Source organism: Dreissena polymorpha, chromosome 13, assembly GCF_020536995.1.
Source record: "Dreissena polymorpha isolate Duluth1 chromosome 13, UMN_Dpol_1.0, whole genome shotgun sequence".
Lineage (NCBI taxonomy): Eukaryota > Metazoa > Mollusca > Bivalvia > Myida > Dreissenidae > Dreissena > Dreissena polymorpha.
In genome coordinates this window covers 31,158,876-31,303,054 of record NC_068367.1, presented here as the reverse complement: position 1 = coordinate 31,303,054, position 144,179 = coordinate 31,158,876, and the positions used below count along the sequence as shown (strand labels likewise).

The 144,179-nt window shown below is 35.5% G+C and overlaps 3 protein-coding genes and 2 long non-coding RNA genes across 5 annotated transcripts; 1 reads left to right on the top strand and 4 right to left on the bottom strand.

Moving 5' to 3' along the window:
• Window positions 1–21,051: 21,051 nt before the first annotated feature.
• On the top strand, window positions 21,052–23,168 carry LOC127854553 (uncharacterized). The gene is made up of 2 exons (XM_052389617.1): window positions 21,052–21,247; window positions 21,910–23,168. The coding sequence occupies exons 1-2, from the start codon at window positions 21,052–21,054 to the stop codon at window positions 23,166–23,168; spliced, it is 1,455 nt and encodes a 484-aa protein (XP_052245577.1).
• A 9,485-nt stretch (window positions 23,169–32,653) lies between these two features.
• On the bottom strand, window positions 32,654–47,019 carry LOC127856364 (uncharacterized). Its single transcript, XM_052392508.1, has 9 exons — window positions 46,823–47,019; window positions 46,343–46,473; window positions 45,760–45,844; window positions 44,821–44,955; window positions 39,893–40,144; window positions 39,099–39,238; window positions 38,268–38,397; window positions 36,014–36,143; window positions 32,654–33,775 (listed from the first exon to the last, which is right to left on the bottom strand). Exons 1-9 carry the CDS (start codon window positions 47,005–47,007, stop codon window positions 33,623–33,625), a joined length of 1,341 nt encoding a protein of 446 aa, XP_052248468.1. The 5' UTR covers window positions 47,008–47,019; the 3' UTR covers window positions 32,654–33,622.
• Window positions 47,020–74,080: 27,061 nt separating this feature from the next.
• LOC127856363 (uncharacterized) lies at window positions 74,081–93,243 on the bottom strand. Its single transcript, XM_052392507.1, has 9 exons — window positions 93,043–93,243; window positions 92,329–92,459; window positions 91,518–91,602; window positions 90,304–90,438; window positions 81,510–81,761; window positions 80,607–80,746; window positions 79,656–79,785; window positions 78,853–78,982; window positions 74,081–76,206 (listed from the first exon to the last, which is right to left on the bottom strand). Exons 1-9 carry the CDS (start codon window positions 93,225–93,227, stop codon window positions 76,054–76,056), a joined length of 1,341 nt encoding a protein of 446 aa, XP_052248467.1. The 5' UTR covers window positions 93,228–93,243; the 3' UTR covers window positions 74,081–76,053.
• A 12,246-nt stretch (window positions 93,244–105,489) lies between these two features.
• On the bottom strand, window positions 105,490–112,491 carry LOC127856294 (uncharacterized). The gene is made up of 10 exons (XR_008037948.1): window positions 111,951–112,491; window positions 110,983–111,350; window positions 110,689–110,772; window positions 110,436–110,523; window positions 110,084–110,160; window positions 109,843–109,909; window positions 106,905–109,674; window positions 106,579–106,680; window positions 106,386–106,445; window positions 105,490–106,221 (listed from the first exon to the last, which is right to left on the bottom strand). It is a non-coding gene; the product is annotated as an uncharacterized LOC127856294 (long non-coding RNA).
• Window positions 112,492–126,639: 14,148 nt separating this feature from the next.
• On the bottom strand, window positions 126,640–127,643 carry LOC127854912 (uncharacterized). The gene is made up of 2 exons (XR_008037191.1): window positions 126,942–127,643; window positions 126,640–126,848 (listed from the first exon to the last, which is right to left on the bottom strand). It is a non-coding gene; the product is annotated as an uncharacterized LOC127854912 (long non-coding RNA).
• Window positions 127,644–144,179: the final 16,536 nt, after the last annotated feature.

Below are 144,179 nucleotides of genomic sequence, written 5' to 3'. Positions count from 1 at the left end.
TAGTTTCTGTGATCACAGTTTTAAAAGACATTAAAATGTTTCTTTTTATAAACGTACATGATATCGTTATTTTAAAATTTCAAATAAAAATAAAATTCTATGACATTTTGTTTTTCCTTATATTTGTTCTTGAATAGTTGGTGTACTGTGCATGCCTTATTAATATGTTTCTTTAGATACACGTCCATGCTATCGTTACTTTAAAATTTAAAAATAAAATAACATTCTATGACATAATGTTTTCCTTCTATTTGTGCCCGATTACAGTATCGGTCATAGTATTAGCCGACAGCGATACACTTATTCGATAGCAACGTTAATAAACAGCCTCGTATTCAGCAAACGGATATAACTTACAAAACAATGGAAGTTAACACAGAACAAGTTTCACTCTTTTCTGATATATTTCGTCTAAATAGGCTTTTTTAAAGTTTGTTTTTACAATTAAGCTACATTTTCTTTCTATTTCTAAACACTACAATTGTATATTCAATTTTCTGTGTCAATAAATATTTATTATCCCTACCGGATACGAAACTGAGAAATAGAAGTTAAAAAAATCCAGCCGTTTTATGCGAATATTCGAATATTCGATTGAATGGATTTGCGAATATTCGAATACCGATATAGGTTTTCGATGCCATCACTAATTTAAATGTATCATCATATAGATGTGAAGTGTATTCCGAAAGGATCCACGGTGATCTGTAATCGGAGAAAAGATCCACGGTTATCTGTTTTCAGATGTTCAAATATGATACCCTGTTGTCTCTGAGTATGAGATGTATATGTATCAATGTATAGATGTGAAGTGTATTCAGAAATGATCCACGGTGATCTGTTGTCAGAGAAAAGGATCCGAGGCGCACTGTTTTCAGAGAAAAGATCCACGGTGATCTGTATTCAGATGTTCAAGTATGATACGCTGTTGTCTCAGAGTGTGAGATTTGTGTGTATCAATGTATAGATGTAATGTGTATTCAGAAAAGATCCACGATGATCTGTATACAGATGTTCAAGAATGATACGCTGTTGTCTCAAAGTGTGAGATTTATGTTTATCAATGTATAGATGTGATGTGTATTCAGAAAAGATCCACGGCGATCTGTATTCAGATGTTTAAGTATGATACGCTGTTGTCTCAGAGTGTGAGATTTGTGTGTATCAATGTATAGATGTAAGGTGTATTCAGAAAAGATCGACGGTGCTCTGTGTCAAGATGTTCAAGTATGATACGCTGTTGTCTCAAAGTGCGAGATTTATGTGTATCAATGTATAGATGTGATGTGTATTCATAAAAGATCCACGGCGATCTGTATTCAGATGTTCAAGTATTATACGCTGTTGTCTCAGAGTGTGAGATTTGTGTGTATCAATTGTCGTAGGGTGTAAATATAATTGTATTAGATCGATAGTACAGAAGTAGTAAAAGAAATTAAGGTTATTTATTGTAGGGTATATGTGGGTTTTTTAGTTGAATCTAACATAGTTGAATGTAACCTATCTTCCCGCTTTTTTCTGCACGAGCACCGCAGAACTCACACAGCATTGAACAAGGCTGATCGTTGTTTATTGCACATTGAATACTATCCATATTTGTAGGCTTTAATTTATAACCTACAGGGTAATACATAGAGAATAATAGGTTAGTGTTGATTATAGATCAGGTTTATCATGCGAGGCTTAGAAAACAAAAAGCACGAGCCTTGGCGAGTGCTTTTTCGATTTCGTGCCGAGCATGATAAACCTGATCTATAATCAACACTGACCTATTATTCTATTTATCCCACTTTTTATTCAGTAAACTTTTTTTATTTAAACAAAAATAAGTTTTCATGAGTGTTTGTCGTACTTTGATAATGACTGTAGTGTAACCAAGGTCAGTGTATTACTCCGCGTTCCAAAAATAACCGCTGATCAAATAATCATTTTTTTATTCAGAATATCGTTCTGTAACAAAGTGTCGAGCGTTATTTATTACAAATTTAATCATATTGAATTGCAAATCTTTAAGTTTTATGATATCAATATGACATTTAGTTGTTATATACAAGGAATTACATTTGTTTACAACGTAGCCTAACATCACACACAATTCACTTTCGATATCAAACTATCGAGTCGATCACGAGGTGCACACTATTTGCTTCTTTGTTATAATATGTGGTTATTTTGTGACGAAATAACAAAGATTACTTGGATTTAAGCTAATTATATACATTAACATTTTGAATGTTGAAAGTGGCACCAAAGAATTGTGAGGCAAAGTTGTTCGAACTAGAGAAAGACATTTGCTGGTGAAGTGACTGGGTGGGGCAAACATTAAGATCAACTTGTTCGACGGTAGACAATGGTTGTCTAGGCTGCATTTCGGCCATAGTTTCGGTGCGTGAAGGCAAACAAGAGAAATCTGTTGGATTGTTACATTTACTGGACTGAGCAAGAATGAACACTTTTGCTGCTGTTCAACAGAAATGTTGGCATAATTGGTTAAGGACTGGACATTTTTGTGCCCTGTTATGGCCATGGTTTCAGTGGGTGGAATGTTTGCATTTCGAAGTTTTTGGACCAGGAATTTGCGAACTGAGTGGTTCGTTATTCTCTTGTGCTTGAGAAAGCCGGCGTCTTTTGCCATGGCCTTCAGCATCTGACCTAACTTGTTGACACCAAATTGTTGACGCAAGAATCACCGGGATGCAGTGTCATTTGTGCGTATTGCCAGGTAGAAAAGATGCTTTGAAGAAAAATCAGATGGACGCATATCCGAGTACAGCTTGTAAATTAACACAGGATTTCTTGGTCCAGACGATTGTTTTCTACGATCAAAGGGGAGCAACTCGAACTGACTTCTTCAAAGGGGAGCAACAACAACAGAACCTATTTGCATAGTGTTAAATTTACCTAATACTAGGTTTTAATGACAATAAATGACCAAAAAAACACGTTTTTTGCTACTTTCCTTTGTTTTAAGGTCATTAAGATTGACAAACATTTGAGATTGTTTTTATTATTGATGCACATGGCAAATACAGGTGACGAGGTGCGTGGGAAAAAATAGTCCAGTTCGGCAGTTGATGACGTCATTTCGTGCCATTGATTATAGCCTTGCCGTTGATTATAGATGAAATTTAATAAACGGGGCTTTAATCAACCGATTTCGCTGTAAAAGTGTGATAAAATACTAAACATATGTCATTGTTATGTTATTGTTATTATTCTAATTCTTCTTCTTATTATTATTATTATATATATTATTATTATTATTATTATTATTATTATTATTATTATTTACATATTTGTTACAGGGATTTATTCCTATCCAAATCTATCAGACAAAAGATCCTCGACTTGTTGTCTATTTATCCGAGAGCGCATAGGCGTAGCTAGGTCGGACGACAATGGCGCCAAACGTGTTCTGATGTTTGGCCAAATGGAATGCAGTGCAGATTGGTAGACCGGTTCTTCTAGACGGTACCATTGATATTCGGGAACCCGTTGGTACGAAACGTTTAAAAGGCCTCCTCCTTCTTCTTGACAGTTACATCACAAGACCAGAGAATTCTACGCTGGAGTTTTGACATTAAGTGTATTTGTGACAGTGTGTGAACATTGTGTTTCGTTGTTGACGATTCATTTCTACGGTGGTGTGGTGAGCGTTTTAATTTTCGTTGTACCATTTTTTATATTTCATTTTTTTTAACAATACATTTAGGAATCACAACACCAACATTTAAGTTGCATGCAATCTAACCTACGCCCCTGCATTTGAGCAAAACACTTCTATACATGGACAACTAATCCTTTAAACAATAGATTGCTATGTAGATTTGTCAGTTATGAAAACACATTACTGTATTTAGAGCTAGTAAAAGCCAGTTTGTATCTTTAGTCACTAGCAGTATTAGTTAACCCCCCAATCTGTCCTTATTTATTAACAGTTAGCTCGATATACCCGTGCTTTTTATGATTGCAGCGGTATATGGTGAACGTGACCGTTTTGTTGAAAGTTATTTTTCAATGAAATTAGTTTAAACCAATTTCATTGCAAAATAAAGGTGACTAAAGAAAATCCTTGCAAGGTAGCGTGATTCGAATCGTTCGCGGTCGTGCGTTAATTTAATTCGGAATTTGTAAAGGTTTACAGTATAAACCTGTACATTTTACATATATTGCGGATAGAAGAGTTTATCGAGTTTATCGATATCGGTTCGTTGCTGCTAGCGTAAAGAGCGCACGCTTAAGTTTATGATTGGATAATTATTGACTAGTACTGATAGTTATTATAAATATCGCGTCAGCGCAGCAGTTAAACTTTGAACTGGAACCGGATATCGATGTAACGGAAGTCGATTTACCGGAAATAAATTGCGCACTGTGACGTATTACAACTGATATTGTGTTAAAGTAGCTTTATCAAATTGTATTTGTGTTTTGTATTTGTTTTTATTATAGGAACACACTTTTAATTGTGTTTATTGTACAATAAGTACACTTATAATTTGAATTATTTAATTAATTATTAATTATTATTTAAAATTTAAATACCATTTATTTATTTTGTTGAAAATAAAAATAAAATAATAAATTGCTTATTCAAATTGAAATTAAGCATTCGAATGAATAAGTATTGTGGCTTTAAGCATTTAATTAAATGATGTAATACTTTTAAATAACTCGATTAATTACAACAGTTTTGCATAGTTTAATAACATCTAGTTTAATTGAAAGAATACTTACGTGAAGCGTGTTCATAAGTTAATACAATTAATGTACATTGTGATGTTGTTGTTACTGTTGTTTTTTTAAGTGAATTATGAATTTTAATGTTGTTTAGAGCGTGAACAATGAGATATTTTATATGATATAGTGATAGTTTAGTCGCTGATTATTGACAGTTGTGTGACTCTCATTTGAAGTGAAGTACCTATTTGAATATATTTGCAATCATTGTGCTGTATATTTATGAATTGTCATTCTCCAAACATGAAAGGTGATATAACAAATAGGGAAAAGAGACTTCGAAGGAGAGGAGTGGTGAGAGATGAAGCTAATAGGATTGCAAATGAAAGAGAACTTGAATGGATAAAACAGAGGGATAGAGATATTGAAATGAAACAGCTTAGTGAATTAGAGAGACAGAGAATTGAACAAATTGAAATACGAAGAAAGGCTAGACATGACAAGGATGAATTAAATAGACTTAAAGAAGAGGAAAAACTTAAGGCAGAAACAAGATGATGATCAAATAAGAGAACTTAAGGAACGAAGGAAAGCGTTAGAATTAGGAGTACATAGAATGAGAGAAACTGACATTGGTATTGAATTTGAAAATGATGATGAACAGGGAGCTTGTGGATATGAATACAGAAGTGGCAAGAGGATAACCGAATACCAGAGAGATTTTGACATATACGAGCGGAATACAGATAGAGGACACACACTTATAACAGTTGATGAATACGACAAATTAGATCAATTAAGTAACAGATTTGAAGGATTGAGTATGTGGTCAAACGCAAGCGAAGATACTGTAGACAAAGAACTTAAGTGGTTAGACGATAAGGCGTTGCAAGAAAATTGTCTGAATAAGGTTAATTCTGAGGACAGAATTAAAATGGAGAGAGAGAAAGTAAGAGAACGTGATGATTATGGTACTCGGGACAAGGATCAGTGTGATTATGAACTTGAAGATATAGCAAATTTAGAAGAGCAGATTAAAATGATGAAATATTGAGAGATGGAAATGGTCAAAACTATTCAGATGAAGACTCAATTAAAAGAAATGAAGGAAAACGAAAGATTGAGAGAAGAAAGCAAGAGAATACAAACTCTAAGGAAACAGAGATCAGAATTAGAACAAAGTTTGTTTGACAAAGAGACCATAATAAGTCAATTTGATAATGAAGAGAGATTGAGAGAAGAAAGGAAGAGAATACAGACTCTAATGAAACAGAGATCAGAATTAGAACAAAGTTTGTTTGACAAAGAGACCATCATAAGTCAATTTGATAATCAACCTACTAGAAAACAATACCATCACGTCAATAAAGAGGAAGCAAAGGATTCAGTAGACAATAATCACAAAACGTTTATGATCAAACCGAATATTCCAAAATTTTCTGACCCAAACTAATTTAACGATTGGAAAGTTGAAATTAAAAGTATCCTCGAGTCGAACATTTATCATAAGGAAATATTAAGACAAGCGATACGAAATGCCATAAGTGGAAAACCTAGGAAAGTATTGACAACACTTAGACCCACAGCAACTAGCGAAGAAATCTTACAAACCTTAGAAAGCAATTATGGAGATATTAAAAGTGGAGAAAAACTAATGGAAGAATATTACAACGCACAGCAGGAAAAAGACGAAGACATCTCGGCATGGGGCATCCGACTTTAAGAAATAATTCAGAAAGCCATAAACAGAGGGGAAATCCAGACATGCAGTAAAGAAAGAATGTTGAAAACACGATTCTGGAAACATCTCAGAAATGTTGAATTGAAAAATGCGACGCGATTGTTTTTTGAATCATCAATAACATTTGAAGAACTGAAAAGAAAAGTGAGAAGAGAAGAACTAGAGATGAAGGTGAACAAAGAACCAGAAATCAAGAAACAAATTCATGTTCAACAATTCGACCCTCATATAAAATTGTTGGATGAATTAAAAGAACGAATTAAGTCAATGGAAGAAAAACTAAACAGCTTGTCAGAAGAACGACAAAGGCCACCCATGGTAGCAGAAACCGGAAATAGATGTTACAACAGAGGTCAGTTATATAGAGGCTTTAGGAACAATTCAACATTTAGGGGCCGAGGTGGATACCGCCCACGAAACAATAGATTTTTCCGTGGGAATCAAACCTATGAACAAATGAGTAGTAACCCAGAGACAGGTTGCCAAAATAATGACAAACACAAGACACATTTAAACTAGATGAAGCTCTTATTGCAGAGTTGGATGAGAGTGGAAACGAGAAAAGAACAATAAACCCTGAAACATGGACAAATAAAGAAATATTACAACGCATGATTGGTGATGCCAACTTAGATCAAATCAAATTGAATGGAATACATACTACAGCACTGCTTGATAGCGGGTCACAAGTAAGCACCATCACTGAAGTATATTATGAAGGCATGTCACCAAAGCCAGAATTGTATAGCCAATACTATTTTGCTTATAGTTCCAGTGAAAGAATATTATGGTACTGCTCATGTTTTGCTCGGCAAAAATGTATTAAGAGAATTAAAATGTAATGCTGACAGTTCAACAATAAATGATGTATGGGCAGCTGGATTTATGTCTGTTAATGCAGATATTGGAATAGTTACCGCTACTAAGCCTATAACATTACATCCTGGTGAAAGCAGAACCGTGACCGGCTTTTACAGAAAACAAGGCATTATGAATGAAGCTGTAACCGAGCCAATAGAAGACATACAATGCCACAGCGCCATCATATGCCCAAGAGTTGTACGTATCGACACAATTAGAAAGACAGCTCGGATACCTGTACGCATATGCAACGTGACAGCTAGACCGATTAAAATAAAAGCCAAACAGACTTTATGTCAGTTGAATGAGGTAAAAGTACTGCGTGAAGCACCTATATTCCAACCGCTGAATGCCACTATAAATCATGTCAAAGCATCTGAAAGAGAAAACAAAAGAACAAATGAACATTTAGAACAGAACTATAAAGTAGACCTTGATGACTCCGAATTAACAGAAGAACAAAAGACCCACGTTTACAACTTGATTGAAAAATGGGATGCTATATTTCCGAAATCCAGTTTAGATATGGGTCACACTCAAGCCGTTAAACATAAGATACAACTTCTCAATGAAGGACCATTCAAGGAGCCGTACAGAAGAATCCCACCAGCACTCTTTAATGAAGTTAGAGAACATCTGAAAGATATGTTAGAAGCCGGTGCAATTAGTGAGTCAACATCTCCGTGGTCTTCAAACTGTGTGATAGTGAGGAAGAAAGATGGCAGCATACGATTTTGCATAGACTTTCGGCGTCTTAATCAACGAACAAAGAAAGACAGTTACGCTTTAACGAGGGTCGAAGACACATTACACCTTTTATCCGGATCGAAGTATTTCTCTAAATTAGATTTAAAATCCGGGTATTGGCAAGTAGAGTTAGAAGAGTCGGACAAAGAGAAGACAGCATTTCAGTGTGGCGGGCTAGGATTTTTTCAATGCAACAGGCTTTCTTTCGGGTTGTGTAATGCCCCTGCAACATTTCAACGCCTGATGGAGCGATGTATGGGTGATTTGAATCTTCGTGATTGCCTAATATATTTAGATGACATCATCATTTTTTCTTCCGATATCAGTTCCCATATCAATAGACTAGACCAGTGTTTTTCAAGATTAGCTTCATACAACCTTAAAATTAACCCTTCGAAGTGCCAATTCTTCCAGACTAAGATAACTTATCTTGGTCACGTGGTCTCCGCAGATGGGATTCAAGCAGACCCAAAGAAAGTCGAAGCCATCGCCAACTGGCCAGTTCTTTCTACGGTCAAAGAAGTCAGACAGTTTTTGGGCTTCGTTGGTTACTATAGACCTTTTATTAAAGGATTTGCACAATTTGCTCGACCACTGAACAATTTACTTGTTGGTCAGCCCACGAAGAATAAGAAAACTGACAAAAGTACAAAGAAACCAAAATTTAAATGGGAAGCTGCACAACAGGAAGCGTTCAACGCTTTGGTTGAGACATTGGTAAATCCACCAATATTGGCATATGCAAACTATGAATTGCCATTTATCTTACACACTGATGCATCAGGGTCAGGTTTGGGTGCTGTTCTTTACCAGCATCAAGATGGAAAGGACCGAGTCATCGCATATGCTAGTAGATCTCTTAAACCATCGGAGAAAAATTATCCAGCGCACAAACTCGAATTTCTAGCACTGAAATGGGCAGTCGTTGAGAAATTTCATGACTATTTATATGGTGCAAATTTCGAAGTAATCACGGATAATAACCCGCTTACTTACGTTACCACCTCTGCAAAACTCGATGCCACAGGTCAACGTTGGATGGCAGCTTTAGCGAATTACAACTTCACTGCTCGCTATCGTCCCGGAAAGAGCAACGCGGATGCTGATGGTTTAAGTCGCATGCAGATTGACCCACAGACCATACAAGCCTTGACGACGTCAGTCACAGCTACAGTCGAAACATTGCCATTAGTTGTCAGCACCGTTGCTCCAGACAGTATATTAGACGTGGAGGCTGAAGCGAGTACAACAGTTCCTAATGATGTTTTGTTAGCATACGCACTGAGTTCCAAGGACTGGAGACAAGCTCAGGTGAAAGATCCCGTAATATCCATACTTATTGACCACGTTCGGAAAGGCACTTGGCCGTCAGCTACGCGGGCTTCGGGCAACATATCTGAGGTAGATAAGTATCGGCGCGATTGGGATAAGCTGGAACTTAGGGATGGCGTGTTGTACCGTAACGGTGTGCTTTGTGGACAGCAATACCATCAACTTGTTTTTCCTTCTACGTTAAGAAACGAGGTATTTCAAGCTTTGCATGATGATCTTGGACACCAAGAAAGGGATCGAACCACGTCTCTATTCAAACAGAGGTTTTATTGGCCGGGAATAGACACATTTGTTCGCGATAAGGTGGCTGTTTGTCCCAGGTGTATCCGACGCAAGGCCGCACCACAGCCTGCGTCTCTTGTGAACATATCCTCGTCTGCCCCGCTAGAGTTGATTTGTATAGACTACCTTAGTCTTGAAAGGTCGAAAGGTGGTTTCGAACATATACTAGTTGTAACTGACCACTTTACAAGATATTCCCAAGCATACCCAACTACAAATCAAACTGCGAGGACAACTGCTCGAGTTTTGTTTGAAAAGTTCATTGTAAATTACGGATTTCCGGAGCGAATTCATAGCGACAAGGGAGCAAACTTTATGTCCACCTTGATAACGGAACTATGTCGTCTCGGAGGTGTCAACCAGTTCCGTACTACCCCATATCATGCTATGGGTAATGGCATGGTAGAACGGTTCAACCAAACCCTGTTGAAGATGCTAGGGACACTGGATGAAGATAAAAAGAGCAACTGGAAAGATCACGTTGGACCAATGGTTCATGCATATTATGCAACAATACATGACAGTACTGGTTATTCACCGTACTATCTAATGTTTGGTCGCCACCCTAGACTGGCAATAGATGCTCTACTTGGTTTGAACACCGACGACATCCATGCGAAGTTTACAAACGAGTATGCACGAAAACTTCGTGAACGCCTTATAGACGCCTACAAGAAAGCCAAGGAGACATCTACTAAGACAGCAGAGGTTAACAAACGTCTGTACGACCAAAAGGCACACGCAGCGAAAATTGCACCAGGTGATCTTGTACTAGTACGAAACGTCACCGTGCGCGGAAAACACAAGATCTGTGACAAATGGGAAAACGAACCGTACCTTGTTGTGGATCATCCTAAACCGGACATTCCTGTCTATGAAGTCCAGAGAGATGATCCACGAGCAAGACATGTTCGCAGGCTCCATCGCAACCTCCTGTTAACACTAGGACTGCCAAACGACAAATCAACAAAGTCGGTTGGGGAGGATATCGTACCAAAGAACAAGAAGTATGTTATTCCTCAACGACGTGGAATGGGAAGTCGAATCGACGATGTTGTTCCATCGGACATACATCCGGTACCACGAAGGTCGGCGAGAAAAAGACGTGTGCCAATGTGGCAAACAAGCGGACAATACGAAATATGAAGAGTAGTAAACATACAGTGTAAAAATGCACGAGGAAACAATATATGTGTTAAAAAAATTGGTACAGTCTATCGCTTTTGTGTATTAAGGTGCGTTTGTTTTATTTTATGTATTGTTTCTGGTTATGTGAATTTAAGTTTAGTGTAAATTTCTTACTTTATGTACTTTTGTAACTTAAATGTACTGTAGCTGGTAATGTGCATTTTTTTTTTAGTTAAAGTGTACATTATAATAGAAATATGTTTATATTTCGTTTATACGCCTATGTAATCATACATGCGTTTGCGACATGTCATTGAGTATATGACATTAACTTTGTTGCGCATGATTTATTCATTCATCGTTTTGTTCTTTTAAACGCGCGTACACATTCGCGTATGTCGCGCGTGTTCGTCTTACAATTGTTGTAAAATGTCGGGACGTCATTTTTTAAAGAGGGGGGAATATGTCGTAGGGTGTAAGTATAATTGTATTAGATCGATAGTACAGAAGTAGTAAAAGAAATTAAGGTTATTTAGTGTAGGGAATATGTGGGTTTTTAGTTGAATCTTACATAGTTGAATGTAACCTATCTTCCCGCATTTTCTGCACGAGCACCGCAGAACTCACACAGCATTGAACAAGGCTGATCGTTGTTTATTGCACATTGAATACTATCCATATTTGTAGGCTTTAATTTATAACCTACAGGTAAATACAACACTTAACATATGTCATTGTTATGTTATCTGGATTTAACGTTTTTATCGTATTTTAGATATTTGTTATTTAGTATTTGAGTATTTGTGAAATGTCGCGCTCATCATACCGCCATTTCTATTGATTGTATTTCGTGTATTATTATTGTTATTATTCTAATTATTCTTCTTATTATTATTATTATATATATATATAACACAATATATAGATGTAAGGTGTATTCAGAAAAGATCCACGATGATCTGTATACAGATGTTCAAGTATGATACGCTGTTGTCTCAAAGTGTGAGATTTATGTGTATCAATGTATAGATGTGATGTGTATTCAGAAAAGATCCACGGTGATCTGTATTCAGATATTCAAGTATGATACGCGGTTGTCTCGGAGTGTGAGATTTGTGTGTATCAATGTATAGATGTGATGTGTATTCAGAACAGATCCACGGTGATCTGTATTCAGATGTTTAAGTATGATACGTTGTTGTCTCGGAGTGTGAGATTTATGTGTATCAATGTATAGATGTAATGTGTATTCAGAACAGATCCACGGTGATCTGTATTCAGATGTTCAAGTATGATACGCTGTTGTCTCAGGGCGTGAGATTTGTGTGTATGTATGCATAGATGTGATGTGTATTTATTGAGGATTCACATTGATTTGTTTTAAGATATGCAAATATGTTTTTAATGAGCATACTTGATGTGAGCCCATTTATGCATTAACATGTATCGGAGTAAACATATGGTTATTTAAAACAAAACGAAAAACTCATAATAATAAAAAGAATTTGAGGAAATTACGATTTGTTTTGTTTGTTTAGGAAGTTAATAATATGATATGTTCTCGCTTCATATTTATGTATTATGAAACAATGATTTGATGAAAGGCGTTATATATATACATGTATATTGTTTCAGCAAAGTTGGCATAGCAGTGAATGGAACGATATTGGTGAATTTAGTGCACATCATAGCTTGGGACACGCGGCTCAGACGATATCGGACATAGCCAGAGCAGCAAAATCCAAGAAAACAAACAAAACGTATTACCTATATCTTTGACACATTTCAAAAGCGGTGCAGCGAACATGGTTTTATTTCGTTGCTGGCAAAAGAAGCATGTGTACGTGTTTTTCTAAGTGAATTAGTGGACAAACAATTTTCGAGTGCGATTGTAGATGCGTATTTTTACAGCATAAGTTGGAAGCATGAATTGTTTTTAGAGCAAAATCTTTGTAAGAACAATCCTGTGAAATTAACATTTGAAAGATGCAAGCGAAATTTGGCCAAGCCAATGAAAAAGAAAGAACTGTGGATATGTTTGATGTGTATCTTGGGTATTTGTTCTTTGCAGATTTGATGAGTTGTCGAGTTTAAAATAGAAACTTTTATCTTTTCACGATTCTCATGTTTCTATTTTTTATAAAACATAGCAAATGTGCTCAATTAAAATCTGGTAATAATGTTGCTTTGCCAAACAGATAACCGGCTATGTTCGGTATCTTGGTTAAAGAGATATATTGCCGCGGCGGGGCTCACATTATTTCAAACTAATATCTTTTTACAAAAGTTAGATATTTGAAAAAATAAAGGTAATTATGTTATGTGCGACACCGATTCTCCTTTATCATATACCAGGACAAGGGAGATATTTTTAGAAGCAATTCAGAGCATAGGGGAGCCTCCGCTGCTTCTAATAGCGGAAAAATTACAGATGATACATTGTTAGCCAATCACGGTCGTTGGAAATCTTAAGCTTCGGTTAATGGATATGTTCATTTCAGTATAGAAGATAATTCGTTTAAATGTACATGTTTCATATAGAATTTTGCTGTTGAAATGTTGTGTTAATGGCATTGTATTTTTTCTAGTCTACTAGTATGGGTTAGGCCCAACATTCGGCAACATGACATTTTGACAAACAGGCAAAGGTTTCTAGAGCCTTTTCCTTAGACCTTCGAAAAGGGTTTTTATCTCTGGGTTTTCCTGGGCGAGTCGTGTTGCATTTTATACACATTCTAGTTTAATAAATAATGTTTATTTTGGAGTTTATGTAGAGTTTATCCATTTTGTGTGAAAATAATATATTTTACTTAATTAAAAAAGATATTTTGTTCCTGGGTTTAGAAATGGCAAGAACTATGATCTGTTAATGTACTTGTCTACTTACATAAATCCTGTTCGTTAAACGGATACAATAAAAGCGGACCGCTTTCTAGATGTGGTGTTTGTTGTAATGTTTGTTGTCACTTGTTTGCTAGTAAGCAAAGAATTAATATATTTTTGGACGATCGGAGTGAGGGAGAAAATAATACATTATAACACTACATTTATTTACATATGCACTTTTAGTTTACATATTGGTTCATGTGCTATTATTACATTCATTCACCTGTACATTTTAAAAAATTTCCTATCCGTGACCATACGCATTCATAGTAATTGCTTTGAAATCTAGTGTGCAAAGTCCTCGAGTTTCTCGTGGGATATGTTATATACTGTAGATTTATCCAGTAGTGGAACTGCTCCTATGACACTTTGTGAATGTGTCCGTTTACGTCCCTATAGTGTATTATACCATTACGGGACCATGCGGATGTCGCTATGCCCGTCTGTGTTTTTCGCACGCATGCAAATGAATGAGCGTTTAATTTAGTTAGGTAGTCGTTGACGTAAATTGGGGCACTCTGTTTTCGTAGGTGCTTTGCTTGACGCATTATGTAGCTCCTTTTCATTCTGGACACCATTTAAAGAACAATGGGTCTGTCTTTATTTCTCTTAAATATGCCGACTCTATGTGAAATGTGAATGTCGTTCGTTGTAAGGTTTAGATCGGGTATGTTTTTATATGTTGTCTTTGTCTGGAATTCCTTCTAGTTTGTTATTGCTGCGCCTACTATATTGTTCCAGTTCATGTGTTATTTTTCTTTCATTGGTTTCACCTTGGCTTTGTATTTGTTTCTGAAGCCTTTCATTTTCGTGTTTTGTTTTGCTCATTAATGTTTTTCCTAACTTTTCAATTTCTTTAACTAATTTACCGTTCTCTAGCTCCTTTTCGAACAACTCCCTTTAAACCTTTTCTATTCTAGGGACGAGTGAACCTATCATTTCTTCTTTTAACTGTAGATTTTTATGTCCCCCACCACTATAGAGGGGGACATATTGTTTTTGCCCTGGCGGTTGGTTAGTTGGTTGGTTTATTTGTTTGTTTGTTTGTGCAAACTTTAACATTTGTCATAACTTTTGCAGTATTAAAGATAAAGACTTCATATTTGGTATGCATGTGTATCTCATAATGCTGCACATTTTGAGTGGTAACAGGTCAAGGTCAAGGTCATCCTTCAAGGTCAAAGGTCAAATATATGGGGACATAGTGTTTAACAAACACATCGCTTGTTTATTAATCTTTTAGATCACTGCTGTCTTTGGTTAGCCTATTGCTAAGTTTTTGGTGTATACTTTGGAGTTCGGATGCGATATTGATCTCTTTTTCATCTTGCAAATCACCTTGTGTGTCACTCTCTTTAAAAAAAAAGGCTTTTCCTTGTTACGTTTTTTTAAAGTAACAATTCAAATAACAGTTACAGATTCAAAATATTTTATCTTTGATTGTTTGCTTTTCTTTGTGCTGCAGTATAGAAGTTCAATTTTAACGAGCGCACTAGAGCCTGACGCCTTGTAATTTCATTTTAAAAACAAAATGGCGTCGCCCATTTCAAATATGAATGTTTATTTCATCTTTGTTCAAATCTTATTTCAAGTAAAAATAAGTATATCTAATGACAAAATGTTTTTTGCCATGTATTGTTATCCAATATCCCACAATGTTTTTTTCCACTTCGCTTATCTTTGTTTAATTTCAGATATTATGGCAGCACAAATACACAACTACTTCAAACCATAAAGTCAAGGTCCGTCTCCGTCATTATCATTTAGAATCACTATTTTTTAGCATGCGAACAGACTGCTTGACACAACCCATTGCTACAGTAACGTAAAACATATTTAAATGGGAATATGTTTATTCAATAAATCGATACATGATTCCGAATTGGCCCGACAATTTGTTCTAATGATAGCTCGGCTGAATTTGAAAATGGTTCCAGTCCGTTGAAAAACATGGCTGACAGGGGGCGGGGCATTTTTCCTTATATGGATATAGTTAAACCTTGTTAACGCTCTAGAAATCACATTTATAGTCCAATCTTCATGGAACTCGGTCCGAAGATTTGTTCTAATGATAGCTCAGCTAAGTTCGAAAATGGTTACAGTTTGTTGAAAAACATGACCTGGGATGTTGCAGTTTTCCTAATAGGACTATATTAAAACCATTTTAACACTCTCATTATAATGAAGATGTTGGTGCACAATAATGATGATGATGATGATGATGATGATGATGATGATGATGATGATGATGATGATGATGATGATGATGATGATGTTGATGATGATGATAATGATAATGATAATGATGATTCTGGTAATGGATTCAGACACATTAACAGAACCCAAATATTAAATTATAATTATTGCATTACTCAAATAAATTATTGCCACGACTTCAGATTGTTATCTAAATCTTTTGCAGAAATTCAAAATAGTGGTAAAACCAATAAAACAACCAGAATTGTTACATATAAATGTTATATGTCCTTCCATTCACGTATCCTCCTGTGCTTGCAGTCTTTCAGTACAATAGTGTTGATTGATTACTTTTTAAAAAGCCATTTGTGTAACAATCCTTGGAAATTGGCCCCAATTAACAGAGCACTCCTAAGACATTTGATTGATTTCAGATGGACACCATTCATAAGATTACAATTTGAAAGGTCACATTTAGGCCAGTCAGTAGTTTGTGTGTGATTATTAAAGATTTGTGATTTTAACAGATTTTATTGTTGTTTTAATTGGAAATATCATTGCACGGCGAGTCTTAATTGTTCCAGTTGTTTAAAAACACTATAATGTCACAAATGTTAACAATTTGGTAGTAAAAAACACAATATTATATTGCATCTTTTAAGAAGCACAATCAATTGTTTGGGTAAAAAGAAAAGTTGTTTTGGCAGTTGTTTTTGAAAAATAATGTATTTATGCTACAGATTTTGTGTGAATTTAAATTACAAATAGTTGTTTTGATATATGATAATTTTTGCAATGTCTTGTGTGTGTTTACTTCTGTATTTGCACACATTTGTAACTATGAGATAGGTCAGGTGATGTTTTGTACCATAAAAGAAGACCAATGATGAATTCCTAGTACATATTCTCATACTCATATACTTCTTTATAACAGACTTTGATATATGATAACAATTTAACATATTGTATTTAATAATGCAAAATCTATTTCACAAACACTAAATATATTGATAAAAAAAAGTTGTTTTCGGTATCTAAAGCTGTTGTAAAGCTGTTGTAACTAGTCATCCTCTATAACATCAAAAGATGCTGAGATTCTTATCTCATGATCTCAAAGCTGGACAACAATTTGTGAAAAAAGTACTTCCGTTTTATTTTGCTGATGCACATGATTAAATAACTGTCCTCATATTACTTTTATCCAAAACATAGCTTTGTTGCAACAGGTCTATTTTAAAAATATAAACACACAAACAAAACTACTTTTAACACATATATTTGTATATATATCTGCCGAGGCAACAAACCCTTTCTTTTCACAAAACAACGTTAACAACCCTTGCTTAACGTTAATCGTTCTCAGGTGAGCGACCCAGGGCCACCCCTCTTGTTTATTAAAGCATTTACTTGCATCTGTACAAAAATAAGAGTTCATTATTAGCATCAACGAAAAGGTGGCATGAATTCTAATCACAAGCAATTTCACAAAACATGGTTACCAACGGTCCACATAATTCCTTGAAAAGAATTTTAGTAAAATTGCAAACCAAATAAAACACCGGGATAAAAAGGCTTATAGGAGAGGGAGTCAAAATTTGTGTAAACAAGCAAATAAAACAATTACTTATATGGTGCTTTAACAGAAAATACACGCTTTTTAATGAGAATAATAAATTTACCGCTAATTCTGACCATGCCGTCTTGTGCTCGTCGTCGATTGTTCAAAAGCTCGAAAACGGATGTGACGGTTCGTTGCACTTTTAAAAATGACATAACGTTCAGCCTCGTTCTGAAATCCTGCGAGTAATGTGCCTTCATACTTTAGTAAAGTTGCTTATTGAGAAAGGTGTCCTTTATACAACTCAAATTAGTCTTCCGATTGATTTAGTTTTCGATTTAACTCTACAATTTTTCAGGAATAGGGCCAAAAGGCACTAACATTGCGAACGGTTGTCAGTACTGGTAGAGTCCCTCGGAGTTGGAAAGAAGCAATTGTGTGTGCAATTCACAAAAAGTCTGATCCTCGTGATGTTGGAAATTATAGACCGATCTCCCTTTTAAGCGTTTTAAGTAAATGTCTGGAGAGAATCCTCCACAAATACATTTTTAACCATTTAAGGGCTACCGATTTTATAACCCCATTGCAATCAGGTTTCATACCAAAAGATTCCACTCTGTCAACCAATAAGTATCGGTATATCACACCTTTATTAAAGCTGTTGACGAAGGTAAAGAGGTTAGAGCCGTATTTTGTGACATTTCTAAGACATTTGATAGAGTATGGCACGAAGGACTTATTCACAAGCTCCGACTATGTGGCATCTCTGGAAATCTTCTATCTTGGTTAAATGACTACCTACAAGAGAGGATCCAGTGTGTTGTAATCTCCGGCTGCCAATCTGACCCATTACCCATAAATGCTGGTGTTCCTCAAGGGTCTATATAAGGGCTCCTCCTCTTTTTATATACATCAACGATATTGTACGAGATATTCACTGTCACATTCGCCTATTTGCAGACGATACTGCGCTATATATAATCGTCAACAATCCGATTGATGCAGCTAACCATCTTAACTCTGATCTTGCAAAAATCCATTCTTGGGCTGAAAAGTCAACCGCCCAATCCATCCCCTCTTTTTTTCAACGACTGCCAAATCACTGAGGTTTCGTCTCATAAACATCTCGGCTTAAATTTTTCTGATTCATGTTCCTGGCACGACAACATTGAATCTTCCAAGAAGAAAGCATGGCAGATAATTAATTTAATGCGAACGTTCAAGTTTACGCTCGATAGAAAGTCCCTTCTATTGATATACACAACATTTATCAGACCAATTATCGAATATGCTGATGAAGTCTGGGACAACATTACTACACAAGATGAAATTGAACTTGAAAAGATTCAACAGGGCGCAGCAAGAATAATCAGCGGGGGAACACGTTAAGCATCTTTGCAGAATCTATATAATGAAACGGCTCTTGAACCATTAAAAAATAAGAGAACAAAACATAAACTTACCAATTTCTATAAAATGTATAATTCTATATCAGCCTCTATCTGTGTACTCTGATCCCCTCTAGCGTTGGAGAAAGTTCGGCTTATTCACTTCGCAATTCTAACAATATTCGCAGCATTCAATGTAAATCACAACTTTTTTCGCGATCTTTCCTACCATCAACTATAAACTTATGGAACAATTTACCTGATTCTGTAAGAACAGCTCCTTCTCTCTCAGCTTTCAAAGCAAATCTAAACAAAGATACAAAATAATTCCCCAGCATTACTACGATGGAGAGCGGCAGTCTTATATTCTACATGCACGTTTACGAATGCATTGTAGCAGCTTAAATGAACATTTGTACGCAAAAAATATTGTACAAAGCCCATACTGTCAATGTGGTGTGATTGAAGATACATATAATTTCTTCTTCAATTGTCCCATTTATACTGTGAAAAGAGTTCTCCTTTTTGTCCAGTTTTCAACCCATAACTTTGCAACTACTTCTTTTTGGTGTTAAAGACGGATCATACGAAGTAAATTCATTAATTTTCAAACATGTTCAGTCTTTCATTCGAGATAGTCATATATTCTAATCCTACTCCATCTCAGGAACAAACCATTTCTGCTAACAATGCCCCGTCCCGCAACTACTTCTTTTCTTATCGCAAGTTCTATTACTCGAACTCTACTCTTACACTTCCTTCCCTTTCCTTCTCAACTTATTACATTTTTGCTATCTATACTACCCTGTGATATGATTTGTATTACAACATATATATTTTCTCCCTTTCTAAACGGTATTCAAATACCAGTCACTGAACTATATGTTTCTAAATTTTGTCATTTTTATAAGATGTTGTTACACGTTTGGTCGTTTACACCATAACAGCAGCGCTTCTAACAGACAGAAGAGATACATAGCATAAGCCTCGAGTTTTTTTCTCAATTCTGTCAAATTGTATCCTACAGCCTTTATATTAAGCAATACTGAACTTTTTTCCTGCCTTGTGTATTGTTCGAAAATAATATGTATGTCTGTATTGTATTGCTTATATGTACTTTCTATTGAATTAAATAAATAGTGTTTAAACCAACAGTTGTAAATAAGTCATGCATAAATAACCACATGTCATCATCAGTCGATATTTAAGGGGTTTTGCGGCAGTTTGTTGTTAAAGGTATAACTACTACACTAATTGGTTTCTGTGGTGTACTCCTGTTGTGAATGTAACGTAACGTTATTTGCCGCGCCGCGCATTAGTGTAATACGTCCTTGACGTCACGTAATATTATTTGTTGTTGTTTATATACGTCATGTTTATATTTGAATCTGAAGTCAAAGGAGGAACCTGAACACACAACGCTTTGTACCTTTGTTATCCCACACAATCGCGATATTGGTGCCGTTACAAAAAAATGAATCTACAGAAAATATAGATACAGAGAGAGGGTCACCGCCGTTTCATTAAGAAATATTTGGAGAAAATCGACCATTCTAAGGAGAACGATTCATTGACCGATTTTCACGCTATTCTCAAAACTATCGAAGCGAAAGTCACGATTCTAGAGACACTGAATGAGAAAATACTTTCACAGACGGAGATAGATGGATTGGAGGAAGAAATTTTTCAAACAGACACGTATTCAGCGGAACTGGATATCCAGCTGTGTCGCTTACGAGCTTTCCGAGATCAACATGAAAAGAGAGCAGCCCCGCATACTACCGACCTACCACGAGATGACCAGAGAAATTCAGGTAATCAGCAGAGCAACAATGGTTTGAACCCAGACGCTTCTTCTTTCTTTCCCAACAGAACTGTAAGTTACAATTCTAATCATTCAGTCAGTAGCAATTCGACGCAATTTTACAGGCTACCTAAAATTGCATTACCAAGTTTTAGTGGAGATATATTGCGATGGCAATCCTTTTTAGATTAATGAGTCTATCATTCACATGAACGCTAATCTGACCGATGTCCGTAAATTCACGTATCTCAATTCCCAACTTGAAGGAAATGCCGCACGAGTAATTGAAGGTTTTGCCATGACTAACGCAAATTATGCACGTGCTATAGATTTACTGAAGGAAAGGTATGGCCAGCAACATAAAATCAAACACGCTTCCATGCAGGCTCTATTACAACTACCCGCCCCGTCCAGTAAAGTGTCCAGTTTGAGAACTTTTCATGATAAAATGGAGACCTACATTCGGAGTTTAGAAGCTATGGGTCAGAGTCAAGACACTTACGGCAGTTTGCTAGTCCCAGTTGTTATAGATAAGATGCAAGTTGAAATTAAGAAGCAGTTAGCTCGTGAAAAGGGAGATAACAGTTGGTTACTAGAAGATCTGCGTCGTGCAATCAATAGGGAGATTGGAATCCTAGAAACAGGTAACATCCGTAGCGAACCGGAAGTAGAGGAGTTTAGCGCAACCGCGTCATTTCATACAGGAGCAAAATATAGGAAAACCCCACGCCCACTAATCCCGCCACTCCCAATTACCCAAGACCCTCAACCGGAAGTTCATCACACAGACCCGAGATAAAGTGCGCCTTTTGTGATAGTGACCACAAATCCCATGAATGTAAAACCCACCCAGATGCAGAATCCCGTCTGAAAATAGTAAAAGAGAAACACTTGTGTTTTAACTGTTTAGGCACTCACCAAGTAGCTAAATGCGGTTCAAGGAAGCGATGCCAATTATGCCTGCGAAAACACCATACGGCAATTTGCAAATCAGGAGAAAAGGACAACCAGACGAAAAACGCCGAGACTGCATCGCCGGAAACAGCCGTACTTCATTCGTGCACGAGCCTTCTAGACAAGGATGTATTGTTAAATACTGCCATAGCAACCGTATCGTCTGTGAAAGCACAGACTGAAACAAACATCTTATTCGATGAGGGTGCCCAGAAGTCGGTAATTACGGAACAATTGGCACAGGAACTTGAACTCCCTATACATGGCACAGAAACTATATACTTATCGTCGTTCGGGAGCACTAGCAACAAAGCACAGCAAACAGATGTGGCTATAGTAAACGTTGTTACAGATAGAGACCAGAAGATCCCGATACGAGTATTAATAGTACCTACCATTTCAACGCCCCTCAACCAGAGATACCAACAATCAGTGTCCGATTTACCGTATCTAAAAGGTCTTAAACTCGCCCATCCAGTTACAGGAAACTCCATGTTTACAATTTCGATGCTGATAGGTGCAGACTTTTACTGGGATATCGTTGAAGATCACATAGTACGTGGAAATGGACCCACCGCTGTGAGATCAAAGATCGGCTACCTGTTATCGGGACCTTTCCAAGCACAAAACAACCGAGCTACAGATCACGTGTTCAATGTAATGGCGTCGCCTATGACAACGGACGTATTCGAACGTTTTTGGAATCTGGAGAGAATGGGAGTTTCTCCGAGCGACGAGAATATAGACAATACACGCTATTTCAAGGATTACCAGACTTCATCCATAGAATACGAGAACGGACGGTACACTGCCAAATTACCTTGGAAACTAGACCACTCGCCCCTCCCTAGTAACTACGACATAGTGAAAGCAAGAATCGAGAGTAATCTGAGAAGACTACGTAGAGAGTCCCATCTACTCCAGAAATATGACGAAATCATTGCTAAACAGGAACGACGTGGTTTTATTGAGAGAATTGATAACGATACCCCACTCACAGGACAACTCCACTACATTCCCCACCACCCAGTGAAAAAGGATTCAGCGACCACGCCCATTCGGATAGTATATGATTGCAGCTGCCGCACATCTACCCAGTTCCCATGCTTGCATGATTGTTTAGAGTCGACCCCACCCATGTTGAATGACCTTACCACCATACTAGTGAAATTCCGTCTCCATGGTTACGCTATCGCAACAGACATTGAGAAAGCCTTCCTTCATGTCGGAATAAATGAAGAAGACCGAGACTCTACCAGATTTCTATGGACAAGCGATACTTCTAATCCCAACAGCCCATTACAAACTATCCGTTTCAAGTCCGTGTTATTTGGTGCCACCTGCTCGCCATTCATGCTTAGTGCGACCATTTTGAAACATATTGAAATAAACAAGCACGTGTCCGCAGCCAAGGTCATCGAGAAAGATATATACGTGGACAATATACTTTCAAGCTTCGAGAAAGAGTCAGATCTACTAACCTACTTCACAGAGTCCCGACTTTTGATGTCCAGCGCATGTATGAACCTCCGTTCATGGACCTCCAACAATGAAACACTTAGATCCCGTGCACAAAAAGAGAATGTGCTAGATACGGACGAAGTTATTTAAGATACTTGGAATGAGATGGAACCCGGTCAAGGATGAAATGTCATTTGCAGAAAGAAACATCCCAATCCTAGATGTCGTTTCGAACAGAACCATTCTAAAATACTCATCCCAGATCTATGACCCCCTTGGTCTACTTAGCCCCGTGTCCGTCAGTGCAAACATCCTACTTAAAGAACTATGGAAAGCCAAATATGACTGGAATACCGCTTTACCCGATCATATATGCGAGACCTGGAACCAGCTAGCTAAATCCCTCAACAGAGCTACAGATGTGAACTTTTCCCGACAATTCTTACCCTCAGTGAAAAGTGAAACCAGTCTTCATATATTTGTAGATGCAAGCGTTAAATCCTACGGAGCAGCAGCCTACATTTGCGACCAATCACAATCTAGACTGGTAATGGCAAAGAATAGAGTAGCGCCACTAAAGACATTAACTCTATCCCAACTTGAACTGATGGCAGCATTGATTGGAGCCAGACTTTCATCCCACCTACAAAAGTCCATACCCCCACAGAAAGTGACATTTTGGTCAGACAGCCAAATTGTACTCCACTGGCTAACTACATCCAAATCATTGAAACGCTTTGTCCAAAACCGAGTAGACGAAATCCACCAGCTTACAGATCAATCACCATGGAGGTATTGCCCCACCCATGAAAGCCCAGCAGATTTACTGACACGTGGTATTTCAGCAGATACCTACCTTGACAACCAGTTATGGAACGCCGGTCCGACATGGTTACCTCACTCAGAAGAATGGCCTACTTGGATATACCACCAGTCAATTCTGCAGAAGACATCCGAAAGTAAAGACACGAGTTCTTAGCAGACGACAAATGTGGTAACGTTAAATTGCACGGAGATCACGGGCGTTCATAGAGCTATCAACATAGAAGAGTACAGTACTTACCTGAAATTACTTCGCGTCACCGCTTATGTACACAGTTTCATCCGCAACTGCAGAAGACCAAGAGATGAAAGACTAACCAACAGCTTGTCAGCAACAGAACTAAAAGAGGCAGAAGTTAAATGGCTGAGATCGTGTCAAACAATCAACTTTCAAGATGAAGTAGAAAATCTTCAATCAAACAGTACCCGTTTACCGCTTGTTAAACAACTCAGATTGTACCTGGACCAGCAAGGATTACTTCGTTGTGGTGGTAGAATTCATAACGCCTCCTTGGATTATGATGTCAAATTTCCCTACCTCTCACCAAAGAAACATGTCCTTACCAAATTGATTGTGTTCGATGTCCACAAGAACCAACTTCATTCCGGAGTTAACAGTACCATTACAAAGATCAGACAGAAGTACTGGATACCATCCATCCGCCAGTGTGTAAGATCGTTACTAAGGACATGTATACAGTGTACCAGAGTAACCGGAAGACCCTATGCAGCACCAGACCCACCTCCCCTCCCCAAAGTCAGAGTAAGCGAAGCCCCGCCCTTCAGCGTCACAGGTGTAGATTTCACTGGCGCATTATTTGTAAAGACGCTACCGGAAGTGAAACGAAATGCTACATGTGCCTTCTTACATGCGCATCAACAAGAGCCGTCCATTTGGAAGTTGTACAAGACCTATCAACCGACTCATTCCTTCAAGCGTTTTGGAGATTTGCCAGCCGGAAGTCGTTGCCCATGGTGATGATATCAGACAATGCTACGACTTATATTGCTGCTGCTAATCATCGTAAGAAGCTATTCAACTCCCAAGTCGTACAAAAGGAGCTCAGCAGAAAGGGAACAGAGTGGCGATGTATTCCCAAACGTGCACCATGGTACGGTGGTTTTTGGGAACGTCTCATTGGACTCTCTAAGACGTCTCTTAAGAAGATCCTCGGAAGACGATACGTGTCCATGGAAACGTTGCAGACGATAGTGACAAAGATTGAAGCTGTTATCAACGATAGACCGCTAACGCACGTATCATGAAGCATCGACGACTTGGAAACGTTAACGCCGTCACATCTTCTTTATGGCCGCAAGATGACGTCACTTCACATTTACCCGACGATGAACAATCTCCACGCAGAGTTGTCGTTCCTTGCTCTCATATATAACTCTGCGAAATGCTCAGCTTGCCATTTTGCCTATAAAATAGGTAAAACCGAACAAACGCATTCAATGTATATTTGATTGGATATTTAAGATCGCATGCATTTAATTAAGAAATATGACTTTTAAATGTACGATAAATCGTGCAAAAACTTGCGAGTTTTAATGCAACTCTTTTATTGCCCATTTACGCAGATGGAATCATTCCACGCACTTTACAAATGTAAACAATCGAACATAATGTTTATTGAGTGACATTAGGAATTGCTTCGACTTGTGTATGTTTGTTGGTTTCTTAACATCAAAAAAACATATCAATTTTATAATAATGAATTAAGACTGATATAAGATATCATGGTATGAGATGATTTTCTTTAATGCAGTGAATGCAATGTAACCGTCGTGCAAGAGATTGTTTAGTATACTGTAACCTCAATGATGAACGCTTGGTATGATCATGACATGAATGAGACGCTTTCACTAAACAATAGTCCGTTCTGAGCCCAACACAGAGGTGAATGTAATGTAACCGTCGTGTAAGAGATTGGACGATGAAATGACCCAAATTCAAAGTGACCAGACGACACCAACCAATCGGGCGAAGCAGCAGTCAGTCATCATCGAACAGTTCTGGAGACGTTGGAAGTCGGAGTACTTAACTGCCTTAAGAGAGTTCCACACAACAACGGGCTCTAACGAGAAACGCATTCGGGTCGGAGATGTCGTGCAGATATACGATGAGGGACCACGTTGGAAACGTACTGTAGTCCTGGAACTGATGACCGTAAATGATGGTTCAGACCGTGCCGCGAACATAAAGACGAAACGTGGAATAACAAATAGACCAATAGTGAAACTCTATCCATAAGAAACAGTCAGTTATGTTGAATAGAGAACATTTAAGTATTAAAGGTTAAACGCGCAATTGTGATTGAAATACCGAAATAGACAGTTGAGTGTACATGTAATTGAAATACGAGAGACACTTAATAAATTGTTTTTAAGAAACTGAGTGATAAACATTTGATATTCATTTCAAATTAACGTGTATACTCGTGATCAAATGAGTGTTTCTGTAATCTTAAGATTTTCACGAATGATTCAGGATTTCATGAGTAATACATATTCTCATCTGATTGTTAATAATTGTCACTTTTCGCGGCCCCTAGAATGTTGTGAATGTAACGTAACGATATTTGCCGCGCCGCGCTTTAGTGTAATACGTCCTTGACGTCACGTATTATTTATTTGTTCTTTTTTATATACGTCATGTTTATATTTGAATCTGAAGTAAAAGGAAGAACCTGAACACACAACGCTTTGTACCATTATTATCCCACACGATCGCGATAACTCCGTCGCGATAAAATCGTGGCCGTTACCTAATTAGGAGACTGAATATGGTAACCGAGTGACATACTGGGGGAAATTGTTCAGTTCCATGCGTTAAACATTGTTTGGTGATTACACAATTTGTGATATTAAACGCATATAACTTTTGCTTATTCTGACTGACAACGATGTTCAAGCCAATCAACAAAGTAACATACAGCTGTAGCTAATTGTTTGTTGATTTGTGACATTTTGATAATCAGACAAGGAACCGGAATCAATAAACTAAGAATATATATCGAGGGTTTAGTAGCAAAATAGCACATGTCTATAAGATGTATGCAAGTTTTACTAGGAAAATACTCATTTAAGTGTGTTGGTATTATCTTTCATTTTACACATTAATATGTTTATGAAAATATTTCAAAGATAAATAACTACATTAACGTAAATTTTGAAAATGCTTATTGAGGCGATATTTCGGGAGACGGTGAAACGTGTTCTTCTGCAGTATTGTAACAAAATATGTATTATATATCTTTAAAAAAAAGAAACACATTCATTCTGCATTAAATACATAAACTTCTGGCTTAATAATGCAAACAATTAATCATATAAATTATTAAATCCCGGGACCAAAGATAAATTATGCATGAAAACCAGATCACAGAGTTGTTCGAACATGAAAACAACTATATGCACCGTGCCAAGTCTCTTGCGTAAGTGTGATTTATGAACAACAAAGCATGCACCGTTTATATATGTGCAAAGCTCTTGTTAGATACACTTTGAGTGTATTGCGTTTTACTGTTATTTTTAACTGCAGTTTTTAGTATTATCCAAAATTAAATGCATTCCGTTTTTGCAAAGATACTAAAATGCAGTAAAAAAAACGTAATCCGATTGAGTTCTTATCGGATTATATACAAATAATAATTAAATATTGAATAATATTGATTATTATTGCAACAATAAGAATGAGCATAAAACAAAGATACACCACAAATATGCGCGGGTATATTCTTTAAATCATATCGTATGGAATTGAATTCATCAATATCATGTATTCCCTTTGAACACATATACCCCATTACGCTTAACAATATATTACAAAAAATATACATTTTCAACAATTGAACAATCCAATTAATAAATATTACCACGTGTTTTTAAAATAAAAAACTAATCAACGTAGAAAACTCGATGCATCATTTTAGATAAATCAAATAATATTTAATGGTGTTAATGAGTTATAACGATAATCATGTGTTACTCCTTTTGTCACACACTATGGAACTTCATGAGTATATACGTTTCATATCATTAAAAATTAATTATTTAAAACTTACATCTACGTTCTCTCAAATTATAACAAATTACATGTACCTGTGATTTGTATTATTGCACCGTAATTAAATACAATTCAAAGAGTAGAACCATCATCATGCTCAAAACACCCAAAAACTCGATTAAAATCAATATTACATCATCCGATGTTTTTGAAACAAAATATGAACATCGGCATACCTATTACTTGTTATATAATATGTATTGATTCAGGCAAACAAACATGTTTCCACGAACATGGCTAAAGAAGTAGGGTAAGTAGGTCGGCTTTAACTTCTTTTGAAGTTAACTTTTTTAACTATTCGCAATTTAATAGGAATATGTAATGACATGCGCAAATTGTCCGAATCTTAAAGACAAGTTTATCTGAACGTTTCACTTAAGAAAATCTTAAAGTAACATAAATACTTAAAATCAACAAATATTTCGCAAAATATTTTGTAAAACAAAATTAACCCATAAAAATCAGCAATAGCCAAAAATTAAACGCTAGATGTGGTATGGTGACATAGATTTAATGAGATACGCAATGCTCGTTTTAATTTTCCGCAACGATATCTATTTATACGACACACGAACACTAACATGGTACATGACCATGTGTTGAATATATTGTCCCGAAAAATCGAGCATTTTGTTTCTTGTTAAATCTATGTCACCAGACACATTTAGCGTTGAAAGTGTGGCTATTGCTATATGGAACATTGATTTTTTTATGTGTTAACTTTATTTTTCGAAATATTGTACGCAATATGCGTTGATATTGTAGTGTACCGCTTCCATTTTGTTTTACCCAGCCTATAGGTTAGCCGCTCTTGTCATGATGGCTTCAAAACAACTGCGGTTCATGTTTTCAAAGTCTTTTTTTGCATATACTAAGAATTACGAATAATGTAATATAAAGTCGACATGTTTCTAAGAGCACTTCAATGTAGACGTCAAACACAGATCTTATGACAAGTATTTTCTATAAAGCACAGATACATTCTTGAGCTCTCTGGAGTTCATTAGATGGATCATTTCTGCTGTAATAAATACTGTAAAATACCAAAGATTTAAAGTTAAGTTGAACTTGTAAAATAGCTTACCATTTTCAGAAGCGAGAATGTCTGACAGTAAGATCTAACTAATTAATTAAGATCTGATTTGTATGCCGTAAAGAACGGAAATTTTGTGATTTTGAAAGATACCAATTGTTGTTTATCCGCGCTATTTAAACATGTCGCTCAGCAACTTAGGATTTGGATTCTGAGCACTAACCAATCAAAATTCCTTAGGAATTTCCTCAGCCAATCAAAATGACTTCGGATTACAACAACCAATCAAATGCATTTAGGAATCCTAAATGTAGTTCTGCCGCGGCAAATATTCAACAATAAAGTTACTTTTTCTTACTAACGATACCAATTTGTAATCAAATATAGTGTAACTATAAAACTTTACATACAACAATAGACAAATAAAGTACTGTCTGACCTAAATGAATTTGCCATTTTAGCAGAGAGGAAATAGTTCGACACAAAACATCCGAAACATGCAACTGTCAAAAGGATGCTTAATAATGGCAAGTTTAACAAATATATCAATAATAACTAACAGTTCACAACAATGGATAATGACTTATGTTGAAAATAAGCATTTTACTATAAATATGCAATGTAAAATTACTCCTATGATAATATAAAGGATAAAATAACTTCCGAGATGACGCCGGACTTTGTTGCAGACGGACATTGGCATTACGTTTTAGCAAATAATTTTGGTTAATGATCTTTTGTATACACATGCCGAATCATCATCTCAACTTATATGTGCTATCCTTAAACTATATACTTCATGAAGGCGTGATAAATGAGTGATTAATAATAAACAAATGACAATTATATATTTTTGAACTACACAACAATAAACATGGTAGGAGATACTACAAGGCATTACAATATTGAGGGTTTATGGACTTTTAAGAAATTGTTCCCTGCAAGAGCTTTGTGGACACTGGTCCAAGTGAGCAGCAACTTTAAATTTGGCACCGGGTCTCTCCATGCTTGCATACTTATATTATAGTGATCTAAAGTCCTTAATTATACATATGTATTAAATGTTTTCGCATGGTTATACAGTGCATGTTAACAATTAGTTATGACGTATTTTTCTTAAATTATATTATATATAATTTCTAATAGTATTTGTATTCTGTGATAGCTTTTTGTTCTTTAAGAATTAATGTAAAACATTTTTGTTTGTATGTGCATCAATATGAATTATAAACTTGAATATGTTAGCTACGGGTAGAGCCTTTTGTTTTGTTATGAAATCTGTTTGCTACATATATGTACGGTATTTCAAAGATTTGTCATGAGGAATTGTGCGACTGATGCATTTTGTTATTTGATATAAAAAATAGTTTTGCTTACAAACAATGTGGGGACAATGTACAACACCGGTTCTGGTAGTTTGCACTGCTATATTATTATGAGAATATAATTGAAAATATATTTGAATGTGAAACTATTATTAAAGTGTATTGTATTATGTTTTATAATCGTGTAATTTCAACTCTTTAAATTGAGATTTCATTTTTTAAATGTCATCAATAATTAATGTACATGATTTTTGTATATAGGTCAAACGATTAACTAACAAACATTTTTTAATTTTACTTTTACCATGTTGATATGACATATGACAACTTGGTCAATCAATGGAATACATATCATTTCCTCCAGCCAGGAGAGCTGTTGTATTTTGAGATTTAAACTTTACCTTAATGTCGCATATTTGGCTCCATATTGTCTTGTAATTGTGTGGGTTGTTATATATATTTTAAGGACAACAATAAAATATTTTAGTTAAGGGAAACATGTGTTGCTGTGTTTAGCTCAGCTGAACACGAAGTGCTAATGGTGAGATATTGTGGTCCGTGGCTTCAGTGCTCTGTAGTTTTGTGTCGTTGGTTGTCATCAGTAAATTGCAATCGACATATATTTCTGAACCCCCAGGCAGATTTTACAAATTTCTCAAAATAATAATTGGGCGAACCTAGTATAAACTATTAAAACTCTTCTTAACAGCTTCTTATATAGGCCACCAGAACTAAAATTTAAATAAAAAGTAGATAAAATGTCATGTGACTTTACAATGTCTAAAGGACTTATAGTTGGTAGATAATATTGTATTAATGTTCCCCTGCAAAGGGTACGTTGTTTTGTTGTAGAATTCATTTTGGTAAATTAATTCATGTAGTGTTACTTATGATCAAGCCGGGTCTTTCAGACATTGGTCTGATGCCGCATGCGGCCAGCGTAACTCCAGACCAGCATGCAAGGTCGTGCAGTCTGGCCTGGAGCTACTCTGTCAGCTGTAATGTCACGCAAGGTTTTATGGTCTCATGAGTGGACAGTTCAGCTACTGATTAGACTGCGCGATTACGCAGGCTGATCTTGACTTAAGCAGGCCGAATGTGACATAAGACCCGTTTTTTCATGACGGGCGTTAAACCAGCTAATCTGAATGAAAACATATGTATTAATCAACAATTACATGACAAGATAAATAAATGTACATAAGATTTTATTTGATTTTTTTTTAAGTTAATACATAGGCAGCAAAAGAAGTTCGAGTATATATTAACAATTTAAACACGAAACATATTTCTGTAAAAACATGTGTAGCAAACTGTATGTATATGTAGTTCGATCGATTTAGAATGTTTAAGATAATTTCCTTCACAAGCGAGTATTTGTACTTCCAAACCGATGAAGTAATTAGAAAAACATTCGACCATAGATATCAAGAAAGTTTGCAGGGGAATATTTTTGTAAATAACTATAATAATTCTAATACTAAAGTAGCTAATTTAGACAACACATTTTTATTAAAGTATTACTTACATTTAAACAATGGCAATCTTATGTTCAATTAATTGTTGTTAAACAACACCATAACATAAAACTGCCCACATATAATATAAACAGTAAATGAATTCAACATTAAAAAATTGACAGATTGTAACAATATATATCTTATATATTTACTTCTGTTCAGTGCTATTATTTTTTTATAAAAATTTAGGCAAATGTATGTATATATTTTAATCTATTTATAAAAAAAAATTCTGAACATAATCTTCAACTTATTAATTTGGTTGATAATTATAACAAAAAGAAAAGATAAGAAAATGTAATACAATAATAAGGTAACTTCAGATGTGAGAACTTATCAGACGATTAAAGGGATCTTTTCACGCTTTGGTAAATTGACAAAATTGAAAAAAGTTGTTTCAGATTCGCAAATTTTCGTTTTAGTTATGATATTTGTGAGGAAACAGTAATACTGAACATTTACCATGGTCTAATATAGCCATTATATGCATCTTTTGACGATTTTAAAACCTAAAAATTATAAAGCGTTGCAACGCGAAACGATTGAATAATTTGGAGAGTTCTGTTTTTGTCGTTAAATTTTGTGAAACTACGAAGATTGCTTATATAAGGTATAAAATACTTCAAGTATATGTACTCGGCGGAATAGCTCAGTAGGCTAAAGCGTTTTTACTTCAGGACTCTGGCAGGACTCCAGGGGTCACTGGTTCGAAACCTTGTCCGGGCAATGTTCTTTTCCTTTTTTTAATTTTATTCTTGATTTTTTACTGGAGCTTTTACGATCCAATGTTTACATTTATCGATATAAAGCATTTAATGAATAAGTTAAAAAATGCCAAAATCTGTGAAAAGGCCCCTTTAAAGAAAACGATAATAGGCCAACAGTAAACAATACAATACAATGTATTTATGCTAAAAATGCAGATGCGTTTACAATCTTCAAGCAGAGTTGTCGTTCCATGCTCTTACGTACAATCTCTTCCATCACAAGAAAATCCTACCAGATTTGGTAGGATTTTATTGGTGTGTGTAAGTATTATATTATGAAAAGTAGTATCATTTGTTATATATTTTGAAAAAAAATGTATACGTTCAGATTAATAATAAAAAGTTTTGTGCAATGATTTTTTTAATGGATTTAATATTTTCTATTAAATAAGACATTTCTTTTAAAAAGATGACATACAAAAATATATATACACATATAAATACTTGTTTGCATGAATATTTTGTCAGATCAAGAGAAAAGAGGTTAGTTATGTGATAATAAACGAAATAATATTTACATCAATAAAGAACAACAGTGTACACAATTTATTAAATTGACAGTCAGATAAAGAACGTGTTTATCATCAAAAGACTCATCATTAATATAAAATAATTATAAAATGTATATAGCTACAACTTGAACATTCATTCTAAGATGGTAACTTTAAGATACATACCAAGACTTTTAGAGAGGTATTATGGAATAACGTACATCTTAAACAATATTGGTGCTATGTATTGAACATTCCAATGAAAGTAAAACATCCAAACAATCTTTTTTATGTATTAGATGTGTAAATCTTAGTCTAGTTGCAAATTGTCGAATACACATCTGACTTGTATTCCATATCTCTATAACAGATGATTTAAAATTATTGTCAGCAAATTTAACTAAGGTGTACGCTTAAGTTATACTTCGTTACTCTTGGGCACTGCATTCCATCTATCATCAATATATCAATCTATGCAGTTTGGAGTAAATACCTAAAAGGATTTGAAAGTTTTGTTTCGGGAAAACAATTGGATAGTCCATCTACAAAAATTACGTATAAAGAACGCACACTTTCACTTTCTCATCACGGCAACGAAGCCCACAGCAAGCAGCACTAAGGTCATGGTCAGACTACGTGCGACCTTGTTAGAGCCAGCGTTATTCCTGCTTCCTTGACCCGACGGTTTCGAGGTCGAGTCGCCTCTGCCTCCATTGTCGACGCTTTCCTGACATTGAAACAGACACATTTTACTAGAAACGGTATCCATTATATCCAATTAAAATAATGGCTGTTATAATAAGCATAAATGAACGAATGCAAAGTAACGGGAGGCATTTCTGTACAGTTGTGACAGTATCATTAAGATGTTAGAAAGCAACTCAGATGTGAGCCGTGTCATGCTAAAGTGGGTCTTATGCTATATGCGGCCATTCAAGCTCCAGACCAGCCTGCGCATCCACGCAGTCTGGTCAGGAGCTCCCATGCCCGCTATTAAGGTACGTAAAGTATCATTAGTGGACGTGGAAGCTACTGACCAGACTGCGCTACTGCACAGAATGGTATGGAGTAGTGCTGGCTGTATATGGCATAAGACCCATTTTTGCATGACGAAACTTATTTATGTTGGAATGGATTTCTATCAAAGAAACAACAGCGCCATAGTACTCAACCGTCACATGTAATCCAAAATAGGTTCATAATATGTGTTTCAGAAAAAAGATAAATAAAAGCAAGTCCGTTTAATAGCAGTGTAGATGTTCTAAATTTATGGGAATCATAATCCAGATCTGTCTGTTCCATCCACATGTTTTCACAGCTTTGTTTTTGCGTGAATGCTGATGGAAAAGCAAAGAAACCCGGAACCTAAAGTATAACCTCAAACATAGGCTTGTCGTCGAATGCTGGCACTTTTTAATGCCGAACTATATTTTGTATTGGACATAAATAAGTTTGTTATGCAAATAATACCTTATCTATATATTAGCCTCGTTCTGGTAAATCAGGACATAATGCATATGCGTTCAGTGTCGGCCCAGATAAGCCTCTCCAGTCCGCTTTTATGGATTTGCCTTTTAAAGGAAATTCGTTTTAAACGAGAATCCAGTTTAGGCGTAGAGTGTCGTCCTTGATTAGCCTATGCAGACTGGGACGACACTTAACGGACATGCATTAAGCCTATTTTTATCGGAAAGAGACTCTTATTACATGCACATATAACTTTGCCTTGTGAAGCATAGGACCGTCAGTCCATGGTACTTAAGTCCAAATCCTAGCACTGTCGAATAATTTGTGGTTGGTGGTTAATTACTTTTTACGGCCATACTTTCTTGACTGTACTGTTTTAGTTTAATAGTTATCAGTAACTGGCATAAAAACGAGCACTAAATATACACTAAGAATCAGTTTTGAAAGGCATCCCGTGAGAAAAAAATGCGAGTAGTTTAACCTACCTCATTGATTCGACTGTATTTTACATGTTATTCCTATAAATAGTAACAAAACAACGACGCGAGCGGGTCGTTATTCTTATTATTATATCGACCCGCCAAGCCGAGGCGATTTTTCGTCTCAAAAGAATCGGATTACGCAGCTTCAACTAAACAAAAAGACGTCCACATCTAGTCTTAGCAAACGGTGACCAATAGAATAAAGCCACAATTCAACGAAAGATTGAACATTATGATAATCAAACGCGTTGCAAAATTGCCAAAATAAAAATATCGATTGAAACTGAAACTGTTATGTTCATAAGATTAATTACGCTATTTAAGTTTTAACAGGACTCATTAAAGAACACAAATTGGTAAGACACACCTGGATTACAAATGTAATCCAGTGCTGATAATAATGAAATTACAAAGATAAGCTATTCCATTTTATCTTCGTTCATCTCTTAATCTGATTTATTTTAAATCACACTATTTTTTGGAAACGGTTGTATCGAATACTGACCATTCTGACCAAAGAACAATTTACAAAATCGAATGACTTGTCGGAGCTTTTTTTTATCTAAAATAGAAGCTTCCAATGATGCGCGACAAACACACAATCCGAAATACGTTTTGGATTAGCTCGGTGCTTAAAATATGTGTCACGTCCGAATTGATATCCCTAAAATCCAGATAGTCTAGCTTCAACTGGTGTATTTCTTCACAGAAATTAGGTCTCATGACATACGTCATAAATTGCTTAATCAATTGAATGAAACCTAGTGTTTGGGAAGCTGATTCTGTAATAAATTCATGCGAAGGAACAAAATAGGAGGATATGTTTTAGACACGACAGAGCTGGGCCGGACAACTATAATCGACTCTAGCCGCATTATGGCCATTGGGCCGTTATGTCGGTAGCGGGCCGATTATATACGTCAAACCCAGCTTTGCGGTGTGTTATTGTCTAAGTTGAAAGTGTTAGAAACGACGAAAATGAGATCGCGCAAACGAAAGTAGAAAACGTTGCTAACTGTAAAGTTGGCCCCCGCTTTGCAGTCATCTTTTAGCAGACCATTCAGAAACAAGTCCATGGTTGATCCATACTCCATGTTACACCCGGATAGCTCGGTCACACTGCACTTTATCCTTCGTCGCAACTCTCTGAAATTTAAACATTACCTTTACGCAATCTTTTGTTCGAGAGACCATATCTGTAGCAATATAGGGCGTGGTAAATTCACGGGTTGTGCAGAATTTCTGATGAGGGCGGCGAGTACGTGTGCCGAACGTGATAGGGAGGGTGATGTGCATCGACAATTAACGACGAAAGGGCGAATTAATATGTGTTAACGTTTTGACTCATGGCACGGCTGGATCTCAATGGACTAAGTGATGCAATACACTAGGCAACAGCTTTTAAGCACCCCAGATTGATAGAGGATACTAGGTTAGCGTTGAATAGAGAGAAGTTTATGCTGCGAGGCTTAGAACACCGGGAGCGCGAGCGCTTTCGGTGTTTTAGCCGAGCAACATAAATTCTCTCTATTCAACGCTAATCCTAGTTTATCCCATTTATTTTTTTAACGTAACATTTAACATAAATAGATCTAATAACTTTAATAATAATTTTAATTCATTCTTAAAAGCGCTTATAATCTAACGAATGTAACCATGCGTAGTGATATAGAATGTATTTGTTCTGGTACGCAAAATAGTCTTAAAAAAATTCGCACAAAAATTGTAAAACGAGAAAAAGACATCACCATATGCCTCGATTCAATTTTACGCAGCATGCAAATTGTAACAAATAACGACAGCGAAAAAAAGATTTTACTTTTATACAATTCATTTTATTTTCGAAAGAAAATGATCAAAATCCAATATGGCGGCGATTGCTCCTGACAAATTGATGTCGATGTCAACAAACATGTACAGATATAGATTAACACACAGAGTCGTGCTTAACATAAATTATCAAAAAGACTATACTCGCCTAATTTTTTCATGGATGCTGCAGATTTTGATGGCGTCTAGATCTAGCCTTCACATCCTGTAGTTTGTGACCCAAACACAAGATAATCCGTAATAATTCTATTAAGCTTTGAAACACTTGTTGCAAACGGTTATTCTTACTGAATAGACTTTTTTTGATAAAATAACAAAGAAAAAGTTTATTCATCAAAGAAAATACCCTTACGTTTACTGACATCAAAAGCAAAACAATTCGAATAGACTTCTGAACCAAAATACACACCTATCAGTATGTTCTACACACACAATTTCACATCCAAATAGGCGCGCATATTCTGAAAATCAATAGCACGAATAAGCTAGATCTACGCGTAGATCGAAATCCTTCGTTTCACCGGTTCCATCCGAGGTAAGTAGTCCATGGAATATGCACTTTTTCATATTTACATCCAGGATAAATTAACACGAAAAAAATGCGCGAATTCAAAGTTCTATTCCCATACTAGTTTCGTGTACACCAAAAGATTACATCAAATATTTTTGGAAAATGACCAATTAAGTATGTCATTTATGACGCCATCAATCAGCCGATTCAACATTATACGGATGGCGAAAAATTATGTCTCTTGACTAGATCTAAAGGTTGAAGTTCGAATAAATTTAAAGCTTAAGTTTTCTCGACTCTAGAGATTTCTTATACAAAATCATTCAGTGGTAGAATAAAAAGTAGTCCGTGCACGCGACAAGTATATTCAACAAGGTGGGATACAGGCTAGTTTATTCCATGGGGTGTTATACCGTCAATGTCGGTATTAACATGGGATAAAACAGTTTAACTGCTGATTTATGCTTTGATCACGTTTCTCAGCTATGGGATAGACCCATATATTCCTTTTATTTTTGGCTTGTTTTATTATTTTGTAGGAATCCATACATGTATTACTCATGTAGTAATAGCCGGCATTCATTTTAAGCTTATATTCTGATTAATACAAAATACAGAAAGGTCCATAAAGCCTATTGTTAAGTTTGTTCTAGGGATTTGGACCTTCTCATGTTTGTATTAAAGGTATTTTAGAGTTCACAGTGGCGTAGTGGATAAGGTGTCCGCCTAGCAAACGGCATGTAACGGGTTCGACCTGACTGTTGGAGCGCTCTTTAGATCTCTCCAAAAGACTACAAGTACTGGCTCTACCCAGAAAAAGGACTCGAGAGCGCTTCAAAACCCCTCAGGCTGTCGATGTAATCGAGCTTAAATAAATAGGTTTAACCTGTACAATTTAAGGTTTATAAACTACATGTACACGTTCTTACCCACACTTATCACCGTACTGGTTCGGGTCGAAAGGTTTCGTGCTGATTTCGTCGAGCACATCAATGATACCTCCATTGCACGTGCTGCTCTTTGTCTTGGCCAGCGTGCAGACGTACATCGATGTAATCTCTAAAAACATGACGCAGCTAGAAATCGCATAAATAAAATTATGACACGCATTAATGCCGTGTGTGTCATTTAAACGAACGCAGAGTTGTGGATTTCTGAGAACGCACGAAATGTCAGAACAAACGTGGAACAATATCAATCAAAACGCGAATAGAATAGAAAGTAGGTTTAAGAGCGGATATTCGAATATATGAAAACGAGACAAATAGTCTTATACTCAATTCCGATTTGAATATTCGATTTCATAGAAAACAGAAAATCACATTAACAATTTTGTCCAGAGGACTCTCGTGTATTATATTAGTAATGATTGTTATCCGTCTACTTGGTATTGTCGACGGTGTAAGGCTTTAATTAATTTATCCTCATAGAAATAAAAAATATACATAAAATTAATGTTGTTTTTTTAAATAAAAATATATTACCACCAAACCTTTACGAAAATAGCAGCTATTAAAATGTTAAATATTGTTTACCTTTTGTAGCGTAATGCAATGGAACAAATACTCATACAACTCTGCGAAATTTTAATTTATCTTCATTTTTGCTGTTTTAACGTGCAATTACTAACTAATTAAATACAAAAAATGACTACTCGTTTTCATACCGGAATGTGTGATCGTCGAAAAATACACGAAATGTTAAAAAAATTAACCATAGATACTCCAGTTTAATAAATCTTGAATACGTTTGCAACTCACGATGACTTTTGTCACAGTAGGTTTTCATCTGTATCCCGAGACCATCTATGTTGACGAACGCACTTAGCAATTTGTTGATCTGATTTCCGGTGTCCGTCCGCAGACGATTTTGAACACATGACGTCCAATCCGCTACTTTGCTACAAAATGAGCAGCATTCTGTAAAAACTGGGCGTAATCCATTTGCGTAGAGTTTCGCCCCAGACTAGCCTGTGCAGAACATGCAGTCTTATCAGGGAAAACACATTCTCCTAAATTGGATTTTTCGTTAGAATAGACTCCCTTGAAAGAAAAATTTCATACGTTTGAAAGTACCGTCTCTGATTAGCCTGTGCGATCTGGGACGACACTTTACGTACCTGCATTACACCCAGTCCGCCACTTTGCCATAATATATTTTTAAGAAACATTGTTTGCTATGAATTGTTTGGCAAAATGTCTTAAGTTGTTGCAACTTTACACTTTCTTGCAATAATTAATTGATGTGTACTTGTTTCGATTGTTAATCGAAAACTGCTGGAGCTATGCCATGTCACAGATATTTATCGGTATGTATGCAGCATTCAAAAGCAAGTGAACAGGCAATTAAGGTATGTGTTTTTGTCAAGTTTTACAAACAGCGAAGTTTTCGCTAAGCAAAAAAATGTTAACTGCGTGACGCGTTTATAATTATAGTACACCACCTAGAGCTCTGAAATGTTAATATACTACGGTCACCGGAAGCATCAAGCAACAATGTGCGCCTAGGTTTTTCGAAGTAGTTTTTCGACAAACGTAATAAAACAAATAAACACCTGCAGAATATTCCCTTGATTCGCTCGTGTCTGGCCGTGACATTGACACCAGTATCTGCCTCAAACAAGATGTCGTCCAGCGTCTGCTGTGAAGGTGGGAAAAGAAAGTGAAGACTCATAAACTCTGAGGCGAACATTTGCACAGAACACTTGATAAAACCGGACTCAAAAATCAGTGCAATGTCCGGAAGAGGTGAGGTAGTTGGTAGATGATCCATGGTAAGAACCGTCGTCTTGGTGATTGATGTGCTCCTGTGGAGTGTAGAAAACAAAAGAATGTGTGTCATTGAATGTTGTGTGTTTGTCATTGTATGGTGTGTGTTTGATGAACTATATTTCGCGTTTATCTAACATGATGTTCTTTTCATTTGCTATGATATAAGTTGGCGTTATTTTTATTCGGAACACTCGGTTCTTTACAAAGATCTTATGTTTACGTCATACAAAGAACGCACCTTCACGTCATCTTTGACACAAACCGAGTGTCCCAAATGAAAATAATCCACAGGATAGTAAAACTTAAACACAGCATACCATGACAAACAAACAACATACCATGACAAACACACAGCAGACTATGGCAAACCAAAGATCTATAAATAAACAATCATCCGTATTTAGCAGTGGTTTATTTTCCAACTTTTCCCTTTATTATGATTATAGACACTGGACAACACGCATCATATCATTACACGCACAGAGCATATTATTACACGCACATAGCATATGATCACAAACACACAGCATATAATCACAAACACACATCATACGAAAACAAACACAGTGAATACTATGGCCATAACACAGCATACTATTATAAGCACATATCATATGGTCTAAACCCACATCGGTTCAATTGAACAACCGGTATATCTATAGTTAACAGAAGACAGACGAAGCATTCGATACCTGGAAACGGACTCGATAATGTCTTTATAAGCGAAAGACGTAGATTGGTTTAAATAAATGTTTACGTCGAAATTTATGGGATTTGGGAAATGCTCCGCTAGAATTATTTTTTTCCTTACTAGAGTGTCAGAGGTGCGTTGTTTGCGTATATTTAGTACAAAAAATCGCAGGCAAAAAAGAGCAAAATTATTGTGGATAAACGTTTTTTAAATTGTATCATTAATATAAATGTATTTGATAAAAATAATGGTATTGGTTAGTATGTTGAATTTTATATTTAAAGCAAGGCAAAATGCATTATTATTCTTTGTTTTCATATGTGTATATTATTCAAAGTTAAAGTCTGGCAATCGTTATAAAATGTTATCATTCAGTTTTTATTGTGTTAACGTTATTTTATAAGCATGTTAAAATTATGACTTGTTTTCATAAATAAAGAATTAAACATAATGTAACATACCAGCGACATAAAACACCCTACATCTAATTGCCTTTAGTTTTAATTAATGTGGCTCGCAAGAACAATCATGGACTAAGAACAACACAAAGACCCTTTTATATGGGTTATTTCAGTCCCGATATACTTGGTTGTTTGCATACTTTTATGGTATGTTATTGATTTATCACTGTTACCCACCTATTCCCTTCTGAATGTATCGTATTTTTGCTATGCTTTTTGTCTGGAAAATTGTAGACAGCTGCCTACACGACCTATAGGAAACCAAGCCCTCCAGAAAAGCAGTTTTTCCGATGCGATCGTAGTCGAATAAAATGGTTTACATTTTAAATATGTTTATCTCATTTCCCAAATTTATTTTGTCAACCTTTTTGTTACGTTCTTTATATCTTTGGACTGTTAAGATTCGTAGGGAAGGGGACGTCTTAGTCTATTTCTTGCCAAGGTCTCCCCCAAAAGTCGTTATTTCCGATAGTATTGGCACTATAATCAAACTATTTAACAACGTTTAATTTACAACAGACTTGATTAACACTAACAATTTTGACGGTTGAAGTAAGTTTGTTGGCCTCGTAAATAATCGTCTAACCATTAGTCCAGTCAATTTGCATTTCAACCTCAAACTTATTAAAACATTTTGTGTTCAACATCAAATATTAGTTTAATAAGTAATATTGATACAGTTAAACGTTAAGAAGCAAATCGTTGAAAAGCCAAATATTAACACACGTTTGCAATGTCATCAACGTTTTATGCCCAGGATGTGTACTATAGAAGTATCCGCACGCAAAATGTTTTTGTTGATGTTAACATCATTTTGTTGACACTTCAGGCAAAAAATATGAGGCACATTTGAAGAAATTTTGTCAAGAAAAATATGCCTTAAAGGAAGCAAATTTAGTTTGTATGTATTCACATCAAGTATATTTTCGCGACCTTAACAAACATATATTTGAACAAAATCCATGACATAAAAAATAAAAATTTCAATTGTATTTTAATTGAAGCTAGTGTTCAATATGAGACCCTAGACCATCGTAAATAAACCTTTACCTTTTGGGCCACAATTTAAGAGTATTTGCAATAATATGTTTGTACAATTTTCGACACTCGTCCTTGAGAGATCTGTTTAGACCTATAAGAAAGTCAATAAAGATCATTTTCCCTTTTTAAGGAATTGGGGCTCCGAGTGTGGCTTGAGGCATTGTCCTGATGGAACACTATTGACGTAGGATCTTTTGGAAACAGTTTCGGAACGCCATTCCAAAGAAATGTATTTAATACCTTATTGATATAAAACATGCTATTAACATAAGCTTTTTTGTTGATATACCGAATCTCTGTATTTTCCTATTTTCCTCTATAAGAGACATCAGCCCATGCAATGAGGCCTTTGGCAAAATAGTCCCGCTGAACGAACTCAAGTTTGTTGCTAACTCTTTCGCCTTTACTAATGTATTCAACTTTGCGTCACCTTAACGATCCACCTAAATCAAACATTTCCTCGCCAAAGGTAACGAAGTATTTCTATTTTCCACCGTTTAACTTAATGCATAAAAGCTATGATCTAGCCCTCATTTTCCTAATGTGCCTGAGGTTAAGCTGATGAACTTGGGAACATTTGCTTCCAATATGTTGGTGATAATGTTCCTAAAATACTCCTTACATAGACGACTTCTCAAGCTTGGTCAGTGGATTAACTTTTGCGATCACACGATTGATTTTTCTCATGACGTCCGGTATGGCAACATTTCGACATTATCTAAATATTGGCATAGGAAACCTACACTGTTATTTTGGCGTTGATATCCAATATTATAACGAATGTTCATGTTGGAGCCCAAGGAGTTAAAATATCTCATTGGTTTCAACTCATTTTGAATACTCCTAGACGTGTTCTTAGTCTTCATAAAAATGTTCAAATATATTATGTGGGCCTCTCGCACAAACACTTGTCACAAATTTAGCAGAGGTAATGAGCTTTAATTACATTGTTAATTAATTAAATTATCATTTTTGGAATTTTAAATGACCTCTATCCATATAGAGCTGAGCTGAGCTTGTGCTCACATAAAAGTGATAGAATGCAAATTCATATAGTAGATATAGTTTCTATACTTGTAAATTAAGGACCATAACTTATCCCGGAGACCTTAATAGAGGTTTTATAACAGTTAAATAATGGTACAGTTTGGATCAATTCAACTTCGCACAACATTTGACCGTTAAGTACGACCATGACCTTTCTAGTAAGTATACGTGTTTTTTTCGGATTAAACACAAGCTGATATAGATTAACATGTTTTGCAAATTATTTGTAAATCAATAACTGTATTAAAGTTAGAGTTGTGATATGCTCTATAGTGCTCTTGGTTATCTTCTGATCTCTGTAATTTTGCCTTGTCTATAAAATAACCAACCGTTTTGTTGTCCCGCAAAAGAAAGCTTAGTTCTGATACTTTCATGAAAACACATCTAGAAAATTCTCCCTGGTAAAGGGGCATGGTCATTTGGCTTATCAAAATTTACTATAAAATTACAATTATCAGTTTATCCCACGCACGTTTGTTTCTATTATATAAGTCACAAACGGTCGTTAACATATCAATATACGTTATTTGTTGTATGTAAATGCATATATTTAGGATGATATATATAAACGTATCTGTTTTGAAAATAATTCAGTGATATCACTGGAAGACCGTCATATCGTGCGTTCTTGTATAGCATAATACTATATGTATTATAATATTAAAGTTATAATTAGTCTTAGGACTTATCAGTTTGTGTTATTTTTCGGTTGTTTCCTCCAGGTATATGTTTCTAGACTTTCGATACGTTGTTTTACGTAATTGGAAGATTTCACAACATAAGCTAGCAAACAATGAAACTTCAGAAACTGTTTAAGGAGAGTAATTATTGCTTTGATCTGCTTCTTCTGCATCAGAATACCCAACTCTAAAAAAACTATAAAGCTGGGATCATCACATTGAAACGATCAATAAAAAGCATTCAATAACACTGATTTGACGGTCACACGTTCGGATGCTGTGGGGTCGGGTAACTTTGAATAAGGGTTTTACGTGATGGTTTATAATGCCCCATCGTAAAGAATGTCAGCATATCTCTCAGGTCCAAAATCATTTCTTCATGAAATAAGCGCAACAACGGGTATAAACAATATTCAGCGTTTTTTAGGCGATTTGTTCACCGATTTTCTTCTTTTTTATTACTGTTTTTACATCCATTTAATATTTTTACTAAACAAATGTACTTGAAATGATTGCAATTTGATTCCAAAACGACCAAATATTTTAACCTTTTTAAGTATTATGTCGCTTGTATGTGTACAATGTCACTTTTCCAAACTGTGCATTCAGCAACAAGTCTCTTAAAAACGCTAGCGACTCTACTTCCGTTGCGGAAGAAGTCGTCAGATTAATTACTTAGTGTTGTTTTAGATGAAAGGAAATTGATTGTTGTAATGACCGAAGAAAATGAAGTCGAAATTTGAACAACATAATCCAAACACTCAAGAATCGTGAGCGGTTGGATCACTTACATGTCACTAGTATCGAAGAGGCATTTCCCGAACATCATCATGACGACGTTCTGTATAATGACGTTCACGGCGCCCGTGCAGTTCCACGTGGACATCAACTGACTGCACGTGGCGTTGGCCGTTTGAAGATGCTCCCTGGCGTTGCAAATTTTACATTGAATATAAAAGCCTAGTTTTGGGAAATAGAGGCTTAAGCGACACTCTCCGTTGTTATGGTATTTTTTTTATTGTAAATTTCTGTTTAGCGAAAATCAATATAAGGCGGAAAGGGTCGTCCCTGATAAGCATGTGCGGACTACACAGGCTAATCTGGGACGACACTTTGCATATGCATAAAGCCTCATTTTCACAGAGCGAGGCTCGTATGTAGAATACACAATGTGTTTTTGTCGATGAGAAAGCAAATGAAAGCAACATAGCAAATAGATGTATAGAATGTTTACTGAACGTTTTTCCAACCCAGCATTGTAACAAGACGTCTTGATTTTGACGTCACGAGTCCCATGGGATTTTTTTTAAATAATATGTAGGTAGATTATATGTAAATATACAGTGGATATATTAGTTTTTTTGAAAACAAAAGCTACGGACATGTTGGAAATATGTTACATATGTAAATGTTTCAAACATGAAAAGAGCAATTATAAGAAAACCGTCAAAGCATTTAACGCATAGATCTTAATAGCTCTAATAATGGCAATATAGACGTATCGCATCTCTTGAACCATGTTCTCAATGGGCGCTATAGCGGTCTAGATTTTTATAGTTATCAAATAATCAAACCTTTTCTTTTTATTCGATCACAATTAAACAAGATAACATTCTTTTGTAACGAATTAAATGTTTCGATCAAAGCGTACGAATTTCAAAAATATTTCATTATTTCCTTGCATGTATTGTTATATTAAAAATATAAACTAGGATTATTAAGGAACCTACCTGCAGCTTGTCCCTAACGTTGTCATATCAACGCACTGTGACGTCAAAAGGCTCCCCTGGAGACAATTCCAGTCATCCAAAGGTGCTGAAGAAAATTAAGTAATATATTTTATTTTTGGCTTTGTTAGAAATAATAATGCTTATGAAGATTATAATTATGCTAGTGTTGCTGCTGCTTAGGATGATGATGATGATGAGAATGATGAGTATGATGATGATAATGATGATGATGATGATGATAATGATGATGATGATGATGATGATAATGATGATGATGATGATGATCATGATCATGATCATAATTATGATGATCATGATGATGATGATCAGCCCAATAGACCTCAAATCCTAGATATTAAGTTCACTAGACTAATGAAAGATTATCAACTCCATCAACACAGTTATTCAGTTACATATACCACGGAACCCCGATAAATCAGATCCCCAGACAAAACATCTCAAATTATAATCTCACTACATGCGATATTTGTGAGTTAAAGTTTCACAGACGACACCGCTGTACCGTAATGTCCATAAGCCCCAGATCCCGGATTATCCGTCTCAAATCTTAGTACACACTTACTGCTGTTATACATGTTGCTCACGATGGCTGAGGTGACGTCGATATCAAACAAATGCATGGTGCTGTGCAACGTGTGCTTCGGATCTAACTTCACCCGTAACGCTGCGCATTTCATCACGTTTCGAAATGCCCTGAAAAGTAAAAAAGTTTAATAAAATATTATACACTCTCATGTAAACTTAAAAGCGTAACATAACATTAAAGCTCATATCATATTTAAAAGACAAGTTAAATGACAACGACCCGGTAAAACAAGATTTTAAAAGAAAGCCCACAATTCAGCGAGTCAATAGCGGTCGGTCTTACATGGTTGATTTCAAACAATAAAAAAATATGATCAATTTAAACTTGGCTCCCGAACCGTTACTATGTTTAACATGCATAAGGTTGTAATTTGTTTCGACACTTATTATAAATACATGGTTGAATACATTATCATATCAAGGACATGGACGAGTACTGCGTGTCATGAATACTTACTCAGCATTCTGAACCGTGGCGAGGATAAGTCTCACAAATGCGTCTTTATGAAAGACTGGCCGTATTCCATTCTCGGTGATACAGTCCTTTATCTCCGTTTGAAACAGATTCACCAGCACGTTGCTTCCTGAACCCGACACACACAAAACACAACCGAGTACGGTCAGTGCCCTGATTAACTTCATGATGTTGTCGCGGCAATCGCCAAGACTACAGTGTCCGGGGCATTCGAGTGATTTGCTGATCAATGAACAATCGGTCAATTGTTGATCTGTTTGCGCACGTGCTTCAGAAGTGATTCAAAACATGAAGATATTGTCACACATTTATACACTACTGTTTGTTAGTCATAGTGTAACCACATGCGATTTAAGATCAAGTTTAACTTCTAAGACACATCTACTTGTGGAAGTTATTCATGACCTCCATTCAGTCTTAAAGGCTGAATGCTTGTCAAAAGTGCCTTTGGGTTACTCGAAAATGGGTCTTAGGACATATTGGCAAGGTGTGGCTCCACACATGCCTCTGCATCCGTATAGTCTGATGAGAAGTCATTATATCCGCCATTTTGGACCAAGAAATCGTTCCTGACTTTATAGCGGACACGGTAGCTCCAGGCCAGACTGCGCGAATACGAATGCTGAGTTGGCAATGCGCTAATCGCATATGGCATATGACCATCTTTGTACGACATGGCCCTTAAAGATCAATGCAGCACAACATGGAAGTTACTGAACGAAACTGTTATTCGATCATGAGTAATCCAATGAAGTTAGCTTTCCATTTTCTTTGCATAGCATGTCTTTATAAGGATATGTAATACCGTTTAGCAATATAATCATAACTTTGCAAACATCGAATTATTTAAGGGACATATAGTACGGATTTATGGGCTTATTCACGTTCTAAAAGTGTTGTCCGAGATAAGCCTGTGCAACCTGCACAGTTTAATCAGAGACGACACTTTCCGCTTGTATGGAGTATTTCGTTTGAAGGAAGTCTATTCTAAACAAAAACCCTGTTTCGGCGGACAGTGATTTGTCTAAGCGGACTGCACAGGCTTATCTATATCAACACTAAACGCGCATACATTAAGCCCAGTTTAACCAGAACGAGACTACTTAAAAGCTCTTTGGAGGACCAAGTATCACATACAATAGTTTTCACTTACAACAAGTGGGAAAAAAGGCTTTCAATTTTCGCGTGTGTAAAATTTGTGACCCTCTTCTTTACCCAAAAAGCATGTATTTCTTCATATCTTCATTATTTTTTTAAAGAATAAGAACGTACTTATCTTTTAATAATCGATGAAATCAGATTGTTCAGTGATTATGAACGGAATGCAAACTATTAGATTCGTCACATTCGGCACTCTAACATATGCTCAATTTGCGATCCCACTCTTCGTCATGTGTGAACATTTTTGAGAAAATGGGCCTTATGCCGTGTGCGGCGAGCGTACCTCTAGACCAGTCAGGAGCTACAATCACGCAATGTTTCGTAATGTCATAGCGGACAGGGTAGATGCGCTACTTCGCTGCGAAGACTTTTATAAAGCACGCTGGTCGCATGTGGCATAACACCCATGTTCGCATGACGGCTAATACTGTCTTTCCGCACCAGGTCTAGCATTATGGTTTGACGTAAACAGGACATCATACTTACAGCGAAAAAGCCCTTCACGAGATAAAATTTGAGTGACTACCGCTCCCGGTCAGGTTTTCTGAACTTAAACATCCGTTTCGACTTCAACCATAATCAGCCAATTGTTTCCTTTGCTTCAATGACTCTTACTTAACATATTTTTCGCGAGCGTTATTGCAATTTTGTTACTTAAAGGACAGTTGTTACACAAAACAAAAAATCCCCGCGAAAGTTTTAAATTTGCGTTCGCAAATGATTTTTTAAAATATTTTTTCTTAAAGAGCGCTTTTTACTTCTCATTGTTCTTAATGATCTTACAACTGGAATAATGATTTTTTTTTTCTAGTCTTGCTAATAACATGTATACCCTTTTGGTGCTGTAAAATAGGCATGCATGTCGTTCAGTTTTGAATTTTATTTTTTAAGAGTTTTGAGATAGATTCTTATTTCTGACTTCTGGTATTGGTTCTTTTTTCTTCGATGTGATACTTTTTCGTATTTTTTTAGTAAAGATTGCTTCTTTATTCTTAGTAATGGGAATGGTTTTTAATTTTTAGTTGTGATATTGATTCTTATTTCTTTTTATATATGATATTGGTAAGTGTTGGTTAGTTTAGAAGTGATTCTTTTTTTCTTGATTGTGAGAATGGTTCTTATTTCTTAGTTGTAATATTGGGTCTTATTTATCAGTTGTGATATGTGATCTTATTTCTAAGTTTTTGGATTGGTTCTTATTTCTCAGTTGTGATACCGGTATGTTTTATTAAATCTTAATTGTTTTTCGTGAGATTGGTTCTTATTTCTAAATTGTGAGTTTAGTTCTTATTTCATAGTTGTGATATTGGTTGTTATTTCTAAGTTGTGATGTACGTTCTTATTTCTTAGTTTTTTAGATTGTATCTTATTTCTTTGTTGTCAGGTTTGTGAAATTTTCTAAGCTTTGCTATTTTGTTTTTATTGCTAAGTTGTGGTATTGGTTCGTTTTACTAATTCGTATAATTGATTTTTATATCTAAGTTTGGATATTTTTTATATAAAATGTAAGATTAGTTCTTATTCTTAGTTTTGAGATTAATTCCCATTTCTAGTTTGTGAGATAACTTTGTATTTCTTAGTTGTAATATTGGTTCTGAGTGCTTAGTTGTGAGATTGGTTCTTTCACGTAGTTTTGGTATCGAATCTTATTTCTTATATGCAAAATTGGTTCTTATGTCTTAGTTTTGGTTTCGAATCGTATTTCTTAGTTGTTAAATTGGTTACTATTTCTACGGTTTGGTACTGAAACGTATTTCTTGTTCTTGTGAATTGTTTGTATTTCTTAGTTGTTGAGATTCTTTCTTATTTCTTAGTTGTGATATCGGTTCTAACTCCTTAGTTGTGAGATATTTTTTTCTTTTTTTAGAAGTGAGATCGGTTCTTATTTCTTAGTTTGGAGATTTGTTCTTATTTCTCAGTTGGGAGATTGGTTCTTATTTCTGATTTGGGAGAATGGTTCTTACTTTTGAGTCGGGAGATTGGTTCTTATTTCTGAGTTGGGAGATTGGTTGTTATTTTTAAGTTGGGAGATTGATTCTTATTTCTTAGATGGGAGATTGGTTCTTATTTCTGAGTTGGGAGATTGGTTCTTATTGCTCACTTGGGAGATCGGTTCTTATTTCTGAATTGGGAGATTGGTTCTTATTTCTTCTTATTTTCTAATTAACTGTCTGTTATATTGTGTTCTGAAATAATTATTTACAAAGTGTGAGGCTAAATTCCCAATGCCTTGAACTAACAGTTCCAATGCTGTGATTCCATTTGTGGTCGCTTACTTTTATATTGTTTTCGTATCATGCATACTACATTTATTTTGATTCGTTGTTTGGAAATGTGTCCCGTGCCATAAATGAAGGGCCGAATTGTATAATAAGGTTGCTCTCCTTCTGGGGCAGCTGAAGGTTCACTTTGTGTATGTTAGATACTGGTTGAACATAGAATTGTGAAAATCGTTTTTAGTTCTTAGAGATGTGAGATTGATGTTTAGGCTGTTAGCTTAAGCCAACACGTATCCAGAGAAGAACATCAGGAACACATGTATGTGAAAATAACTTATTCCATGTCTCAAGTCCAAACATTGCGGGTTTTATGTTAACGAGATATCAAGTTTATTTCCGATATGAATACTAGTTTGTTTTCACCATATGTCGACGAGCAACATCTGCAGCTCAAGGAAAATGAACCTAAAAACGGGTTACAAACAATTCCTTGAATTGATTTCACAGTCTGTCATTGTTTAAAAGTTATTGTAAAGTAGTTTTGATGTTTAAAATCGAAACTGCTGCAACAGGTTTTACGCTTTACATTCATAAGCTTTTATGTAAAAGCAAATAACGTTTATCAGCAAATCGATTGATGCATCTTTAGATGATAAACGCAGGATTATTTTCCACCAGGCCATATTGAAAATACACATTTGAAAAGCAGGACTTATTGTGTGTAGTGTTTATTTGCGTTGACTATTGGAGACAACCCAGCTGAACACACGTATTGCATTTGCTTACAAAAACACTAAATGATCAATAGAGTAAGATGAAAATTATTCAAGTTTCAAGTTTATATATTTTAATCTCAGTTCATGCATAACATGACAATATGAGCAACAATAACACAAAATACATTGATTTATACATAATTGAAGGATATTATAGTTTTTTTACATCAAACATTATATATGTTTTTACTTTAAAGGGAGAGAATACTTACAAGTTATACAACACATACGAACAATATTAAACAGTTAAGCATAAGGAGAGTGTAAAGACGACAGTGTTATACAAATGTTTCATGACGAGGGGCAAATGTAAGAAGAGAATCCACAGTTTTACAAAATGGCTCACTTCCACCACCAACACTGTAAGTAGAGATTTGTCATAATTAATCAAGTTGCTACTTCAAAGTTTCATATCGACGGCTAATATATTTTTAAAGCTAACCTTTTATACCATATTTTTAAACGTTGATTTACAAAAAGATATCATGTTTATACATCTTTTTAGTCGATGTTTTGTATTCCCCGTACAATGAACAGCGAAATAATAAGTTAACACCAAACACTTAAACTGGCATCGAAATTGAGCAGCTAATAACATCACAAGAGGTTAATGGGAAAATTTCGCCCGGCAAACGTTCGGACCGTATGATTTAGGTGTATTTATGTTGCTTGTTATTTATGTACGATATATGTCCCAAAGCACATATGAATCAAAGGGTTATAGATTCATATTGAATAAGTGTATTAACATTCTTAAAATTGCCATTTGGTAGCAACATCCCTGCAAAACTTATTTTGAATGACATTTAAACAACACTTACCTTATTTTACAGATTCGTTGGCGATCCAGCAAGGAAATCCGATTGAGAAGGCTATTGTGTCAATAGGAAATTTTGTGAAAGATGCCATCAAATCAATTATAACATGTGTTTTGTTACTTGTGCTTGCCTGGCTAATTTTACGACGTTACATTGGCCAATTAATTTATTATCTGTTTATATTGATGTGTGTTACTATAATTCTTCACGAAGCGTGGTTCATATTCTTTTGATTGTCAAATGACTTGAATAGCAGTTAAATTTTAAACGTGCTGGACTTTGGACTCAAACTTATTCAACACATATCTAATACTTCATGTAAATTTAATTTAAATTGATCAACATTAAAATAACAAAAACAACAAATTGAAAAAATCTTTGAAAAAGTAAAATTCTCAAAATCGTACATCGTAAAAGAATAATGTGAAAAGTAAAACGCATTAACTTACACGTCTTAATGACCGACCGGCTTGCAACATTACGCTCATTAATATACATACGAGCCATATTGTTTTTCTAATTAATGTTATGTTTTCCTGGTGTAACAACCCACCGAGATTAATGCAATTGAAATTAAATTGGAATTATATAGCGTTATGTACTACACTTGTTGACTTTTCGAACGCAGCATTTTTCAAACTCTCAGCTATGAGTAAATATTTTGATTTACAATTGTACATGCGATCATTTGAATACAGTATGTGCAAGCAAACGATACAATTATTCATCCGTGACGATCGGATGCTTAAACAAGTGGGGATGGTAGCCTGCAACATGCCGATTGCGCTGTTGCGCTCCTGACATTTTATGCGAGACATATGAATAGTTTTTATAAATTTCATGTTTTCTTGGTGTATCAACCCACCTAAAATGAAGAAATTTAAATACAATTAGAATAATATTACCATTTTCACGTGCAAAAGATGAAACCACACCTACCTCACGTGCAAAAGCGCCCGATTGTCACGGATGAATGATTTTATCTTTATCTTGCACAGAATATTGTCACATAATAACATGTGCATTTTCAAATGAAAATCTTAACTAATTCTTGAGATATTCAAGTTTGAAAAGACTTTCGTTAGAAAAGTCTCCAAGTGCACTCTGATGAGAAATCATTATATCCGCCAATGGGACCAAGAAATCTTCCGTGACTTTGTAGCGGACACCGGTAGCTCCAGGCCAGACTGCGCGAATGCTGGGTTGGCAATGCGCTGATTGCATATGGCATATGACCATCTTTGTACGACACGGCCATAACAAGTTAATGCAGCAAAAAACATGCAAGTTACTTCAAGTTACTGAACGAAACTGTAATTCGATCATGAGTTATCCAATGAAGTTAGCTTTCCATTTTCTTTTCATTACATGTCCTTATAAGATTATGTAATACCGTTATAGCAATATAATCATAACTTTGCAAGCATCGCATCATTTAAGGGACATTTAGTGCCGCGTTATGGGCTTAATACACGTACGTAAAGTGATGTCCGAGATAAGCCTGTGCAGTCTTCTCAGTTTAATCAGAGACCACACTTTCCGCTTTGATGCAGAATTTCGTTTGAAGGAAGTCTCTTCTAAACAAAAATACAGTTTCGGCGGACAGTGTCATCCCTGATTTACGAACTGCACAGGCTTATCTAGAACAAAACTTAACGCACATGCAATAAGCCCAGTTTAACCAGACCGAGACTACTTAAAAGCTATTTGGAGGACCAAGTATCATATACATTAGTTGTCACTTACAAGTGTGAAAAACAGGCTTTTAATCTTCACGTGTGTAATATTGTTGACCCTATTCTTCATCTAAAAAGCATTTATTTATTCATATTCCATTATTTTTCTGAAGTATAAGAACGTAATTATCTTTTAATAATCGATTGTGCCGTGATTTAGCACATAATCCAAACTAATAGATCTGCTACATTCTGCACTCTAACACATGCTCAATTTGAGATTCCACTCTTCGTGATGTGTGAAAAATATTGATAAAATGGGTCTAATGCCGTATGCAGCCAGCGTACCTCCAGACTATTAAGGAGCTACAATCACGCAATGTTTCGTTAGGTCAATGGCGGACATGGTAGCTGCGCTACTTCGCTGTGACAGCTTTTCTAAAGCACGCTGGTCTCATGTTGCATAACACTCGTTTTCGCATGAAGCGGCAACTACAGTCTTTCCGCACTAGGTTCAACATGATGCTTTAATGTTAACAGGACATCATGCTTACAGCAAAAAAACACTTCACAAGATAGCATTTGAGTGACTGCCGCATTTGGTCAGATTTTCTGAACTTATACGTCCGTTCCGACTTCAACATTAGTCATTTTTTCTTTTGCTTTAATAACTCTGACTTAAGATATTCCTCGCGAGAGATTGTGCAGTTTTGTTACTTAAATGACAAGTATTACACAAAACGAAAAAAATACAATGAGCAAGCTTTAAATTTGCGTTACGGAAATGATTTTTTTTTTAATATTTTTTCTTAAAGACTGCTTTTTGCTTCTAATTGTTCTTAATGATCTTACTCCTGGAATAATGATTATTTTTTGTTCTGTAAAATTGACATGTACTTCTAAGCGTCGTTCAGTTTTGAGATTTTATTTCTTAAGAAATGTGAGATTGATTCTTATTTCTGACTAATGGTATTGGTTCTTATTTCTTTGATGTGATACTGTTTCTTATTTCTTATTTAAGAATTGGTTTTTATTCTTAGTTGTGAGAATGGTTCTTATTTTTTAGTTGTAATATTGGTTCATATTGTCTATATATATCATATTTCTAAGTATATATGATATTGGTCATTTTTGCTTAGTTTAGAGTTTAGAAGTGGTTCTTATTTCTTAGTTGTGATAGTGGGTCTTATTTATCAGTTGTGATATGTGATCTTATTACTAAGTTGGTTGATTGGTTCTTATTTCTAGTTGTGATACTGGTATGTATCCTTAATTCTTAATTATTTTTCGTGAGATTTGTTCTTATTTCTAATTTGCGCTATTAGTCATTATTTTATAGTTGTGATATTGGTTGTTATTTCTAAGTTGTGATGTACGTTCTTATTTCTTAGCTATTATACTGTTTCTCATTTCTTTGTTGTCAGGTTTGGTATTTTTTCTAAGCTTTGCTTTTTTGTGTTTATTGCGAAGTTGTGATATTTGTTCGTTTTGCTAATTCGCATCATTGATTTTTATATCTTAGTTTTGATATCATTGTTTTATATATTAAATGTGAGATTATTTCTTATTACATGATTGCGAGATTAGTTCATGTTTGTTATTTGTGAGATAACTTCGTATTTCTTAGTTGTTAGATTGGTTCTTAGTGCTTAGTTGTGAGATTGGTTCTTATGTCGTAGTATTGTTAAGGAATGGTATTTCTTAGATTTGAGATTGGTTATTATTTCTTAGTTTTGGTATTGAATCTAATTTCTAAGTTGTTAAATTGGTTCTTATTTCTACGTTTTGGTACTGAATCGTATTTTTTAATCTTGGGATTCGTTCGTATTTCATAGTTGTTGAGATTGCTTTTTATTTCTTAGTTGTGATATCGGTTCTTACTTCTGATTTGTTGATCATGCTTCGTTTTTCTTAGTTGTTGAGATTGCTTTGAATTTCTTGGTTGTTTAGATTGCTTCTTATTTCTTAGTTGTGATATCGGTTCTTACTCCTTAATTGTGAGATTGCTTAGTATTTCTTAGTTGTTAAGATTGCATCTAATTTTTTAGTTGTGGTATCGGTTCTTATTCCTTAGTTGTGAGATTTGTTCGTATTTCATAGTTGTTAAGATTGCTTCTTATTTCTTAGTTGTGGTATCTGTTCTCACGTCTTAGTTGTTGAGATTGCTTCTTATTGTTTAGTTGTTAAGACTGTTTATTATTTCTTGATTGTGGTATCGGTTCTTACTCCTTAGTTGTGAGATTGCTTCGTATTTCGTAGTTGTTAACATTGCTTCTTATTTCTAGTTGTGGTATTGGTTCTTACTCCTAAGTTGAGAGATTGCTTCGTATTTCATAGTTGTTAAGATTGCTTCTTATTTCTTAGTTGTGGTATCGGTTCTCACGTCTTAGTTGTTGAGATTGCTTTTTATTTCTAAGTTGTGAAGATTGCTTCTTATTTCTTAGTTTTGGTATCGGTTCTTACTTCTTAGTTGTTGAGATTGCTTCTTATTTCTTAGTTGTTAAGATTGATTCTTATTTCTTAGTTGTGGTATCGGTTCTTTCTTCTTAGTTGTTGAGATTGCTTTGTATTTCTTAGTTGTTGAGATTGCTTTGTATTTCTTAGTTGTTTAGATTGCTTTTTATTTCTTAGTTGTGGTATATGTTCTTACTTCTTAAATGTCTAGATTGCTTCGTATTTCTTAGCTGTTAAGATTGCTACGTATTTCTTAGTTGTGATATCGGTTTACTCCTTAGTTTTTTCTTTGTTGTGAGATTACTTTGTAGTGAGAGTGGTTCACATTTCTTAGAAGTGAGATTGGTTCTTATTTCTTAGATTTAAAAATTTCTTATTTATTAGTTGGGAGATTGGTTCTTATTTCTGAGCTGGGAGATTGGTTCTTATTTCTTAGTTGGGAGATCGGTTCTTATTTCTGAGTTGGGCGATTGGTTTTTATTACTCAGTTGGGAGATTGGTTCTTATTTCTCAGTTGTGATATAGGTTACTATTTCATAGTTTGGAGATTGGTTCTTATTTCATAGTTGGGATATTGGTTCTTTTCTCGCAGTTGGGAGATTGGTTCTTATTTCTCAGTAAGGAAATTGGTTCTTATTTATTAGTTTGAAGATTGGCTCTTATTTTTAGTTGGGAGATTAGTTCGTATTGCGTCGTTGTGACATTGGTTCGTATCTCTTAAATTGTAAAAGCGTTTTTATACGATTTTCTTTATAAAACAGATAACACGTTGATCAATGAAAATTTTAAAATATAAAATAGCAGTTCAGAAGCAGTTAAACCAGAAATTCAATGAAATAAGAATTAATTCATGATTGCAATATAGTTTTGACATACAAATCGTTTATTCTTGCCTAAAGAGGATCGTATCACGTCACCATTGAATAAATGGTGCCATTACTGATGCACGTAGTTCATTTGTTTTAAATGCGGTTCAACTTATGAATCTCGTATATATTTAGTTTAGTTTAAACCTATTTATTTCAGCTCGATTGCATCGAAAGCCTCAGGCTTATTGAAACGCTCTCGAGTCCGTTTCCTGGGCCAAGAACCAGTACTTGGTGTCTCTGGAGGAGATCTAAAGAACGCTCCCATAGTGGGGATCGAACCCATGACCTCCCGGTCGCTAGGCGGACACCATATCCATTACAGCATGCCGACCTCTCGTATATATTTGCTTCATAATTATATTTTTAATTGTAGCTGCCTGTGAGAATTTGATTTATTCGAAACAATTCAACTCGCACTCATGTTTTTGGCTAAATATAGACATACACACCGAAGCTTTTTCTGAATGAGAACATTACACTTTTCAAAAAAGTTGTGGTGCTTGGAATGTATATAGCAGTTGAACAGGTAACTGATAGCGCACATAACATGTGTTCTCTTTTATTGCCATTTATCAGTATTTGATGAATCGGTAATCAACATTCGAAACCTTTTGATGAAATTTTCGAAATTACGTTTATTTCAATTTAAAATGTATTAACGTTAACATGCATTTACCGTTAATATAATCAAGGGATTTTGTCGTTCAATCAGTACAATAGAGATCAATTACTGCATTGTGCAGGTGTGGATAGAAAACTGATAAAACCGGACAATGAAACTATTTCATTATTGAAATCATACAGTATCTTGAAATACAGAGGCGCCCGGGGCGGTAAACATAAGCTGAAACGAAATCATGACATAAACCAGGGTGTTCACATGGAGAATATTAAATTACTACCAAGAGAAATTCCCACAATTACCAGTAATTTGTCAAATACAGCAAAACCTCTGCAAACCGCCCAAAAGACGACCATTCATGATAACCTTATAAAAGTCAAAACTGAAGCTAAAATCACCATCAGCGGGCAGAAAAACATCAAAATATGCAGCATTAATCATAGATCTGTAAAAAAACAAGACCCTGTCTCTCGACGATTTTATATCAACTAATGAGTTTGATCTTTTAGCTATAACAGAATCCTGGCTTGGCACATCGACATATAAAACCTGCTTTACCGAGCTCTTATCTGAAGGCTACCAAATAAAACATGTACCACGTCCCGGTAGTCGCCGTGGGGGCGGAGTCGCTCTTATACATAAGACAAGCATTGAAATAAAAGTCTTGACTTCAACTAAAGACAAACAATTCACTACCTTTTAACACATGGACTGTACTGTACAGATTAAAGACTACTCTCTACGATTTGCTGTGATCTACAGACCACCTCCATCAAACAACAATGGCTTAAAATTAAGTACTTTCTTAGAGGGAGAATGGCCACAGTTTTTATCAAAATATGCAACAACAGATTAAAACATCATTTTGACCGGCGATTTGAATTTCCGCATCGACGATCCGTCTGATAAGGATACTTTAAAATTCAATAACATACTCCATTCTTTTGGTATGATGCAGCATGTAAAAGAGCCAACATACGTACGAGGACACACTCTGGATGTTGTGATCACCAGGGACACTGTGGATACGGTATCCAACGTAGTTGTTACCGATCCTGGACTGTCAGTCAGCTCAGGAAACATTTCTAAAGACCATTTTGCCGTCATCTTCAATGCAAGAGCATCAAAACAAGCTCCGGTATGAAAAACTGTAACCTTTAGGAAACTATAAGATATCAATATTGAAACATTTAAACACGATATCACAGAGTCAGAAATACAATTTCAAAATATACATGACCCTGAAAACCTTGTCCAAACTTATGATACTAAATTTTCAGCTTTGGTAGACAAACATGCTCCACTAAGAACAACATCTAAACCCTCCGGCCGACTTGCCCGTGGTACACAGATGAGAATCATGACGCTAAACATATCAAACAAAATTTGGAAAGAAAATTGCTCAAATCGAGACTCACTATTGATCATGAAATTTATAGAAACCACTGCGCCAAAATTAACAAAATGTTGAAAAAAGCACGTGTACATTTTTATTCCAACATCCTGTGGCGGTGATCAAAAAGCATGTACAAAATCACAAAACACTTACTAGATGGTCCATCTGAAATAGCTCTCCCGTCTGGCAAAATATCCGATGAGTGATCACAAATTGTCAATAATGTTTTCATAGATAAAGTTGAAGGTATCAGAAAAGATATTTATAAACACACCCTTTCTCATTCAAATTCAAAACAGAGTAATGATAATAACCCAACAGCAGAAACATGCAGTTTGACACATTTCCGCCCGACAACTGAGGAAGAAGTTGAAAAAATCATTAATAGATTGACCCTATTCCAACTTGGCTACTGAAAGAATGCAAAACTGAACTGCTACCAATACTGACAAAAATCATCAATCTTTCGATGGAAACTGCAAGTGTGCCAAGATCCTTTAAAACATCACGTATAAGACCTTTATTGAAAAAGCCAACCTAAGATAAAGTAACACTACAAAACTATCGCCCGGTTTCGAATCTGCCATATGTTTCAAAATTATTGGAGAAAGTTGTCAGCAAAAGAATAGATGAACATTTGACAGAAAACAATTTAAATGAAGAAAACCAGTCTGCATACAGGAAGTTTCACTCAACAGAAACAGCTTTATTAAAGGTTCAAAACGATGTCCTACAATCATTAAATAAGAAAAATGTCACTGTCTTTGTTATGCTGGATCTCTCGGCTGCTTTCGACACCATCGACCACAAAACCCTTTTAATCCGCCTCGAACAACAGTTTGGCTTTGCTGAAAAACCACTACAGTTGGTAGCTTCCTACCTATCTGACCGCTTTCAAACGGTGAGCATTGACGGCAAGGTATCAGAACCAGTGCTGCTGACCTTCAGCGTACCCCAGGGATCTGTGTTAGGCCCAAAATTTTATACCATGTATACTAAACCTGTTGGGGAAATTTGCAAAAAACATGGACTCGGGCATCACTTCTACGCCGATGACTCGCAGCTTTACCTTTCCTTCGAACCCACCGTTGGAGCAGCCCAAAACGAAACACTAAATCGAGTTGAAAAGTGCCTCCAAGACATTATCTCATGGATGAATACAAATATGCTCAAACTTAACACCGACAAAACCGAGGTCATAGTATTTTGAAGTCAAAACAACGCCAAGTAAGTAAATGGGTTAACTGTTAAAGTAGGGGACTCGACAATATAAACAATCGCAATACGTTCGAAATCTCGGTGCTTGGTTTGATTAAAAAATTAACATGGAACACCATATTAATGCTATAAGTAGATCATGTTTCGGTGAGATTAGGCAAATAGGTCACATCAGGCAATATCTTACACCAAATGCCACAATATCCTTGGTCAATGCACTTGTCACATCTCGGCTAGACTATTGCAATGCATGGCTGTATGGAACACAAACATCAGCTATCAAGAAACTACAAAATGTTCAAAACACTGCGGCGCGTGTTATCACAAGAACATCCCGCTATAGTCATATAACACCGGTCCTAAAAGAATTACACTGGTTCCCAGTAGAAAAAAGAATCCACTTCAAAATACTTACCAATGCGTTCAAAACCTTAAATGGACAATCGCCTGTATATCTGAAAAACCTACTTGAAGTCTACGAACCAAGGCGAAACTTAATATCAAAGAACGAAGCGACTTCATTAGTGATTCCAACGAAGATTAAATCAGTATCATATGGGGAGCGAAGTTTCATGTACGCTGCTCCCAAACTCTGGAACTCACTTCCATCAAACATTCGAGGTTCTTCAACAATGAATTCGTTCAAAAGGGCACTGAAAACTCACCTCTTCCTCCAATCTTATGCAATATAAGCAGTGGTTTATTCAATTCATTATATAAAATCTCAATCAGCATGAACTGGAAATAACCCTTTTAAAGGAAGCATAATTATTCCTTTGGGGGGGGGGGAACTTGAAATAACCATTTTAAAGGAAGCATAATTATTTCTTTGGGGGGAACTGGAAATAACCCTTTTAAAGGAAGCATAATTATTCCTTTGGGGGTTTGTGGACTCGTGGTAATGGTATCCTGACGTAACCCGTGTCTCTGTTTTATCTTTTTGTCTGTTTTCTATCTTTCTTATCTATGGTTACTGTGCATATTGTTTGTTTTGTGTTACGTAGCACTTATAGTTTACGTTTTAGATTTTATTGTTTTATTAATTGTCTTTCAATCTTTGGTTACTGTGCATGTTTTTACGTAGTACTTATATTATAGGTATAATAGAGCACAGGTGGTTAGCGTGTGGCTATGATATTAATTAGTGAAAACATAATTTTGAATGATAAATGATCATATTATAACGAAAAATCTACTTTTCTGGAAAATAAAATTCACTATCAAATATATATATAACAAGGTATCCAACTCGAAATCATCTGAAAACGGGGTGCATCGTTTTGAACAGCCATTACTTCATCAATGTTTCAGCGATTATCATGAACCCGGTTTTATTCAACGCAGAAATGAATTTTCTTTCTGGAAATGTATATATCTTGTAATATTTCTACACATGCTGGGTCAAATTTTAAGAAATAACGCGATACACAATTCGCTTGACCCAGATAACATCGATTAGACCGTATTTATGAATGAAAACTCCAGTTGTAAAGACACACCTTCGCATTGGACCAATCAAATCACTCGTGTGTTTAAAATGTCAGTTAGTTGAAATTTATGTAAACACAGGTTTCAAAATGCGCTGGACAGTTAGTTTTGATGCATAATGCAACGGCAAGCACGGTAAGAATGTTTGTTCATACGTTTTAGTGAATTATGGTATCGAGGTCCGTGAACTTTGCAGGGAAAATGCCCTTTACTCAGTGAAGATTTCAGTCATAAATACGGTCTGATCGATGTTAACTAGGTCACGCGAGTTGTGTATCGTTTTATTTCTCAAAAGTTGACCCAGTATTTGTAAAAACATTGCAAGACATATACATTTCCAGAAAGGAACTTCATTTCTAAGTTGAATAAGACCAAGATATTGAAAATCGCTGCAAAATTGGTGAAGTAATGGCTGTTCAAAACGATGCACCCCGTTTTCGGGTGATTTCGAGTTGGATATATTGTTATATATATATTTGATAGTGAAATGTGTTTTTCAGAAAAGTAGATTTTTCGTTATAATATGATAATTTATCATTCAAAATTATGTTTTCACTAATTAATATCATAGCCACACGCTAACCACCTGTGTAATAGAGTAGTGTTATAGTATAATTGAGTAGTTTTGATCGATTTCTTTTGAAACAGTGTTGCAAAATGTATTCGTATCTGCGATACGTCATATGTTCTTATGAAAAGCGCCTTTGAACGTGCACTCTTGCATGAAAAGTGCGCTATATAAATCCGGTATAATAATAATTATAATAATAATAATAATAATAATATACCATCGATCGTTTATTATCTTTGTCAATACAAACTAAAGATTGTGCTGACAATGCAAACAACAACTCATACTTAAACTGAAAAATGTAAAGAAACAAAGCACAAAAAGACAAATAACATCAGAACAACAGTATTGTAGCAAGATATTTATATTGTTTACAGAGTCTTGCCATTTATTATACACCTGCTTTATCAAAGTGATGGTATAAATGTTTTCTTAAAGTAACTGAAATATTGCCTCATTTAGTTCCTTATCATTTCTAAGTACAAACACAGAAAATCAGCTTGATTCTTAAAATAAAAATTCACAACAAATGAATGTAAATAAAAATAAGTGAAACATAAAAACTTTCGCACTTAAACAATTATCATTACAATATATTTTAAACACCTACTTCAGTGTTTGACGACTATATACTTGAGGCACGCTCGCGAAAAAGGGGGCTTAATGAATTTTCGTAGTGTCGTCTTTGATTAGTCGGTGCAGTCTGCAAAGGCTAACCATGGCAGATAATATACGCTTTTATGGAATTTGTTGTTTGAATGACGTCTTTTCTTAACGAAAATCCAGTACAGGTGAAGAGTGTTGTTAATGAAAAGCGTGCACAGACTCAAAAAAGGCTAATCTGGTACAAAACTTTACGCACAAGCATTGGACACTGTTTTCTTAGAGCAAGGCACAATTTTATTCGAATATTTAAGGTGCATAGTTACGGTAAATACTAATACCAGATCGTATCCCATAGGCACTGTAATAAAATATCATTTAAAAAGGAGAAAAACCCTCACTGTGCAAAAAAACGCTTGCGAAAACCAATAGCTCAATTATTTATGACAATGTAAAGCTAAAGAAAACTGCTGCGCAGTTCAGAAGAAACAATGAAGTAGAAGAATAAGCATTAACAAAAACTGTTGCTATTATACAGACATTCTTGAGAATGAACTGAAAGTTTCATTAAATCAGAATATAAAGTCAAGGTAAGCTTAGCAAGGAAAGTAACGCTTATTGATTGGCACATAAAAACAGGTCAGTGGTCTCCATAGTGAAACTAAGAGGAAAGTACCTGGAAAGGGGAATAAATGTTGAAAGCAGTTTGGAATCATTGTTAATACTGAATGATCCTCCTTTATTCATATCTTGATTAATGAAACCATATTTGAGATTAACATGATTAAACATGGTTGAACGATGTATATTATGCCATGCTGCGTAAAATCAAACAAATATTTCTATGTAGTAAGATGTATGCACATGGAGAATAAATTCAAAACATTATATTGCTAAACAGCTGAAGAGTAAAAATAAATAACGTCAATTCAACATAATTGCGTCAAACATTGCGTATATACAGCATAGAAAGTAACGTCTATAGTAGGGCTCCCACGGGGCAAAAACATTCTTCGGGTCTTGTCGGCGGGTCAAAATTTCAAAGTACGGGTAATTTGGGGTCGGGTCGGGTATTAAAAAGGTTAATAAAAAAAATATTGAAACTACAGTAAAACATTTATTTTCTTTAAAACTGAACATGTCACATACATTTACAAAAATAACCGTTGTGAAATAATTAATATTAATTATTATTACACCCGCTACAACAATAGTGTTAACAGCGTCCTGTGACTTAGTGGTGGAGAATCAGGGTATCGTTTTGACGGTGAAGTGGGTAGAATTGAAGTGAACAAAAAATATAAGCATTATAAAAATGATAAAGCGGAATGACGAACAAAAGTGTGTACAGTTGTGCATCTCCATGCCTAAAGACGCTGAAAATTGGTAGTTGAACTTATCCGAGGAGACCAAAAATTAATATGAACAAATTAAACAGGTTTTTTTAACAAGATTTGAACAAGTGCCAACAGGACGAAAACCTTCTTATAACCCTCACTGATTGTCATATCCATCCCTAACTCCCTTCTCACAGCATTCTGACACACCCCTAGTTCCTTTCTTCCAATCAAATCTTATTATCTTAATAAGCATCTTTTAATCATTGGCCATATTCATATCTTCTACATATCCAACTGTCACGTATTTTACAAAACCTTTATCCCCAACTATTTCACACATGTTGTTACCGTCTACCTCTTAACCTGGTGGAACTATTTTTCTATAGGTGTCCCTGAATCCTCTTGATTTCATTATCTATGGGTCTCTGGTATTGGCACATCAATATTATTAAAGACAACTTACATATTTACCTACATACATGAGAGATAAACTAATTTGCATAATAAAACATATTAAAATATAATTTCAGAACTTGACCCTGGTTACACATGTGTATGTTATAATACAATGTATTCAATAAAGAACTAATAAAATGAAGTTGGTCTTTTACTTTTAGGAGAAGCTTAATATGCTTTACTATCGACTCACAGACTATCAATTAGCGATATGTGCCTGTAAGTAATTAGCAAACAATTAATGATCGACATGGGCCTTTAATGTACCGACACGGGCCTTTAATGCCCTTGTTGTATTTGCCGTGTGAGCACATCGATACCACCTTCGAACAGCTGAAGCTCCATGCTAAATAGGTATGAATATTGTTGTTTATAAATGTATTTATTATACATAAATATCGTTTAATTTATTTCGATTAACATTAACAAATGATTACCTAATGCTGTTACAAAATAACACTAAATTAGCATTTAGGTCGGAGGTCCTAAACTGAATGTGGTTCTGTACATGGAGCGGACGTGGATCCGAGGGTCGATGTGGACACCAGACAATTGGAGCGTATTTCGCCAGACAGTAAGAACGAACAACGACGTTGAAGGTACTTTTTACATATTTAGAATAACATAGCAATTTATTATTTTCAATGATAGTTATAATTTAAATATAATTATTTAAAAACTAATATTTATCATAGTTAACAACATATTTCTCTTTTCACGGGTGGCATCGCAGAATCAACACTCGAGCAGGGCGTCCCGACCTAGGTTTTTCATGCTCGTCCCCCTGTTTCGCCGTGAGGCAGATACAGTGGACCTGACCATCCGCCTAGTGTTGGAGCACGCCCTGACTCGAGTGCACCGAAAACAATGTAAAGAAATGCACGGGCTACTCTTCGATATCTGAGAGAAATATGAAGATGATGAAATGACGACGACTCAAGAGCATGCAGTCATATCACCGGACTCGGACCGGACACAACCCAGGACAACATCCACGACGAAGAATTCTGAAATATAATGTATCTGATTTGTGTATGTACACTGGTGTCTAGAAAACTGGGGAAAGTAAATACTTTCTTAAACAATTATAACAAAACTTCAGCGTAAATAATTATACAAGTCAAATTACTAAGTTAAAAAACAGCAACATATCAACATTTTTACTTTTCAAGCAGGATCTTTGCCCGCACACAATGTCACCAGCTGTGGAGAACATGCGCTCACTGTCAACCGAAGTTGCTTAAGTAACTAAATACTTCTTGGCGATGTGTGCTAATTGTGGGTATTTCTCTTTGTTGGAATTCCACCATTGAAATGGATTTTCGTCCAATTTGATATTTGGTTCAGCACGGTAACCATTCAGTTCAGTTGATACTTTATCAAAATCAGAAACACTCGCACACGTAGAATTAGTTTTGTACACAAGTTCAGTTTACACATTTTACAGTCATGCCTTTGTGGGTAATGCCCTTTCCATTTTCGGATTGAAACCCGAAATACGCCCATACTGGCGAATCTTATTCATTAGGCACGTCTATAGTTTTCATTCCTCTTTATTCAGTTGGTAATCAATACATACAGATTGACAAAATACTTGAAACTACACAGAAACATGAGCTCGGAAACACGACATTTGCAACCACGCAATTATATTATTTAATAAGGAAGCAAGATGGAAGGTCAGAACGACACATTTCAAAACGGCAGAGTTGATTTAACGCCGTTTTTTTGAAAAATATTGACCCGACCCGGTACCGTTTACGAAAACAATGACCCACAATCGCGGGTATTTTTTACCCGCGGTTTCGTTTTTTTTCGAGTACCCGTTTGAGCACTAGTATATAGGCCACAACAGCTGCGATAAAAAACGTTCAGTTCCCTGCGTAAAACATTGGTTCTTGAGTACATGATTGGTGATATTAAACGCATATGACATTTGCTAATTCTGACTGACAACGTAGTTCACGCAAATCAACACAGCAACATATAAGCTGTAGCTAAATTTATGTTCATTTATGACACTTTGATAATCCTACAAGAAAATAAGAATATATATATATATCGATTGGTTTGTAAGATTTATTAAGAAAGTACTTATTTTGTTTGTTTTTTTGCATGATTTATTATTTTATACTTTTAGTATGTTAATGAAAATATTATAAAAATAAATAACTATATGTAACGTAACGAATATTTAAGGGGCATCATTATTTATATAAAAAATTGAATTTTAGAACCTTATTAATAATTTTGTATCACAACAGCCATAATAATATAAATAGAATTCTTGAATATTGAAACTTAGTGATATATGTTTATTTATTACGAGCAATATTTTAAATAAAATTAAAGAATTTTGATAAACATATTTCGCAAAACATTAAAAGAAAACGCAAACATTCATACCTACATCGGTGAATGCGTTCCTTAAGGCTGTTTACATAACAGATGCCAAGACATATAAAATATGTAGTATATGTCAAAATGATTGCTCATCAAGAACAGCTTCATTGCCTCGAGAATTTTAATCTGATCAACCATCAACAATCTCAGTCAAACCGGTCAAAGGTAAAAATTTTGTCCGGTACTTTTCCTAACACGTCATTAGATCGGTACATTAACGAATCGGCTTATCAACAATTAGCAAGTACGAAGGCGGAGTTTTATTGACCAATCAAAAGTTTATACGGCCATGTTTATTAGCTCTGAATATTCACTTCAGTAGGAAGTCAGTCCACGATAGACAACCGAACAGATCGGTCACACTTACTTGTTGTTGTGAGCAAGGTCGTCAGGCCTTGCTTTGATGTTGTTAAGATCTTGTGCATTACGAACAATGGAAAGCATTTGTATTAAAGATTAATCAACACAAATAAATAGCAATCAAAACTGAAATGGACTTGTGTACTTTATTGTGTTTCACTGACTATGTAACATGTATGAACGTGATAAAATAAACAAAGACACAAAACAACAACAACTTTGACGTCACCACGTTATTTCTTGTTTATTTGTTTATTGACGTCAATATAAAATTGTTTTGTTGAGAACATAAAGAAAATATAGTCAATTTTTATAACAAACTTTGAAAATTCCTATTAAGGCTAAATATTCCAGGAAAGAGTGAAAAGTGTTCTTTTGCAAAATTATAACAAAAATATATATATTATATATCTTAAAAAAGAAAAAAATATATAATTCGTTCTTCATAAAATACAGTTAGCTTAAAATGCAAGTAATTAATCATATAAATTATTGGTTTCCAGGACCGTAGATCAATTCTACATGGAACCAAGATCAAAAAAATATTCGAACATACAATAAAACAACTATACACGACCTGCCAAGTTTTCGGTTGATAACCGCTTTACGATAGACTTGTGCGAACAGGCATTGTTGCGTTGTTAGATACCAAGGTTTTGCAAATCGCTTATACATTGATGGAGCAGTGGACCTAGGTAATTTGCTGGTTTACCGAATTCAGCATTTCAAATTTCTAAGTCACATGCTTTGTTGCATATATATGTACACAAACATAATTTCGACTAAAAAATGTTTTTGTTATTGTGTATAACAAATGGACAATTATTAGGATTTTATGAGGGGGTAGAAGCTTGTGGGAGGGGGAAGCAGCTCGGGTAAAGGGGTAGCAGTGTATGGAGGGGAGGTAGCGACTTATGCCGAGTGCCTGTGCTGATAACAAATTCGTTGTACCTGTGATTTCTATTATTGTACCTTGATTAAATACCATTTAAAGAGTAGACATCAAATATTATGTCATGTGATGTTTTTTAAAACAAAATATGCACACCGGCATTGCTATTACTTATTATATAATATATTTCGATTCAGGCAAACGCAAATTGTTTCCACGAAAATGGCTAAAGAAGTAGGGTAGATAGGTCGGCTTAAATTTCTTTTGAAGTTAACTTTTTTAACTATTCGCAATTTAATAGGAATATGTAATTACATGCGCTAATTGTCCAAATCTCAAAGACAATTTGACCTGAAAGTTGCACTAAAGAAGATCTTAAAGTAACATAAATACTCAAACTCAACGAATATTTCACAAAATATTTCGTAAAACAAAAAAGTTTACCCATAAAAATTCGGTGATCCTAATAGCACTAGCCAAAATTTAAACGCTAGATGTGGTATGGTAACATAGATTTAATGAGATACGCAATGCTCGTTTTATTTTTTGTGTGGCACAATATATCCCATTTTAATTTCCCGCAACGATATCTATCCATACGACACACGAACACTGACTTGGTACATGAACATTGAATGTTGAATATGTTGTCCCGCAAAAAAGAGCATTTTGTATTTTGTTAAATCTATGTTACAAGACACGTTTAGCGTTGACAGTTTGGTTATTGCTATATGGAACATGGATGTTTTATGTGTAAACTTTATTTTTCGAAATATTGTACGAAATATTCGTTGATAGTGAGGGTTTAAAGGCTTTTAAGAAATTGTTCCCTGCAAGAGCTTTGTTGACCCTGATCCAAGTGAAAAGCAACTTTATATTTGGCACCGGGTCTTTCCATGCTTGCATTGTATTATATTGATATAAAGTCCTTAATTCTACATATTTATTAAATGTGTTTGCATGGTTATACAGTGCATGTTAACAATTTGTTATGATGTATTTCAACAACGAAGATATTTCTTAAATTATATTTATATATAATTTTTAATTCTATTTTTTCTGTGATAGCTTCTCCTTTTCTTAAAGAATGAATGTAAAACATTTTGTTTGTATTTGCATCAATATGCATTATAAACTTGTATATGTTAGCTACTAGTAAAGCCTTTTGTTTTGTTACGAAATCCGTCTGCTACATATATGTACGGATTTTCAAAGATTGGTCATCAAGAAATGTGCGACTGATGCATTTTGTTATTTGATATAAAAACTAGTTTTGCTTACGAACAATATGGAGACAATTTACAACACCGGTTCTGGTAGCTTGCATTGTTATTTTATTATCAGAATATAATTGAAAATATATTTGATTGTGAAACTATTATTAAAGTTAATTGCAGTATGTTTTATACTCGTGTAATTACAACTCTTTCAATTGAGATTTCATTTTTTTAAATGTCAACAATAATTAATGCACATGATTTTGGTATCTAGGTCAAACGATCAACTAACAAACATTTTACCTTGTTTATATGACATATGACAACTAGGTCAATCAATGGAATACATATCATTTCCACCAGCCAGGAGAAATGTTTTACTTTGAGGTTTAAACTTTGCCTTAATGTCGCATATTTGGCTCCATATTGTCTTGTAATTGTGTGGGTTGTTAGATATATTTGAAGGACCAGATCCACCATAAGCATACCAGCGAGGGCCCGTACATAATAGCTGCCGTTCAACACTGCCTCTACCACACCTGGTCCAAACGACCCACATTCGATTAACGCGTCATCTAGGCCAGAGCCTCGCAGAAGTTTGCCCTGACATCGAAGCAGAACACGGGTCCAATTTAAAGGGCCATACAAAGAAAGAGGTCGCTGAACTTGTTCGTCTCGTGTAGGTAAATGTCTACTGCAAGAGCAAAAACACCCTCATCACACCATATTGCCAGCGATTCCTGATTTAACACTCTTCGCAAACTCTGAACATTAGTGAGGCAATGTCTGACTGTAGCACGCTCGGTGATGGGTCTTTGTATAACAGGTAGGAAGCCAACACGCATCATCGGCACAACAGCAGAAGAAACAATCATATGAACGGCGGCCCAGATTATGATGATTTTCTATTTCTGAACCATTGCGCAGAACACTTATAGTGAATTCACGCTTTGTGGCTTTTTTCCGGGCAGTTTGTGTATCGAGCAACGTAGCCTGCTTAGTTTCAGGATGCAGCCACATATCTTGTGATAAGGCTGGTCTAACTATTGGCTTGATATGGGGAGATACCTCTTGACATGGTAGCTTTGTCCTCAGAATAGGATATGCACGGCTGATTCCTGTATTGGACACTGGGGTATGGAAAGAGGCCTATTCACTGTTGCATCTTGAAATACCACTAGGGCAGCATAGTGTGAACCTTCGGTACCAGATATTGATGATTTGTCAGGATAGTCCGAGTTGTCCATTCCAGCCATAATGTAGTCCTCTTTGGTGAAAGGACTGGGTATCAGGGTTTCTGAATCTTCTGAGCATTTCACGACATAGCTAGCAAGAAGACTGTGGGCAGATCTGATGGTTTGATAACTTGAACATGCAACAATTCTGTTGAAAGCAGTGAGAAGGCTCCTGCTGCAATCTTTTTAATAAATTGCGTGGCCAAGTATCATATGCAACGGTGTTCGCGTCAATCCACTATGACTGATGTACACAAGCATCTGGAATAGGCAGTGTATCTGTGTACTCTTATGGTCTCTCAACCAGGTTTCTGTTTGTTCTTGTGGAGGATGATCTGCCTGTGTTGGTAACGACCGTGTAATAACTGTTCCTTTGCCTCCTCATGTACCTCTTCTTCAAAAGGCTGTAGAAACTCCTCAATGTCATGCGCACTGCTTTGACAAAGCTTGAACTTAGGGACCTTAAGAAGAGCTGACAAAAACGTGCGAAGCGGTTCTGGCATTCTAGTTCGTTCCCATGAAGACTTGATGTCAGTACTGTCGCAAAATCTTGTATTCCAAAATCAACGTCCTTTAGAACTTTTCTTAACTGGGCACCAGCTTCCTGCATAATGTCCTGATTCTTCAGTTTGATCACTATTTCAGCAGCGCTTATATCAGATGAAAAACTGATGTCAGATTCGTTGACCCTACTATTGGGCAATAGTTTGACCGAATGTTCATAATGGCTGATAATGAGCTGCTTCATATCACGGTTAATGAATGAACTTGTAAGCACTTCACCTTCTTCTTACAAACTTAATGCAAACTCTACAATATCACTCATAGTGCAACATTCACCTTTTGCCAGACGATTATCAATATAAGGAAGGGTGCGATGGAACAGTACACTCTTGATGTTGTTAATATCCGGTTTGACATGGTCAGTAGATTTAAAGGTACGGTCAAATTTTCGTAGGTAGCTCTGACGACATGTGTTGTGGCAGTATAGGTCTGCAGAGATGACTGACTTAATATTTTCCTCTTGGTTGTTGCTCAGACGATCAGCCACTCTTGTAAAACTTCATCCTGGAAGTGTATTGCAGCGTTGACAAATTTTTCAGCACTACCATACTCGCATATTCTGTATTTGCCCCGGTTCCTCTTGTATTCTACATTACCACACATTACACAAATCAAAGTTCTGGGATATTTCGGACAGCTAGGGGTGGACATGGTAAAATGCTACGGCGAAGGGATTTTCTGAAACCAACAATTGTAGTCGCCACATTGGTTTTTCCGATATTGTTTCCTCTTTAGCCTTCAGCTTGTCGGAATGTGTGTACGATTTATAACACTTATTGGTATTGTGGTTAGAAAACATACCATTGTGATCATCCGTCTTGTCATCCAAACCTTTGATGCGCTTTGTAACAATATCATTACTTAGTGCAGCAGCTCTCTTTACCCTCGCACGCCCCGTTTCTTCACTGGTAAGAGGTGATTTGTTATCTTCCTGTCAGATGATACATAAACTGGGATGCAGCCCGTTGTCCCCTGCCACCAAGAGAACCAAACTTGTGCTTTTTGGAGAAGATATTTTAGATTCCAAAGTAACCAACTGCTGGGTTATTCAATAGTTTCCAAAAATACACTAGCTCTTATAACCTTGAATAGACTGATTTGACTCTACCAAATGTTCTCGTTCGTTATCTTTCCTTTTTTTATAATATAATTTTATTTGTTTTTATTTCACACGTGATAACAATATAATCGTAATAAAACTGTTATTACTATAACATATAATTCTAAGTTCTTTCTGTATTCATGGTCTAAAATCAACTGTTCCTAAATACTGAAAATTGCTAGAAAATCTGATGTCTGTATTGTCTGTATTATTTCAAAAAAGATAGTGCATTGACATGTTCTCTGATAATCAGAGATCGTAGAAATGTAAACATTTAACACTAGAATCAAACCAACAAAGTAAATTAATCAAACACAAGAACAAACTAAATAAACCAAAGTTTATCAAAATAGCAGCCAGCAAGCTGTGGTAAACAAACTCGCATTTTGCAATACCGTGACTTTCCCTCTTTTGTAAATAAAATGATCGGAACAATGTTTGCAGTCATAATGCACTAATAATAATAAAATTAAATGATTATCTATAAAGAAGAATGGTTCTATTGCATATTTTTATAGATTTAATTGCAAATTCCATATGCAAATAAACATTTGACAATTTAAAACTGCATAAATAGGCGTTACTTTTTATTAAAATTGAAGCTGTCAATTCAGCAAATCAACGAATTAGAGAATCAACGGACTGAGCGGTATTTATGACAAAATGACCTTGTACATGCCGTTTCAAGGTCATTCTGACTTTGAAAAGATACGTTGATAACAACAATTTATCCTACACAATATATTTAGTCAGAATATCTATTTATTATAAATGTATATTGTTGTTCCGGTAAATAAAAGTAAAAATTGTATTATGTCAATGGCGACCATTTTAAATCGATAATTATAGCAAAAAACGTGGAATGATGCCAGACAAGCACCTCGGTTTTTTGCATGCCTACAAACCCATAAACTCAATTCCACTGAGTAAAAAACCCCAAACTACATTTTGCAAACGGGTCCACATACCAGGTACAGGACTTAATATTTTACAGGGAAACATGTGTTGCTGTGGTTACCTCACCTGAACACGAAGTGCTAATGGTGAGATATTGTGGTCCGTGTCTTCAGTGCTCTGTAGTTTTGTGTCATTGGCTGTCGTCAGTTAACTGCAATCGACATATTCTTCTGAACCCCTAGTCAAATTATACAAATTTCTCAAAATGATAATTGGGCGAACCTCGTATAAGCTATTAAAATTCGTCTTAACTGCTTCTTATATAGGCCACCAGAACTACAATTTCATTAAAAAAAGTAGATTAAATTTCATGTGAATTAACAATGTCTAAAGGACTAATAGTTGGTATGTAATATTGTTTTAATGTTCCCCTGCAAGGGGTACGTTAAATATAAACTCTCGTAGCAAAATTACTTCAAAAGTTTACTTCTCTAAATCAACATTCAAAACATTTCTCTGGTGAGCAATAATGAGCATCTTTGTCCCTTTGTTCTTGGTTGTTTTGTTGTAGAATTCATTTTGGTAAATTAATAGTGTTAATAATGAGCAAGCCGTGTCATGCCAAAGTTGGTCTTATGCCACATGCGGCCAGCGTAGCTCCAGACCAACCTGCGAAGTCGTGCGGTCTGGCCAGGAGCTACTCTGTCAGCTATAAATGCACGCAAGGTTTTATGGTCTCATTAGCGGACAGTCCAGCTCCTGCACAGACTGCGCGATTACGCAGGCTATCTTGACTTAAGCAGGCCGAATGTGACATTAGACCCGTTTTTTCATGACGGGCGTTAAACAACCTAATCTGAATGAAAACGTGTTGAGAAATCAACAACAACATGACAAGATAAATAAATGTACATACGATTTTATTTACAGTTATTTTTTTCATAAGTTGATCAATAGGCAGCAAAACTATTTCAAGTAGATATGAACAATTTAAACATGAAAAATATTTCTTTAAAAGCGTGTGTAGCAAACTTTATGTATATTTAGTTCGATCCATTTATGATGTTTAAGATCATTTCCTACACGGAGGAGTATTTTGTACTTCAAAACGGTAAGATCTAAAGGTGCAGTTATTAGAAAAACATTCGACCATAGATATCAAGAATGTTTACAGGTGAATATGTCTGTAAATAACTATAATAATTCTAATACTAAGGTAGCTACTTTAGACAACAAATTTATATTTAAGTATTATTTACATTTAAACTATGGCAATCTTATTTTAAATTAGGTTTTTAAACCAGAACAATGAAATAAAAAATGTCCACATATAATATATAACAGTAAATTAATTCAACATTAGAAAATTGACAGATTATCTGATCATAATCTTCAACTTATAATTTGGTTTATAATTATAACCAACAAACTCTGATAAGAAACTGTATTACAATAATAATGTAACTTCAGATGTAAGTTCTTATCAGACGATAACAGAAAACGATAGTACGCCAACAGAAAACAATTCAATACAATGTATTTATGTGACAATGCAGATGCGTTTACGATCTCCAAGCAGAGTTGTCGTTCCATGCTTTCACATACAATCTCTGCCATCACAAGAAAATCCTACCGGGTTTGGTAGGATTTTATTTGTGTGTGTGTAAGTATTATATTATGAAAAGTAGTATCATTTTCTTTTATTTTTTGAAAATAGTGTATAAGTTTAGATTCATAATAAAAAGTTTTCTGCAATTATGAAAAAATGTATTTAATATTTTCTAATAAATATGTGGTTTCTTTTAAAAAGATGACATACGAAAGAATAAATACAAATATGAATACTTGTAAGCATAAATATTTTGTCAGATCAAGAGAAAAAAATGAAAGCTATGTTATAATAATCGAAATAATAATAACATCAATAAAGAATAACAGTGTACAAAATGTGTTACATGTACATTCAGATAAAGAACGTATTTATAATCAAAATATTAAACAAGATACAAAATATTTATAAAATGTATATAGTTACAATTGGGCATTTGTCCTAAGATGGTAACTTTAAGACGCATACCAAGTCTTTAAGAGTTGTATTATGGAAGATTTTATTCCATATCTCCATGCCGGATTACTTAATATTCTTGTCAGCAAATTTGAATAAGGTGTTAGCTTAAGTAATATTTCGTTATTCTTGGGCACTGCTTTTTATCTATCATCAATATATAGAGAATAACAGGTTATTGCCTGATCTTTTTGTAATATATCAGGCAATGCTTAGAATAATATAACAGCGAGGCTTGCCGAGCCGTTATTTTATCGTGCCGAGCATGATATATTACAAAAAGATCAGACAGCAACCTGTTTTTTGTTTATCATACCTCTACGTCCCCGATATTAAAGAAATAATGCAAAAATCGCTAAAAAGCTGCAGTTTTAGCGGGAAAGAATCAGAATTTTGTTGTTTGGCGTCTTAATAATGACGTCATGAGCACGCGCGCTTAATATATGTAAAAAATGTTTTTTGCTGTTTGTGTTGCATTTTGTGTTTAAAATATATTACATCTTGGTATCATATTGTTTGTTTTGCTGAATATGATTTGATTTTACTAAAAATGATTACTTTATAGTTGATTTCGAGTAATATGACTATCCTCCACACATGACTGATATAAAAACTTCCTGTTGACCGTGATATAAAATATATATCAGACAACGTTATATCAGGCAGATATCAATGCGGTGGTATGATACATCAATATTTAAAGTTTTCAATAAATACCTTAACGGATTTAAAGTTACCTTTCGGGCAAAACAATTGGATAGTTCTGTAAGACAATCTATCTACATCAATAACGTATCTAGAATGCACACTTTTACTGTCTCATCAAGGATACGAAACCAACAGCAATCAGCGCTAAGGTCAAGGGCAGACTAAGTGCGACCTTGTTAGAGCCAGCGCCATTCCGGCCTCCTTGACCCGACGGCTTCGAGGTCGAGTCGCCTCTACCTCCATTGTCGACGCTTTCCTGACATTGAAACAGACAAACTTTACTAGACTCTGTATCCAGTATATCAACTTAAAGCAATGGCTGGTATAATAAGTGTTACTGAACGAATGCAAAGTAACGTGAGGCATTACTGTACAGTTGTGACATTGACATTAAGATGTTAGAAAGCAACTCAGATATGAGCCGAGTCATGTGGGTCTTATGCTATATGCGGCAATCCAAGCTCCAGACCAGCCTGCGAATCCACGCAGTCGGGTTAGGAGCTTCCATGCCCGCTATTAAGGTACGTTAAGCATCATTAGTGGACGTGGTAGCTACTGACCAGTCTGCGCTACTGCACAGAATGGTCTGGAGCAGTGCTGGCTGCATATAATATAAGACCCATTTTTGCATTATGAAACTCATTTATGTTGGAATTGATTTTTGTTACAGAAACAACATCGCCGAAGTACTCAACAGTCAAATGTCAAACAAGCTCTTATAGGAGTTGTTTTATCCAAAAAGGTGGTTAGTGTTTCTGAATTAAGATAAATTCAAGCGAATCCATTGAATAGCAGCGGAGACGTTTTAAAATTATGGGTATGATAACCCAGATCCGTCTGTACCATGAAAATGTTTTCACAACTTTTTTGTTTTTGCGTGGATGCTGATCAGAAAGCAAAGAAACCGGGTACCTAAAGTATAATCTCCACCCAGGGCTTGTCCTGGAATGCTGGCACTTTTTAATGCCGAACTATTTTTTGTATTGGGCATAAATGATTTTGTTCTCCAAATAATAAATTTTCTATTTATATATTATCCTCGTTCTGGTAAATTAGGACTTAATGCATATGCGTAAAGTGTCGGCCCAGATTAGCCTGTCTAGTCCTCTTTGAAGGTAATTTTCCCGTAAAAGGAAATTTGTTGTAAACGAGAATCCAGTTTAGGCGTAAAGTGTCGTACCTAATTAGACTTTGCAGACTGGGACGACACTTTACGCACATGCATTAAGCCTATTTCTATCGCAAAGAGACTCTTATTATATGCATGTATAACATGGCCTGGATGAGCATCGGACCGTTAGTCCATGATACTTGAGTCCGAATCCTAGCACGGTCGCATAATTTGGGGTTTGTGATTAATTTTTTTTACGGCCATACTTTCCTTCCTGTACTGTATAAATAGTTATCAGTAACTGGCATAAGAAAGGGTACCGAATATACACAGGATATCATATTTAAAAGGCAAAGCATCCCGTGACAAAAAAAATGAGTAGGTAAACCTACCGCGGTGATACGTATGCATATTACATAGTGTAACTATAAATAGTAACAAAATGACGACGCGTTATTCTTATCAAGGGTGAAGGATCACGTGACTCTGTGGAGTTCACAATTGAACTTTATTGGGTGTAAACACACCGGTGCTTCTTTTCAAATAACTTTTAAAGCATTTTTTTATAAGCCGATGTTGTTTGCCAAACAATTCGTTACGTACAACATTAAACTACACGGTTATGCAGCACGCAACGTGAATTTTTGGCACCGATTTCAGACGTTTTCAAGGATTTAATCTTTAGATACCGGCATAAACAGCAAGAAAGACTTTTATGTAATAAATATGTTTGCAAATGTATTTCAATAACTTAATATGATTGCAAAAATAAAGTTCTTAACGGTGTGTTTACATTCTGTCCAGCCCGTGGTTAAACCCCTAAAAACCCCGTTGATCCTGCACCCTGTCACTAGCGGGCCAATGTAATAGTATCGCCTAGCCGAGCCGATTTTTCTTATCTGAAAAGAATCAGATCAACTGAACAAAATGGCGTCCAAATTCAGTATCAGCAATCGGTGATCAATAAAATCAAGCCACAAATCAACGAAAGAATCGAAAATAATGATAATTTAGCGCAGCGCAAAATTGGGATGAAAAAATATCGATTGAAACGGTTAATTACACTACATAAGCTTAAATAAGACTCATCAAACAACACAATTTACTTATTAAGTAAGACACACTACCTCGATTATATTTGTAATCCAGTGCTTATGAAATCACAATAATAAGCTATTCAATTTGATGTTCTTTCATCCATTATTATAAATTTATTATACATCACACAATTAAACGATTTATCGAATGCTAACCAGTCTGACAAAAATACCATATACAAAATCGAATGACTTGTTGGAGCGATTTTTATTTTCTCAAATAAAAACTTCCAATGATGCTCGACAAACACACAATCCGAAATAAGTTTTTGATTCTTTCGATGCTTAAAAATATTTAACTATTATATAAAAAAAACTACTACGTCCGAATGGTTGTCCCTAAAATCCAGAGAGTCTAGCTTAAACTTGTGTTTCGTCTTCGAAATTGCCTCTCATGAGATGCGTCATAAATTGCTTAATCAATTGAGCGAAAGTTAAAGTACGGAAAGCCGGTTCTGTAATAAATGTAAGAAAATGAACAAAATAGGAGAGTGTGTAATATTAGCGAAACACATGGCAGAACTGGGCCAGACAACTATAATCGGCTCTTGCCGCATTATGGCCCTCGGGCCGTTATGTCGGTGGCGGGCTGATTATAGGCTTCAGCCCAGCTCTGCCAAGTGCTATTGTCGACGTTAAAAGTGTTAGAAACGGCAAAATAAGATCACGCAAACAAACGTAGAAAGAAGCTCACTGTAAAGTTGGCCCCCGCTATGCAGTCCTCTTTTAACAGACCATTCAGAAACCTGTCCATAGTTGAACCATAGTCGAGGTCACATCCGGCTAGCTCTGACACACGACAGCTAATCCTTCGTCGCAACTCTCTGAAATAAAATATAAGAATTACCTATACGCAATATTCAGTTCAAGAGACCATATCTGGTGTGATTGGTAACGACGAAAGGGCGAATGAATATGTGTTAACTTTTTGACTCAGGGCGCGGCTGTATCTAAATGGACTAAGTGGTCCAATACACTAGGCAACCGCTTTAAAGCACCCAAGATTAACAAGTTTAACTGCTGAGTAAAGCTTTGATCGAGTTTCTCAGCCGTGCGATAGACCCATGTAGTTCTTTAGTTTTTGGCTTGTTTTAATAGTTTGGTATGAACCCATACATGTATATATAACTCATGTAGTAAGTCCCTGCATTAATTTTAGGCCTAAATTCTGATTAATTAAAATAATGCACGCCCAATAAAGCCCATTAACAAGTTTGTTCTGGGGAAATTTGACCTCATATTTGTATTGAAGGTATTTTCGAGGTCGCCGTGGCGTAGTGGATAAGGTGTACGCCTAGCGAACGGTATGTAACGGGTTCGACCCAACTGTTGGATCGCTCTTTAGATCTCCCCAAAAGACTCCAAGTACTGGCTCTACCCAAAAAACGGACTCGAGTGCGCTTCAAAACCTCTCAGGCTTCCGATGCAATCGAGCTAAAATAGATAGGTTTACACTGTACAATTTAAGGTATATAAACTACGTGTACACGTTCTTACCCACATCTCTCGCCATATTGGTTCGGGTCAAAAGGTTTTGTGCTGATGTCATCGAGCACATCCTCGAGACCCCCATTGCACGTGCTGTTCTTTGTCTTGGTCAACGTGCAGGCGTACATCGATGTGACCTCTGAAATAAATGACGAGCTAAAATCGTAGTAATAAAAGTATGTCACGCATTTATGACTGGTGTGTTATTTATACGAATGAAGGAGAGTTGTTGATTTCTAAAATGCCAGAAATGTTAGAACCAACATGCAAGTATGTTAATCAAAACGCTGATAAAATAGAAAGTAGGTTAAACAGCGAATATTTGAATATTTGAAAATGGGACGAATATGCTTATCTTAAATGCCGATTTGAGTATTCGATTTTATTGAAAACAAATTCTGCATTGTTTGTAAAACTACGAAATCACATTTTAGTTTTGTTCAGAGGACTCTCGTGTATTGTATTAATAATGTTTTATCCGTCTAAATGTAAACATATACATACAATAAATGTTGTTTATTGCATACAAATATATTACCACCAAACATAAACGAAAATACCAACGGTTAACATGTTAAATATTGTTAACCTTTTGTGGCGAAATGCAATGGAATAAATACTCATACAACTCTGCGAAAATTTCATTGATATTTACTTTTGCTGTTTAAACTGTAACACAACGCTTTCAAAAGTCCATCCAATAGTTTGATTATCCAGAGACATGCGAGGCCTAACGGCCCCGCGCGACATCCAGTAATTTTTAATCCTATATCTGTGTTTATCCATCGTGCACTAACTAACTAATTAAATACAAAAAAACGACTACTCGTTTTCATACCGTAAAATGTGTGAAAGTCGAAAATACCCGTACGTCGAAAATACCCAATCTGACATGACATAGTAAAAGAATTAACCATAGATACTCCTGTTTAATAAATCTTGAAAATATTTGCAACTCACGATGACTTTTGTCACAGTATGTTTTCATCTGTAGCCCGAGACCATCCATGTTGAAGAACGCGCTTAGCAATCTGTTGATCTTATTTCCGGTGTCCGTCCGCAGACGATTATGAACACATGACGTCCAGTCCGCCACTTTGCTAAAAAATGAGCCGCATTCTGTGAAAACTTGGCGTAATCCATTTGCGTAGAGTTTCGTCCCAGACTAGCCTGTGCAGAACATGCAGTCTTATCAGGGACAACACTGTCCGCCCAAATTGGATTAGAATAGACTCGAACGAAAACTTTCATAAGACGCAAAGTGCCGTCCCTGATTAGCCTGTGCCCGTTTATATGCAATATTACAAAGCAAGTTAACAGGCACTAACGGTATGTGTTTTTGTCAAGTTTTACCAACAGCGGTGTTTTCGCTAAGCAAAATATTTTTTTCCTGCGAAATATTTTACTCCTGCTTTACGCGTTTCTAAAAATAGTACACCACCTGGAGCTCTGAAATGTTAATATACTACGGTCACCGGAAGCATCAAGCAACCATGTGCGCCTAAGTTTTTCGAAGTAGTTTTACGACACGGAGGCTTGATGCCAATATTAAAATTAAAAGTGCGTTTGTTAAATAACTTGGTAAATCAATGAAAAGTATAACTAATGTAGTGTCTTACATTATTTGACATTTAGTCAACATTGAACTTGAAACCTGCATATTGAATCTATATAGATATACCGCAATAAATGTACCGATATACTGAGAGTACGATATTTATTACATCCGATGGCATGATGGATTGGACCTCACAAACACCAATTGTCAAATTCAGCTTGGTCGGTTGCCCTCCTCCCCCATTCATAGAAACAACTGTTACGTAAAAACACATTGAATAAGTTATTAACAAAACAAATGAACACCTGCAGAATATTCCCTTGATACGCTCGTGTCTGGCCGTGACATCGACACCCTTATCTGCGGCAATCAAGTTGTCTTTCAGCGTCTGCTGTGAAGGTGGGAAAAGAAATGGAAGACTCATAAACTCTGAGGCGAACATTTCCTCAACACACTTCACAAACCCTGACTGGAAATTCAGCCCCATGTCCGGAACAGGTGAGGTCGCAGGTAAATGATCCATGGTAAGAACCGTCGTCTTGGTGAAGGTTGTGCTCCTGTGTAGTTTAGAATACAAAAGAATGTGTGTCATTTAATGCTGTGTGTTTGTGATTGTATGTTGTGTGTTTGATGTACTATATTGCGGGGTTATCTAACATGATGCCCTTTTCATTCGCTATGATATAAGTTTATTTTTATTCGGAACACTCGGTTCTTGTCAAAGATCTAATGTTTACGTCATACAAAGAACGCACCCTTTACGTGATCTTTGTCAAAATCTGAGTGCTGCGAATCAAAATAACCATCAGAATAGTACAACAAACACACAGAATACCATGAAAAACAAACAGCATAACATGGAAAATACAAGCATACCATGGTAAACAAACAGCATACCATGGAAAACACACAGCACACTATGGCAAACCAAAGATATTTAAATAAACAATCATACGTCTTGAGCAGTGGTTTATTTTCCGACTTATAGATCTTTGGGCAAACACACAGCATATCATCACATTCACACAGCATATCATCACAAACACGAAGTATACCATAACAAGCACACATCATACCAAAACAAGCACACATCATATCAAAACAAACACACAGCATACTATGGCAATAACACAGCATACTATTAGAAGAACATATTATCACATGGTTTAAACTCACATCGTTTCAATAAAACAACCAATATATCGATAGTCCACAAAAGACAGACGATGCGTCCCATGCCTTGCAACTGACTCGATAATCTCTCATTAAGCGAAAGGCATAGATTTGTTATAATTAATATGTATGCCGAATTTTATAGGATATTGGGAATGCTCCCCCAGAAATGTTTTATTTCGGTACTCAAGTGTCCGAGGAGCGGTTTTGGCGTATATTTAGCACGAAATATCGCAGGCAAAAAGTCAAATTATAAATTAGTTTGGGTAAACTTTTCAAAATTATAACATTAACTTAAATGTATTTGATTAACATAATATTATTTCTTACAATTGTTAAATTTGGTATTAAAAGCATGACAAAATGAATGATAAAACTTAGTTTTTCATAGTGGTATATTATTCAGAGTAACAGTCTGGCAATCGTAATAAGATGTAAACATTCATCTTTAATTTTGTTAAAGTAATTGTATAAGCATGTGAACAATAATTGATTTCATAAATAAAGAATCAAAACATAATAGAACATACCAGCGAAATAAAACTTTAAACACTCAACACCTAATTGCCTTCTGTGTTAACCAATGTGGCTTGCAAGAAAAATGATGGAGGAAGAACGACACGCAATATTTGTCTTTTAAAAACCCTTTGTATGGAAGATTTCAGTCACAATCTACTTGGTTGTTTGCACATTTCAATGGTCTGCTATTGCCATGACATGTTTTCTGATTTATCACTGATACCCACCCATTCAATTAAGATTTTATGGTATTTTCGCCATGTTTTTTTTATTTTGGAATAATTGAAGACAGCGGCCTACATGATCATTGGAAACCAAGCCCTCCAGAAAAGCAAGTGTTTCCGATGCGATTGTAGTCGAATAAAATGGTTTAAATTTTCAATATGCTAATCTCATTTTCAACATTTGTTTGGTCAACATTTTATTAGAATCTTTATATCTTTGGAGTGTTATGATTCGTAGAGAAGGAAAAGTCTTAGCAAGTCTATTTCTTACCAAGGTCTCCCCAAACAGTCGTTAAGTCCGATGATATAAGAACTATAATCACACTATTCAACAACGTTTAATTGACTGCAAATGATTAACTTACATATATTTAAGGACGAAGTATGTTTGTTGGCCCCGTAAATAATCGTCTAACCATTAGTCCAGTCAATTTGCATTTCTACCTCAAACTTATTGAAAACGTTTTATTATCAAAATTATATATTAGTTTAATAAGTAATATTGATACAGTTCAACGTTAAGAAACAAATCGTTGAAAAGCCAAAAATTAACACATGTTGGCAATGTCATCAGCATTATATGTCGAGGATGTGTACCATAGAAGTATCCGGACGCAAAAAATTGTTTGTTGATGTTGTTTTTGATCAACAACAAATATGTGCTTTAAAACACTTGAATTTTGTGAAGATACAAATGCCTTACCGGAAGCAAATTTAGTTAACTTTGTATTTATTCACAATCAGGGGTTTGTCAAGTATATTTTCGCGACCTTAATATACACTTTAAATGTAAAATCAACGGAATCATTGTCTTCACATATAAATAATTTGATTTATAATACAAATGTGTGGTTTGTATTTATTAGTGTTGTTTTTTTCACATTGAAATAATACAATTACACAACTGTGCCCTTACATACGATTTCGGACCTCCTGTGAGGCAGTCAGTTATAATTGAACTTAATCAGATACGAGAAGCTTGGCCCCAGATTATATTTGAACAAAATCCATTACGCAAAAGTAAGAACGTCAAGTGTACTTTTATTGAAGCTAGTGTTCAATATGAGACCCTTGACATGAGTAAATAAGCCTTCACCTTGTTGGCCACGATTTGAGAGTATTGGTAATAATATGTTGGTACAAATTTCTACACTCGTCCTTAAGAGATTTGTTAAGACCTGTAACAAAGGCAATAAAGATCATTTTCCCCTTTTTAAGAAATTGGTGGCTTGATGCACTGTCCTGATGGAACACTATTGACGTAAGACCCTTTGGAAACAGTTTCGGAATGTCATTCCGAAGAAATGGATTCTATACCTTATTCATATAGAACTTGCTGTTAACTTACGTTCTTTGTTGATAAAGCGAATCTCTGGTATTTTTCTCCCTAAAAGAGACACCAGCCCATGCGATGAAACCTTTGGCGAAAGAGTCCCGCTTAACGCACTTAGTGTGTCGCTAACTGTTTCGCCTTTATTAATGTAGCAAACTTTGCGTTGCCCGTGCGATCCACCTAAATAAAACATTTCCTCATCAGAGGTAACACAGTTCTTCCATTTTCCACCTCTAAGTTTCATGTATAACAGACACCATCTATCCCTCATCTTTCTAATTTGCGTACTGGTAAGCTGATGAACTTTGAATTATTTGCTTCCAATGAGTTGGTGATAAGGTTTACACAGTTCCTAAGATTTCTTACATAGACGACATCTCAAGCTTGGTCAGAGGAATTTGTTTGGCGATCATACAATTGACTTTTTTCATAACGTCCGGTGTGGCCACCTTTCGACGATATATAAACATCGGCATAGGAAGCGCTGCATTACTATTTTGTCGTTGATAGCCAATATTATAATCAATGTTCTTGTTTGAGCCCAAGGAAATCGAATATATCATGGGTTTCAACTCATTTTAAATACTCCTACACGTGTGTTTAGTCTTCAAAAAATGTTCTAATATGATCATGGCGCACCTCATATGAGCAATTGTCCCAAATTAAGCAGACGAAAAAGGCTTTAATTATTTATTTTAATAATTTAATTATAATTTTTGAATTGTAAATTACCTGTTACCATGCAACGCTGATCTTGTGCGAACATAAAAGTAAGGGAATGCAATATCCTATAGTAGCAATTGAATGATATCGTTCATGTCGTTTGGACATTTTAACGTGGCTGCATTGTTACAATTCTTTGCAGTTGCTTAATTTATTAAAATATATTTTTCAAAGTTTACAATTCTTAAATGTCATAGACTTGTTACAGATGTTGGATAGGCTTATCCTTGATTTTGATATTTAAATAAGTTGACATGTGATCAGTCACCACAGTTGGAAATCCCAGGAACAAAAGCACTTTAGAGACATTTTGGTAATACCAGTGTCAGCTTGTTCTAAAATCAACATCATCATATACTTAACATTTAATAATATGGCCAACAACACATTCTTACATGTAAATATTTAGCAACATGATATAACTAATTATACTGAAAACAATTTCTGGCATTTAAGTTAAAACCCTTGCTTATATTTAAGTTTATTACTCGGTAAGATATTTTTTCTTGACATGAACTTCATAACCTGTCATTGTAAACATTAATCCTGGCCGATTTATTTTGCACTTAAGTCATACTCTTTCCTGCTTAATGTGCATCACAATGTTAATTTGATGCTCTCAAAAAGTTTTTATTCGGTATTATATATATATATATATATATATATTATGCGATTTAGGCAAACTAGGCAAACATTATAGCAGATTATGCTCAATTTCTGTTGAATTTTGAAAATCACTTTATGACGCGTTTCAAGTGTTTGTGTTCGGTATATATTATTTATATTATACTAGTATTAAGTGCAGAATATGTTAATGTTTTTACCTTATTGAAATTATAATAAACGATTAAAGCAAACCAATCCAATCTGCATCTGTTTCGACAGGAGAAACCTTTTGAGACAAGGGAATAGTAAATGGAAAGCATAGCGGTAGAAGGGATCTAGACTGTTCATAAATATGTAACCTTTGCAATAAGATATTCATATATATTTGAATTTTAAAGTTTGAGATTTATCTTATGCATTCCAATCAAACTGTAAAGGTTGAGTAGATTTTATATCTGTGTCCATCATTCCTCGCCTTAGTTTAAAAAATCGGGCACAGTAGTTCGATTCAGCGAAAATTAATTGATCTACAAAAGTGCATAAATATACTAACACATCTCAATCGGAGACGTCTAAACCATTATAAGTTGTGACATTGTTTAGTTTTAAAAAGTCAATGAATGTTTTATGTTGCCTGTGGGACGATCAAATATCTTCAAAATTAAATAACAAATGACATAAAACGATTTCTTTCTAAATAAACCAAATGCTGCATTGGTAAAATTAATGGCTTCTGGTCCAGCTTCTAGATTTTTTGTATTTTTCCAAAAGAGAACGAACCAATGCCAAAGCAGGTCGCGCTAAGAACACGAGGGGCGCAAATTCATAATTTCATCTTTAGTACGGTGACATAGTTTTATCATCGCATGTATGTACAAGATAAGTATTGATGCAAAGATCAAAGGGCGTTGGGAATTTCAGTGTAAAAGGCACTAAATGAAGTTACATGGAACGATTTTTTTCTACTGTAAATATTAATATATATTGGCCGAGTATTTTAAACACAATAGAAAAAGATACTGGTATAACCATTATCTATGATTTTGTGTTATATCCCCCAAATAACCGTTATCTACGATGTTGTGTTATAATCCCCAAATAACCATTATCTATGATTTTGTGTTGTTACTCCCAAATATTTCATAGTTCATTTTATTTACATTGGTTTCCTTTTTTTACTGGCATCCGTGTGCAATTTTCATTAATGGAACAGAACTGTATAGGTTTTAAAAAATCTGCTTCATCTTGTAAGCGTAATTTCATATTTTTGTCAACTTCAAGGGGAGATGATTCTGAACTTATTTATATTTTGCTTATTTACGGTAGGGGTTGAGTACTCATTGTTATGAAAACACTGTTAAAAGTTTTAATGTGTTTACGACCGCCCCCACACTCTCACACATATATTTCATGGGCATAAAAAAAAAAAAAATGGTTACAATAAAACAGCATATTTATTTAAACTAAAATGTCTACATCAAAACAAAAAGTTAACTAATTTTATTCTACTGGGGCTCGAACCTTGGGCCTCTCACATGTGAAGCGCGCGTGTAATCACTACACTACGGAACCGCTTGAAAAATCACCTTCTAACTAAGATATTAATAAGCTATTAATAGTCGGTTTAAATGTAAACCCGGAAGTTTAAACGCTGGATAGTGAGCGGGGTTAAAGGTCCATACCAAAGGGTCCATACCACTGGCAAGATACGGGTCAGGCCTGCGGCCTTATATATGTGGTTCTTAAAAAAACACCTGTAGCAGGACTTGATAGTAATGAGACTGGGGTGCTGTGATGGTGCTCACCATTGATCAGCGGCTGCTTCCTTTATCAAGACTCATTATTACAATTAATAATACATGTCGCGCTTCGCGCTCTATAGCGCCTTTATTAGTAACTAGGGGTTGCAAGGATAGTGGAACAAAGAAGTTTTGTTTTTATACAAAACCAGAAAGTTTCACCGGTTCGCGTATTTGCCCAGTCCCTGTGATCTGTTATTATTGCCCAGTCCCTGTGATCAGTTATTAATTAAAACAATTAGCTTTGCATTATTGGCAATAAATGTTGTAGTAAATGTAATAGGCACAAATGCAGTACTTATTTACACTTATTTACACAAAAAATCACCACTATGCAAGATATTCTGACAACGAAAATATATAAATAGATCCGTAAAATAACTTCTCCCATAAGCGAAAAAAAACGTATTACATACTAGTCGACGCACTTCAGTGCGACGCCAATTAAGTTTACAGGATTTACTCTTGAATGTTGACTTCTTAAATCGTCTTATCTATAAGATGAGTCGCTTAAGTAAACACATACCGGAAATCATAACAAGTATTTTTCAAGTACTGCCTCGATGGATTGAAACACGAGTTTTTGCAGGACAGAAACAAAAAACATTATGTGAAGAGGCATTTGGAATTCTTTTCCGCGATTGGCTTCCGCGTTTGTGAACAAATAAGACTGCTGTTGAAAACATCTACTTCATAGTCGATTGGCATAACTGTATGCACAATAAAGTGATCATCAACTGCAGTCAAACCAGTTAAATATATATATTTGCAAGACAAGTAACAGACCTCTCAACGAAGAAGTAAACATATACTTTTACTCATTTATTTGTTTGATTATAAAATAATATTTTCAATTTGTAAATGCACGACATATCAAATCTACACTTACGAAGCGATTCACATTTTATTTAGCAATGTTTTTTTCGAGATATTTAGCAATATAAAAATAGCATTCCTTTTCCGTTGTATAATATATTTCTTCAAATTCGTCAAAACATGAAATAATAAGAGGAAATGCTGCAAATAGTTGAAAACCAGGAATAGGTTGATCACTTGCGGAATTTAAATACATGCTTATGACTTGACATGCGGATGCTCTAATCGTACCACGTTATTCGTGAGTTTCCCTACTTGTAAATTAAGGGCCATAACTTATCCCGGAGACCTTAAAGAGTTTTAATAACAGTTAAATATGGTACATTTTGGATCAATTCAACTTCGCATACCATTTGACCGTGTAGTACGACCTTGACCTTTGTAGTAGATATACGTGTTTTTTTTAAATAAACATAAGCTGATATAGATTAACAAGTGTGCCAAGTTATGTGTAAATCCTTTACTGTATATTGAAGTTAGAACTATTATATGCTCTAGAGTGCTATTGTTTACCATCTGACCTCTTTAATTTTGAATTGTCTATAAAATAATCAACCGATGTTGCGTTGTCCCGAAAAAGAACGCTTAGTTCTGACAACTTCATGAAAAAACGTCTATAAAAGTATCCCTGGTAATAGGGCATGGTCATTTGTCTAATAAAGGTTTACTATCAAATTACAAGTATCAGTTTATCCCACTCACGTTTGTTTGCATTATATAAGTCACTATCGGTCGTTAACATATCAATATACGTTAGTTGTTGTATGTTTACTGCATATATTTTGGATGATATATATCACCATATCAGCTGTGAAAATAGTTCAGTTATTCGTTGGAAGATCTCATATTGTGCGTTTTTGTATAGCATAATACTACATGTATTATAATATTTAATTTATTATTAGTCTTAGGACCTAGCATTTCGTGTCATTTTTCGATTGTTTCCTCCAGTTATAATTTTCTAGACTTTCGATACGTTGTTTTACGTAATTGGCAAATTTCACAACATAAGCTTTTAATTCTGTTGCGATAAGTATGAGAAATGTGGTGTTTTTAGCATATAGTGACTTGCGTATATATGTGACATAGCATTGAATTATCTTTCAATATCTTAATTATTCAAACAAGTGTATTGTTGATTGGATTTTTTTGTTTATAAAAGATAGTAAACAATTTATCTTCAGAAACTGTTTAAGGAGATGAATTAGTGTTTTAATCCGCTTCTTTTGTATGAGAACACCCAACTATAAACAAAAATGACTAAAACTGGGATCACCGCATTAAAACGCTCTATAAAAATCATTTAATGACACTGATTTGACGTACACATGTTCTGGTGCTTTAAGGTCATGACAACTTTATGTGAGGGTTTTAGGTGATAGTTTATAATGCCCCAAGGTTAATATCAGCACACCACTCAGGTCCATTTTTTTTATATAAAATAAACGAAACAACGGGGGTACAAAGAATAAAGGGGTTTTATGAGACCTGTTCACCGATTTCCGTATTATTAACTAGTTGTTTTACATCTTTTTAATATAGTTATAAAACAAATATACTTGAAATGATTGCATTGATTCCCAAACGACCAAATCTTTAAAACAAATTAAGTACTATGTCGCTTGTATGAGCACAATGTCACATTTCCAAATAGTGCATTTATGAACAAGTCTCTTCAAGACATAGCGACTCTACTTCCGTTGCGACAGAAATCGTCGAATTAATTTGTTTGTCTTGTTTTATAATAAAAGAAAATTGATTGTTGTAATGATCGAACAACATTGAGTCGAAATATGATCTTTAATAATCTGAACACTCAAGAGTCGTGAGCGGTTGGTTCTCTTACATGTCACTGGTATCGTAGAGGCATTTCCCGAACATCAGCATGACGACGTTCTTTATGATGGCGTTCACTGCGCCCGTGCAGTTCCACGTAGACATCAACTGAGTGCAAGTCGCGTTGGCCGTTTGAAGACCCTCCCTGGCGTTGCAAATTTTACATTGAATATAAGCGCTTTGGGAAATAGGTGCTTAAGCGATACTTTCCGTTATTATGGTATTTTCGTTTCAATTTAGAGAAGATCAATATAAGGCGGAAAGTGACGTTGCTGATAAGCCTCTGCGGACTAAACAGGCACATGCATTAAGCCAAATTTTCACAGAGCGGGGCTCGTATATAGAAAAAAATGTGTTATTTGTCGATGGAAAAGCAAATGATAGCAACATTGAACATACATGTATATAGAGAATAATAGGTTAGTGTTGATTATAGATCAGGTGTATCATACGAGGTTTAGAAAATAAAAAGCACGAGTCTTGGCAAGTGCTTTTTCGTTTTCGCGCCGAGCATGATTAACCAGATATATAATAAGCACTAATCTATTATTCTATTTATCCCACTTTTTATTCAGTAACCTTTGTATTTAAACAAAATTAGTTTAACTGGATAATTTTGCTAGATTTATGACGTCATTTTGTCGAAAAAAAATGACGTCATGTCGTGCCGTTGTTTTTAGCAGAAATTTAATAAACGGGGCTTTAATCAACCGAATTCGCTGTAAAAGTGGGATGAAGAATGTTTACTGAGCGCTTTTCCAACCCAGCACTGTAAAATGACGTCTTAATTTTGACGTCACGAGTCTCATGCGACATTTAATTAATAATATGTAGGTAGATTATAAGTAAACATACAGTGGATATATATGGGTTTTTGAAAACAAAAGCTACGGTCATTCTGTAAATATGTTACATATGAAAATTATTCAAACATGAAAAGAGCAATAAGAAAACCGTTTATGCAATTAACGCATAGATTTTAAAAGCTCTAACAATTAAAATATTGAATTAGTATCTCATTCGTTGAACAATGTTCCCAATTGACGCTATAGCGGTCTAGATCTTTATAGTTTTCGAACTTTTCTTTTTACTCGATCACAATTAAACAAAATATCATTTTCTTTTGTAACGAATTAAATGTAGCAATTTCAAAAAGATTTTTATAATTGTCCTTGCATGTATTGTTCTTTTCAAAATATAAACCATGATTGTTAAGGAGCCTACCGGCAGCTTGTCCCTAATGATGTCATATCAACGCACGGTGACGTCACAAGGCTCCCCTGGAGACAATTCCAGTCATCCAAACGGGCTGCAAAAAAATAAGTAATATATTGTATTCTTTTATTATTGGCTCTGTTAGAAATAATAATATTAATGATGATGATGATGATGATGATGATGATGATGATGATGATGATTATGATGATGTTGATGATGATGATGATGATGATGATGATGATGATGATGATGATGATGATGATGATGATGATGATGATTATGATGATGATGATGATGATGATGATGATGATGATGATGATGATGATGGTGGTGGTGGTGATGATGATGGTGATGATGATGATGATGATGATGATGATGATGATGGTGGTGGTGGTGGTGGTGGTGGTGGTTGGTGGTGGTGGTGATGATGATGATGATGATGATGATGATGATGATGATGATGATGATGATGATGATGATGATGATGATGATGATGATGATGATGATGATGATGATGATGATGATGATTATCATGATGATTATCATGATGATTATCATGAGCATGATCATGATGATCAGCCAAATAGACATCAAATCCTAGATATTAAGTTCACTAGACCACTCCATTGACACAGTTATTCACTTACATATACAACGGAGCCCCGATAAATCAGATCCCTAGACACACGATCTGGGATTATAATCTCATTACATGCAATATTTGTGAGTTAAATTTTCACAGACGAAACCCCTGTTCCGTTATCTCCATAAGCCCCAGATCCCGGATTATCCGCCTCAAATCTTAGTAAACACTTACTGCTGTTAAACATGTTGCTCACGATGGCTGAAACGGCGTTGATATCAAACAGATGCATGGTGCTGTGCAAAGTGTGCTTCGGATCTAACTTCACCCGTAACGCTGCGCATTTCATCACGTTTCGAAATGCCCTGGATAGTAAAAACAGGTTAACTAACACACTTCGACAACCCCGGCGAGCTGGTAGAGCGCTGAATCGTCAAGTTTGATTTTAAAAGTCGGAACCCATATCGTGTGTGCTGAGGTCAAAACATGTTTTTACAAAGTCAATTGTTTTCCTACATCTGATTAATAAATGACATGTTTTACTGGCATAGGAATGTTTGTAAAGTACTGGTGAGAAGCTATATGATTGGCTAAGATTGCACGCATAACGTACAAGAACAAGAAGGTAAACTGACCAACGTGATGAGACTGAAATATGTTGTTACGCACTGTGCCATAAAAAGTCATATACTATTTTAAACATGTTAAATGAATTTGAACCTGTGTAACAAGATTTTATAAGCAAGCCCACAATTAAGCGATTCAAAAGCGGTTGGTCTGACCTGGTTGATTAAAAAATATATAATAAAGAAATTATCAATTTACACGTTGCTCCCACAATTGTTACTATGTTTAACATGCATAAGGTTCCAATGCGTTTAGGTACTTATTATAAATAGGTAGTTGAATAAATTATTATATCATGGGCATCGTGTCATGCATACTTACTCAGCATTCTGAACCGTGGCGAGGATAAGTCTCACAAATGCGTCTTTATGAAAGACTGGCAGTATCCCATTCTCGGTGATACAGTCCTTTATCTCCGTTTGAAACAGATTCACCAGCACGTTGCTTCCTGAACCCGATACACACAAAACACAACCAAATGCGGTCAGTGCTTTGATTAACTTCATGATGTTGTCGTGACAATCGCCAAGACTAATGTGCCCGGGGCGCTTAGTGATTTGCTGATCAATGTACAATGAACAATAGGTCAATTGTTTATCTGTTTGCGCATGTGCTTCAGAAGTGATTCAAAACAGGAAGATATTGTCAAACATTTATACACTACTGTTTGTTAGTCATAGTGTAACCACCTAAGATTAAATACCAAGTTTAACTTCTAAGACACAGCTACTTGTGGAAGTTATTCATGACCTCCATTCAGTCTTGAAGGCTGAACGCTTGTCAAAAGTGCCTTTGGGTTACTCGAAAATGGGTCTTAGGACATATTCGCACAGTGTGGCTCCACACATGCCTCGGCATCCGTATAGTCTGATGAGAAGTCATTATATCCGCCATTTTGGACCAAGACACCGTTCGTGACTTTATAGCGGACACGGTAGCTCCAGGCCAGACTGCGAGAATGCTGGGTTGGCAATGCGCTGATCGCATATAGCATATGACCATCTTTGTACGACATGGCCCCTAAAGATTAATGCAGCACAACATGAAAGTTAATGAACGAAACTGTTATTCGATCATGAGTAATCCAATCAAGTTAGCTTTCCATTTTCTTTTCATAGCATGTCTTTATAAGGATATGTAATACCGTTATAGCAATAATATGATAATAAGTGCTACCTAATTTACGGGCAAAAGCTTATTTGATGTTTGTTAAAGATAACACGGGTTATTTATGTCTACACATTATCATGTGTAGCGTAATTGCGTATTGTTCGTGTAAAACACACAGTAACAACCAAAGTGCATTTCTGATTTCTTTGCGTTTTATTTCTGCTTATTAACACATCACAACGTTTCCAAAATGTTTGTCAAATACAAGATACATGCGAAGCCCGCAATGGGCCCATCCCGCGAAAGCCAGCAATAATGCGACTTGTATGTTCGGCCGTTTTTGTAAGACTGTCCATAAATATAGATATAAACAACCAAAGCTTTGATAATTGTTATGTGTACAATTCTGATTGGCTGTGTAACGTCACGTGTCTACATGTACAATTCTGATTGGCCGTTTGTTAAGTCACGTGTCTGCAACCTAAATATACGTATGCAACGGACACCTAACGAATACATACGGAAATGACCGAAGATTGGCACATACGGTAAGCAAATATTCGTGTCCGGTAATTATAACCCGATGCTAATGATTTGTTGATCCAGATGGCTGCCTATTTAAGATTGTATGAAATGTGGTACAAATTTCGATCCTTATATAAATCCAACAATGCCCCAAATGTGCGTTTTGTGTGCGTTATGTTACACATGCAACAAAACATTCAATTTCTTTACAAAACAATATGTAAATTAGCAAAGCAATAAAATATAATTTGTTTTAATCTTAAACAAGTTTATGAAGCTATGCTTTATGTATAGTAACCCCTTGTACTGTTTTCAAACTCTTAAACATGTATTTCATTTTTTGTTTACTTTAAAAAACAATGTAAGAATTAAAAAATTAAAATTAAAAAAATCTCGCGAAACTGTTTTATTGATGTTTTCCATATGCAGGGATGCCATTTATGTTTTAGGGCAAGATTATTTCTAAAACGATTTTATTTAACTAGAGTTGCGACACCTTAAGGGGTTTCGCGGGATGGAATGAGTGGGAACTAAACAAATTTGGATTCAAAAATTTTGGGTAAGAAAATGTGGGAACACAAATTTTGGGTACTAAACAAATGTGGGTACGAAAATTTTGGTTACGAAAAAAAATGTGGGTACGAAAATTGTGGGTACAATGGGTCAATGTTAAGGTTTTAGCATGGCGGACGCCGGACGGCGAAAAGACACGACACGACGCGATGAGCTGGCTATGACAATACCACAGGTATTCTCCGAAAACAGCCGAGCGTATATGCATAAGTCAGTGAGTAATACTCAACAAGACTATTGTCAAGCAAATTTGTCCCCTACCGGCTCCACCATTGTCAGAATTTATTTTATGTTTTTATTTATTGCCATAGAAACCAGAATTTTTGACGTAGGAACAAAATGAAATCACGTGCATAATGTCCTTATTGCCATCTATCCATGTTCCAAGTTTCATGAAAAAATATTAAGAACTTTTAAAGTTATCGCAGGATTCAGAAACGTGTGACTGACTGACGGACCCACAAAGCGCAAACCACAAGTCCCCTCCGGTGAAACCGGTAGTGGACTAATAAAAGCTAGGCACGGCGTATAAAATCAGAACCACTGGGTCGAATCTGCTGAAACTTGGCCACATTATAGATTATAGTCCAAACAAGCTACAGAATTAGCGTTTTTGGACCTGACGGCGTAAAACATTAACCAATAATGGACAGCACAAAATGGGTCATTTTGTACAAAAAATGTAAACTTTAAGTGGCATTTAATGACCTTTAGACATCAGAAAATTGCAAATTTTTAATATTCTGCACACTTCGACTTGTTTTTTTTTACAAATTTAGAAGCATTTATGCTTGGGATGTATATAAACCCTGTTATTCAGTGTCAAATTTGGCCAAAAATCACAATACAATCCCAAAAATGGCTAAGCAGCAATGCCCCTTTAACATTATTCCTTATATTTAATTGTATTGTTTAAAAAGATAACTGTGTATATTTAATCATAATGGCTCTGTATATCACACATGATAGGGCACTGCTGGGGCTTGAACCCAGAACTCATCTCACATTGTAAGATGCGTTTTTCAATTAAACTACAATGACTGTATCTTGTGAAGTGGAGCCAACATACACCCACATACCGGTAAGTGAAAAAATCATTCTGTCCATATATTTGTACTGGGCGTTAGTGAAAGTGAAAGTCTTTTTCCAGGTTTTCCCTGATTTCCAGGTTGGCTGGGAACCATGTTTAACTATGATAAAATGTTCTTTAGATGCCATGTGTATTAATATATAGGTCTATTTTTCTGAGATATTAATGAAAATGCCTTTGGGTATGTGGCGAATATTTAAAAAATCTGCAACTTGATATATGGTGCTAACACGGTAAAATTGTCACCAGGTACCAAATAAGAAAAAAATCAGCATTTTTATGTAGGGTCTTCACACAGTAAAATTATTTGTGCCCAAATAATAATAGATGAATGCATATTAGGCTTCAATGTTGCTTATACTATGACTACTGGTTCATACGATGCCAATTTTATAAATATCTATGCCAAATTTAATGAAATAGACTTGAAAATGTGTGTCGCCAGGTACCAAGTAAGAAAAAAATCAGCATTTTTATGTAGGGTCTTCACACAGTAAAATTATTTGTGCCCAAATAAGAATAGATGAATGCATATTAGGCTTCAATGTTGCTTATACTATGACTAATGGTTCATACGATACCATTTTTATAAATATCTATGCCAAATTTAATGAAATAGACTTGAAAATGTGATTAGCCAGGTACCAAGTAAGAAAAAATCCGCATTTTTATGTAGGGTCTTCACACGGTAAAATTATTTGTTTCCAAATAATAATAGATGAATGCATATTAGGCTTCAATGTTGCTTAAACTATGACGATATGTTCATACAATGCCATTTTTATTAACATATATGCCAAATTTAATGAAATAGAATTGAAAATGTGTGTCGCCAGGTACCAAGTAAGAAAAAAAATCAGCATTTTTATGTAGGGTCTTCACACGGTAAAATTATTTGTGCCCAAATAATAATAGATGAATGCATATTAGGCTTCAATGTTGCTTATACTATGACTACTGGTTCATACGATGCCATTTTTATAAATATCTATGCCAAATTTAATGAAATAGACTTGAAAATGTGTGTCGCCAGGTAACAAATAAGAAAAAAATCAGCATTTTTATGTAGGATCTTCACACGGTAAAATTGTTTGTGCCCAAATAATAATAGATGAATGCATATTAGGCTTCAATGTTGCTTATACTATGACTACTGGTTCATACGATGCCATTTATTAAAATATCTATGCCAAATTTAATGAAAAATACTTGAAAATGTGTGTCGCCAGGTACCAAGTAAGAAAGAAATCAGCATTTTTATGCAGGGTCTTCACACAGTAAAATTATTTGTGCCCAAATAATAATAGATAAATGCATATTAGGCTTCAATGCAGGGTTGGCATATTGACCGGTCAATTGAGTATTGACCGGGGCGGCGGTCAATACCCGGTTAAAACCGGTCAATACTGGTCATTACTGGTCGATTGAAAATTGTAGCATTTAAACATTACAAAGGAGCCATTTTATATTAAATCAATAATTATTCTGTAATTGATAAACTTTTTTCTGAGTTATTTATTTAAAAAAAAAATCTTTAAAGCTGTAAAAAGTTACTTCTTAATTATTTATGGAAACAGCCTCAAATACATAAGGACTTAGCAATATCTTTATCTCAGTGTATCACATCTGTTACTAATTAGCCGGATTTTACATAAATTCCAGGTTGATAAACACAACAAGGTAAAGGTACCTTGTAGTCGGTGAGATATAATAATAATACAGTTAGTAAGGCTCGTACCCTGGGTACGGTAAATATACTAAAACGTACGCGGAAATTTTAACACTAAATCGGTTGTTGTCGGCTATTTTGTAAAAATTAATTATGTTTACATTTATGTCAATTTTCTGTTAAATGGCATTTATATTATCAAAACTCATTGTTAAAATCAATAATGTGATTTAATTTTAAATCTTAAATTGTTTAAAGTCGCGTCATTGTATGACGTCGTCAAGTATAATATTTTCCGCGACATCGCACGTTCACTTTTTACCGTCATAGATTTTTTTAAAGAAACATTATTTGGTTACCAAGGTCCGTTAAATGGGGAACACCATATTCGGTATTTATATTATGTTTTAACAATTAATTAATGCTGTGTAATAAATATTGTTTAAGATATTTCTATATTTATTGAAAATGTTTCAAAATGTTATTTATGAAACATCTTATTCTAATGAGTGTATGCTATTATATTATACTTTGAAAAGCATATCTGTTGTACTATAATCTTATTATTCATTTATTACTGTTAATTTCATTTATTGTAGAGAATCGTCAATGTTACATCTAGTCGCCAATGCTTGTTGTCAGTGTTAGTCTTAAATGCTTGTGATCATTGTCGTCGATGTTAGTCGTCAATCCTTATCGTCATTATACATGAAGGAAATAAAAGCAGAAACAGAGACGTATTCTTGATTACTTGCTTATTCCTACGGCGTCCTCTCAACACTCATACTAAAAAGCATGTTGATGCAGATTTTTTAAAAGAGAAGTTTGTTTAAGGTAAACAATGTTGTTTTACGTTAATCGGTAGCATGTTTAACGACATCGGATTTTTGGCGGATATACAACTCGGATACAATCTAATATTTGCGGGTATGTTTAAGTTTATTTACCGTACCCAGGGTACATGTAAGTAAAATTAAGAGTACCCGGGGTACATGTACCGGTAAGTAGTACCCGAGCCGAGAATGATCAATCGAGCCTTAGTAAGTGAGTGATGGTGTATGGGATAACATGCACTGAGGGTGTATATTTTTCACGAACAAGTCAATTGAAGGTGTTAGAGATGCATTGATCCATAAGATTTAAAAGGGTAATTAACCACGGGCTTATTAAAATTAAAATGATGACATTACATTGTACCGGCTGTTTATTGTTGTATACTGTAAGCTTGCAATATTTTAAATAATGTAAACAACTTACCTTGTATTAAGTTGGCACATTGTTGTCAGGTGTAGAAACTTTTTATACTTATTTCTGTTTAGTTGCACTGGCTGAACCAAAAGAATTATGTAGTCGTTTCTAAATAATCACGAAACAACCTACTAATGCATATATGCTTGCCAGTTACTGAGTTTGTGCATTTCCATTCATTATCGGCCTTGGCAAACAGCGTAGAATCAGAGACGCCGTGTGATGTCTGCTATTTCGTTACACTGAAGATTTTCATATCCGCGGGTGTTTTTATGTCAAATGTTATGGTTTTTCAATAGATCGTATACTTATCTACAAAACAGCGAATGAGCATTCACTTTACATCATTTCTGATGATCTTATTTTGTAAATAATTTCTGAGCGTTAATTCCTACGTTGCTATGTCGTCAGCCATTTTGACGGTTGCTTTGTTTACTTTCGGTTTCCACTACAAACGAAATTAATTGATTTGCTGCTTGCGTTTTTTATTGATTAAATAATAAATTATTAAACCCTAATAATGTAATTGTCTGAATATCATTTATATTCAAGATATTATCGGATAAACAGAATACCATTCTAATACCAGTGTGTACTTACATTTATCTCGGAAAGCCTAGCCGTGTAAACCTTTCTTTAACTCGTCGCACTCAATACGTTGAATAACACATAGATTTATGTCATGTTCATTAAAAAACCACAATGTGCACAAAAGACATGCATGTGTACTACCGATTGATATTCAAACACAATTATTACGCCTTTGTTTATCGATTAAACGCCTAACTGAATTAATAACGCGTAACGTCAGTTTCTTTGTTTCGTAGCAAGATGGAAGCTAGCCTAAGCGCTTTTCATGACGTCACGCGCGCGCGCCCTTTCCCATAAAAATATTTAAACGCAAAATACTCGAAAACTTGATTTTTCCCAGGTATAACGCCTACGCCAACAGGTAGATCGCATTCTTCTCCATATACATGTCAAATTTCAGCAAAATTAACCGACCAGTTTTCAAGCGCCTCAAATCGCAGTGATTTGCCCCAGCTTAACGAAACTTAGCCCCCTTTATCATTCGTTCGAATGAACGTCATCAATGATGACGTCCAATACATCACTCATTCCATACTTAAGCATAAAAAAGAAAGGTGCCGTACTTCATTATTTTGGTCCCATGTCTTAATCATCGACATCGTAAATGTATCCCCTGCATATGTAAATGATATAAATGCAACAATGCTTGCGGGAGTGTTTGCATCTATCTTGAAAGAAGTGCATAGACCTCATTCACTGCGCAAAATTACACAGACCAGAAATATCACCTTTGGCTTTGGACACAATACTCTTTGCATATCTTCTGCACTATTAGAGCTTATGTCATGAAATGTGGTAAACTCATTGTATTTTTCTGAATCCTCAGGAATTAACAGTTGGTAAAAACTATCGCTTATGGCATACACAGATTGAACATTACTAGGTTGGTGCTAGAGAGAAAATACTAGTAGCAAAAATTTAGATTTATGATGAAGACCCACATCATAAGCTTAACGCTAAATATATGAGTGTACCTGTCACTTTATGTGTGAGACAAAAAATAAACAACAACATACTTATTATCACGAATTTACTGTTATCAACAAGCATTGTTTTACCAGTAAATAATTTACCAAACCATATTTAAATAAAAAAATATAATCAAATATTTTTCACCTGAATTTAATTTCATTATTTCGTTTATTTTCATTTCATTTAATTCATTTTCATGTTTTGAAAGTAAAGATATTCAGTCATTATGGAATGTGGCATTAAACATATAGACAGCAGCTGCGTATTGCATGTGAATGAGGCAGTTTCCACATGAATATGATTATAAGATAACAACCCGATTATTAAACTGCATGTACATCCCAATTGATTAAAGTCAAGTTTTTGTATGCTCAAGCTCATAAACAAAATAACACATTCAGTATGTTAATTTATACCCTCATCTTCTCGCCCTTGTTTCTGTGCACTCAACACATATAATATTAGACACACTGTTATGAGTTTGCATATATTCGGATAAGTTCAAAAACACGCTCACTCATGGCACTAAATGTCAATGAGTTGACTTCACCAAAGATGTAGAACCAAAAAAAATACTCCACTCATCCAGAACGCCTTCTATGAAGAAATAATAACAAGCAGTCATCAAATAAAATGAATACCGTATCCTACACTTTCGCTTCTTATATGGTCTTCAAAATATTAATCAGAGACAGTTGACAAGACTAAACTTCTGCTTTTCGCTTATTTGCAATTTTTTCAAAGTGTCAGCACAATGTGCAAAACAATAATGGTAATAAACAGCATGGTATCAGGTATGTCAAATGAATTTTTTTGGCAAGGGTTATTAATTATAGGTATAAGTTCAAGTGTACAACACACTCTTTTGTAATAAAAATATTTCAAAGTGTGCTACTGGCACTGCATTATGCACATTTATATTTTAGCAAAAATTAACATTCATTTATATAATAAACAAGAAATCTAATACTTAAAAACCACTTAGTAGATATTGTTTAATGTACAATGTATTACTCAAAGTCATCATCACACAATGAGACAACACAATGGTCTCTAAACAGAGTGTGATTTTTAATTGTGGCATACTTTTTATGAAATAATACTAGTAATAGAAATACAGAAAAAAACGTCTAGAGCTATCTATCTATCTATCTATCTATCTATCTATCTATCTATCTATCTATCTATCTATCTATCTATCTATCTATCTATCTATCTATCTATCTATCTATCTATCTATCTATCTATCTATCTATCTATCTATCTATCTATCTATCTATCTATCTATCTATCTATCTATCTATCTATCTATCTATCTATCTATCTATATATACTGCCAAGCGCCCTTTAGAGCATTATAGGCAGAGGGACATTATCGAGTCCGTTTCCTGGGAAGAACCAGTACTAGGTGTCTATGGAGGAGATTGCAAATTGTTAATTTCACTATTCTTTCACATTGTTTTCACACCTGATATTTGTTATGCTGTATATTCTTTTTGCTTACAGACATACAGAGTCTATCAAAAATATTTGCAGTTTCTTTACAGTCCACTAACGTTGAACATTACAGAGTCACAATTGCTAATGTTTTAGTCCCGGTCAAGCTTTATAGGTCCAGAATTGCTTCGTTGTTGAGTACAAAGCACGCAGTCAGTTTTGCTCAGCAGAATGCTGCATGGAATGTGTGAAGTCCAGCATTTGACAGAGCAGCTTCTAAAAGAAAATCAAAGAGAATCCATAAAATGTACATATGAATTAATCTATTTCCAATGTGTATGTAAGCACAGTTTGATTTTTTACAGTTGGAAACTGTTTGGTACGAAAATGATCGAGTATGAGTCGGAGATGCAATATTGTTTACAATCACAACGTAACTTAATGCATTACAAAAGAAAGGGTCTTTAGAATAATCACGTAGAATACACTCAAGAAATAACTCCAAAACTTAATAAAATGATAAATTTAATGTTATATTAGTTTGACTGAATAATAATCATATTGACCTTTATTTTAAAATCGGCGAAATTTTGTATGTGCCGAAAACAGTTCCCATGCTATCAAAGGTAATCTTTAGCAATATACAGTAATTATAGATTGATGTTTTATGTAACCAAACGCAATATTTTAATTGAATAATCACTTGCCAATCGAGTGCATTCCATTAGTTTATTAAATAGCAACTCGAAATCGAGCCTATGGGTATTTGGTCCCGCGATAAAATTAATTGCGTAGGAGTGTGAGTCATTTCAGCGTTGGATTGTTATTGCATGCCTATTATCAGCGAATGTTCAAACGGTTCATTTCAATCGTGAGTGTAGCAAGTCAAAATCGAACCTATGGGCATTTGGTCCCGCGATTAACTTGACTGTCTAAGAGTATGAATATTGCTATTGAGCAGCGAGTATTTGTGTTATAACCAAAGCCGGGACTTGCACCCAGATTTCTTCTCCCTCAAAGAAGGAAAAGCGTTCTGCTTTGAACTACTTTGGTTTTGTAAACACGTTTCATACAAGCTACATGATCAAGAGGTGTCACTCAACGTTTTATACGGGCTTGTGACCGTTCTTTTCACAGCAAAATGAAAAGAGCCGCTTTACCACCTTGCAATATGCAATACGGACTAGCATACTAGCAAACAATATAGCCTTTACTTTTGCCATGCATTAACGAAGAAACATTGGCCTTTCGGCGATGGCTAAACCTCAGAAATCCCATTTAAATAGATATTTTTTTCACATCTTGCAGAAATGTTCTGTTGCATAATTTCTCAAAATATCCTAAATCAGATAATATACAATAACATGTGGACATCTGTTCCAGTATCTTGCAAGACGAATAACTATTTGTGGAGCTGTAACATAGCACAACCTTAGATATGTTACTGCCTTTCAACTGTGTTATTTTATCAAATATATTTCATTGATCAGACACGACAGATTTTCATTTCAACTTCACGTGAACAAAACACGTTCGTATCAAACTGCAAAATCGCATTGTAGTGTTTGCAGACCAGCTGCTGCTGAGAATTTTCTTCTACTATACGAATGTGCCTACATATCTGTTACATCAATGCATCATATACTAGTATTTTATCTTACAACCAAACCATAGCATTGAAGTAATACTGCTTTTCAAACAGCGCTTGTTAATATCAACCTAGGTAGCAAACTATGCGATCGAGTGTAGATTTGGCCAAGAGGCAAAAGTAGTTAATATCGCAAACTGTTATGTATATAGATTTTTTTCATCCATATTTTGTATTATGTGTGAAACAAAACTGCAAACTACTGTGTACACTCGAAAGCTTACAAACGAGATGATTGACCAGCGCTTGTCAATATCAACTCAAGTAGCTAACTATGCGATCGATTGTAGATTATATAGTGTGTTTTGTTCGTATATTCTACAAGCGCAATATAAAGCCTAAATACTGTTGAACGTTTATGTTAATGTGCCTCACTGAAAGACAAGTTATACCAATAACGAACCGTTGTACAAAATGTGTATGCAGTCAAAAGCGAGTAACTGCTTTGAGTTTACGAGTCACTGCTTGCTAGTTGCAACGCAAGTAGTTTATTTCGTGCAATTAATGTTCAACGCAACACTTAGTAGCATAGTTTGTGGCCGTATGGCAAAAATCGATTGTATTCCTTAAATAAGGATAGGATGATGAATATTGCTATTGAGCAGCGAGTAGTATTCGTGTTATAACCAAAGCCGGGACTTGCACCCAGATTTCTTCTCCCTCGAAGAAGGAAAAGCGTTCTGCTTTGAACTACTTTGGTTTTGTAAACACGTTTCATACAAGCTGCAGAGTGTAGTTTTGCTATGATTTGTGTACTGACTCGTGACCGTTTCTCCTATTTGAGTACAAGAAATGTCGCTTTACCACTAAATGTTTGTTTAACTTACTGTCGTTTCAAAATGGGAACATTTGTATTGTTCTGTACAAACATTTGAGTTGTTGAGTTTCGAATACGGCTGTATTGTAGCGAAACGTTTCAGATCGGGATAAAACTACATGCAACTTTTAACGCAAAATTGCTTTGCACAATTTCAAACTTCATGATCATACATCGAAAGTTATGAAACTGCGTATATAGTTTTTATTTATTTTGCTAGCGAAATTTTAACATTTCATTGAATAACGCAAGTTTATGGCCATGTGGTGAATGTCATGAAAGTCGCTTAAACTGATGTATATACTTTTTCATCATATCATCTCAAATGGAAAGTGAAAATAATCCCTAAACGTCATTTATGTAGTGTGTTTTGTTCGTATATTCTACAAGCGCAATATAAAGCCTAAATACTGTTGAACGTTTATGTTAATGTGCCTCACTGAAAGACAAGTTATACCAATAACGAACCGTTGTACAAAATGTGTATGCAGTCAAAAGCGAGTAACTGCTTTACGTTTACGAGTCACTCAATGTAAGTCTCAACACGAGTAGTTCGTAAGGCGCAATTAATGTTCAACGCAACATTGAGTAGCATAGTTTGTTGCCATATGGAAAATATCTTATATCGGTTAGTCATTCATATAGTTTTTTTTATCATTTTACCTCAAATTCAAGTTTGAAAGTTTTTTGCTTTGTACGTTTGCAAGCTAGTGGTGTCACTCGGCGTTTTCACGGACTTGTGACCGTTCCTCTTGTCTGAGTACAAGAGAAGTCGCCTTCCCACCCCAGCCCTAGCAGACTTTGTGCATTGAAGCACTTAATAGAAATGTTATTGCTCGGTCATCGGTCAGGTTCGGTCAACGCGTGCCTGCGTTTCTGAGAGAGCCAGATTAAGATATTTCGTGTCACCGTACGAAAATACCATGGTGTCGCATAGCAAAGCACAGGCATGTCACCATGCGTGCCTACCACCCTTCCAACAGCGCAACAATGTGGTGTTGAAAGGATTCCCAGATAGTGTCGAAAGTATTGACGGTCATAACGGGGACGAGTTGCTTTATAGCGCCTCATTTCGTATTGACTTGCAACCCCGCCCTAGACCGCTACACAGCTAAATGGGCAGGACTCCATCTGACTATCAATCTCAGCGATCATAGTTTTGAAAAACGTCTGCTTTTTAATTGTTGGTATTTGGTACTTGGAGTCTCTTGTGCCAAAGTAGAGACTTACTTTTTGTTTAAAGATGAAGCAATCATTAACTGGTTGGTAGTCTTAACAGTGCGTCAAGATAAGCACCGTGAAAACATTTTAGCACCGAAATACCGAGGTGTTCACCCCCAAGTGCTATCAGTGCGCTTCACACTTGTGGAGTCTTAAACCCCTCGGCCGCCCAAACACAGTTAATGACTGTTAATGTTTATTTTTTGTTTGATTTTGGTATTGCATAGTTTAAACACAAACACATACATCAATACATCAATATTGCTGGCCAGCGCAATAAAACAAGGAAAAAAAAGGTAGGAGAACAATCTCCTTTAGTTTTCATGTAAAAACATAAACATAAACATACACACTGTCAACACTTGCCACTTGCAACACCGAGTTCGTTTCAGTTCAGAATGTACACATTTTTCGATCGACACACATTCGCAATGTTACATGGATTCACAAAGATACATGGATTCACAAAGTTGCACTGATGTCCATACACGGGCCAATGTTCAAGTTATCGGTGCGATGGACCCACGGTTTTGTCGCAGCTATACGCCACACGTATGTATTGACTACTCGGTGTCCACATCAAGGTTTGCAAATTGGCACTGAAAATAGAAAAGCAAATTGTGTTAAACAGTAAACGATGAAAGTAAACAGCCTGAAATGATAAAAACATGCATGTGTAATATACCATGGATCAAATAAAATAGTAAACACAAACTGCTAAAGAAAAACACACAACTCTACCAACTGTTTGACTGATACTTACTTTTTTGTATTGTGTTGCATGTTCAGGCGCCTTGCTGTTACTGCTCGTCTTGCAGTAGAGCTGAAATGAAATGAAAAGCATGATCAGAAACTTTCACTGTGTTTGTACAACTTACAATTTATGTGCACAATTTTGCATTTAAGTATAACATAACATTAAAACAATCTCAAACAATTGTTCAACTAATACTCACTTGTTTGTTTTGCTGTTTCCACAAAGGCGCCTTGTTGTCACTGCTCGCCTGGAAGTAAACCTGACACGTCTAGTAGTAGAAAACACTCGTCTTGTAGTAGGGCTGAAATGAAATTGAAAGCATGATCAGAAACTTTTGAATGTGTTTGTACAACTTACAATTTATAAACACAATATTGAACTATAACAGTAAACTTGAAACAGATAACAATTTTACTTACCTATGTTGTCTTCGCTGAAATACAAAAGTCATGTTCATAGCAATCATAGCATATTAACACACAATGAATACAACTCAACACTTTTAGTAAGAAACTCAGTACTTACTTTGTATTTTGTATCCAATCCCTCTGCTGGCAATCTTCTTCAGTCCACAATCGAGCTGAAATCAAGACTCAATGCATACATGTAAATTTTGCCAAATAATAAACAGAACTGTGAACCAAAACTTTAACTAAACAAAACTAACTTTTCAACTGTAATGGTACTCACCTCTGGCAACTGAAATCATACAGACATTTTGCATAGCACAATACATTTTTAGTTTGAAGATAAGAATGATTTATGAACATTTTACTTACACAAAGCATAAATATAAAAGACATGCTATGATGAAAAAAAACAATATGTATACAAAATTATACATAAAGAAACACAATCTACTTACCATTGCTGACCTGAAATTGAAAAAAGCACATTTTGTATAGCACAACAATCATATTCAGTTTTTACATAAATGAAGTGTACTTACATCTGCCAAACTGAAATGAAAAAAGCATAGCAGAATAAAAGTCATAAAACATATTTCAATATGCAATTAAAGAAAGCAAATTGTACTTACCAACAGGCAACTGAAATGAAAAAAAACACATTTTGTATGGCAGAATAAAAGTCATCAAAACAGTTCAATATGAAAATTAAAGAAGGCAATTGTACTTACCACAGCCATACTGAAATGAAAAAGAAACACATTTTACAATGCAGTATACAAGTCATCAAAACAGTTCAATATGAAAATTAAAGAAGGCAATTGTACTTACCACAGGCAACTGAAATGAAAAAAACACATTTTGTATAGCAGAATACAAGTCACCAAAACAGTTCAATATGAAAAAGAAAAGAAAGTTAGTGTACTTACCACAGCCACACTGAAATGAAAAATATATTAAGCATTGCATAGCAGGATACAAGTCATCAAAACATTTCAATATGAAATTATACAAAGTTAGTGTACTTACCACAGGATACTGAAATGAAAAACAGACATTTTACAATGCAGAATACAGGTCATAAAAACAGTTCAATATTAAATTATAGAAAGTTTGTGTACTTACCACAGCCATACTGGAATGAAAAAAACATTTAGCAATGCATAATAATCAAGACTTACCTAGCTGATCTTGAATCATTCTCTGTTTCTCAACTTCTCAGTAGTCCAAAAGTCTGCTCTGTAACGACCCACCATTCCAATCTGAAAAATAGTTAAGCATAACAAAGCACAAAACAAACCAAAAGAGTAGTTTACTTACCTCATATTTTGTGCAGGTTTTTAACAGCCAATTTTCTTCTTGAAACCTGTATTCGTCTCTTTTTTGACCCACTGTGGAACAGTCACAGCAATGTAAGTCTGAAACATAGAAGGGCATAACAACATTACATACAAACCAGTATATTTGTTTTGACTTACCTCGTGGCTAGAGTCGAGAAACAGATGCTGAATTTCTTTTCTGCCACAAGCTGTCAAAACATCTCTGCAACATCTCTGCAATTGAAACCTGAAACAGAGTAAAACAGAGAAACATTTTGTATACAATATAGTAAACACTTACCTTGTTATAGGCCTGAGTTGCAGCAGTGATTCTTTCTTGAAATCTTCTTCTTTTCCATCACTGCATGAGAGACCTGAAAAATAGCATGCAGTGCAAAACACATGAGTTAAATTAAACCAAAATTTTGTTTCTACTTACCTTGCTTCTGTAGAGTTGAATCACAGTAGTAGAATTCCTTCTTCAAACACATTTCTCTGTCTACACCAGGAACTTGAATCTGAAACAGAGAAAAGCATCACATCAAATTGTACAACTCAAGTGCATTCATTCAATGCTTACCTACTTTCTGTTGAGTTGTTTCACAGCAGCTGAAATCCTTATTCACTGTTGGCACTGCTATGAGACCATTTCTGCATGTGAAATCTGAAACAGAGCAAAGCAAAGTATGCATGGTAAAAATCAAACAAACAATTGTAACACTTACCCTGTTTGCAAGTCCCATTCACTTTCTCAGCAATGTTCCTCTTCTTGAATCGTCTTCGTCGCTGACTACAAGTACACCTGAAACATAGCATGCACAAAACATACCATATAAAAACAAAATACAAGTGTCCATACTAAAATGAAACACACTTACCTTTCTGCTTTGCTCAGCTCTGTTCGACTGTCAACTCTTCATGTCATGTCGTATCTGAAACGAACTAAATCAAAACATGCATAGCACACTATCATTGATAAAATATTGAAACAATTGTATGCTTCATAGCTGTGTTTTTTCCACTTTACATCACAGACAACTGGCGATCACAAAAGTAAAGACATTTTTGTACTACTCAAACATTAAGCTCACATTCACGAACACCAACCGACAGAGTTGTTATAGAGTGATAATCCCTAAAACTGTAAAAAAGAATCGAAATCAGTGTTCATTCATCATGATTTATTGAAACAAATGTATATTACAATACTCACCACAGCCAACTGAAATGAAATAGAAATGTTAACAGCATGCAAACAAATGTCAATCAATATTTAGTAAATATCAACAAAAGCATTTCGATACACAAAGTAAGTGTTCACCATCATAGTACATCATCAGTTAGTTCGACATCCCACGGTTGCTCAAGTGTTAGTACTGGCTAGCATTTACCCTTTTCAGTAAACCGTCACACATCAGCATTTTTAGACACAAGTACTGTGCAATTCAACCCTTGTTATCATCTTTCACAGACTTCTATGAGTAAACAACTGAAAAATATAAAACGTTTGTACTCACTGTTTGGCAGCTCCAAGAAACACGTCTGTTCTGCTTGCCATCTGGACATCCACTGAAACAAAACATCTTCAAACACACAAACATGTAAAACGTTTTTGAACATAAACCAACACAGATCAATTTTGAATTATCCATCTGTACATGACACACATGAAAAATAGCATAAGTTTACTATCACATTACAGCAGTACAAATGAAAACAAAAATTTGATCGACTTACCTTGCTTCTGTAGAGTTGAGTAACCGACGTGGAAATCTTCTTCCATGTGTAAACCAGTGACTCGAATCTGAAATAAAGTAAAGAACACATTGTACAACTCAAATCAATGAATTAAAACTTACCTTACTTTTAATGAATAGTGTCTCAGCAGTTGAAATCCTGTTTAATTTCTGCATGTGAAATCTGAAACAGAGCAAAGCACGCATGTTACAAATTAAACAAACACAAGTGTTACACTTACCCTGTTTGCAAGTCCCAATCACTTTCTGAACAATGTTCCTCTTCTTGATTCGTCTTCGTCGCTGTCAGCAAGTACACCTGAAACATAAAAGCATGCACAAAACATCCCATATAACAACTATTTTGTACTTACCATATGAGTGCTTTTCTGTTCAGGTCAGCTTGAAAACCCATCACTGCCATCAGCATCTGAAAAATAGTACATCACAAACAAACAAACAAACATAACATATCATAAAAACAGTTTAACACAACAGATATGAGAGCTCTCGCAACCACGTCTGTTCTGTTCGACTGTCCAAAAGCAAGTGACAGTACTTCAATTCACTAACATTGAGAAATTCTAAACTTACCTTCAAGGCTTGTTGAGTAGCTCCAAAAACAAGACTGCTTGGCTCCACTGTTCACTCCAACTGTCATATCATCACTGGATAAGCACTCCTGAAATGTATTAAAACAAAACATGCATAGAACAAACATTCAGTCAAAAGTACTTACCTTTCACTTTGTCACTGCCCTGTGCTCAACTCCAGTCAGCATGACATCTCTGCTTGAAAGTCTGAAACATATAAAAACATGCAATGCAAAACAAACATAGTTACTTACCTTCTAGCATATTGTTGGAGCTCCAGAAAACACGACTGTTCACTCCAGCTGCCAGACTTGAACTGCCAGCACACATCTGAAAATCTGAACAAAGCATTCATGTTCATACTTTACTAGCCGTACAATTAAAGTTACTGACATACTCATCATCCAAAATAGAGTACACGAAAAGCTAGCTAGGTTTACCTCTGTTCATGTGTTATACACCAAATGAAACCATGATGATAAAGTAACTCACTTTATCTCTTCTTTTGTCAAAATACAAGTGTTCATAGTGGAATGAAACAGACTTACCTTTTCGTTTCCCAGCTCTGTTCAAATCATGTCAGGTTTTCATCTCATGTCAAATCTGAAACGAACTAAATCAAAACATGCATAGTATACAATCATTGATAAAATTTCGAAACATTTGTATGCTTCATAGCTCTGTGTATTTTCACTTTACAGATCACGGACAGCTGGCGACCACAAAAGCGAAAACATTTTTGTACTACTCAAACATTGCTGTATTAAGCTCACACTCATGAACACCAACCGACAGAGTTGTTATAGACTTATAATCCCTAAAACTGTACAATAAGAATCAAAAGCAGTTTTCAGTCATAATCTTTTATTGAATTCTATACATATGCACTACAATCTACAGTACTCACCACAGCACCCTGAAATGAAATAGAAATGTTACAGCATGCAAATACAATTTAAGCAATATCATATCATTTATCTACTATGTTTGCAAATTTTTTTCAATCATATGTTCGTTTCCCCAAAGTAGCTCATATTCTGTTCCACCATCATACACCATCATCGCTAATCACAACATATCGACACTATATCAGTACTGAGTAATTTCTACCCAACGCATTACACTTCTATACAAGTAAACCTGTACAAAACGAATCGAAATCAGTTTTCATTCATCATGATTTATTGAAACAAATTTATACTACAATACTCACCACAGCCCCCTGAAATGAAATAGAAATGTTACAGCATGCAAATACAATTTAATCAATATCATGCATATCAACAAAAGCGATTCAATACATTGTCGTTTAATATTTTTGCAACATTTTTCCATCATATGTTCGCTTCCTCAAAATAGCTCAATGAATATTCTGTTCCACCATCATCCACTATTATCGCTCATCACAACATATCGACACTGTATCAGCACTGAGTAATTTCTACCCAACACATTACAACCATCATACATCATCACGCAACTTGTAAACAGTAAAACGAAAAAAATTTGTACTCACGTTTTTTGTAGACAGCAGCTCGATGAACACGTCCGCACAGCTCGACATCTGAACCTCAACTGACAGTCAATCGCTTGACACCACAACATAAATTTAATTATTCACAACAGTCAGAGCTTAAAAAAACACGTCCGATCAGTCCGATGTCAAAACTTAAAGTGAAGTCAAGTCGTTCAAAAAAATTAATGTAAGTCAAACATTTCATATATAACGCTCACAAAATTTCGTTGTCAGTCAATACTAAACGTTCAAAAGTTAACATCGCATAAGAGTATGGTTTCATTTCACAACTCAAGTCAAAGTCAAGTTGTTATCTCATAACAATAACCTAACACTTCAGTCATCCAGTCATTCAACAACCTGAGTACCAAGTCGCTATTCTATAACGCGAAGTCAATTTTACTCTCAAAGTACAAGTCAGTAAAACTCAAAACTTTTCATCAATAGTCAGAGCTCACGAAAGTACGTCCGTCTTCGTCAACGTTCAAAAGTGAACTGAAACTTTTTAATCGTAAAAATATTTCAAAGTCAAATTTTTTTCATAGCTCACAAAAACAAGTCTGTCTTTGTCAAAGACCATCAGTCAACTAAGATTCTGTCATAGTAAAAAAAAATTAAAAGTCAAAACTTTTTTCAGAGCGCTTTAAAAACACGTCCGTATTGGTCAATATCCAAGTCGCAACTGAGCGTTCTTTACCCGCGCAGTTCAAATTATAATGAGGTCACGACGTCGAGAGCTTCGAAAAACACGTCCGAACCCTTCAACGACCAAACGAAGAATGACAGAAAAGCACATTGAAAATGTTTATTCTTCATGATTTGAGTTACGATTGAATGTGTATTTGATGAGAAATCAAAAAATCATACTTAACATGCAAAAATCCTACAAATATTGACTTTGTGATGATATTTTTTCATGACCATACAAGCCGAAATATTCACACACAGCTTGAATGGGCATACAAATTGATAAGCATGAGTCCGTACAATCCATCCAGTATTTCCTTCGAGTTAAAGCAAATCCATGGTCTTTAGGTCTCAAATCTTGTTATGAGGCGTACCCAACGCAGATTTTTAGAGTAAATGTAAAAACTAGAAAATGCGTGTAGAGATCTATATTATAAAAAAATCTAGTCAAACATAGATTTACTAACCTATCATTCTGAAATAATCCTAGATCATATCAAATATGTGAGTAATCCATCAAAATATTTATTACTGAACATTTAACATCAGCACAAAATATTCCCGTATACCCATTTAGTTTTCTACATAGCCTGAACAATTCAATATTTATTTTCAATTCCGAGAACTCAAATGTTTTCATGACGTTCGACTGACGAAAGCAGCTCGATATGATTTCGCACTAACTTTATTAAAGAGCAACTATCGCGCTGTGATTTTTTCAACTGTGTTTTGTGATTTGTACTAGTACAACGAAGATATAGAAAATAAATATCAAACCACATATATCAAAATGTTCAGCACACTGGCGCCTACACAATGATATACAAATAGTATGGTTATGTGTACAATTGTTCTTGAAAATTTGAAATATCGAGAAAATTTGCGTTAAAATCAAAATTTCATAACTCGCGCGTTCGATTTTGTATACACAAATAGTACTAGTATGAGCGCATCGAAATTTCGGTTCATCTGGTGAAAATTTTATGGAATTTGGACAACTGGTTCTATAGATATTGCACTTAAACCACTGTCAAAGAAACACAATTTTCTATCGTCGATATGTAAACACCCCTTTAAGTTGAAAGATGAGTTTCATTGAAATGACGTCGTCGATTTGCACTGACAACGAAGGGTCAAAATTACGATTCATGAAATGTGTGTTTGTTGTGATATGGTTTTCTGCCCGTATAACTGCAGCGTTTTACAAAAACATCAAGTATGTTACACCAAAATGCACAGAAATAAATTCCCCATCGCATGATGCAAATATTACTGTATCATATTGCGAAATGAAAATCTTTTCTTCATATCAACCCAAGTTTTACCAATAAACAGAAATTTTGACATATATCCACTTATCTACTTGCAAAATATTTAAACTCTTATTGTTCCTCTCTGATTGCTGGTTATGGTAGTGAAAATTTCATCGAAATGCGTTCACGCGTTATTGTGACAGTTAAAATAAACCGCTTCGATACAAACACAGTTTTATCAACTATTCGCTATCTAACGACGTTCCGTTTAACTCAATACTTTAAAGTTCAAAATTTCTATAAGCACGAATGCGTTTTGTCGAAGTAGTTTCCTTGTAGTTAGGCCTATTGTGGAGTGTCATACATCAAAATGTGCAGAACAGAATTCCTTATCGAATGGTATCAATTGCTATGTACTTGTCATAAATGGGAATTTTTTTTCTTGTAAGCGAAGTGATTTATATGCGAAAAGCTAAGAATTTCTTCTATATGCGAATATGTTAACAAAAAATGATCCCCACAAAACTTGTTGCTATTAACACGTTTCATATTAATGCGAAAATGTTATGTTGATCGGTCAAATGGTTGGGAAGAAACGCGAAGTTAAACTTTGTACGAAATCACTGTTCTATTCGCAGAGAGTTTTCGACGTTGAGTCAAAATGTAAAGTTAAAGACAGAAATGCGTTTAGTACGAAATCGTTATCGCACTGTATTTTTGTTGTGTCTAAACATACGGTAAAGTGTAATATATAAAAATGCGTGGAATCGAATTTCCTACAAGCTAGTACCAAAATAACGATAAATGCTCATTACACAAAAAAGTTTTCTTGTTAGCGAATTTTGCAAAGTTGAATATCTGATACAATAAGTCGTGTGAGAACAATATAGGTGAAACAAAAATTGTAGCTATCATGCGGTTAAATATTGTGGTGAAAATTTCATCTGAATATCATGAGGCGTTCTCGAAAGAATTGAGTTAAACCGATGCATTTTAAACTCCTTTCCCTCGCTTGTTTACATGCATATGAATGACGTTGTAAAAAATCTAAAGTTAAAGACAGAAAAACGTTTAGTACGAAATCGTTATCGAACTGTATTTTTGTTGTGTCTAAACATACGGTAAAGTGTAATATATAAAAATGCGTGGAATTGAATTTCCTACAAAATCATACCAAAATGAAGATAAATGCTTTTAACACGAAAAAGTTTTCTTGTTAGCGAATTTTGCAATGTTGAATATCTGATACAATAAGTCGTGTGAGAACAATATAGGTGAAACAAAAATTGTAGCTATCATGCGGTTAAATATTGTGGTGAAAATTTCATCTGAATATCATGAGGCGTTCTCGAAAGAATTGAGTTAAACCGATGCATTTTAAACTCCTTTCCCTCGCTTGTTTACATGCATATGAATGACGTTGTAAAAAATCTAAAGTTAAAGACAGAAAAACGTTTAGTACGAAATCGTTATCGAACTGTATTTTTGTTGTGTCTAAACATACGGTAAAGTGTAATATATAAAAATGCGTGGAATTGAATTTCCTACAAAATCATACCAAAATGAAGATAAATGCTTTTAACACGAAAAAGTTTTCTTGTTAGCGAATTTTGCAATGTTGAATATCTGATACAATAAGTCGTGTGAGAACAATATAGGTGAAACAAAAATTGTAGCTATCATGCGGTTAAATATTGTGGTGAAAATTTCATCTGAATATCATGAGGCGTTCTCGAAAGAATTGAGTTAAACCGATGCATTTTAAACTCCTTTCCCTCGCTTGTTTACATGCATATGAATGACGTTGTAAAAAATCTAAAGTTAATGACAGAAAAACGTTTAGTACGAAATCGTTATCGAACTGTATTTTTGTTGTGTCTAAACATACGGTAAAGTGTAATATATAAAAATGCGTGGAATTGAATTTCCTACAAAATCATACCAAAATGAAGATAAATGCTTTTAACACGAAAAAGTTTTCTTGTTAGCGAATTTTGCAATGTTGAATATCTGATACAATAAGTCGTGTGAGAACAATTTAGGCGAAACAAAAAATGTAGCTATCATATGATAGAATATTGTGGTGAAAATTTCATCTGGATATGATGAGTGGTTCTCGAAAGAATTGAGTTAAACCTCTTGGTAAGATATTGCACCCAAGGTTGTTTACATGCATATGAATGCAATGACGTTGTAAAAATCTCAAGTTAAAGACAGAAATGCGTTTAGTACAAAATCGTTATATCGCTGTATTTTTTGTTTGTTTAGACATACGATTAAGTGGAATACATCAAAATGCGTGGAATTGAATTTCCAACAGAATCATACCAAACTAAAGATGAATGCTCTTAACGCAAAAAAGTTTTCTTGTTAGCGAGTTTTGCAAAGTAAAATATCTGACACAATGAGTCGTGTGAGAACAATATAGGCGAAACAAAAATTGTAGCTATCATATGATGCAATACTGTGGTGAAAAAATCATCTAAATATCAAGAGACGCTATCGAGCAAAATGAGTTAAACCGATGCAACTTAAACTCTTTCCCCGCTTGTTTACATGCATAGAAATGCAATGACGTTGAAAAAAAATCTAAAGTTAAAGACAGAAATGCGTTTATGACAAAATCGTTATCGGACTGTTTTATTGTTGTGTTATGATATATAGCTAAGTGTTATACATCAAAATGCGTGGAATTGAATTTCCTACAAAATCATACCAAACTAAAGATGAATGCTCTTAACGCAAAAAAGTTTTCTTGTTAGCGAGTTTTGCAAAGTAGAATATCTGACACAATGAGTCGTGTGAGAACAATATAGGCGAAACAAAAAATGTAGCTATCATATGATAGAATATTATGGTGAAAATTTCATCTTAATATCATGAGACGTTTTCGAGCAAATTGAGTTAAACCGATGTAACTTAACATCTTGTTTCGTTTGTTTACATGGATAAAAGACGACGTTGTAAAAATCTAAAGTTAAAGACAGAAATGCGTTTAGTACGAAATCGTTATTGCACTGTATTGTTTGTGTGTTTAGACAGACGTTTAAGTGTAATACATCAAAATGCGTGGAATTGAATTTCCTACAAAATCATACCAAAATGAAGATAAATGCTCTTAACACGAAAAAGTTTTCTTCTTAGCGAATTTTGCAAAATTGAATATCTGACACAATGAGTCGTGTGAGAACAATATAGGCGAGACAAAAATTGTAGCTATCATATGATAGAATATTGTGGCGAACATTTCATCTGGATATTATGAGTGGTTTCAAAGAAAATTGACTTAAACCTCATTGTAAGATATTGCACCCAAGCCAAGGTTGTTTACATGGATAGAAATGACGTTCGATCTACAGTACATGTTTCGTGCTTTAAAAAGTGAATTCGTGATTATAGGCAAAATGGTTTTCGGCTAGTCTTGATCAAGCGATACAATAAACATACACGCATGTCATAGCGAAATATTCGGAATGAAATTTTCTATAAGATGATATCAGTTTTGTTTCAAAAAGCGATAGGATGAAAAAGTTTTCTTGTTGCGAACGTTTTCAACGTGATTTTTATCTCATAAGCATGTATGTTGGAACAAAAATTACAATAGAAAAGTTGTAGCTAACAATAAGCTTGGCAGTGTACTTTAAATTTGATAGTGATGACTTGAACAGTTCCGAAGAAATTTGACTTAAACCTCGGTGTACGATATTTTACTCAAGGTTGTTTACATAAAGCGAAATGACGTACTACATTTCATGAATTTTTGCGCGATGCGATTTAAAGAAAAATATCAATGTTGCGTTTAACTTTCTACTTGTTCAATCGAAATGATTCACATACATACAAAGTGTTATACACCAAATTCTTCAGAAAACAATTCCCTATTCAGCGGTTCATATTTTGTTTATGAAAACGAAAAGGCAAAAAAGATTTCTTCATAACGGCTTTATTTTCGATCAAAATTTGATCCCAATATCTGCAGTAGTTTTTGATAAATTTGCATTTAAACTTTCTCGCAAATACTCATCTATCTATGTACTTTACTGTGAAATGACGTTCGATATTATTTGCACTTGATGACCTCGCTGTACTGGGTGTAATTTCTCGTGCGATGCTGGTAGATATTTGATGAAGTATTGGATTGGAAATTTTAGCGTTGTGAAATTATTACAGCAAAAAGTTGTACTAGCGAGATATTGTGATTTGAAAAATACTCCACTGCACTGTTGCGTTTAAAAATTGATCATAGTACATTTCGCAAAAATATTCATACAAGTTCATATCAAATAACAGCTGTTAGGTATTAACTCATTTTTCACACACACAATTTTATTTTGTCGAGATGAAGAATTGCGAATGAGCAAAATGCTAAGTAAACGTATATGGCTGGAATTTTCACTAACGCATAAGCTTTGTCGAAACTTGTGATACGTATCGAGTACTTGAGTTAGATATTCTCTGCGTACTTTTGTTGTAACATTCGATGTTTTGTATTCGAGTAGTATTAGGGTAACATTTGGTATATGAATAACGAAATCGGGTCGCCTGTTCTGAATTGTTAATTCGTGCTTTATGTACAATTTACAGTCGTCGCGTAATGTGGGAAATGTCTTTCTGAGGTACTGACCCAACTCGCTAACGTACGTTTTATCAAAATCCCTCAGACATGCAACTTTGTTCAGCGTTTTTCTTAAGTACGAATGTCTACATCTGCCACGCGTTAGAAATTTGCTATTCATCTTTATCAAGGACTTTGGTATGTAAGCGCTATGCTTTGTCTATATACTGAAAACGCACCAGCCCGTTGGGTATATAAAGCGACACGGACAGGTATGGTCATCATTCTTGATTTGAGACTCCAAGAGAGAACATTGACTCGAAATCATGCCGAAATACGCAAACCGACTGCCAAAGTTCGAGGACACAGACGCTGCTAGTGGTAGTAGCGAAACGACTGGCAAGGGCAAGCGACATGCTACAAAGCCATACACTCGACCAGAACAATCGGCGTCAATTGATCTAAAGTCGTTCGGCTATCAACTGAACAGACTTGGAAGTCAGGTTACAGCGTTCGTTAACAGCAGCGACTTCGCTATGTCTAAAGAAGGTCGCGATGTCTGCAAGAAAATGGTATCGTGTATTCAAAAGGCTTCATCTTATCAGCGAGAAGCGAGCGAACATTTGGTTGATGATCAAGAGCGTTTCTTCGAGGATGAGTGGTCTAAACGCGAACGCGCGCTAAAAGAGCAACATGAACTCGAAACCGATAGGATAATATCGCAGCTCCAATTTGAGAAAGAGCAGGCTTTGAATTCGCTTAGAACAAAACTTCAAGAAGAAAAAGATGAGGCTATTCGAGGATTAAAAACGTGTACCATATGCTACGATGAGCAAAAAAACAGTACCTTGACAAGGTGTGGGCACACTTTTTGTGAAAACTGCTGCCTGATGATGTTCGATGGAGACTGCGCTATGTGTCGAGCTGACGTTACTGGCTGGGTGCGAATGCTTTTCACTGATTAAATGTTTTGACTGTTTTCATATGTTTGATGTTTGTTGTAAAATAAAATGTTTAAATGCATATGATGTGTATGTTGTTAGTCGAGCAGGTTAGATATAGTTTGATTGTATAGTAGAATAACGTTGAGCTTACGAACAATTTCGTATCGAATTGCGATGGATTGAATGCTAAATATGAGTCATTGTGGAATCTAGCATCTTGTTGCATCAACATGTTTCGAAATGTACAGCGAAATCAAGGACTTTGGTATGTTAACACTATGCTTTGTCTATATAGTGAAAAAGCACCAGGCCGTTGAGTATTTAACCCATTTGAGTCGGGATACGGTTTCATTCGTATTGCCCTGATATCAGATTATTACAAATATTTGTATATAAGCAAACGAATTCCTGTGTTGCTTTGTATTGTACAGCAATGAAACGCAAACGAGAGGATTTAACACTATGGGATGCTGCAAACGTCCACAAACACAAAAGTATGTGGTATTGGTGGGAGTACATAAGAAGAAAGGATATGGTTAATCACGAGAAAACTGATTGTGATGTGATTCAATTGTTACAGTCTGCTAGTGTCAAAAAGCAAAAGACACAGTCCGATAAATTTCTAACATCATTCTCTGTTGGAATTCGTCCTACTAAACATCAAAAACGAGTCCTCAACGAAATGCTTCGCGTTTCAAATTATACGTATAATTGGTGCTTGTGGTTAGTAAACGAAAAAGGTATAAGACCACACCAATTTGAGCTACAGAAAATTGTTTGCAAAACAAATGCCAATGATGTAGACCCGCAGTACAGAATGGAAAACGATGACTGGTTCTTCAACAACAAAATGACTTCAGTAAAAACAACATCGTGCAAAAACTTTTATACATCTTACAAGGCAGCCAAATCACTCAAATCAAAACTGAAACGACCCATGTCTGTATCAAATATTGTTCAAGGATCGTTTTGTGTTCCAAAAGTGTTACTACGACATCTTTCAGGCAAAGATGTGTCTACCGATAATAGCAATATGCTAAACCGATATGTCTGTATGATGCCCGACAACTTTGAAAAGCGGTCTAAACCCAAAGAACGATTCTTAAAACTTGCTAAACGAATAACAAACATACCTCCTATAAATCATGATGTTAACATTGTCAAGCGTGCTGATGGCATGTTTGTCTTGAATATTCCTTGTGATCCTAAGTATACACGAAGAAACGCATCAAACGATACAATAGATAAACGCGTGTGTGGTATAGATCCTGGCGGTAGAACGTTTGCTACAGTATATGACCCTATTGACTGTAACGTTTTCCAAGTTGGTATTGAAGAAGACAAACAGTATGTCATTAGTAAACTCCACAATAAAATTGATCATGCCCATATGCATTTGACTAAAGCGCAAAACAAAAAGCAACAACAAGCAGCTCGTGAACGTATTGTATCACTGAAAAAAGTACATTTGAAACTAAAAACGTTTGTAGAAGATATTCACCTTAAGCTTTCCTCACATCTCGTCAAAGAATATCAGTATGTTGCACTGGGTAAAATCAATGTTGCACCAATGGTAAAGAAAAAACATTTATCAAAACGCGCTAAAAGGGATTTGCTATATTGGCAACATTACAGATTTCGCCAACGGCTAATCAACCGGACTACGAATACTGGCTGTGTACTGGATGTTCAAGATGAAGCATACACTTCAAAGACGTGTGGAATGTGTTCAACAATCAACGAAAGCCTTGAAAAGAGTGAAACATTTAATTGCGATAACTGCAAATATAACACGCACAGAGACGTAAATGGCGCGAGAAACATTTTGCTGAAATCTTTGAGCATGTTTCCATTTGAAAAGCAACAACAATATTAACTCTATAACAATTAGGTCGATCCATCCTAATTTCGAAAGTCGATTGCTTCGAGACTTTGCGTATGCTTAGTTCGGGGCAATTTTCTGCCGAATGATATGGGTTAATAAAATCTATGTTAAACCTTACATTTGTGTTTTTGTGTTATATGATTATACATAGAGTTGTGAGTGAAAGAATCTGAAAATACTGAAAACTGCCATTTCACACAATCAGACAAGTAGAAGGTTGTGCTTGCTAGCAGTAATAGGCTCTCGGAATGGCAATCTCTTTTTGAACCAGACCAGTTATGTAAGCCGAGTATGAAAATTCTCATCTTCTTATTCATATAGACGACTAAAACAAATCTGCACAAAAAATTGACTTGTGGTTGTGCTTGCAAGGTCACACACACACTGTAATATGCGCTCGGAATGGCAATCTCTTTTTGTATGAGACCAGTTATGTAAGCCGAGTATCAAAATTATTGTATTCTTAATCATATAGACGACTAAAACAAATCTGCACAAAAAATTGACTTGTGGTTGTGCTTGCTAGCTCAAGCAGACACTGTAAATTGCATTCAGTGATTTCTCAAATCATATCAGAGCTAGGACTTGAACCTAGATTTCCTTCTGCGAAAGAAGGCGTTCTTCATTGAACCACTCTGAGAATATGAACTGAACATCACTTCACACATAACACACACAATGAGTTTTGTGGACAGACATGAATGTGCTGACAGAAAACCATATTTTTCTAAATTGCATTTATATACTTTTTTTCTCATCATTTGCATCAGAAATCTTATGAGAGCCATGTATAAAAATTCTCATATTCTTATCCATATGCATGAATAAACCAAATCTGAACCAAAACATGGCTTGTGGTTGTGCTCGCTAGCTCAAGCAAACACTGTATGATGCGCTCAGTGAATCACAGTATCACGGCACAACAAACACACACAATGAGTTTTGTGGACAGACATGAATGTGCTGACAAAAAACCATATTTTTCTAAAAAGCATTTATATACTTTTTTTCTAAGCATTTGAATGAGACCAGTTATGAGAGCCATGTATCAAAATGTTCAAATATTCTCTTATGGACCTCAATAAAACAAATCTGAACCAAAACATGGCTTGTGGTTGTGCTTGCTAGCTCAAGCAGACACTGTTAGATGCGCTTTGTGAATGACTGAATCACTGCACAACAAACACACACAATGAGTTTTGTGGACAGACATGAATGTGCTGACAAAAAACCATATTTTTCTAAATAGCATTCATATACTTTTTTTTCATCCACTTTCATCTGAAATTGTTATGCGTGCTTGCTTGAAAAATTTGCAAATACATACACTATAGGCAATGATAATAAAAACTGACTCGGGACAGACTTACAAATGGGTTTGCTTGTTGATACACACATTTGTGTTGACTTGAAAGAAAGATTGTTGTGACCAAACATTCACATGTTGGCAAAAAGCAGAATTTGCATTTTGGTGTGTATATAGATTTTTTTGCAGTTTTAGACATCAAATATTTTTGTGAAGAAGACTTTGAAATGGACAATTATGCATTCTATGGATAAAATATGAAAAGTGAGCCTACATAGAAATATGAAAACAAATCAGTGCACATGTTTTCTTCACATAAACTGTCATACTCAAATGTAAATTCTGGTAAGAAATTATTCAACATATGACAAATGTTTTACACAGTCAATACAACATGATAAAATATCTGTGTCCAATACAGTTACTGTACTGACCAACATGCAAAATTTTCATTTTTTGTGTTACTAACTTTTTTTAACTTGCAAAACCCACAAATGTTATGCCATTTTTGCTTCTAGATACTTACAAATCCATACCATAGGAACTTCTTAAAAAAAATAACTCAAACAGGCAACCATTGGGTTTTGCTTGTTGAAATTGAATCAAATATTGTTGTGACCTTGAACATTCACATGTTGGTAAAAGAAGCAGAATTTGTAGTTTTGTGTGTTAACAGATTCTATTTGCAGTTTTTGACAGAAATGGTACTTGCGGTATAGATTCAAAAATTGTTGAATATGTTTGATATGATTCAAAAATGAAAAAAACTGACCCTTGAAGTTTAATGACAAATATTCTGACAAATTAGTGCACATGTTTACTTTCACATAAAATATCATATTGAAATGTAAGTTCTGGTGAGAAATTGTTCAACTTATGACAAATGTGACATTATTCAATCACAGTGTTAACAACACACAGTTACAAATAAATACTGATTGTTCATTCATTCTAGAAATCAACTTTGTATGGCAGATTTTGATGTGTACAAATAACATTCAAGTCAAAAAAGTCTGATGCAGCTAAGAAAACAAAACAACACAAATCAAGTTCTAAACTGACTTATTTTACATAAAACAGCAGTGATCACAATCATTTGAATAAAAGAACACATTTTGTTAAGAGCATTTAACTTTGGTACAAAAATCTACACAATATACTTACTTACTTATGGATACTTATGGATGTTTTCCAGCACAGGTCAGGCCTCTTCGCCGGATTCAGAGTCTTCATTAGTTTCTTCAAGGTCGCGACTTGTGTGACTTCCGGTGTTACAGTTAATCGCTGCCTTATAGTTGTAAAACATATCTTGGTTTTTCCAATGATTGTCAAGTCTGTTTTTGAATGTATTTATAGTTTTGGCACTTGCTACATGGTCTGGGAGACTATTCCAGATTTTAGCTGCTCTCATTGTAAAGCAGTGTTTTCGCGAGCTGAAATTTGGTCTTTGTACAAAAATTTTGTGTGTGTTTCCTCTACTTGTTTCACGCACAGAATGGTCCTTCCTCCACTTAATAAAGTCTGCAGCTTCTGGGTCATATTTACCACTTGAGATTTTATAGATTTCAATCATATCTCCACGATGTCTTCTATAATTGAGCGTTGGGAGTTTAAGTTTTTTTAGCCTTTCTTCGTAATTCAAGTTGTTAAAGCCTGGTAGTTGTTTTGTGGCGCGTATTTGTACACCTTCAATTAAGTCGTTATGTTTTTCAAGATGAGGGAACCAAACCGAGCTGGCATAGTCCAGGTGTGATCTTACAAGTGCTTTGTATAGCGGAAGAAATGATTTTTCATCAAGGTTTTGGAATGTCCTTCGAATTATTGCTGACATGGAATTGGCTTTTTTAACTTTTTCACTTATATGTTTCTCGAAAGAGAGTTTGTCGTTTATTATGACCCCTATGTCTTTTTCCTCAATGATTCTTTCTAAAGTTTTTCCCATAAGTTTGTAATGAAAGTTAGTGTCTGGTTCATTTTTCCCATTTATCATGTACTTCATTTTTCTTTGTTTACATTTGAGATGTGTTGACATTTCAACAATACACGGTTTTGTCTATCATGAAACAAAAAATATATTTTGGTGGTACTTTCTTGTAATCGTAACCATGTTTTGACAAAATTCATCGTTTCTTGAACTCTCAATCCAAGAAAGAAAGCCTGAAAATGCCTCACATACATGTATCGATACTGTACATAGAACAACACCCATTTTTCGGAAGGTTCGGATGAAACTCATATCTTTGAACGTTGTATTTTTCCAAAAAGCAAAGTAAACTACAAACTTTTTGTCAAGCATGAATTAAAACTATCTTTTCTAGAACTAATGACACCGCATATTCCGCAAAATTCGGCTTGTTGATAAAAATACTCGTCGATGAAAACATAAAACACTTTGTTTACATACAATTGGGGCTTTTGTCGACTTTGTGAAATTTCATGTTCTGGGGAAGGGACATGCATTTCGAGTTTTATGCTGTTGAGTTGAATAACGGCATACTATAAAAGGGCGAATTGCTTGTGTTTGAATCATTTCGATTTTTGAAACCGAACGAACAACACGCATAATGAGTGACAGAAAAGCTTGCGAGCAATGGATGTCAGGTGTGGAGAAAAGTGGAGGTTTCCAGGCATGGTTAGAGAGGCAGAATAAGCATCGTGAGAATGAGTCGTTAGCTGGAAACAACAAAGCAGCTTGTAACAAATGGATTAAGAGCATGGGCGAAATGCTGCCAACTGTTTACGACACTACGTTAGTGATTGTGTGTCATACGTGCAAAAACTTTTTTTCGATGGTGAACTTTTGCCGTAGATGCGAGGCCCTCAGCTGTGTGTCATGTACGCGGATCGACGATCGCTGCGAATGGTGTGGCGAAATTCAGGGTTACGGCCAAAACAGAGAAGCGAGGCTTTTGCATCTGTGATGGACTGATCGAGTGGACTATGTGGGCTGATCTAGTGGACTATGTAAACTGTTGTACGTTGTTGTTGCGAAAGATTGAATGTTTGAAATATTGATTGTTGCAGAATAAAATCGTTTGAAACTACATATACATAGTTGTTTGTATTTGCTTTGATTAGAGTTGGATAATATAGTTTGAGAAAACATACGACACTGGGTTATATCAATAACTAACGCAATAGCGAAATCAAACATTCGTGCACACAATAGTACTTGTTTTTCAACTTTGCGTTTGGTAGTTGCATGAATAAGTATATGTTACTACAAGAACAAGAACAAAACAAATTAAACGGTTCATGATATTTATTTACAACACGATCATACAAAACATACTCATGTGTCTATCAATAGTCTTGTTCCTGGACCCACCATTCGCAAAAACTGGCAATGTGGTGAATGTTTATGGTGTTCCAAGAAAACATCGTCTGTAGATTTCCAATGATACAACACAATGCCACAACGAAAACATTTGCAACGGTCGTGTTGTCCCAAGTAGTACAACCCGCAAGAAGCAAGCTGGTATTTGTTTGGTTGTATTTGGGGAGACCAATGCTCAAACGTTTTCAGTCTGTCGATATAGTTGTTCATGAACATACTTGTTTCATTCGTGCAAAAAGCGTCGGTATCATCCATGATATGATATGATATTATATTACACATGCAATTGGTTATTTCAACATCTTTATACATTTTTTGTCTCAAAAATACTCTTGGTCAAACGTTACGAGTTTTGTTCTCTTGGCTTTTGAGCTCAACAAAATCCCATTAATGGTTTGAAGTCGTTTTGTGGGATCTTGGTGTGTCCAGCACAAATCATATTTCGGATTGATCAGAATAACCTCAATATCGACATAGTACACAATTTCCGTATCTGTCGCTTTCCAACATTGATCTCGCGTCGAAAATGTAAACTTCACATCTGGATAGAGATCCATGATGTACATTTCGACAGCTTTGTTCCACTTTTCAATATTCAAACGCAACATATGTCGAAAAAATCCCAAATCTTTGAGTTCAACGGCTAGCATTGTTTAGGTGTATAGAATCAATTTTCAAGTTACTACCTATATAACATTTTCTACCAAACAAACAAACACATGTTAACGTTTCAACAAGTTTATTCAATATTTTGCACATCGACAATTGACAGGCACGCAGTGACAGGTCCAGCATCGGTGCATTCGGTTTATACGTCGCTGTGTTATTTTGCCCACGCTGAGAAAGAATGGAGGACGTTTCGCCACCGCAATTTCAGCTTCCCAGTCTTCGGTTTTCGTTTTTGGAGTTACCACCCCGATGCTGGTATTTTCTGAAACAGAAAAAGCAAAAGTTAACAACTAAATGAACAATGCTTACAATAAAAACTGCTATGAAAACACAATATCTTATCAACACAACTTACTTTTCATCTCGGACTGGCTTATTTCTAAGTCCCAATTCTCAGTCTGTGGAACTTGAAATTTATTTGCTGGTACAGACATGTTGTCGCTTTGGTGTTTAAATCAAAAATGATTTGAATCAATAGTCATGTAGCGCATTTTATATTCAGCGACTGTTTGAGAACCACTAACCCAAAGTTGTTGTCACTTGTGTTCGTGTACAGAATATTGAGAATTTTGTTTGCAGTATTGTATTGACAAGAAACAAAGTTGTACTTTGTTTGCACCAAACGCTCAATTTCATCACGAAGTGTCGCTGAGTCATCTTGCTGCGAGACCTCAAGAATGCTTCTCATGCGAAATGAGTCAAGTTGTTTGTTCCAAAAATCAGTAGTGCATTTGGGTACGAGTGTTTGACCATAACGTTTGATTAGACACGAAGCCAGTTTGTCATGCGTATTCTTTGAAAATGTTAGTACTCCAATCATACTTAAGGCTTGTGTCAAGTAATAGCTCGTAGCTGCCATATCTTTGGTACATGTTCTTGAAAAATAAAGGTGACACTGATGAACCTCATTGCCGTAGTTATCTTCGTAATCGGTTTGTTCGCAAAGCAGAAAATCAAACCCATTGCTGTGTGAATCACTAAACCTGAGCTTCACAAACTGTATGTATTCAGGTTTAGATATATGAATGACAACTTGTTCTAGGTCTGTTTGTGTGAAATCAACAGGCAAAACATGTTTTTCGTTGATAACAATGTAACACGATGAATCAAAATCAAAGTTTTGATTTATGTGTGTTGCTAACAACTCGGGTTGGTTTGATTTGATGAGTGCATTTAATTTGCTTTCGCCTTTCCGTTCGATGCAACGAGCCATATCTGTTTTCAAAACCTACTTTTTCAAGCTTATACCACTAACTTTGTAACATGACGGGTTGTATATAAAGCCATGCAACTTATTCAATGCGTCTCATTTACAATCTGACAACCGAAGCGACAACATGTTCGTCCAAACATTGTGCGAAAAATTCATTCGCGAGAAAAGAAATTTCAATGCGAATGGTCACCAAAAGAAGTACATGTTTAGCGTTACATGTCCTTTCACAGATGTCGAGGGACTGCGTTTTACGTCGATAACTAACAGTCCGTATGACTACTTGAACTACAAGCCAACGCTGGACCATGTGTTTCTCGATGAACCGACACTAGCTGCGTTTGAACGATATGTTGACTTGATGTTTTCTGTTGCCGATGAAAAGATTGATATGTGCTACTTCAAAATATTGAAAACATTAGTACCAGAACATTTCGCAACTCTTAACGAGCGCATAAAGAAGGGTAGATACATGCAGTCGAATCCCACGTTAAACTACAGACTGCCGATATGCATAATACCAGTGTTGGAGTTGCATGGAATCGAGGAGTTCAGCAAAGTTTATTCTGTGAAATCGACTTGTCTTTCTTTGGAAAGGACTCAGATACGATTGAAGCTGAACACCTACTTTCGAGCAGTCATGACATTACTCGATTGTACGGAAAACGATATCGTGGAAATATTGGTGAAAAAAGGAGTGCTACCGAGTAAAAACTTTCAGCTTGTCAGTACACAGAAAGAGCTCACAATAGGTCTGAAAATTGTGAGAAGCTGTGGTGAAATATACGAAGCGTTGCAAACTGGCATCGAAATGAGAGAGATGAATGCTAACGTATACTCACTGCAACCAAAATATGGATATCCAAATACAAATTTGTGTCAGGCGTTAGAGGTTTTGTTTGTGATGCATCCTTTGTACCGCAAGCACATCAACAGTCTTCACATTGAAACGGAGCTGATCGATGGGGGAAAAGGTAGACTAGTCAATGCTATTCCTAATCGTAAACGCAAATTTGCTGAACATTCAAAGGATCAGTCCAGTCTCCCCAAAAAGATGCTTTGCAAAACACAAGAACAAACATGGAATGACTTGCCTTGTTCTGATAAGAAGGCGTGTTCGGAGCAAAACGAGATAATCAGTATGCCGGTCGATTTGGCAGTCGTGAAAGAAGAAATCGTGGAAACGTTCACCCCAGAACAAGAGGTACAAGAAAACCCGATGCCCGTAAGCGATATGTTGCCCGAAGAAGACCCATGTAAAGTTTACTTCATCAATCAGTGTCAAAACGAAGAACACGAAGATATGCTCTCTCAAGCGGTTAGAACATGCATTCCCAACATTCACATCCCACCGAACTTTGTCGCATTTTGTGTGTCGAAGGAATTGCTGACAAACGGCCTCGTTTTGTACATTCCTGCAGATTTTGTGTTGTAGTCTGTTGTGTGCAAATTTTTTGTTATATAGCTATTACATGTGTTTTGTTAGATGAATGAAATAAAAACCAGCTATGTTGCGCTTCATACTATTTGTCTTGTTTGTGTCTCTATGTAGCTGTAACGATAACTGCTTCAAGAAATCGCCAGAGCGCGATCTGGGTATATACAATGGTGCATTCTCGATCGTTTCCTATGATGATGCGCTAGACAAGTTACGCAAAATTGTATATATTCCTGAGAGAATGTACACAACGCAATATGATATTCTCGAGGCCATACGAAAAGTCATAAATCAAAATTTGGGCGTGAAAGACAATTATTTGACCATTGATAATCACAGGGACAGGTTTTGTTTCCAAATCAAAGGCAAACTCTTTTTTATTTTGACCCCGAATATAGGTAGGATGCTAGCTACTGATTCTCTATGGCGATTCTTGGTACCAGACAATACATCTAATCATGTTGCAGACATCGAAAAACGCAGTAGCGATAATGATTTCGTTACATCGACAGTTTCAAACGAAATTGACACACACACAAACAGCGAAATGGAAAACACAACGCTTGCTTATAACCCCAACAATGGTTCGACAACCACAAAGGTTAACAAAAAAAGCACGCAAGCAACACTGAGAGTTGCACACGAAAATACCACTAAAACATTAAGTAAAAAACATAACACATCAGTTGTCAATGCCCTTAGCGATGGTTCAACAACCACAAAGGTTGAAGAAAATAGCGATCTTGGCACATCGATAGTTGCAAACGAAACTAGCACACAACAAAACTACAGTAAAATCCATAACATAACGAGTGGTAATATCACAAATAATGGCTCAACAACCACAAAGGCTAACGAAAATAGCGAAACAGGATCTGTCCTTGTTATAATCGAAGTTGTGTTTTGCATTCTAGCCGTGTTTGCAATCGTTCTTGGACTTATAGGATTTGTGTATAACGTTATAAAAAAAACACAGGAACTAAAATAAATATAAAACACACTTATACAAACGGATCTTGTCATTCTTGATGTTCTAAGCCAACCATGCGGTCGTTTATCATTTTGTGTTTTTTCATTGTTGTCCGCGCAGACACAACAGTTCAAAGTGTTTCTTCAACAACCACATCGAGAGTTGCAAACAAAACTAGCACACAACAGAACTACAGTGAAATCGATAACATAACGAGTGGTAATATCACCACCAATGGCTCAACAACCACAAAGGCTAACGAACATGGCGAAAAAGGATCTGTCGACGTTGTGTTTTGCATTCTAGTCGTGTTTGCAATCGTTTTTGGAATAATAGGATTTATGTCGTACGTAATAAAAAGATCATAAGAACTAAAATAAATATAAAACACACTTAAACAAACGGATCTTGTCATTCTTGATGTTCTGAGCCAAGCATGCGGGCGTTTATCATTTTGTGTTTTTTCATTGTTGTCCGCGCAGACACAACAGTTCAAAGCGTTTCTTCTTACGGTTTACAAAACTGTTATTGCAATGTGTGTGATCCGACTAAAAGTATTGGTAAAATATATGATGGATCTTGCTACTTTATCAGTATTGAGCAACAGTTCAAAGTTGGAAACCAGTTTTCAACGAACGTCAATGTACGTAAAACTGTAAACAGCACCGACTATAATGCATACGATGTGGTCATTTTTGGACATAAAAACATTCATCTAAAAACGGTTTTCACTCAAGTAAGCAACGAATTTATTTTAAACAACATCCAAGGTTCTATCAAGATAGCGCTGTTCAACAACAAAGATAGGCCTGCTCAATGCGTTCATTTGTTCAAACGAAAATATTTGGGCATTTCATGCGAAACGGCTAACGTAGCGCTGCTAAAAGCGGATCGAGGAGAGTTTGTGACTGTGTCACCTTTCAATCCGCGTGCGTACAAGACATGTTCATTTGACGAAAACGCAGCAGCGTCGATCACATCACCTAAAACTTGTTTCGTGGTGAGTGAAGATGGCCAGTGCTTACCAGCAGTGCTGCAAACAGAAGAAGAGTTTCAAAACGCTTTTGACTATCTGATTAACAGAACGCACGACCCGAAGGTGAATGCAATATCTCAAAATTTGATGTTCAAAATTGACAGTCTGAACGAAACGCTCGAATTAAACGATTACGCGATAGTCTATTCGCGAGTGTCATATGATGAGAACAATACGTGCTTGTATATCGACGTGAATGAAAAATCTATTTCGTATGAAGATTGTACAACAAAACGAACTCTGTGTCAGATTAGAATTCCTGGTATGGGACTGGATTCACCGAGTGACGATGATTCCAAAATAAACAGCTTTTGGGTCTTATTTATTGCACTAACATTTGTGGTTGTTTCTTTGGTTATAGTTATAGTTATTGCGTATGTGTTGCAAGGATTTCAATCTAGACGTTTTCAAACTACTACCACCGTTCAAATAACAAGCGCCTAACTCGAGTATAAAACCATTCACGCAAAGTCAGTAGTTGTCATAACGTAAAAAATGTTCAGCTGTGAGTTTGTGGCTGCGATGGTAGCAAATTACTTGGAATGCAAGCAGTTTGAGGACTCAAATGACACTCTTTGTGACATCGTCGAATGTGTGATTTTGCTTGTAAATAGCACTGTTACGATGCATGTTCTTACAAAAGATGAACTGACCATAGCTTGTTTTGATGAAGACTATTTCGCCGAGTTGCTTGAACAAAAGCTGAACAATGGTTTGAGCTGGGATGTGTTTGTGACAGCATTTGTTTTGTTTGCGGCCGTCGTACGTGAAATATCGAATTACAACGCTGAAGGCTTCTACCACCTGAATAAACTACAGAACGTGTTCCGTAAATATAGACTTACTGACTGGGTTGCAAATCAACCTGGTAAATGGACATCGTTTGTACAGTATTGTAAGCGAGTTTGTTGAATAAAAAGTAGAAAACAGACAAATTTGTGTTAAGTTGTTTTATTCATATGTTCAATCATCACATTCACGGTCGCTCTGTAAACTAAACGATACATTTGATTCCAACTCTACAAACAAATCGTTTTTATCAAAAATGTTTTTGATACCAATCATATCGATGATTTCCTTGCACATAGCACAGCCGTTGGATTTCAGTAAATCATATTTCTTTTCAGTCTCGCCATCTCGATCAGAAATACTGAAAAGCAGTTTCGTTTCATCTAGTGTATCCCGTATTATTAGATCGACATCGGCGTAATTATCGTCGTTGATTTCGACGTTTCCAACAACATCTTCAACAAGCATTAAGTACACGCTAAGATGAACTGTGATTCCAAAGCACGTTAGTTTAATTTCGTACTTAAACTCAGGTCTTGGCTCGAAATAACAATTTGACCAACCCGGTTGAAACGTTTCAGATCTATACGCATAGAACTTCTTAACTTTGGGCTTTTCCGTTGATGTGATGCTCAAATACTTCGATACTATTTCCCACAACTGTTTTGCATCAGCTTGTGACTTGATTTTCCTTTTCCTTTTTTCAATGCGATCATACTTCGACATTTGCGGACGAGCATAAGATGACCATCTGCGTCCAAAGTACATGTTTTGAAATGTAACACTTTCCGATATTAACTGACACTTAAATGGTTTGTGATCGAAATCGTTACAAAATGTGCATATATATTAGCGCTACGCAGAGTTAACTTCATTTGTTGATGTTTGCGACTATATTTCTTGGCATTTTGCTTATTCAATTAATCATCGAAGAACGAAACCCAGATTTTTGGGATCGCAAAAAGACTAAACTTGACAACAACAAGAAGCCATGATCGGTGTTACAATGCTTGCGATTATCTGTATTCAAGACTTACGATGGTGGTTTTCTGTTAGAAAAATACGAAAAGAATGCATACAGGTTATGAAAGAACTTCGTGAACGCTTTCAAGCAAATAGTTGCTGTGATTGCAAAGACTGCAAAAAACGTATGGCTCAACTTCACCTGGAAAAAGAGCAAGCAGTGAAAGACTCGCGTACTTGTATAATTTGCTGCAATGAAGAGAAAACCTTTGCCGTAGCACCATGCATGCACCTTTTCTGCGTACACTGTTGCTGGCACATGCATATATACGGGAACAAATGCGCTGTTTGTAGATCTGAAATATTTGATTGGAAGCGGATTCATTGGACTGATTAGTGTTATGACTTTTAGTGCATGCTTGTGTGTGTATTTGTTTGAATAGTATCGTCAAATAAAATGTTGAAATGCATTTTATGTTTTGGTTGTTAGTTTGGTAGAGAAGATGCAAGTATATTGACGTTTTGGGTTTTATCTTGCTGCGTGAAGAAAACAAACACGCGTGTTTACTGTTTTTGCTCTTTATTTTCAACATACAACAAACAAAATACGACATTTAGTTCATAACATTTTCTTCTCTGCGCTTTCGGCTCAAACTACGACTGAACACTTTTGTAAAGCTTCTCTTTCTAGTTCTCGACCGCTTTTCATCGTTTTCGCTAGGTTCGTTGACAGACATTGGTTTTTGGTTTTCCTTAGACTCGTTTTCTCGTCTTAACAATTCGTTATCATACGCGGTTTTGTTGTGAAATGTAAGAAGTTGTGGAATGCGTTTAAGAAACATCACCACTTCTGTCATGCCTAGGTGCTCAGCGAGTTCGATCATGTTTACCAGACTAGAGATTGACTGCCAATCCGAGTAATCTAGCGTGAGACCGTTACATTGGTACTCAGACAGGTTCATGAGAATTTCAAACACGTTCATCAATTCTTGAACACTGTACTTCGGCTGAATCTTGACATGATTTGTCTTAACGTTAGTGAACATTTTCACAATTGCTGCTGGGTATGATCTTTGTTCTTTGCCCACATAAAATACAACCCTGTCTTTGCTTTGTTTAAGCGACTGAATGAGCTTTGAAGAGATTTCAATACCAATATCGTACTTCAGTTTAGTGAACAAGCGATTAGTGGCTTCGGTGTCAGTGACACGATTAATATCTTTAATGTTTATGGTTGACATGGTTGTTGGTTGTGTGCGGGTTTAGCGTTTCTATAGAAAAAACTATCCTTAAATAGATTTTTATCTCAATTTTCCAAACCGTAATTTGTGATTGCATAGACAGTTAAACATCCACAAAAAGTCGTGTTTTTTCTTAAGCTGGGCATCACCTCCTATAGTGTTGATCATGACAAGAAAAACATAAACGCCTAGAAGCGAATAAGGACATAGTGACGTGTTTCTCGAATGTTTGTATGTATCGTAAATAAACTTGATGTATGTGGAATTGTTAACCGTACTTTCGTCAAACAGAGAGAAAAAATTGTAAGCTTTAAGTCGGTTGTATCCACAAATAGGATCGCCAAATACTGAATCAAAATGGCTTGTAATTTCGCTAGTTGTCAATTTTTTGAACAACGACATGCGTTCATCGTCTTTGAACTCATTGAGAACCATTGTGACACACGTTTGAATTCCACACCCGAGTTTTGAGTTCATTTCTACTAGCTTGCTTTCGAATATTCGTATTGGTTCTTCATATTCTGTTATGTATTGAAAAATGCATAGCGAGCATTCGTGGTGATGTCTAGAGTACATGGGTGAAAGCAAGTAGGTGTTTTGTGCTAACTGTTCGTCTTCGTCAACAATCAAAACCTCGTCAATATCCATTGATAAGGCAACAAATGTTTACAGTTCATTGATACAATTTATTTACAACATATACAAAAAATGTAACACACACAAGTCAACATAATCATACAATATTGCAACAACGTAGTCATTCGTCATCATCGCTCAATTCTAGATCACTGAGTATAGTCTTTTCCTTTTTCGGTTTCTTTGCAGCTTTCGTTTCACCAGATTTGCGCATTCTTTTAACAGCCAGACCGTTCATAATTTCCTTTTCATCATCGTTTAGCGTATCTGAGATTTCTGTATCGGAGATGTCGATATCGGCATATTTGCGTTTTTCCTCAACATTGGAAGATTTTATTCGCTCTATTAGCGCAAACATGTTTTCGTCTTCCCCAGAACCGAGTATTTTGTTAATCACATCAATTGGAATTCGATCGAAAACGTTAGAGCTCACAGTCTTCACAACATCGTCCTGCAGGTTTTTTGTTTTCTTGATGCCCTTTATCAGATTCTGCGTTCTTACTTTGAGGCTTTTGTACTGCGCTAGTTTGGCATCAATCTGTTTTAGTTTCTCTGAAAGTTCTTTTATTTTCAAATAATCGTTAGGCGACAAGAAGACACCTGACTCGACTTCAGAAACCAAATTCCTTTTCACGCCGTGATTGAGTACAGTGTTCGCAAACTGCTGTATTCGTTCTCGGTTGTTCGTTTTTATAGCATAGCTCGAGGTCAACATTGCTTGTGCCATCGTAGAAAGTGATTGCGAGTGTGCTTATTTTGTTAACTGCAGCTATATATATACGCTTGAAAAATAATGCACGCCTTACTTGTTCATCATTGGCTTGAATAATCGAATGTAGTACGCCTCTTTGGCTTTACGCACGTGCTTGTCTCGCTCTGTCTCCAAAACGAATACAGTGTACCGTTCCTTAACATCGCACAAGTGTTTCCCACATTCTATCAAATGGTCAGTAGCTCGACACAAATGCTGCTCTGTTCGAATATGAGAGTTGTGTGTGTGAATGCGTTTTCTCAGATTAACGGTCTCGCCAATATACTCACCGCCGCAAGTGTTGCACTTCAGAACATATATAACATCTTTTGATTTACAAGTCAAGTTCTCTCCATCTTCCACCTTATACACAAAACCACATTTAAACTGAAAACTATTTCCACTCTTTATTTGAGAACATAGAGTGCAGCGCTCACCGTTACATGGTTTAACTTTGTAGTCCATCAACAACTCGAAATAGTGAAATTATGACTAAACATGTGTTTATGCGTTTTTTGTTACAAAAACATGAAGATGAGCTGGTGCTGTGAAATTGATTCTTTGTTCCTGCATAGCACAAGTAATGTCAAAACACGAACAGTTTTGCGAATTTAGCTGACTGATATGTAGAATTTTACTTATTGTTGTGAAACAAAACTCGATTGTCAAGTCGAATATGAACACGTTTTCGTCTCCAATATCGTCTAGTATGGTTTCAAAAATGCTTTCGAGCAGTTCTTGTTCATTGATCAAAACGCTGATGCATTTAAAAACGTGGATGGAAAATTCTTGAGTGTTACCAATGCTCTCGCGTTCAATGGTATACATGTTGTTATACGAAGTCATTGTGAGTTATGACAATAGCGGATACAAACGCTTTGATATATGTTAACTCTTTACAACAGTATCGTTATGCCGAGCTATGCTGTGTAGTACAATTATGAAGCAAATAGCAGCTATCACAAGCACAATGAATCCACCAACGCTAACAGCGACAGTTTCCCACAACGTTAGTTTTTTAAGTCCCGGTTCGTCATTCGATGCACTTTTACCAAACAATACCTCGCAAATTGTGAGTCCTTTTTTGCATTTTTCGAATGAAATTGTCTTTGATCGCATGTCGACAAACGTGCATTCGTGTTCACTGATTGCTTTTTTGTTGTACACAATGAAGTGTTCGCTTGTGACAGAACTGTCATCTATATTTTTTATTTGAAACTTTGCCTCACTCATATTGTGTGCCGTGTTCTGAGTAATGCTAACCAAATATGAAACTAACTTATCATCCAAATCGTAAACACTCGCAATACTTGAGTGCGAACAATTTGCATCAATCCGAAAACATTTGCCATTTTCCGCTTTCACAGCACCAATATCGCAGTATGTGAAATTAGCCAATTGTATTTGTGGTACGCGAATGAAATGACCATTTCTCGCTATAAGCACAGCATTCGTGCTCTCGGTACAATTCTCAATTTGATACGTATTTCTGAATAACGACATACAAATCTTATCAACAGTTGTGCCATCTTTGGTGCTGAAGACAGTAAGTCGATATGATGAAGCCTTTTTCGCGAGAATAACTTCGTTACTCACTTGTTTCACTATTTGACTTAGCATCGCACGTAAAGCATGATTACGTTCGTTGATAATCAAGAGTGTGTATTCACGAAACGGAGAAAAATGCGTATTAGAGGAAATCTTGAATGATGAATCCAAGTTGATGAAATAGCAACGATTGTTATGTACTTTACCGATTGTAGTAGAACGATTACATGTTATGCAGTAACAATTTTGCAATCCATACGTAGATACTTCTGCAACGGTCTGCTTGTTGTGCTTAATTCCCATTTTATGCTTGTTGATAGCATCTTGCATATTTTGAAATTGTTGGTTAACAATGTTATCGTTTTTAACTGGCAGACTAACGTTGAGTTTTGGCTTGGTAAGAGCATTTTGAATTTTGTGAGAAGTTTGGTTAACAACAGTATTTTTTTTAACTGTTGGACTTATCTTGTTTTTTGGCTTGTTGGTAGAAGTTTGAATATCGTAAAATGTTTGGCTAACGAAAGTATTGGCATTTTGAATATCGTGAATTTTTTGGCTTACGATAGGGTCAACGATAGGTTTGTTTGTTACTGACAGTACTTTAGTGTTTTTGAAAAAAAAGTCAGAAAAATCGATAATTGGAACATTTTCAGCGCTTTGCTTTTCATCCAAATTATCGTCAGAGTAATCCTCATCAAAGTTATCCTCGTCAGAGTAATTCTCGTCAGATTGATCATAGTCAAAGTCGAACTTATCATCGATTTTTAAGCGGATCTCACTCATTTCTTGCTCTATTTGTGTAATTGTGTCTCGCAATTCTTTGGACTTAGAAGGGATTATTTCCAAACCTAGATCATATTCTTTGATATACTTGGCGACTGACAAATCATTCATTTTTCTCTTCAATAACGCATTTTTGATTCGTGTTAACGCATGATCCTGTTTCTCGGGACTAGCACCTTCTAAATTCACATCGCACCATGTTCCGAACGTTGTACACAGTTCAATATTAAATCTGATGAAGGCATGACCGTGCATCCCATTTGCACAAATTTCACTTCCATCATATGTCAATGAAAAATTGTACGGAAACAAAGGTATCCAAGCGTGTGTGTAAATTTCAGTAAACACAGATTCTACAAACTCACTGATAGAGTACGTTTTCGGCTCAATTTGCAATCTAACTAAAAGACTTGGTAAGTCGTAAGTGATAAACATTGATCCCGCTACAAAACCATCAACTACACTGTATACCGGTTTTGAAAACGCTTTTTTCTTGTTCGGACATCTAGATAGACCTATGGATTTGCATTGTTGCTCATGACCTTCTAAACTAAACTCTGGGTTTTTCATCCATTTGTTGAAAAATTGTAAATTTTCTTTGACATCGTCGTATAATGACAAATACTCATAGGTTACGTTTATCAACACATAAAATAAACCATTCGTAACGTCAATCGGTGTGTCCTGTACATGCTTGAAACAAGACGGTTCATAAAAATTTGGTTTAGGACGTCCTAACGCATTTGTATGTAAAACTAAGGGAAAAAACAGGGCAACTATATGCACAAACATATACATGACGAGTTTTTGATGCATTGTCATTTTGGAAAGTTCCTATATAAGTATTTTCAAACAACAAATTGAAGTTATTTGTCTTTCAGTCATTCACATGGATTACACCACAAATAGCATTCCTATGTGTCTGTGGACAGATTTCCAGCATGTAGAAATAAATACAAGAGAACATTTTGCACATCAATTCGAAACGTACGCAAAACTCAAAGCTTCTCTACAACCAACGAAGTTGATAATGTGTCTATTTGATGAAATTGTTGAATTCGTTTGCAGCAAAACAAACATAAGCAAAATCAAGATTCAACATGCGCTGATGGACTCTTGTACTTCAAGAAAAACCTTTTCAATTTGGTCGTTTCTGATCAAAGATGTGACAAAAGAAACCTTGAACGTTCTTGCTACGAAAGCGAACCGGTGCAGATTCGATTTATTGTATGGTTTCATTCATGCCGAAAACTGGATATGTGGTGCAATTGATTTTCGAGGTGCTGAAAAGTCAAAAGATATTGCCAAAGATATTCTTGAAACAGAGCACGTTTTTGAAATGTTTAGCGCGAATGCGATGACAAAATTTACCCATCAAATTGTGTCACATCGTGATTGTTGAATAAAATGTATTGTATTATAGCTTGTGTTTTTGTGTTTATTTTTTGATACTTCTCGAAAAACAAACAATACGCAAAATCGTTTTAGGGTTTTTTATTGACACATACATGCACAATCGAACACAAAAGAACAAACATGCCATAACTGTCAATGCCTGAGTCTTACATCTTCTTTGTTCATTTTCAATATCCATGTTATGATTGCTTATATTCAAATGTTTTGAGTCGTAGCGTTATCGAAAATACACCTAAACTTCCTATACAAATACATGGATGTTGCCTCTCATATTCATCCATGTATTGAACGAATGCCTCATAGTCAGAAAAATAAATATACTCGGTCTCTTCATCCCATAGACGTTCAACCTGATTTTGTTTTTCATCATCGATGCCACTGATTTCGTCCGCAAAACAATTGTCGAATTCTTCTTTATATTTTTCCTCCAAAAAACTTTCGTAAGATTGCAAAAACTGATCTTCTATCATATCATCGATATCACGGCTTCTGCAAACCCAACACATTTTTCTATCATGTATCTCTGCATCTTGATCATTGGAACCCTTTTGAAATATGTGATTATCATCGTCGATTTCGCCCCGGTAATATTTTTGCTTTTGATAAAACTGTTCGTAAGATTCGAAAACCTGTTCTTCCAGTATATCGCCAGCATCATTAGTTCTGCAAACCCAACACATTTTTCTATCATGTTTCTTTACATCTTGATCATTGGAACCTTTTTGAGGTATGTAATTATCATCGTCGATTCTGTCCTGGTAATATGTTTGCTTTTGATCTCGTTTTGCATTGCGTATTTTTGTTCTTTGTTTCTTTTTCAGCCTGTTTTCAGCCTTTTTACGCTGCTTTTCAGTTTGTTTTTGATAAGATTTGTAGCGGGTACGAGTACAAGTCTTGTCAATTTTCGCCATTAGCAGCTCATCCAAATCACTATAATTATCGTATTCGTCATACTTTTGGTCATCTTTTGTTTGAAGACTTTCTACCGATTTATTTGAATATTTTTGGTTATCATCGCTAGAATGAACATCTTGATCGCTTTCTGTTTCCACAATTCCATAATTATCTCTTTCATATTGCTTTTCAAACTCGTTTTCCAAGTACCTATCGCATAACTCATAGTCAAGAAATTCAAATTCAAAAGGACAAGCACGACCAAACCGTCGATGACTGAGTCTCACTATTTCTTCTTTGTTCATGTTCCAATCGAACACAAAAGGACAAGCGGGGCACAGCTGTCGATGCCTAACTCTCACATCTACTTTGTCCATGTTCCAAATGGAAATGTGCGCATTGCAAAACACGCATCTAACGCAATTAAAAATAGTGTCGGAGAAATTCTCTCTCGTGTCGGAGATGACACAAGGGTCGTAGATGAACCCTTGGCTAGCCAGGTCTTCCTTTGACACGCTGCGTTTGGATGGCCTGTCTTCAAAGGTTTGAAGTCTCTGGTCCATAGTTTGATAGCGACTGAAGGCTCGTGGTTCAGATTTTCTAAGCCTCGCAAAACGACTGTACACAGACATGTTTGCAAACAAACGTTCTTAGACTTACTAACGTATTCATCTCCTATTTATACCATTTTTTTGTAATGACTTATGCGATACAACTCTCGTAGTACAATTAGTGTTTGACATTGTATATTGAAAACAAAATTAGCCCGGCAAAATTAGCGGGGGGGTCTTTTTTAAAACCCCACCCCCCTTATTAAACCGTCAGAACATTTTCCGGGCATATCATATAGCGCCGCATCCCGCACCAAAAATGCACACAAGAAAAAAGTGGCTGTGGTGTCCAATAACTCGCACTTTTAAGCAAATTAGTCCCCGGCAGTCATTTCGCTGACAAAAGACTTTATTCTAGCAATGTCATTTTCATAGTCAGATGAATTGTACTTCTCAATATCGTTATTTATCACCAATACTTTTCTTGGATCCATACCCGAAAACCATTTTTCGTGATTGTTATTAAGTTCCTTCAAATATCTTAGCGATATTTCGCTTTCTTCTGCTCTGTTTCTGATTTTAACCCATTTGAGTCGGGATACGGTTTCATTCGTATCGCCCTGAAATAAGTTTATCAAAAATAAGTATATAAGCAAACACATTTTTTGCCTGCTTTTTATTGTACAGCCATGAAACGCAAACGAGAGAATTTTACATTATGGGATGCTGCAAACGTCCACAAACACAAAAGTATGTGGTATTGGTGGGAGCACATAAGAAGAAAGGATATGGTTAATCACGAGAAAACTGATTGCGATGTGATTCAATTGTTACAGTCGGCTAGTGTCAAAAAGCAAAAGACACAATCAGATAAATTTCTTACATCATTCTCGGTTGGAATTCGTCCTACTAAACATCAAAAACGAGTCCTCAACGAAATGCTTCGCGTTTCAAATTATACGTATAATTGGTGCTTGTGGTTAGTAGACGAAAAAGGTCAACGACCACACCTATTCGAGCTACAGAAAATTGTTTGCAAAACAACTGCCAACGATGTTGATCCATATTATAGGATGGAAAACGATGACTGGTTTTTCAACAACAAAATGTCAACTATAAAACTTACATCGTGCAAAAACTTTTGTACGTCTTACAAGTCGGCTAAGTCACTAAAATCAAAACTTAAACGACCCATGTCTGTATCGAATATCATACAGGGATCTTTTTGTGTTCAAAAACTGTTCATACGACGTCTGTCAGATAAAGATGTTTCTATCGATAATACTCAAATGCAGAACCGATACATTTGTATGATGCCGGACAATTTTGAAAAGCGTTCAAATCCTAAAGAACGATTCTTAAAATTGGCTAAACCGATAACAAAAATACCTCCTATTGATCACGACGTTAAAATTGTCAAGCGTGCTGATGGCATGTTTATCATGAATATTCCTTGTGATCCTAAGTATACACGAAGAAATGCATCAAATAATACGATAGAGAAACGTGTATGTGGCATTGATCCTGGTGGTAGAACGTTTGCTACAGTATATGACCCTATTGACTGTTGTGTTTTCCAAGTTGGAATTAAAGAAGACAAGCAGTATGTGATTAGTAAACTCCACAATAAAATTGATCATGCCCATATGCATTTGACTAAAGCGCAAAACAAAAAGCAACAACAAGCAGCACGTGAACGAATTGTATCACTAAAGAAAACACATTTAAAACTAAAAACGTTTGTTGACGATATTCACCTAAAGCTTTCCTCACATCTCGTCAAAGAATATGAGTATGTTGCACTGGGTAAAATCAATGTAGCGCAACTGGTAAAGACAGACAGACCAAAACCGCTTTCACCGCGAGCCAAAAGGGATCTGCTATATTGGCAACATTACAGATTTCGCCAAAGGCTAACTCACCGAACTACGAACACAGAATGCATATTGGATGTTCAAAATGAAGCATACACTTCGAAGACGTGTGGAGTGTGTGGAACAATAAACAAAAATCTAGAAAAGAGTGAAACATTTTATTGCGATAACTGCAAATATAACACACACAGAGACGTTAATGGTGCTAGAAATATTTGCTAAAATCGTTGCGCATGTTTCCATTTGTCAATTCGCAGTTATAATTACTCTGTAACAATTAGGTCGATCCATCCTAAATTCGAAAGTCCATTGCTACGAGACTTTGCGTATGCTTAGTCCAGGGCAATTTTCTGCCGAATGAAATGGGTTAAACAACTCATGATATACCATCCATTCTACTTCATCGATATAACCCATCGATTTTTGTGCTGTTGCGAACACGTTCAAGTTTGACAAAAACGACCTTTCAACAAACACATATGGTTCACCGGACGCTAGAGCTTTTCTCAAAACACACATAGCGCTTTTGAGTGTAAAAATTTGAAATGTAAATGAATGCGTTGGCATGTCTTGGCAATAAATGTCAAAAATATTTAACACTTGGCCATCAGGGCCCATAACATTTTGCCACTCATCCAGCGGTTCTGGAAATACAAGATATGTTTGACCTAACAGATCGAGTAGTGTGCTTTTTCCGGGCAGCAATATTGCCTTCTATCGCAAAGACTTTTGTCATGATGAATGAGTGTTTTGTCTTGTGTATCCTAGTTATACGTAAATAAAAATAAAACAACATTTTGGTACATGTTTTTATTGATCGGCATGTGATTACAACAAACTTGCAATGCAGGTGACAATGAACATTTTTCAATACAATTCATCCTGAGCAAATGATAACGGACAAATGGTCAAAATGCTGTGTATTCCGTTTAGGGCGTTTGTCTTTGGTCAAAGTCCACTGTTCCGTATGCAGTGCCGGGAAAAGTACAATCTTGAAGTCCGTCCTTCCACATGGTTATGATTGAAACAGTATTTGGAACCACTCCGTAGCAAACCCTCATTGGTAGTTCGTGTTTTGGGATGTAATCGCTGAACTGACACTCGGAGTAAGCGCCGTGCAAGTATCGTGTATGCCTCATTCTCTTCTTTAGTGACAATGATCGCTTGGCTAGGATCGTCCAACTTTCCACCTACTACGTTTCCAATATACACTGGACTTTTTTGTCTCTCGCTGATGTTTGAGTGCTTCCATGGACGTGTGAACGCTGTCTCTTTGTTCATCACGACCATCTTATGAGGGTGTGTCGACGTTTGAATGTCCAAACGAACACATACTGAAACATTGTCAATATCGATGTCGCTCTTTAGAATAGCTTCTAGAATAGAGCACATATCTGTGTTGCTTTTGGTGATATGGTATCGAAGACCCGTTTTGCGTTCAGAACGCGTTGATCGAAGGCGATCTGATCACGACTCAGTCAGGAAAGCATCAG

Bases quoted from the DNA above. Each gene is read 5' to 3' on its own strand.
- LOC127856363 (XM_052392507.1), bottom strand. From the start codon at position 93,227: ATGAAGTTAATCAAAGCACTGACCGCATTTGGTTGTGTTTTGTGTGTA. The intron at 90,439-91,517 runs GTAGGCTCCTTA...TTGCAACGCCAG, and splicing joins TCATTAGGGACAAGCTGCCG to GGAGGGTCTTCAAACGGCCA. The intron at 81,762-90,303 runs GTAAGAGAACCA...TAAACTACACAG, and splicing joins CTCTACGATACCAGTGACAT to GAGCACAACCTTCACCAAGA.
- LOC127856364 (XM_052392508.1), bottom strand. From the start codon at position 47,007: ATGAAGTTAATCAGGGCACTGACCGTACTCGGTTGTGTTTTGTGTGTG. The intron at 45,845-46,342 runs GTAAGTGTGTAC...AATTTTCTTCAG, and splicing joins GAGCAACATGTATAACAGCA to CACCTTTGGATGACTGGAAT. The intron at 40,145-44,820 runs GTAAGTGATCCA...TACACTCCACAG, and splicing joins CTCTTCGATACTAGTGACAT to GAGCACATCAATCACCAAGA.
- LOC127854553 (XM_052389617.1), top strand. From the start codon at position 21,052: ATGGAGACCTACATTCGGAGTTTAGAAGCTATGGGTCAGAGTCAAGAC. The intron at 21,248-21,909 runs GTAACATCCGTA...ACGTTGTTACAG, and splicing joins GATTGGAATCCTAGAAACAG to ATAGAGACCAGAAGATCCCG.